Source organism: Rana temporaria, chromosome 4 (genome assembly GCF_905171775.1).
Source record: "Rana temporaria chromosome 4, aRanTem1.1, whole genome shotgun sequence".
NCBI lineage: Eukaryota > Metazoa > Chordata > Amphibia > Anura > Ranidae > Rana > Rana temporaria.
In genome coordinates this window covers 148267901-148407137 of record NC_053492.1, presented here as the reverse complement: position 1 = coordinate 148407137, position 139237 = coordinate 148267901, and the positions used below count along the sequence as shown (strand labels likewise).

Here is a 139237-nt window from a genome sequence, read left to right as displayed (position 1 = left end):
CGTGAGATTATTAATTAAATATTTATTTCTAATGAATGACTATTTTTCTTATTTAGTGTTGTACATATGTTATGACTCTGTGTTCATCTCTCCTCAATAAACACTCCCTGGAACCTCACAACTAATGTCTGTCTGACTTTTACAGAACTGAGTATCACTTACAAAATACCAATAAAACAAACTAATAAGCTTGATGTAAATTGAACCAATCCCTACAATGCAACCAGTGGAATAGAAAACATGACTTTCGATCATGAGAATAAGCAAATAATATGAAGGAATTAACATGCTGCATACATTCTCATTTTGGTCTCTTTCTGAAAGTAAGCTGGGGGTGGGGTGGTAAAAACCAGCCACTGAGCAGCAGTTTTACCACCCCTCAACATCCCAATTAAACTCTTATGCCCTGTACACACGATCGGTTCATCTGATGAAAACGGACCGATGGACCGTTTTCATCGGACGAACCGATCGTGTGTGGGTCCCATCAGTTTTTTTCCCATCGGTGAAAAAAAAATAGAACCTGTTTTAAAATTTTCGTATGGTTAAAAAAACGATAGAAAAAAACGATCGTCTGTGGGGAAATCCATCGGTCAAAAATCCATGCATGCTCAGAATCAAGTCGACGCATTCTCGGAAGCATTAAACTTCATTTTTCTCAGCACGTCGTTGTGTTTTAGGGTCACCGCGTTGGACACGATCGGATTTTTAACCAATGGTGTGTAGGCAAGACTGATGAAAGTCAGCTTCATCGGATATCTGATAAAAAAATCCATCGGTCAGTTTTCATCAGACGAACCGATCGTGTGTACAGGGCATAAAATATCACTGGAGAGGGTTGTACACATGATGCATCCGCAATGCTTTGCACCATGACAAACGTAGTATGTCAAGTTGACAAGTGGAAAACCCAGAATTTTTTTTTAGGGCCATCCCACAGAGCCAAGTGCTTGGTTCACGGTTGCGGTGCATTAGTCTCATTGTGAATTGCCATGTGGCAAAAAAAAGAAAAAAAATTAAGGCATTCGGGAAGCAGAAGAATCACTTTATGACTAAGGCAGGGGTGCCCAACCACTGGCCCGTAGGCTACATGTGGCCCCCCGGAGTCCTCTAATGTGGCCTCTGATCTTATCCTCCAGGATGGCAGGTCGACAAGCCCAGATTGAAGGTTTCCAACCCGCTGTCCCAGAGCCTCAGTGTTCTGAATGGAGCCGGTAAAGTAGTGGTGATAACATTACTGGGCTGTACAGAAAACTACAGGAGGGGGCAGAGACAAGACCAAGCACCCTGCACAAGGAGAAAGATCAGTACTGACCGGTCTTTATTACAGGGAGCTCCTGCACAGATAACTGCACCTATCTGGATGAAATACACAAAACATCCGAAGATTCAAAGAATACACATGTCTTTAGACTATTTTTGCTTTCCCTGGAGTTTAGCTTTAAGTTTATATAAGTGAGTCCCTGACTCATTACTCAGTCTGTGTACAGTGTATACTGTATGTAGGCTTAGACTCTATTTAACCATGCTGCTTTAAGCCATGCCCAATATTCAGTGCAATTTAGTCACCATCATTATTGCTGCGGCATGTGTCTTTATATCTTCTCCATCCAAGGGTGTCCTTCTTTCTTAATTTACAAAGTTGGGCAGTATGGATTTGTGTAGAATGTGGAAGGCCTAGAGACTTAAAGAGGAAGTAAACCCTCACTTAAAAAAAAAATTACTAGCTCATTATGAATTACTTACCTGAGAACGAAGCCCCCACAGCGGTCCTCGGACACCTCGTCCGTCATCGCCATGATACCCGGAGTGACTTCTGGGTATCACTGCTCCGGCGCTGTGACTGGCCGGAGCAGCGATAACGTCACTCCCTTGCATGTGAGTGGGAGCCGGCAGTGACAGCATGAACGCCTTTACTAGCGGCACGCTCAGTGCGCCTACGTCTGTGCCTGTGCCATCTTTCTTGCAAATATCTCCTTAACCGTGTAGGTTAAGGAGATATTTCTTGCACCTACAGGAAAGCCTTAATCTAGGCTTACATGTAGGTCAAAGTGGTCTGTAAGGGTTTTCAAGTTGTAATTCCCTTCATGTCCCTGTTGGGGAGACTTTTCATCATTTCCTGTCATAATGGCATTGGGCTAGAACCTCTTTTACTTCAAAACAAGTATTAACCACTTCAGCCCTCGGACGATTTGGCTGCCCAATGACCGGGCCATTTTTTGCAATTTGCCACTGCGTCGCCTTAACTGACAATTGCTCGTTCGTGAACGTTGCACCCCAACAAAATTTACGTCCTTTTTTTCCCCCACAAATAGAGATTTATTTTGATGGTATTTTTTCACCTCTGCGTTTTTTGTTTTTTTTTGCGTTATAAATAAAAAAGGACCAACAATTTTGGAAAAAAAAGTAATGGGCCAGATCCACAGAGAGAGTACGCCGGCGTATCTACTGATACGCCGGCTTACTTTCAAATTTCCCGCGTCATATCTTTAGTTTGAATCCTCAAACCAAAATATGACGGCTTCTGGGTTCGATCCGACAGGCGTACGGTTTCGTACGCCTTCGGATCGTAGATGCAATACTTTGGCGTCCGCTGGGTGGAGTTTGCATCGTTTTCCGAGTCGGGTATGCAAATGAGCTTTTTCCGACGATCCACGAAGGTACGCGCGGCCGTCGCATTCTCTTACGTCGTCTCTAGTCGGCTTTTTCTGGCGTATAGTTAAAGCTGGTATTTTGCGGCGTATAGTTAGACTTGCCATGTTAAGTGTGGCCGTCGTTCCCGCGTCAAAATTTGAATTTTCTTTTTGCGTAAGTCGTCCGTGAATAGGGATGGACGTAATTCACGTCTAAGTTTAAAAAATCACGTTGTTGCGACGTCATTTAGCGCAATGCACGGCGGGAAATTTAGGGACGGTGCATGCGCAGTTCATTCGGCGCGGGGACGCGCTTCATTTAAATGAAACACGCCCCCTACTCACCGATTTGAATTACGCGGCAAGAGAGATACACTACGCCGCCGTAACTTACGGCGCAAATTCTTAGTGGATTCAAAGAATTTAAAAGTAAGTTACAGCGGCGTAGCGTATCTCACATACGCTGTGCCGATCTAAATGTGTGTGGATTTGGCCCAATATTTTTAAATTTTTGCTATAATAAATATCCCCCAAAATATGTCAGTTTAGGCCGATATGTATTCGTCTACATATTTTTGGTAAAAAAAAAAAATCGCAATAAGTGTATGTTAAATGGTTTGCGCAAAAGATATAACATCTACAAAATAGGGGATAGATTTATGGCATTTTTCTTAATATATATATTTTTTTTACTAGTAATGGCAGCGATCTGCAATTTTTATCGTGACTGCAACATTATGGCGGACAAATCGGACACTTTTGACGCTATTTAGGGACCACTGTCATTTATACAGCAATTAGTGCTATAAAAATGCACTAATTACTGTGTAAATGACACTGGCAGGGAAGGGGCTAACCACTAGGGGCGAGGAAGGGTTAAGTGTGTCCTAGGGAGTGATTCTAACTTAGGGGGGCTGGGCTACCAGTGACACAACAGTGATCACTGCTCCCGATGACAGGGAGCAGTAGATCACTGTCCTGTCACTAGGCAGAACAGAGAAATGCCTTACATAGGCCTCTCCCCATTCTGCAGCTCCGTGATATGATCGCGGGATACCGGCGGACATCGAGTACGCGGGTATGTTGCTTTGCGCAGCTGTGCCATTCTGCCGACGTATCTCTAATGGAAGCGGTCGGCAAGCAGTTAAGCAATCAGTTTGCAGTTTAACCTTGTCCATAAATAAGAGTCATACTTTAGTCTATGATCTCACTATTGTGCTGTGTTAGCGTGTGCCCATTAACATGCGCTGTGTTCAGGCTGCCATTCATTAGAATGGGCTACCTAATGCACCAGAAAAGGTGCATACAACATTTCTGGCAGTGCACAAACCATGCATTGGGGTTTCTTTCTAAATAAAAGGCAAATGTTTCCATTGTACTGTTGAAATATTAGTATAATTATTATTAGTTATATGCAAATGATCTGCCACTAAACCCCCAAATGTAACTCTTTCTCACTCTATTGAAAGTGGACAAAAATTACTAGTGTTAGGCTTTAATAACTTTAGTTACTTTTTTATTTATTTATTTTTGTTGCACTATATGACCTTTAATATGGGGCAAGAGTTTAATTAGATGGCTCTACAGGTTTATCAAGAAAATCCAGTAAAACAAATATAGGGAAAGGATCAAACTTAATTTGTGTCACCGGGTGTGTTGTCTCTTCTATATCATATGTGACAATGCCCACTGACAAACCAGGTAGAACTTTATACCAGATGCTGTGATTTTTCAGATGATGTAATAAGAATTATTTCATGTGCTCATGTGAGAAAGTCAACAGATTTACAACATTCGATACTTAAATAGGTCAAAAAATTACCAGCACAACCCAGAGATACTTATACCACCCAAATTATGGAACTTCTACTCAAACTATGAAGCCTCGTACACACGGCCGAGGAACTCGACGTGCCAAACACATCGAGTTCCTCGGCCAGTTCAGCACTGAAGCCGCCGAGGAGCTCGGCGGGGCGAGAGCTCCCATAGAACAACGAGGAAATAGAGAACATGTTCTCTATTTCCTCGCCGAGCTCCTCGTCGGCTTCCTCGGCCGAAAGTGTACACACGGCCGGGTTTCTCGGCAGAATTCAGCCAGAAACTCGGTCGGAAGCTGAATTCTGCCGAGGAAACTGGTCGTGTGTACGAGGCCTCACAAACCAAAGAAGGGTACTGCGATGTTTTACAATCTAATCCAAGACAAACTAACCTTTAGAAAAACAACGGCAATGGACAAATGGGAAAATGATCTAAGTACTTCCTTCTCTAACGAGCAGTGGCAGAATTCATTCAAAGAGATTCCTAAGGCCTCGTACACACGACCGAGTTTCTCTGCAAAAACCAGCAAGAACCTTGCTGGGAGATATTTTTTTGCCGAGGAAACAGGTCGTACATTTTTGTCGAGGAAACTGTCGAGAACCTTGTCGAGCCAAAACAAGAGCAAGTTCTCAATTTCCTCGACGGGAGTCTGATTTGGCTCGTCGAGATCCTCGACGGGCTGGTTTTCGACGAGAAACTCGAATGCCTGTATGCTAAGAAACCCGCTCTTGCTCAGATTAAAGTATGAGACAGGAGTAAAAGTAGCATTTGTCATGGAGATAACACATTTTTAAAGCTGTAACAGACTGAAAAGTGCAAATCGTCTCTTACCAAACTTTTATTTAACACGCAAACACATGAAATTAGCAAAAGCAGCCCCAAGAGTTTAACCAGTGAAATCGAACTTCCCCTGCCGTTGTATGTGTTGTACTGTATGTCACCGCGTTTGAGAACGAAGAGATTTTGGCTTGAGTGTGTGTTCTTCGACAAGCCTAACAAGGAACTCGACGAGAAACTCGATGTGTTTCGCCCGTCGAGTTTCTCGATTTTGTGTACGAGGCCTAAGGCTTCGCATTGTGTTAAACACTGGGAAATGACGATAAAAATAGCAAATAGATGGAACTATACCCCATATAGATTATCAAACTACTATTTAGCATTATCACCACAATGCTGGAGGGGATGTGGGCAAATAGGTAACCTTATTCACATGTTCTGGCACTGCCCAAGCATAAGAAGCTTGTGGAACCAAATTTTTTCACTAATTTCCTCCCTGAAGGGAATACTGAGGCCCCGTACACACGTCCGAGGAACTCGACGTGCCAAACACATCGAGTTCCTCGTCGAGTTCAGTGTGGAAGCTGCCGAGGAGCTCGGCGGGCCGACTTTCCTCATTGAACAACTAAGAAATAGAGAACATGTTCTCTTTTCGGCCCGACGAGTTCCTCCAGAATCCAGCTCTGATCGAGTTTCTGGCTGAATTCTGCCGAGAAACTAGGTCGTGTGTACGGGGCCTCACTCAACCCTCTCCAGCACTGGCAATTCTACATCTAGGCATAGAAGAGTTCCCCCTGGAGTATAGACCAGTCATAAGCCATATTCTACTGGAATCACGAGCGCTCATACTGCGCACCTGGAAAACAAATACTACTACGAACCTCTCTGATGTAACCAGAGCAGTTCATAGAAACTACACGTTTGAACGTTTAATAGCAATTAACTCTTTACAATGCACTCGGTTTGATAAAAGTTGGTCTATTCGGCCTAAAAAATTATAGTATTTTCCTGATGAAGATTTACTGGTACTTACCTATACATTGCTTCTAAATGTATATCGTGTATATCAAATCACCCGTTTTGTTTTGTATAATTGAAAATTTCAATAAAAATATTGAAAAAAAAAAAAAATATTACCAGCACAAAGGTAAGTTTGTAATTCTAAAGCATACAGTTACCTACACCCTGGCTTGGGCATTGATGGCGTAAGATCTGAATGAAATTTTCCTTTTTCCAGAACTACATACTACTTCTGAGGCCCCGTACACACGACCAGTTTCCTCGGCAGAATTCAGCTTCCGACCGAGTTTCTGGCTGAATTCTGCCGAGAAACCCGGCCGTGTGTACACTTTCGGCCGAGGAAGCCGACGAGGACCTCGGCGAGGAAATAGAGAACATGTTCTCTATTTCCTCGTTGTTCTATGGGAGAACTCGGCCCGCCGAGCTCCTCGGCGGCTCCAGGACTGAACACGCCGAGGAACTCGATGTGTTTGGCACGTCGAGTTCCTTGGCCGTGTGTACGGGGCCTAAGACAGTAATTTAACTCACAGACTCAACTGGTTGGCCCAGAAGGCAGAGAATTAAAGCTTCCTTGTGAGGGTTCTCACACAATTACCCATTGTAGCTTCAAAAAAAGTCTGCACTGAGCGGAGCAGCCCTTAAGTGAAGGGGCATATATAAGATTGGGTTGACCGAGAGAGAGAAAGGTGTGTAGGGTCTGGCAGGGGTCAAGTCCTGGAAAAAAAAAGTGTGGGAACTCACCCAAGATTCCCCACCTCAAAGATAAAAATGTGCGTGTGTATGTATGTGTGTATATATATATATATATATATATATATATGTTTTATGTACTTTTTTTTTTAACAAATAAACTGCAACATTTATTGTAAAGTGCCAGTTTACGAGGACACATCTAAAATTCACATTAAACAAATAAATATAGCACAGATGTAACAATAAAATAATTTAATCTGTATGCTATACTAACAAAAAAACACTACGCTGTGTGATAATAGTCACCTCGCAGGGAATTTCTAAAACAAGTTGCAACGACTGGGGGCACTATATTTCTATGCAGGCTCCGATATGTGGGGCCCCTGCTGCCCCAAGGTGTCCGCATACATGTGTTGGTCTGTGCAGAGGAGTGAGGCCGTGATTGCTGAGCATGCTGGCCTGGGGCCCCTCTCTTCATGCTGCCTGTATTAATTGTGCAAAGGGGGGCCGCTCACTCCTCAGTGCCCATCAAATTCAGCCTGATAAGTGCCCATCATATGCAGCCTGATCAGTGCCCAGAAATGCAGCCTTACCAGTGCCCATCAAATGCAGCCTGACCAGTGCCCATCAAATGCAGCCTAGCCAGTGCCCATGAAATGCGGCTTTACCAGTGCCCATCAAATGCGGCCTTACTAGTGTCTATTAATGTATTCTTACCAGTGCCTATCAAATGCAGCCCGATCAGTGCGCAGCAATGCAGCCTGATCTGTGTCTAGCAATGAAGCCTGGCATGTGGCTGGATCTGGGATTTAAATAACCCAGCGTGACCCCGTCCTCCCCTTCCTCGGTTCGCCTCCTCCTCCTCCAGTGGCCACTGTAACAAAGTCCCGGGTCCTATAATTCACATCACACTGATTCAATTTGCCATTGGATCAGTGTTTCCCCTATCACTAGAACCGAGACTTTGTTACAGCGGCCGCTGGAGAAGGAAGAATAGGCGGACCAAGGGAGGGGAGGATGGGCGCGCCTTGATGACAATGGGAACGGCGTTCCTGCTGAGGTAGAGGTACAGGAACGTCGTTGCCATGCGTTCCCACAGGACTCGAGCCCTGGGGTCTGGGAAGATTGTCCTTTGGCCGCTTTACGTGATTTGTGGTAGGTAAGTGACCAGGGTTCGCTAGGGACACAGAACAATGAGAAGGCAGGGTGTGGAACTAACTGTGGTAGTGATAGCTTGCAGTGTAAAAAGGAACAGATTCTCTTCCAACCTAGCATGTACAAAAGGAGGAGACCTGAAGGAGATGGAGAGATACAATACACATGGGGCTGCCTGCATAGGTGTGTGCAGGGTGTGTGCACACCCTAATCACTCTGTGTGGTGCCGATTCCCCCTACTGCCTGCCCCCCCCCCTGTGTTTACTATGCTTCAGTTTGTGAATGAACAGGAAGTCTATTCCATCCAGTGCATCTGGATAGTGAATGCAGTGAAAAAAAGCCTGCACACACCTATGGCTGCCTACACAGGTAGGGGAGAGAGGATGAGAAGGTGGGAGCTTTTCTTGGCAGCAGGAGAAAGGATAGCAATAGGTCTTCAGGCAGAAGGCAAATCAGGACTGATGGCTCTGGCAGAGCTGCATCTTCCACTTTCCCAGGTCAGGCCTCGTACACACAACCAATTTCCTCGGCAAAATTCATCAAGAAAAATGCTGGCAGAGCATTTTTGCCAAGAAAAACGGTCGTGTGTATGTTTTTCGTCGAGAAAACTGTCATGGATCTCGACGAGAAAAAGGGAAAACATGTTCTCTTTTTTCTCCTCGGGAGTCTCAATTTCCTCATCGTGTTTCTCGTCGGGCTGGTTTACGACGAGAAACACGTTTGTGTGTATGTTTAGAAACCAGCGCATGCTCAGAATAAAGTATGAGACGGGAGCGCACCTTCGGTAAAAGTAGTGTTCGTAATGGAGATAGCACATTTGTCACGCTGTAACAGACTGAAAAGAGCGAATTGTCTCTCACCAAACTTTTACTTAACACGCAGTAACATGAGATTAGTAAAAGCAGCCCCAAGGGTTGTGCCAGTGGAATCAAACTTCCCCTTTATAGTGCCGCCGTACGTGTTGTACGTCACCGCGTTTGAGAACGACGAGATTTTGTCTTGACAGTGTGTATGCAAAGAAAGCTTGACAAGATTCTTGACAAACCTGACAAGGAACTCGTTGAGAAAAACGATGTTTCTTTTACGACGAGTTTCTCCTTGACAGGTGGAGATAAGATGAGAACTCTCCGACTTGGTATAGTTGGGGAGATGGCTCAGGCTAAAAAAGTGACTCTAACGAATTTGCAGTGCCTGCTGGATACATTTAATTTTGCCAGCAGAATGTTTTCAGGTAAAATCGTTTTTAAAATTCAAGAAAAATATTGAACATAATATTGAATTAAGCAAATTAGGATTTGATAAAGACCAGACAAGACATTAATCAGGTGCATATATTGCATATATTATAATTTTATGTGACCTATTCACCTGATGTACATTACAGCATATGTGTGTTTTGTATCAAACTGATGGTTAATCTTTTATACTTGTTTTTAAAGTAGTTCAGTCATACCCAGGGTTATGGAAACTGTACTTTTAATGTAAAAAATTGAACTCTGGAGTGTTTATCTGTATTCTATGTAGGTCACTAAGCCCAGTCTGACAGATGTGTATTTCCCCAAACTATTTATGATAGGCTGTATTAACAGTCTCTACTTTCCAGACTTTCCTAAGTGCCGCGTATAATAACCAGTTGGCTATTTATAATCAGGCTCAACAGCCTAAGTAAGGCCTGGCCAAGATGTTTTAACTGAAATATATAAGACCTGCTTCATTTTTCAAGCTGAGCTGTGTTCTAGAGTGGGGGTGTCAGAGAACAGTTCGAAAAAGAACTGGCACATCTGCTATTGCCCAACAGAATCGCAGATTGCCACATAGGAATTTGCCAATGCAAATATGCATGCATGCAAACTTCTGCGAAGATTAATGTGTCAAGGTGCACGCAATGCGTGACCGAATCTGGCACCTAGTGGCCTATTTAAAGTCAGCAGCTTGATCCACTAGTTTCTGGTTGATCTTCAGTTCCCTGTATCTTCCTGAGCTTCTGTTAATGGTTTTAGTGGATTTCCTGTTACTGACCCGGCTTGCATTGGACCTGTCTTGTCTCCATTCCTGGCTTTGACCCTCGGCTTGCTCCTTTGACTCCGCTTCTGCCTGCTAATCCATGTATGATCTCTGGCTTGCCCTTCTGGACTCAGCTTCTGCCTGTTTACCAGTGTATTACCCCAGCTTACTCCTGACCCTGCTTGCTGCCTTAGCCTTGGCTAATATTCCGTGTATGACTACTGGCCTGGCTCCTGACCCTGCTCCTGGCTCTCTCATCTGGTACATCTGAGGGACTCCTGCCCAGCAGTGCACCCCACTCATCCAGCTGCCATCCAGTAGACACCTCATCACTCAGCCTGTTGCAGCTGGCAACCCCTGCTTTTTTGGGCATAGCACTCCCTGTCACCACCTTTAGGGGTGGCCTGCACTCAGGGAAGCCCTGTCAGCACTTCAGCCTCCAACAAGGTACGTTACAGTGGGCATTAATTCTTGCCTTTAAAAGTTGTTGTCCCTTGCCGCACAACAAAGATCAGGTTTAAACCTAATTGTTAATGAATTTTGCAGAAGTTAGTATAGCACTGTGTGCAATATAACTTCTCTCTTTTTCTACTAAGTCTGAGGTCATCAGACCTTATTATTATCACACAGTGCACTGCTTTCCATTGAATGTTTTCTGCACAGTCTACACACTATACAAAACAAGTTGTCTCACATAGGCCTGTCATGAAGGACAACTGTCACAGGAAATAACAGTTCTCATCTGGGACTTGGTTCTCTATACTCCATGTCAGTCCTCTGTCATCACTCCACATGCTCAATAGAGTATAGACGGTGGTTGCTCTGGGCTGGCTGTACACAGGGCCGGCCCTACCATGGGACCCGATGGTACCATTGTACCAGGCAGCACTTTCAGGGGGGCAGAAAATTTCCTGCCTGCACGCCATCCCATTCTGCCAGCTCCACTCTCCACTCCACTGTGGGGCTAATTGCCACCCGAACCGCTCCTCCCGTTCCGCTCTCCGCTCCACTGTGGGGTTAATTGCATGAATAGAGCCATAACAGGTCCTTTTTATACTCCTATACATGTATAGAGCCATGATAGGTCCACTTTAGTTATCATGATATAAAATAATGGATGGGGGGGCAGCATTTCATTCTTGGTACCAGGCAGCACAATGTCTTGGGCCGGCACTGGCTGTACAGCACCCTGCTATCACTGAGTTATTGGGTGTTATAGTGATTTTTTTTACTGAAACAGAGAGAAGGACGTTCAGCCCAGGTTCACACTGCTGCGGGATTGAAATTGTGCGAGTTCAGCTGAACACGCATGATTTCATTCCTGCATGTCAGTCTGACTTTGGGGGTGATTCCAGAGACATCTGTGCAGGTTTCTGCACAGATGTCTATTGAAATCGCACCCGAAGTCGCCAAAAGTAGTGCAGAAGTAGTACAGAAACTAGTTTTGGCGTCGCAGCAATTCGGACGGTGCCATTGCTGGCAATAGCTGCTGGTTTGGCATGGGATTTGACATGTCAAATAGTATCAATGTGAACCTAGGCTTAGGCAGAGTTTGTTCTAGCAGGTTTGTTGGCCACAGATGATCAGCATGAATGACAGGGGGAGAGATCTCCCAGCGCTTACTCTAACCACTGCATAACTAGGAGCCAACATGTTCTTTTCCCAAAGATGACAAACAAACTTGCGGTGCATATGCATTAAAGGTCTGTTCCCTTTTCATAATAAAAGGAATAATTGGTGTCTAGGAGCACAGACGTTTTTCAAAATGGTGGAAAATATGTGCAACAATAGACAATTTTATCATCTTTTGCATTTCCACCTTTAGTAACTAAGGTAAGTATTAAGAATTTGTGAGCTCACTAGGCACTGCCAAAGTTGCTTAACATGCAATAAATGCCATGAACATAAACTATGCAAGTTTCTCCAAACAGTTTACAAGTTTATGAATTTTGTTCTTAAAGTGGATGCTCACTGCATCTGAACACCACAAACCAACTATTCAATACATTTTTAATATTCAAAGCAAACTCCCCTATTCAGCTTTGTCTCTAATGGCTTTAATTAGTTGAGAAATCGGTTTGGAAAAAAAAAAAACCCTACCCTTTTTGGCTGTGGCCATCTTGAGTTAGGCCTCGTACACACGACCGAGTTTCTCGGCAAAAACCAGCAAGAAACTTGCTGGGATTTTTTTTTTGCCGAGGAAACCGGTCGTGTGTACATTTTTCGACGAGGAAACTGTCGAGGATCCCGTCAAGCCAAAAAGAGAGCATGTCTTCTTTATCCTCGACGGGAATGGAGAAACTTGCCTTGTCGAGTTCCTCGACAGCCTAACAAGGAACTCGACGAGGAAAACTATGTGTTTCGCCCGTCGAGTTCCTCGGTCGTGTGTACGAGGCTTAAGGCCAATTGTTCAGGTAGCCTTAACTTCCTGGAATCCATCTGGCCTTAGCTCAAGCATGCATGCTTAGCTGAGAAAACCCCTCCTCATCTCATCCCCTCCTGAAGAATCCTAGAATGTTGGACATGAAATCAGGAAGTAATCAGGAAAAAATGTAAAAAAAAAATAAATGTTTAAAACAAGTAAATATGATGTACTTTCCTATCTATTTACTAATGATATCAGCATGGGGATTACAAATAATTACAGACATACCCCACTTTTAAGTACACAATGGGGTTTATTTACTAAAGCCGGAAAGTGAAAAAGCAGGCTCACTTCTGCATAGAAACCAATGAGCTTCTAACCTTCTAAACCCCATTGTGTACTTAAAAGTGTGGTATGCCTGTATTGTTGATTGGGAGAGTGAAGTTCCACTTTTTGATGACTTGTTCCCACCAAATATACAGTATATATATTATATATATATATATATATTTGGTGGGAACATGTCATCAAAAAGTGGAATATAGCGATAGATAGATAGATAGATAGATAGATAGATAGATAGATAGATAGATAGATAGATAGATAGATAGATGGATAGATGGATAGATGGATAGATGGATAGATGGATAGATGGATAGATAGATAGATAGATAGATAGATAGATAGATAGATAGATAGATAGATAGATAGATACATAGATAGATAGATAGATATAGATATACACTGTGGGGGGGGGGGGTCAGCAGGAGAAAACAGCAGTATACTGATCTTCCCACTGAAAAGCTGTGAAGAGGGTGTGTCAGCACAAGTCTGACCAATAGAGTGCAAGCAGGCTGTGCTCCCTAATAGAATGCAAGGAAGAAAACTGACCCCAGTGGGATGGATACGCTTCCATGCCTAGTGTGGTCAGTTTGAAATAAGAAAGCAGAGGGACTGGCAGGATCACTAGGTATTTCAGAGAAAGAAAGCAATACAAAGAGAACATGATACTTTGTAATATGTAGTAAAACAGATGAATATCAGGATTATGAAATGCTGGTGTAACATACACTTTACCATTTTGCAAGTGTTTTTGTGTAGATTTACTTCGACCATCTAGGTCCATTGTCGACAAGCATCAACCGGTATCTTGTTTTGGTCCATATTAAACTTTTTTGTACTTTTTGAGTTTGGCCTTCAAAGTCCCATTTCTGGGGGTATTTCTCTTTTTTTAATCCATACACATCAGGGATGTGGCCATTCTCATACAACATGGGTCTGTGAACTCTTCTTCTTTATACACTTTAGGCTAGGTTCACACTGCTGCGAATTCAAAATCGCAGTAAAATCGCGATTTTACCGCGATTTCGCGGCTGCGGTTTAAGAGACATCTGTGCAGGGTTTAATGTAAATCGCGGCCCAAAATCGCAAAAAGTAGTACAGGAACTACTTTTTGAAATCGGTGCAGCGCCGCAGATGCGGTGTCGCACCGATTAGGACGGTGCCATTGCCGACAATTGCCGGCAAATGCCGCCGATTTGAGATGCGATTTGACATGTGAAATCACATCTCAAATCGTACCAAATCGTACCCAGTGTGAACCAGGGCAAAAAAAAGGACTCCCGCTGACTTAAGTGGCAACATTCAGGTCAATAGACTAATAATTCAGCATGCAGGATTTCCTTGATTTCGCTACAAAACAAAATGCTACGAATGAATGGATTTTTCTTATGTCCATACTCTTTGCCTGTTCTGGAAAATGCAGCAGAACTACAAATAATTTTGGAGTCCTTATTAAATATGTACTACAAGTATTTTCTTCTTTTGGTTATAAAATGTTGGTTTACGGAAGCTTTCAAAAGGAAGACAAGGCTAATGACAAGTTGCAAGCCAATTTCATATACACCTCTGAGCCCATTATGCTGCCAACATCCGCCCAATAATCCATTTAATGACATGCACACCTTTCGAGAGACTTTTTTTTTTTTCTGAAGGAGATGTTTAGACTTGAAGTGAACTATTAATTTATAAGTCTTCTTTACACTTCCCAATGAGTCATTGCCATTAATGAGATACGCAGGTTCTTTATGGATACAAATGTTAGACTCTCCCAGCAGGTGCCCAAAGAGACTTAATCTCATGCTCCTTGTTCCTTTAGATGAAAACGATCTTTGCAGTTTGAATATCACATTCATTTAATGTTATGGGCTTGGATACAAGATCAGAGGTATCTCCACCAGGTTTTGCTACTACAATGGAAAGATCAGATGCTCTCCAGAACAAGGTAAAATGACCTGTCTAAGCATTTTAGATCGGGATTCTTTTTAGATGTTTATTGTAACAGTTATTACATGTAAGGTTTACCTCCACTTTTATAGAAATCATTCTGCACAATATACTTGAGGTTGCACTTTGCAAGTATCACAAAACAGAAGCATGGAAAGAACATAGGAACAAGCACTTTTGAAATAGCTGTATTCATGAAAGTTGCTAAACGGACAGTTCTAGGTCAGGGATGTCTTAATGAGAGGGCACACCTGGGCACTGCCCAGGGGCCCCAGCTGCATGGGAGGCCCTGCCCTTTCCCCAAAGCAGCTGGTCCTTGAGCCCAGGCTGCCCCGAAATCGGGGCAGCCCGGACTGTCCCTCTACATCACAGATTTAGACGCAGCAGTCTGACCCCTCTACACCTTAGATATCCCCTACCTCCGACCTACTTGATTTCTGTTTACCTGCACTGTAGGGGCCCCAAAGCATTACTTTGCCCAGGGGCCCATAATGCTATTAAGACGGCCCTGTTCTAGGTACTTTAATTGGTTAATCTTCCACTCCTGTCTTATGCATGATATTCAAATAAGGCATAGCAAACCAGACGCAAAACTCCCTATCCCTGTAAAACTCAGAGTCATTTTAAAACACAGATAAGAGGGTTCTAACGATCAGAAACTGGTGCTTTACTCGACTAGAAAATTAGAGAAAAAAAATACATAAATAGCAATAATAATGTGTCAAATTCAGACATGCAGTTTTAAACCCACTTAAATTCCCAGTATATGTTAGGGGAATGTAAACTGTGGTGAATACATTCAGTCATCTCAGAATCGTGGTCTTGTGTCTGAGGAACTGTACTTGGTACATCAGAGAAGTAAACAGGGCATGGTACACACATATTGGTGTTGTGCGATATATAGCTTGCATGGGGCTTTATCGAAAATAAACGACTGAATGCTATCAGTATGACAGACAAATCCGATAAAACAGGACACTATGTTTATTAAAGCCGTATTAAACCCAAAAGCAAACATTTATTATATTGAACATTACTATTTCTGAGGCCTCGTACACACGACCGAGGAACTCGACGGGCGAAACACATCGTTTTGCTCGTCGAGTTCCTTGTTAGGCTGTCGAGGATCTCGGCGAGCCAAATTTCTCCATTCCCGTCGAGGAAAAAGAAGACATGTTCTCTTTTTGGCTCGACGAGATCCTCGACAGTTTCCTCGTCGAAAAGTGTACACACAACCGGTTTCTCGGCAAAAAAAAAATACCAGCAAGTTTCCTGCTGGTTTTTGCGTGTGTACGAGGCCTTAGGCTTGTCGAGGAACTCGACGAGCCAAATTTCCCCATTCCCGTCGAGGAAAAAGAAGACATGTTCTCTTTTTGGCTCGACGAGATCCTCGACAGTTTCCTCGTCGAAAAATGTACACACGACCGGTTTCCTCGGCAAAAAAAAAAAAACAGCAAGTTTCTTGCTGTTTTTTGCAGAGAAACTCGGTCGTGTGTACGAGGCCTTAGATGTGATGGCTACATTTTTTTATTTATATTTTAGACTTTCTGTCTTCTATTTTACCCTGGTGATTGGGCCAGCAAGTCTGTTTTTCAAAAGAGCAAGCTCTCCAGCAGAATGTATCAGTTACAGAGATGAGACAGACCATTTAAAAACTGGCAGCGATGCTTACAATGATCGGCTTTTATTTATGTAAAACCATTATACCTTAGGGCCCTTTCACACGTATGGATCCCGTGAGGATCCGTACCTTTCTCATCTGCTTGCTCAGCGGGGATCGATCCGCTGATCCCCGCTGAGTCGGCAGATGACAGGGCAGTCCCTGCACAATGTGACGGGACCGCCCTGTCAGATCTTCGCTCTCCCCTATGGGGGGATCGGATGAACATGGACCGTCTGTCCGTGATCATGCGATTCGCTGACGGATGGAAAAATAGTATTTTCCTCCGTCTGCAGAATCGGAGCATAGCAGACACTGATGAGATCGGGTGTCAGCGGATCTTCATTCGCTGACACCTGCTATCCCATAGGGATACATGTATGTCCGTATTTCATCCGAAAACAGATGGATGAAATACAGACATTTATACAGCGATCAGAGATACAAAATGGCCACTTATTACTGTATAAATGTCACTGGCAGGGAAGGGGTTAACACTAGGTGGGGATTAAGGGGTTAAATGTGTTACCTCAGTGCGTGTTCTAACTGTGGGGGATGGGAGTGACTAGAGGAGGAGACATACTGCTGTTCCTAACTAATAGGAACACACAATCTGTCTCTCCTCTCCTGACAGAATTAGGATTTGTGTGTTCCCCGTTCTGTCTCTCGTGCCTGCTATCGCGGGTGGCCTGTGGTCATTGCGACCACTGGCCACGCACATTGGGTCCCCCCCCCCTTGCACGTGCCTGCTAAGGCTCTTAAAGGACCCGGCGTAACCTGTACGTCGCTTTGCACAGGGCTGCCGACGTATATGTATGTGAGCCGGTCAGGAAGTGGTTAATACAGCTTTAAAGTAGAACTATAGGCAAAAGATTTTTATTTTTTATTTTGAACAGAGTAAGGTCTGGTAATAACCCCTGTCAGATTTTGTTTGCCATCCTTTTCTCATTGTAGAGATTTCCCTTCACTTCCCGTCCCATAGCCAAACAGGAAGTGAGAGGAAATCCCTGCAAATTAAAGTGGTTGTAAAGGTTATTTTTTTTTTTTAAATAACAAACATGTCATACTTACCTCCACTGTGCAGTTCGTTTTGCACAGAGCACAGAGCGGCCCCGGTCCTCCTGTTCTGTGGTCCCACGACGGCTGTCTTGGCTCCTCCCGCAATAGCTAACCTCCTCTGGGAAGCTCTCTCCCGAAGGGGGTTACCATGTGGGCACGCTCCCGTGTCATACACTCAGCGTCCATAAATGCAGAGTGTATGACTCGCTCCTGCCCCCCGGCATCCGTGTCATTGGATTTGATTGATAACAGGGGGAGCCAATGGCTGCGTTGCTATCAATCTATCCAATAAACGCAGAAACACCGTGGAGAAGAGGACACCGGGGACGAGCCGAGCAGGTGAACAGGTTCAGGTAAGTAAAATGGAGGGGTCTGGGGGGCCCGTGATTGCCAGGTGTATTAAGGTGAAAAAACACAAACCTTTACAATCCCTATAAATCTTCCCTGTTGGAAGATTTCCCTTCTATTACTTTTTTGGGGACAACCCAATTTAGGATTTTCTTTTTACTTTCACTTTCAATGATAATGGTAAACAGGACAAATAAAGAGGTTGAATCTATTTAACGGGGGCACAGACAGCAATAAAAACTGACAAGCGTTGTAATCCCTCTTTATATGCACTTTATAAAAAAAAAAAAAAGTTTTGCCTTTAGTTATATTTCAGGCTGGGTTCACACTGCAGCACGGAACGGCTCACAGCGGGGGTCCAGTGCATATTTATTCACCGTTTTAGGTCCAATTTTAGCCCAAATTTTGGGCTGAATTCGAACCTAAAATTGACGTTTTGACGCTCAGGACTCCTGTGCAATTCGCACCGCCTCTGTAGGGATTTGTGAACCGGCTCCATAGAGAGCCAGTCACAATCTCCTGACATGTCAATTGGATGCAGGGAAACCTACATCCAATTCGCGATGTGTGAACCCGGCCAAAATCTGAAAGCTCTGCACTGAACATCTAAGACCCCTTTCATACTTGGGCGTTTTTTAAGCGCTTTAGCGTTAAAAAAAGTGCCTGTAAAGTGCCTGAAAAAGCTGCATCTGCAATCCCAATGTGAAAGCTCGAGTGCGTTCACACTGAGGCGTCAAAAAAAAGTCCTGCAAGCAGCTTCTTTGCAGCGCCCCTTCCCATTGAGACGCTTTTTTTAACGCCAAAGTGCCTGAAAAATGCTCCAGTGTGAAAAGGGTCTTAGTGTTAAAAAAAGCGGCTGTAAAGTGCCTGAAAGAAGCCTCATCTGCAATCCCAATGTGAAAGCCAGAGTGCGTTCACACTGAGGCGTCAAAAAAAAGTCCTGCAAGCAGCTTCTTTGCAGCGCCCCTTCCCATTAAGACGCCTTTTTTAACGCCAAAGTGCCTGAAAAACGCCCCAGTGTGAAAGGGGTCTTAGCGGAGCTTTGCCAGCGTTTTTCGGGCGCTTGCAGTGTGAAAGGGCTCTGAAAGCACTCGGGCTTTCACATTGGGATTGCAGATGAGGCTTTTTTCAGGCGCTTTACAAGTGCTTTTTTTAACGCCAAAGCGCCTGAAAAATACCCCAGTGTGAAAGGGGTCTAAAGCAAAAGAGGTTAAAAGCAGAACCTAACAATATAGCTACATGCAGCTATAATAGCTACAATAACAGTCAGCATAGGCACGGATTAACCTTGTCACAAATTTAGCTAAAATTGCATGGGGTTCCACTTATAAGAAAATTGCATAACAATAAAGCACTCACATGCATATACCCTAAGGCCATATGCTGTTTTACTTCCATGCTGGAACATGTAGTGCCACTGTATTCAGAACTCTACAGGTTGTGCCTGTCTACTTGCAACAGTCTGAGGCCCCGTACACACGGCCGAGGAACTGGACGTGCCAAACACATCGAATTCCTTGGCGTGTTCAGTCCTGGAGCCGCCGAGGAGCTCGGCGGGCCGAGTTCTCCCATAGAACAACGAGGAAATAGAGAACATGTTCTCTATTTCCTCGCCGAGGTCCTCGTCGGCTTCCTCGGCCGAAAGTGTACACACGGCCGGGTTTCTCGGCAGAATTCAGCTCAGAACCGAGTTTCTGGCTGAATTCTGCCGAGAAACTCGGTCGTGTGTACGGGGCCTAAGAGTTTTCATAATCAACTACATTTCATTTAAACGTCACTGTTCTGGCTTGCCTGCGGTAGTCAGTGGTCTATAATGTACCAAGATTAAGCTAGGTTTTACAGTAAGTGGTAGGGATGTGCTGTCATCTTACATTAATCTGTGCTGTAGACTGACTGTCTGTTGCTTTTACTTAAACTGACTTGCTGAAATAACATCATATTTATATGACCTCATACTAGTAATTCACATCACGTATCATTATGGGTTTTTTTTTCCTTGAGTTTTGTACACAGGAAAATAACAATCTTGTAACGTTCTGTTGACAGGTATTTAATTCAAACGTATCCTGCTGCCTTCTTGTTGAAACATGTTGCTTTAGACTTGTTAGAAATACAAAAGACATGAGAGGAACAATCAATTAAGAGCTACACATGTGCTCTGCCCTGACTTATTTCTATTCATACAACCCCCCCCCCCCCCCACATTGTAAATATACTTTATTTCTCATATATCAGGCACAGATGCATACTGAAAGCAGTCTCATGTAGCAGGAAAAGGTAGGTCCTATTTCACTATTTTAACATATAATATACAATGCTGCATTCCTTATATTGTGGGCAATTTGTGACGGGATGATGGACATTAAAGATGCCCATCTGCAGGTATCTGTATCTTCTGGCAGTGCAGGGAAATCATAGCACTGACACAACTGGCAAAATATACGGGGTAATTAACTTATTTCGTCCCAGCCCCTAAACTAGAGATGCAAGGTTCCCACAGAACACCACACTTGATGCAGATGCCTGCAGATGGTCCTCTGGCTCAGACCCTTTGGTGCCCGCTCACCACAATCACTTGTAAACACAGAAGTCTGGTTTCTGTGTTTACAAGTGACAGCTCTGTACTCTGTGTTTAACCCCCTGAACTCTGCACTCTGTATGTAATGCAATCCTGGTATTTAATGCCCCTTTAAGACCCTTCTACTGTTTGTGAAATCTGAACGGGTCATGGTTGAGTTCCTGCACCTATTTTCTGAGAAAAAAAGCTCTGGTCCTCTATAAGTATATGACACTTTAACCAATCCAATTGCTATTTCCCCTTGCAGCCTTAGCAGAGTACCTGACGTGAGATGAGAGATTGTTGCCTGATCCATCCTAAAATGGTGAGACTGGGCAACTGTCATTAAATGTCTTGAAGTGCCTTAATCCACCATCATTTAACATTATTGGATGTTTAGAATTAGAGGACATTTCACTATAGTGTTATAAAGCTGATCTGGCTGTAAGTGTGCTCCATTCTAACAAGCTAATGGACAGAGAGGACTCACATTTTATAAATTTAGTGACAGGTTTACTGTACTCCCAACAATCTAAATTGGTAAATTAATGTAATCTTTGCACCAACTTTTTATAATTAAAACTTGTTCAACAAAATTCACTGTCTAAACAACAATTCTTAAAAAAAATCACAATTTAGTAAGGGTGAATCATTAATACTGACATTCATAGAACATGCTAAATGTAAGTTTTTTCAGATTGTTTCAAAATTTCACTAATGCAACGAAAATGGAATGCTTGCAAACACGTATAACCGTCTAGCGATTACAGCTACTGTAAACCAGCTTTTAAATGCAAAAGCAAACACACACACTGGGGGTTATTTACGAAAGGCAAATCCACTTTGCACTACAAGTGCAAACTACAAGTGCAAAGTACAATTGAAGTGCAGTCGCTGTAAATCTGAGGGGGAGATCTGAAATGAAGGGAAGCTCTGCTGATTTTTTTTCATCAAATAATGTGCCAGCTAAAATGTTTTTTTTTTTTCCTTGCACTTCTCCCTCAGATCTACAGCGACTGCACGTCCAAGTGCACTTTCAGTGCAATTTCAAGTGCACTTTGCACTTGTAGTTTGCACTTGTAGTGCAAAGTGGATTTGCCTTTAGGAAATAACCACCACTGAGTCCACACATTAGAATATCAATACAAATATAGAAACCATTGGTTTAGGTTGCAGTGATCATTTTAAAAGTTAAGAAAATCTAAAACAGTTTGAAAGCTGTTGTAATTGCTAGATAATGGTCCTGAAAAAAAAATATATAGTATATACACAGCATGTACTGTATATACACTATATTACCAAAAGTATTGGGACACCTGCCCTTACATGCACATGAACGTTAATGGCATCCCAGTCTTAGTCCGTAGGGTTCAATATTGAGTTGACCCACCCTTTGCAGCTATAACAGCTTCAACTCTTCTGGGAAGGTAGTCCACAAGGTTTAGGAGGGTGCCTATGGCAATGTTTGACCATTCTTCCAGAAGTGCATTTGTGAGGTCAGGCCCTAATGTGGACAATGTCTCCGCACCAATTCATCCCAACAGATGTTCTAGCGGATTGAGGTCAGGACTTTGTGTAGGCCAGACAAGTTCCTAAACCCCAAACTCGCTCATCCATGTCTTTATAGACTTTGTTTTGTGCACTGGTCCAAATAATTTGGTGGAGGGGGGATTATGGTGTAGGGTTGATTTTCAGGGGTTGGACTTGGCCCTTTTGTTCCAGTGAAGGGAACTCTAAAGGCATCAGCATACCAATAATTTTTTGACAATTTCATGCTCCCAACTTTTTGGGAACAGTTTGGGGATGGCCCCTTCCTGTTCCAACATGACTGCACACCAGTGCACAAAGCAAGGTCTATAGAACACCTTTGGGATGAATTAGAGCAGACTGTGAGCCAGGCATTCTCATCCAAGATCAGTGCCTAACCTCACAAATGCACTTCTGGAAGAATGGTCAAACATTCCCATCGACATAATCCTAAACCTTGTGGACGGCCTTCCCATAAGAGTTGAAGCTGTTATAGCCAACTTAATATTGAACCCTACGGACTAAGACTGGGATGCCATTTAACCTACGGGTAAGCCTAGATTAAGGCTTACCTGTTGATGCAACAAATATCTCCCAAACCTAAAAGGTTTAGGAGATATTTTCAGAAAATACCGGCACCGATGTCTACGGCGCTTGCGCCGTAGACAACGGGCGCAGGCGCACTAAGCGTGCTACTTCTAACGGTGATCATGCTATGCTATGCATACTAGCTCATTGTGCCTTTTTCTTGCAGGATTTTTTTTAGGAAATGTTTTAGAGGGTTTACTTCCTCTTTAAAGCTCATATGTGTGTAAAGTCAGGTTCTGACAATATAGTGTAGAAAAAGTATACAGTATCTCACAAAAGTGAGTACACTCCTATTTTTGTAAATATTTTATTATATCTTTTCATGTAACAACACTGAAGAATTGACACTTTGCTACAATGTAAAGTTGTGAATGTGCAGCTTGTATAACGGTGTAAATTTGCTGTCCCCTCAAAATAACTCAACACACAGCAATTCATGTCTAAACCACTGTCAACAAAAGTGAGTAAACCCCTAAGTGAAAATGTCCAAGTTAGGCCCAATTAGCCATTTTCTCTCCCCGGTATCATGTGACTTATTAGTGTTACAAGGACTCAGGTGTGAATGGGGAGCAGGTGTGTTAAATTTGGTGTTATCGCTCTCACTCTCTCATACTAATCACTGGAAGTTTTTTTTTTTTTATCTTAATTTTTCTTTATTGTTTTCCAAAAAATAGACATATCTACAGATTTATATGTTTACATAGCTATAGTTTACATTGTCTGGTGCAGTTACATTGTATTTCTACATATAGCCAAGCATATTTCATTTAAATTCCTTAATTTACCCCATCCCTTCCCTCTCTTCTCCCCCCCTCCCACCCTCCCTATTAATATTATAAATTTATTTATAAAAAAGTTGAGGCAGATATCTTGGTCTAAATTGTCTTTTGTTTGGTTGACAGGGGATAAAAAAAGAGTAAATTAAGAAAGAGCGCGAAAAGAGAGATAAAAAACACAAAAAAGGAAAAAGGGTCTAATCTCAAAGACCTGAAAAGGGAATCCAGCATACCCAAAACTGGAGAGAGCGCTATTAGATTAATTTATCCTTGTCCTTCGGTTTTATCATCTACTGGGGTAAGAGGGGGTTTGTGATCCCCCTATAGAGACTATCTCTCTACAGATATTCCCATTTCTGTCAGCCAAGGCTCCCACACTCTTCTAAACCTGTTGTAATTTCCTTGCTTAATAAAGGCCACCCTCTCGCACCAAATCAGAGCATTGATGTTTTCAACCCAGTTCTCAACTGTTGGAGGAGCATGCGCTTGCCATCTCTGTGCTATTAGCTTCCGAGCTTGGAAGAGGCACCTAAGCACGCTTTCCAGTGCTCCTGCAGGGATTCTATGTTCTTCCGTGTCCCCTAGTAGGCAAGTTCTGGCCTCCGGCTCTAAAGAGGTCTTAAAGATCTTATTAATCCTATTTATCACTTCTATCCAATATCTAAAAAGCTTGGGGCATCTCCAGAACATGTGGATAAAATCTCCAGTTGCTTTGCATCTGGGGCATTCATCATTTGCATTCCAGCCTAATACAAACATTTTTTTAGGGGTGTAATAGACCCTGTGCAGTAGAAATAGATGGGACAATCTCTGCGCAGGGGCAATTGACACCAATGTTCCTCTCTGTAAGATTTGGTTCCACTGCTCAGAGGTTAGCGATCCAATGTCTCTTTCCCATCTTTCTCGGCTTTTAGAGACCCCAGTTTGACTTATAGCTTTAGCCCCCAATTTCCCGTACAGTACAGAAATTTGACCTTTTGTAATATTAGTCTGAATCATTTTAAGGAGCTCAGGGGTATGGGTCCTAACCATCGGATGGATCTTAAATTGGGTTTGGAGGGCGTGCCTGACTTGTAAATATTTAAAGAATGTTTTATTTGGTATGTTAAATTCACTCCTCAATTTCGAAAACGTTTTAATTAAGTCTCCCTCATACATATGTAATACCCGTGTTATCCCCTGATTCTCCCAGATCTTGGGGATTTCAATATCTTTAAGTTCTGTCAAGTTTTCATTATGCCCAAGGGGGGCATACTCAGTTACACCAGTATATCCCAGCAAAGCTTTAGTAGTTTGCCACACCTTGTTGATTAGCTTTACAGTTGGGCACTGATAGTGAAGTGAGTCTGCCTCCAGGGCTTCTATTAGGATTTTATGTGGGGACCTTAATAGGATTAATCTAAAGTCGTTATTACCCGAATTTTGAATACCACAACCCACCATGTGTTGCAACTGAGATGCCAAAAAATATGTTCTAGGGTGTGGGACCGCCATCCCCCCCTCCTTCACCGGGAGCTGCATAGTCTGCAATCTAATTCTGGCCTGGCCTCCCTTCCACATTAACTCCCTGAATAATGTTTCCATTCGTTTGAACCATATTTGGTTCACCCAAATTGGAGAATTGTGGAGAACGTACAGTATCTGGGGTAGCCAGATCATTTTTATCAGGTTGCATCTCCCAGCTACAGAGAGGGGGAAGCGGCCCCAGGCATCCTTCTTTAATCTCAGTCTCAACAATAGTGGAGCTATATTATTAGTGGTGTACTCCTTAACTTCACTAGTGATCCAAACCCCCAAATATTTCAATTTTGTTGATATTTTCAGCTGGGGCATTTCGGCGATTGTCTGAACCCCCAGCGGATCTAATGGGAGTAGGGCCGACTTATCCCAATTCACACTTAGCCCCGAGAATCTTCCAAACTCCTTAATCATTTGGACCACTGTATTCAACGAGCTATCCACATTTCCTATAAAAAACAGGACATCGTCCGCAAAAAGCGATATCTTGTCCTCCTCTGTACCCCTTCTAAATCCTTGTATGTCTTTATTTAATCTGGTTTTGATAGCAAGAGGTTCCATAGCAAGTGCGAACAGAAGCGGTGAAAGGGGACAGCCCTGTCTCGTCCCTCTCTCAAGCTCAAATATATCTGAGACTTCACCGTTGATTTTAATTTTTGCTCGTGGTTCGCTGTATAGGAGTTTGACCCACTTAATAAATGTTGGGCCAAATCCAAAGCTTTCTAATACCTTCCATAGGTATGGCCACTCGATACTATCAAAAGCTTTAGCGGCGTCTAAAGCCAGCAGAGCTCTAGGGCCCTCATTATCAATGGGGATCTGTATATTTAAGAAGGCTCTTCTGATGTTTTTGCTAGTTGACCTGTTTGGAATGAATCCTGATTGATCAGAGTGGATAAGGCTCTCAATACACCCTTTTAAGCGATCTGCCAGTACTTTGGCAAGGATTTTTGCATCTGTACAGAGCAATGATATTGGGCGGTAGGAAATCGGGTCTAGTTTATCCTTTCCCTCTTTATGGATTACAACAATCGTTGCCTCCATCATGGAGGAGGGAAGCTGCCCTTCTAAAAAAGCACTTTTCAATGTCTGAAGCAATTCTGGTAGCAAAGCTCCACCAAAGCGCCTATAGATCTCTATTGGGAGCCCGTCCGGGCCGGGTGCTTTGTGGCTAGACATCCCCGCTACTGCCCTCTGTAATTCTTCCAATGTAACTGGAGAGTCCAACTTTTCCCTATCTTTATCTGATAGTGTTGGGGTTGGGATTCCCTGGAAGAAGATTTCCATTCCTTCGTTTCCTCCCCTTGATTTGTAGAGAGATTTATAAAAGCCGTGGAATATTTGTCTTATCTCACTACCGTCCGTAGAGATATCACCTGTTAAGGACCTAATTGCCAAAATATTTGAAGAGGGGGAGTTGGCCCGAGTCAACAAGGACAAGACTCGCCCCACTTTCTCCCCCTCCCCAAATTGGGTTTGTCTTTGAAATATTCGATGGTTCTCTGCCTTTCTCATAGTAGCCATTTTATAGACCTTCTGTTTGTCGAGCCACTCTCTTTGCCTGCTTGGGGACGGGGTCTCAATATATCTTTGTTCGGCTGCCATCACTTCCCTTCTAAGGTCCTCCTCCCATATCCTAGACTCTCTCTGTACCCTTGCCACTCTCTGGATTAGCAAACCCCTCAAATAGGCCTTCAGCGAATCCCAGACCACTCCAGGCTTTGCCGAGCCTGTGTTTATTTCGACATATTCTTTCAGGCTATTTAACAGCTCCTGTGAGTCTCCCAACAGTTCAAGCCAGTATGGACTAATTTTCCACTCTCTTTGAGAGGTCTTCTTACTCCTCCTAATCACTAAGTCCAATGGTGAGTGGTCTGAGATTCCCCTTGGCCCATATTCTATCTTCTCAACCATGCCCAGAGCCAACTCGTTTCCCAAGGCCATGTCGATTCTGGACAAAGTAGCATGGGAGCTAGATAGACAAGAATATTGTCGGATACAAGGATGTCGGGTACGCCAAATGTCCTTTAATCCCATCTCATCCAGAAATTGGGCCAGTCGGCTCCCTTGTTCCATATTTGAATCGTATGTCGAGGGGAATCTGTCATAGGCTCTGTCTAGCACTTCATTATAGTCTCCCACTGCTATTAAGGGAATGTCAGTTTTGTCCAACATAAATTCCACCAATTTCTGTAGGACATCAAACTTAAATGGGGGGGGGATATAAATATTGGCGATAATATACTGCTTATTTTCAATAGAGCAAGCCAGGAACACATACCGCCCCTGCTCGTCTATCGAACTTCTCTCACATGTAAATGGCACACCTTTCCCCACCATTATGCTCACTCCTCTCGAATATGAGGAGTGTACGGAATGGTAGCGAAACGGGAATTTTCGTAGACCCAGTTGGGTCATCGTGTCCTTGGTCAGGTGTGTCTCCTGTAAGCAGAGTATCCCTGGCCCCCTTCCCTCCATTGAGGCCAGCACCAGTGCTTTCTTAGTGGGGTCCCCTAGCCCTCGTACGTTCCATGATTTAATCCTCAAAGCCATGGACTAAATAAAGTAGTAATGACATAAAATAAGCATAGTATAGAGCATCCAATTTTTTCTCATCCCCTTCTCTCTCCTCTTCCCCATCCCTCTGCCACTTATCAAAACCAAGACCTCTCCTCTCCTCTATGATGACCAAGATACCTCTTTCCCCCAAAATTCCCTCCCATTTTTCCCCTCCCCCTCCCATCCTCCCCCCTCCCCAATCTCCCCTCCCCCCTGCCCACCTGGGCTTCCCCGTAGGGCTTCACCTGTGACCTCACCACCCTCACCTAACCACAACCATCCTCCCATTCTCGCACTTATTCACCTCTCTCCCTCAGCAGAGGAGCGAGAGCCTCTCATCTCCCCCCCCATCCCCCTACTCAAATTCAAGTTCCGAGCCTCCATCTCTCAGGGCCAAGAAAGAGAATATCTGCCCCCCCCCCCCTACCAAAAAAAAAAAAAAAAAAAAAAAAAAAAAATTAAAAAAAAAAAAAAGGGGGAAAAAAGGGGGGGGAGTAAAGAAAGGAGGAAGGAGAAGGGGGACTCCACGGTTGATCAAATTAGTCAAATTAGTCCAATTATCGATCAACTTACCCAACCTACATAATTGGAGTCATTAGCGTAATAAGAGTGAACATAGTACCCCCCTACCCCCGAGTTAGTTGGGTAAACCAATTATCCGTGTGTGTGGTAACTCAGGCAGACTAGAACCTCTAATAGTGTATAAATAAGCATAATACAAAAAGTGTCAATAAAAGTGTCAATTGATTCAAAGCAACACCCTCTATACCCTAAATGCCCCCCTTCCCCTTACAGAAAAAGACGGGTCCCCCTCCCTCACCACCTACCCCCTCTCCCTGAAACAAGAAGAGAAAGCCTCAAAGTAGTGGAATATTTAGTGCCGTTAATCTTATAGTGCAAGTTTCCTTGTATACACAATCGAACTATATATATATATATACACATAAAAAAAATATATAAAATATATGCCCCCCCCCCACCACCTACCCCCCCTCCCTCTCCCTGTAGCAAGAAGAGAAAGCCTCAAAGTAGTGAAATACTTAGTGCCATTAATCTTATAGTGCAAATTTTCTTGTATACCCAAACAAACTAAAAAAAAAAAAAAAAAGGGCCAATTGTCTGTAGATATAAAAGCTTAAAAAACTTAAACAGATCAAGATCATTAGCAATTTACAAGTCAACATTGTATGGCTATATAAGCAACAGTAAGTGACAGTGGGTACGTATCACACCCTAGCTAAAAGAAAAAAAACCCCCCCAAAAATAGTGAGTCATTATAGTCATTATAGTGTTATTATTCTATAATATTATTCTCCTTGTGTACTCAATCAAAATGTGAAACCCCCCCCCCCCCCCCTCCCCACAAAATAGTGAGTCTTTATAGTGTTATTCATCTTGTGGTGTTTTTCTCCTTGTGTAAACAATCAAGTTGTGAAAAAAAAAAAAAAAAAAAAAGGAGAAATTATTTCGGTAGCATAGCTACTACCTAACAAAAAAAAAAAAAAAAAAAAAAAAAAAAAAAAAAAAAAAAAAAAAAAGGGGGGGATGTCCTTCCAAGCAAAAAAGGAGGGGAGACATATAGTTATGTTGTATTAATGTCTAGAGATCCTTGCTGTTTACCTCCAGCCATTGTGCCACCTCTGCCGGTGAGTTGAAAAAAAAAGTCCTGCCCAGGGCTATAACCCGTAGCCGGGCCGGGTACTGTAAGGCATATACCACCTTGTGGTGCTGTAGGGTACGTTTTATTTGCGTAAATTCGGCTCTGCGTTTTTGCAAATCGGGAGAGAAATCGGGGTAAAAGGAAATTCTCACTCCCTCATACATGATATCTCCCATTTCCCTGGCTTTTTGGAGCAGAGTGACTTTGTCGCCATAATAGAAGAACTTAAAGAGTAATGATCTAGGGCGCCCTCCTTCCTGCGGGGGTTTGAAAGGAACCCGATGAGCCCTTTCAATAGAAAAAAATGACGAGAACGTGGCTGGGCCAAAAATGTCCCTAAGCCAGCCCTCCATGAAAGCTATAGTGTTGGATCCCTCCCTGCGTTCCGGAAGACCAATCACTCGAACATTATTCCTTCGAAGTCTATTCTCGACTTCGTCCAATTTGGCTGCTTGTTGATTCGTTTTCTCCTGTAGACCCCTGAGTTCCTTCTCAAAGGGGTACAGGGTATCCTCCACCGTACTCACTCGTTCTTCCAAGGTGGTAACTCTTTCCACAGTTTTGCGTATATCCTGATGTATTGAAACAAGCTCATCACTCAAGTTCTTTAACTGATTATCAAAGCCCACCATGTATTGCTTACAGTCATTAACAGCTCGCAAGACATCCCTCAATGTGGGGTCTTCTACTAGTTCAGGGCCGGGTACGGTAATATGATCAGGTATCGTAAGCGTAGCCAATGCAGACGCAGCTCCATGTACCTCCCCCCCAGGTCCTTTAGTAGTAGTCAAGGCTTTAGTCCCAGTTAAATTTGTGGGGTTAGTTGATTTAGAGCCCACCGACCCCTGACTTTTCCTAACCCCCGATGAGCCCACGGAGCCCTTGGGCTGTGTAGCTGGTGGTGATGGGCCTCCTTTAGTGGGCGTTTGGGATATGGGCTGAGATGGATGAAAGAAACGGTCCAGTTTAGCCGCTGCAGCCTGGCCACCCCTCTCCTTTCCCTTAGCGGACCGTGTGGTAGGGGCTCCTTCTAAATTTTGCAGGTCCTCAGGCCCACGTTTATTAGTCATGGTAAACATGGAGGAGAAAAAAAAAAAAAGAGAAAAAAAAAAAAAAGGGAGAGGGAGATACAAAGGAAAATATCCCAACTATATTAAAAGGAAAGGAGGGGGGACAAGTCTCCCAGGGGCTCCCAAGGACTTTCTAGGACCCCGTATCTGAAGGTAGTCTATTATTAATAAAAAAGGAAACACGGAGATTCACACTGTTTCCAACGCAATGGGCAATAAGCACCGAGAACCACCAAAGAGCATTAAATACTTGTCCCTGCGTATTTCAGAAGTTGTCTCCTTACCAATACCCTCGCATGCAAAGTGACTCTTTCCACTTTGCCTCTATGCAATCCTCTGGTAGCTCTAATAATACCCCTGGGATCTCTCCCCCACTCTCAATGGCTCAGCTGAATCCCGATCCTCAGTGTAAGGGAGAACAGCAGCCAAAAGACTCTTGTATGTATTCAAAATAGTCCACACAAATGGGAGAACAAATTGATCTTCCTTTTTTTTTTTTTTTCTTTCTTTCCCCTTTTCTTAAGGAATGTTCAAATCCTCTCCTTTCCCTTCCTTTCCTCTCCCCCCTTCTTAAACAGTAGTTGAGATCGCTTTCATTGTTCCTTTAATAATAATGATCTATTAATGTCAGAAAGAGAGAGGAGCCACAAAGACAAAATCCCAAATGCCAAATGTTCAAGCAGCTACCAGGGAACTGCTAAGTAGTTTATACTTGCGCGTTGGAGCAGGCTTCTCCTTACCAGTACCTCCACTGCAGATAACAGTCTATTATTAAGAGTCAATAATTTGGGAAGGAGGGACATTCAGCAGTGTTACTGTACTGGAAGCGTAAGTGACCCCCAAGGAGGCTTGAGTGGTTATCGCTACAGCAAATTCAAATTGAAAGACAGTCCCCTTTAAGCAGGCTAAGAATGTTTACTAAGGCAAATAGTGCAGATACTAAAACGAGAAGCATAGATAGCCTTAAATGTTTGTCCCTGCGTGTGGCAACAGATGTCTTCTTACCAGTACCCTGGCGCGTAATGTAACAGTCCCCCGCTGGGTCCGGTAGTGTCTCAGCTGGATCCAGTCTCTCTCCTCCGGTTCACCGGTTCTTCACCTCCCGATCCGCACAGCCTCACAGTAGACAGCGCAGCAGGAAAACACGCAGGAAAACACGCTCGCGGGATCCTGAAGTCTCGCGAGATCCCGGGAGGCAGCCTGAGCCCGAGCCGGCTCCGTCCAAGCAGGGAAACACAGCCAGGGGACCCGCTCACAGTTTGACACCCAGCGGCGTCTGATCTCCGACTCCCAATCGGCCGAGCAAGGTCCGAACAGGAGGTAAGGCTCAAAGGCTAAGGGCTATGATTGCCGGGGATAGAGTTCCATTTTCAGGTGTTGTACAGCGGCGTGGTTTTCACACAGGAGAGGGGAGGCGAGGTCCTCGCTCACTCACACCATCTCACACCATCTCTCTCGCTCTCGCTCTCGCTCTCACACCCTCCTGCATCCGGTCACGCCCTCCCAATCACTGGAAGTTTAATATGGCACCTAATGGCAAAGAACTCTCTGAGGATCTGAAAAAAAATAATTGTTACTCTACATAAAGATGACATAGGCTATAAAAATATTGCCAAGACCCTGAAACTGAGCTGAAGCACGGCGGCCAAGACCATACAGCAGTTTAACAGGACAGGTTCCACTCAGAACAGGCCTCACCATGGTCGATCAAAGAAGTTGAGTGCACGTGTTCAGCATCATATCCAGAGATTGTCCTTGGGAAATAGAGGTATGGGTGCTGGCAGCATTGCTGCAGAGGATGAAGGGGTGCTCAGATCATACGCTGCACACTGCATCAAATTGGTCTGCATGGCTGTCATCCCAGAAGGAAGCAGACTAAGGACATAGATTACTGGAACCATGTCCTGTGGTCTGATGTGACCAAGATAAACTTATTTGGTTCAGATGGTGTCAAGCGTTTGTGGCAGCAACCAGGTGAGGAGTACAAAGACAAGTGTGTCTGGCCTACGGTCAAGCATGGTGGTGGGAGTGTCATGGTCTGGGGCTGCATAAGTGCTGCTGGCACAGGGAAGTTACAGTTCATTGAGGGAACCATCAATGCCAACATGTACTGTGACATACGGAAGCAGAGCATGATTCCCTCCCTTCGGAGACTGGGCCTCAGGGCAATTTTCTAACATGTTAATGACCCCAAACACCCCTTTAAGATGTCCACTGCCTTGCTGAAGAAGCTGAGGGTAAAGGTGATGGACTGGCCAAGCATGTCTCCAGACCTAAACCCTTTTGAGCAGCTGTGGGACATCCTAAAATGCAAGGTGGAGGAGCACAAGGTCTCTAACACCCACCAGCTCTGCAATGTCATCATGGAGGAGTGAAAGAGACTCCAGTGGCAACCTGTGAATCTCTGGTGAACTCCATGCCAAAGAGGGTAAAGGCAGTGCTGTAAAATAATGGTGGCCCCACAAAATATGCACACTTTGGGCCCAATTTGAACATTTTCACTTAGGGATGTACTTACTTTTGTTGCCAGCGGTTTAGACATTAATGGCTGTGTGTTGAGTTATTTTGAGGGGACGGCAAACTTACACTGTTATAAAAGCTGTACACTCACTACATTACATTGTAGCAAGGTGTAATTTATTCAGTGTTGTCACATGAAAATATATAATAAAATACTTACAAAAATGTGAGGGGTGTACTCACTTTTGTGAGATACTGTATATAAACACAAACACACACACACACACTGTATCTACACTGTGTTTGTAGCCATTGTTTTTTTTTACATTAAATCTGGGGGTTGTCTGGTTAAACCATTTTGTATGCTAATGTGAGCTGGGAGCCAGGTCTTTCTTTTGTTGCACGTGGCCTTCTAAAAATGCACCACTGTACATATGCAATCTGCCTGGGATTTCCATGGAGCCTCCTGGGATGCATTATGTCAGTATCCCAGGAAACTTCAGGAAGGGGGGGAGGGGGGCTTAAAGTACATAGAGAGTGTGTAAGCCCATTTGAAATATATAGGCTGATTTACTAAAGACATATAGGCTGTTCATTTTGTAAGGAAGTTTTCACTTTGCAAGGATATTTTTCCTAAGCTTAGTAAATGAGCTGAAGCTTTGCTGACCTCCATTATCCAGACATGTGTAAGCAAAAATATGTATATTTTTTACGTTCATGTGATTGTGATTGTGATTCATGTGCAAATTCCTTGTAAAGTGAACAGCCTATTTGCCTTTAGTCAATCTACCCCAATGTTTCCAGAGGAGTGTTCTGATTGCCTGTACTCTAAACAATAAGGGCAAAAGGAAAACGTATTATTAAACTGATGGTAAAAAACAAGCTGAGTTTTCAAAATGTAAACTGTGTTTTGACATTAAAGCAGTTGCAAGTGAAGTTAAAAATAAATTAACCGCAATAACTGAGGTCTTGATTTCTCACCCTCCAAAACACTTTAAGTAGTTACTGCTTTTACATATTACTTTAAACACCCTTTTAGTGTTTGAAACCACACACGTATCCTGTGAAATATGCATGTTTACAATTATTTGTTCAATCATTTATTCTTTCCTAATGTAAAAAGTGATACTAATGTTTAAAATCTAAATATATTAATGAATATTTGTTGATTTACTCATAATGACATATCACTGTTACCTTCTCCTTTATGTTACGTATTTTTTTTGTACAAGATTTTAATAAACTCAATAAAAATTTACTTATTAGAAATCAAGTTTATTAGATGTAGAGAGGCCTATAACACAGGAAGAAATATGTATTGCACTAAAGCAGACAGCTACAAGAAAGAGCCCAGGACTGGATGGGTTCCCTGCAATTTATTATAAAAAGTTTAAAGATCAACTGGTACCAAAACTATTCTCCTATTGGAATGCTATTAAGGAAGGGGTAGAAATAAAGGAAAGAATCGCTGCCATTGATACCAAAAGAAGGAAAGGATATAACACAAGTGCTAATAGCTAGCTACAAACCAATATCACTATTGAATGCAGATACAAAACTTTATGCTAAAGTATTAGCCTCAAGATTGAATGGACTAATTCCGGAGTTGATACACACTGATCCAGTGGGGTTCATCGCAGGTAGGGAAGGAAGAGATAACGGGGTAAAAACTCTGTTATTAATACAAAACAATTAAAGAGATGGACCCCCAGATCTATTACTGGCAATAGATGCAGAGAAAGCATTTGACAGGGTAGAAAGGGTAGACTGGGGATTCTTGTTAGCTACAATAGAGGTAATAGGGATTGGCCCAAGAATGACTCAATGAATTAAAACGTTATTGAAACAGCCAACAGCAGCAGTAAAGTTGAATGGGACCTTATCATTACCTTTTGAAATGTTTAATGGAACAAGACAGTGGTGTCCCCTTTCACCCCTTCTGTTTGTATTTACATTGGAGCCCTTATTAGCTACTATCAGGAATAGTGTAGACATAAAAGGAATAAGAATATGAGAAGAGGAACATAAAGTGCCAGCATATGCAGACGATATTCTGTTTTATGTGTCTAGTCCTAGAACAACGATAAAAAACATAATGAAAGTACCTTATTACAGAGAACTATCGAATCTAAAAGTTAACCCTACAAAATCTGAAACTTTAAATATCAATATGGATAGGAAAGAGGAACAAAACCTAAAAGGAGAATTCCCATTTACATGGCAGAAAAAAATAGGTTATTTAGGAATAATGTTAACAGCACCTATAAAAGATATAGACCAGTGATGGCGAACCTTGGGACCCCAGATGTTTTGGAACTACATTTCCCATGATGCTCAATTACACTGCAGACTGCATGACCATTATGGAAAATGTAGTTCCAAAACATCTGGGGTGCCAAGGTTTGCCACCACTGATACTGTATAGACCATACAAATTATATTCCATTATTAAATGAGATAAAAGAAGAAATAAGGAAAATCTCAATGAGACCACTATCTTGGATAGGGCGTATAAACATCATTAAGATGGGAATCCTATGAAAGGTGCTTTATAAGTTTCAGGTGCTCCCAATATATGTCCCACAAAACTTACTTTAAGACAATAAAGAAGACGATACTTAAATTCATATGGCAGCATAAAAAGCAGAGAATTCAGTTTGCAGTGATTAGTAAAGATAAAAGACATGGAGGATCAGCTTTAGCCGATTTTAAAAGATATTTTAATGCAGTTTTGCTATCAAGAATTATAGATTGGACATTTAATGCACGAGAAAAAAGTTTGGTTACAATAGAAAATACATTGAGTAAGACACTTGCATAAGGTGATATGGGTACCACAACAATTTAGTAATTCTTATAAAGATACAAGTGTGATAACAATGGATGTAGTTAGGATTTGGGATTTAAAGCGGAGTTCCAGCATTTTTTTATGTTTATTAAAAGTCAGCAGCTACAAAAAGCATAGCTGCTGGCTTTTAATAAACATACACTTACCTGCTCCACTGTCCAGCGCCGCACCGCCCAGAGCTCCGCTCCTCTCCCCGCCTCTCCGCCGGCTCCTCCATCCTAACTGTGGGCACCCGGCCGTGACAGCTTTCGGCTTCACGGCCGGGCACTCACTGCGCTACCTGATTGGACAGGCGATCGCCTGGGACCTGTCACGCGCCTACAGGGAGGGGCCGCTGTAGGCGATATGACGTATTGCCTAAGCGTCCCTAGGCGGAAGGAGGAAGTGGGACAGGAAGTCCCACTCCTCCTGAAGCCCCCACCCCCCCCCAAAAAAAATACATCCAAATGTGGCATGTAAGGGGGCGAGGAGTGGTTTAATCGGAAGTTCCACTTTTGGGTGGAGCTCCGCTTTAAAGGGGTTGTAAAGGTACAATTTGTTTTCCCTAAATATCTTCCTTTACCTTAGTGCAGTCCTCCTTCACTTACCTCATCCTTCAATTTTGCTTTTAAATTTCCACATTTCTTCTGAGAAATCCTCACTTCCTATTCTTCTGTCTGTAACTCCACACAGTAATGCAAGGCTTTCTCCCTGGTGTGGAGTGTTGTGCTCGCCCCCTCCCTTGAGAGGGGAGGGGACGAGCAGGAGAGTCAGGATGCCCACTAACACACAGCTCCTTTCTCTATCTGCAACTTAGAGAGCGTCCTGACTCTCCTACTCGCCCCCTCAATAGAGGGAGCGAGCACGACACTCCACACCATGGAGAAAGCCTTGCATTACTGTGTGGAGTTACAGACAGAAGAACATGAAGTGAGGATTTCTCAGAAGAAATAAGGACATTTAAAAGCAAAATCGAAGGATGGGGTAAGTGAAGGAGGACTGCCCTGAGGTAAAGGAAGATATTTAGGGGAATTTTTTTTTTACCTTTACTACTCCATTAATGCACAAGCAAAATTAATGGGAAACTAATTCAACTTTCAAGAACCAATTATTTTTTACCTGCTGGAATTTGTATTTTATGAATGAGATTATGAGTAAAGTATGAGTATTTTGTATAATGTTAAACTTAATAAAAAATAAAAAATAAATCAAGGTTATTCATTTGCACAGTTAGATGCATACCGTACATGTATTGAGAGAAACTATAGGGGACATTTTAAATGGCTTTATACTTATTATATCACATGCATCTGGGATGAATGAGACTCCCTCTTAAAGGGAACTTGCAAGGACGGGAATATAGGAGCTCGCAATGCTGAATTATTTTTAAAGGTGAAAGTTCCAGGACTGTCATTCCAATCCACCTAGTGAACCACTTACCTTGAATAAGCACAAAGCCAGTGACATCTAAAACTTAATCACTCCTATAAAAAAGACTTGCCCCAAGTCAGTCACTTGTTATGTTAGGAATCCATGATATTGGTAATGACCCTGGAGTGAAAAACACTAAGTCAGCAATTGAAGATCACATACGTCTGTCCTCATGGGCTTCTTTAGAGCTAGGGTACGCTTCAACTTGCACAGATTTCTTCTTACTTCCTGTTGTGTCTTTAGGACAGGAAGTGAAGGGAAACCTCTTCAACAGGACAAAGGCATCAAAAAATAAACATACATGGGTATTAACCCTTTTCTAAAGTTTTGGCAGTACATAAACTTTAATTTCCTTCTAAAGCTGTTCACAATCACCTGTTTAGAAACACATTGATTTATGAGATGACTGACAACAAGTGGTTACATTTCTCAGTGACAACAGATTACAATCACTTGTGCATCCCTAGATTTGAGGTGCCCACACATGATGCAGTCTTTATCACCTGGATTCTTCTGGTAAACCATTGTTTGTAGGCAAACAGCCACTGCTAGTCAAGGCTTGTTATGGGAGGAGAGATTGTCCACATGTTAAGTGTTAGGAACTTTACTCTTGTATAAATGTTATGTTTGAATGCAAGTTTCAATACTTCAATAAACTTTGTGGGTAAAGTAACTTTTCAACGGCTTAATAAAAAAAGTACAATCATATACATTCTATGACTATTTGTAAAGTAAAACTAGCTGCACATAACTACTCTTTAAAAGTAACACTAATCCATATTACATCCCATCTAACTTGTAATATTATTTACAACTTCGCTCCTTAGAGCTGACGAAAAGCGATCCTTCTTTCCTGTGCACCATAGATTCCAAGAATGGATCTACGCAGCCATTCACCTGGTAAGAAATCATAATAACAGCTGTCAAATGATTCCTAACAGGCAATGGCTCCTTGTACCAATATGTCAGTAGTAGGATTAATGTGTATTTCTCTACAGCATTCCAATTTCACAGGTTGCAGGAAAGCTCTGACAGATATTGCTTATGGAGTTTATTATATATGTCGTAGGCATGTAAGGGGGCGAGGAGTGGATTAAGTGGAAGTTCCACTTTTGGGTGGAACTCCGCTTTAAGTCCTGACTTAAGCCATGTTTCTGCACTTCCTGTTTGTCAGATTTTTGTGCTCTCTCCAGCCAATACCTCGCTCTTGTCACTCCTTCGCTACCGATATTTTGCTTGTTCCTTTGACTTTGCTTATGGTTATACTTGATCCCAACCTGCAACCACTTGTTATTGACCCATGGCTTGTTTACTGACTACTCTTTGGCTTGATTTCTACCTGCAATATCTGCAACTGGACACTGGTTTGCTCACCTCCTGGAGGGGCGATCCTGAGGAATGCGACCTGGTACTAACATGCAGCAAAACCACCATCAGGAGCGCTGGGGAAGACCAATTAGTACTTAGACCATGCACCTCAGGTGAGCCTGCATCATCCGCCAGGGTGACCTGCTTGTTCACTTATACAGCTGATCAGTTGTAGCCCTATACTGCTATAGATGCTGGTCTCCGAGCCTGACCCCTGACCATGACAAAGAGTTACAAAAACTGGTTTCAACTTTTCTGTGATGGAAAGACAAGAAATGTGGGGAATGCACATGCACTAAAAGTTAAAGTAAATCATATCAGTTCCACTTAAACTTTCTGTACAAACAAGAAACAACTTATATTGTTAACTTGAATTCAATGTACATAGAATTATTATTACTATTCTGTTTTTTGAGAAATGTATATTAATAACAAAGTAAAATAAGTTCAATGAATGATTTTCCTAGCAGGCAAACATACTGCATCCTTATAGTTTATACTTAACATTACCATTCACTGCCAGCACAATATGCCACCTACACTCAAAATCATAATGACACAGGCAACACCCAGATGGGTTGTAACATGACTTCCCCGAGACTAAATAAATTAAAACGAAGGCAGTGTTGTCACTGTGTTGACTGTATGAATTGTTAGCCCATTTGTAAAAAAAAAAGCATACACTACAGAAATACAGAATTTAGTGTGTACTTTGTGCTAGTTTATCCAAGCCTAAACACCTGGTAAATATGAACAAGGCCAAGAAGTTCTGTTTTATACAATGCATGGAGTACATATTACATAACTCTCTTTAGAAAACCATAGCATTCTGCAAAACCACTGTCACGATGGCACCCTGTGTTTAATGTTTAGTTTCCAACTGAACATTATATAAAAGCCCAAATCCTCATGTAATAGACCAAAAAACAAATAAAATTGATACCGCTTGAATGCCCCAATCTGTTATCCTAGGCGACTAGCCAAAATGTTTGTAGGTGCTGGTCAGGTTAAATACTTGTTTCTCTGATACATCGAGGGCTACAACAAAATGGTGCCAGTTTGTACACTGCCTTGGCATATAGTGAACTATTTTTAGTAAAAAATGGCTTCAGCTCTTAGAGGGTTTTTCCCCCTTAGAGGGTAGGAGACCAAACGGAAGCCATTTTTTTACTAAGAGGCATTCACTTTATGCTAAGACAGTGTGCAGACGACATCATTTTGTTATACTGTAGTCCCAAATCCTCATTGTTGTAGCTTCTCCAGTAAAGGTGAACTGTAGGTTAAGTAAAAAATACCTTTGCAGTGACACCCCCCACATTGCAAGGCTTAATTGCTTGATTAGATAGCACTTCCATCTGTTCTCCAACACTCTCTGTATTTAAAGTGAACCTTAACCTTCTTAAAGTGCTTTAAATACTTTTCCAGAGTTCAGCTTTAAGCTGGCCAAAATTGTTACAGATTTATAGTAAAAATCACCTACATTTCAATGAACTTGATAGGGTTCAATGAAGCAGTCATTTGACACGCTGAATTATTTTTCCATTAGACTAAAGAATACTGTATATTAAAGCTAAGTACATATTTCCGTTCATTTGTTATTTTCTGTTCAAAAAGTTTTATTGAAAGATCAGTGTACAGGCAGTCAGGCACAAATATGTCCAAATCTCAATGGAATACACTCAGTTTTCAAAAGGAAATAGGTTTCACAAATTTGGTTGTATAAATAAGAAGGCCAGTATGGTGGCCTGAGTTTATGGGAGGAGCCCGGAGGGTATTTAAGCAGCCCACTCACACATGCTCTTTGTCGGTTCAGTGTGCGGTACTACACGTCACTGGGTCGACTCTTCCCAGCTCACCTCATGTCCGTGAGTCTGCGCATTCAATCGTATTCGACACCCTCCCGCCATTCCCTTTTTCAGGGCACCTCTCAGCATATCCTTCTTCAATTAACTACCCATTACTTACCTTGGGTATGCCCCCTTTTCTTGGCATACTGACCAGACCACCAAGGCACACTTCAGGTCTATTTATGTTGTAAGTCTTATCGCGTAATTATGTGATCCACATCTCTCTCGGTCAGAGGGTAATGACCATAAATGTTACATATGGAACAATACAAAGCAAATCAGTAGAGCTTAAAACTATCCTAAAGGGCCATACAAAGTAACCCTGTCAGGCAGGGTAGAAACTGTGTTTAAAAGCTCCAATATACTATATGCAGAGTGCACCATAATAAGCCTATTGTAAAAAAAGAAAGAGATACAGTAGTTGTAAGAAAAACTAAAGAGAAAAAGGGGGAGAAAAGAAAAAGGAAGTAGGGAAAAGTGGGAAGTCTCTCAAAAGCCTTGTAGTGCATGTCAGCTCAACAACAGGGGGAAATCCATGTGTCCTAAGAAACTTCACTATGGTTCCAACAAAGACTGGTCAAAATTAGAAGGCACATGGTCAACCCAAGGTTGCCAAATTTGAAGGTGTTTTGGCACACGGTCAAGCAGGGTAGCTTCTATTTTACTATGGATCATAAATTGTGTTATTCTATTTTTAATCTCAAGGATACACAAAGTAGAAGTCTTCTAGGTTTTAGCAATGGTTCGCTTAGAAACAGTTGTCACATATAAGAGTAATTTGAATTGTAAGGACATCAAATACAGGGGATGTTCATTCAATAATGCTATGGTGGGGTCAAGTCAAAAGTAGACAGCAAATAGGGCAGACAGTATTCAAAACACTTCAGTCCAGTATGAGGAAACTATGGGTCAGGTCCCCCAAACGTGCATGTTCGTGTGACACTATCTCCACAGCCCCTAAAACAATTTGGGGGATAAGAGGGGAGTATTTCGGAAATTCTAGCCAGAACTAGATATTATCTAGTTAAAACCTTACAGTTGATTTCCAATGCTAAAATATTAACTATAGATGATTTAATGGATTGCCAGATATTCTGGCAATCCATTGGTTCCAGTAGGATATCAAGGTCAGCAGCCCAACGCGAGCTATAGAGAGGAAGTGTAAAACTTGGTGTAGAGATCAAATGGACATATATTTTAGATATCAAACCAGGAGCTTGAGGGTCTGAAGAACATATGTGCTCAAAGAGCATTTGAGATTAAAGTGAAAAAAAAAATATTACTGTATTTGACAATGTCTGAACACTGCTGACCTAGGAAGCTGGTGTTGCTCATGCAGAGATGCAAACAAATGAAAAGAAAAGTCTGTAACCAAGCAACCCAAGCGATAAAGTCCCAGGGATCGGCAAATGTGAAAAGAGGTTGGGGCTACATCACCAGGATAGAAAGAACGATGGCACAAAAAAAGATAAAGCAGGACATGTGGGGACTGCAAACAACATTAAATTCCCAAACTGTCCCATAAGGCTAGGTAATGAACTGTAATAGGGTTTGAGATTGACTTACACTCCTTAAGACAGAGCTAAAGGAGATAATTGACAACCGGGGGATTGGAAACTGCTTCTGCCAAACTAATCCAAAATGAGGAATCCTTGACTATGTGGTATTTTGCCAAATGAGCCAGTTTGGCTGCCTGATAGTATTTAATAAAATTAGGGAGGCCAAGGCTACCTTGTAGTTTACAGCGCATAAGAACCGATTTAGGCAGTTGCGGCTTAGCTGAACCCCATATATAGGTAATAATCTGGCGCTGCAGTATATGTAAATAATGAGGAGGGACTGTTGCAGGGAGTACTCTAAAAAGGTACAAGATTTTAAGAAATAGCGTTATTTTGACTACTGTAATGCGACCAAGCCAGGATACTTGTAGTGACGACCAGCGGGACATGAGGGATGTTAAATGAGCAAGCATTGCCGGGTAGTACACTTGAAACAGTTATGAAGGATGCAAAGTTAATTTAATAGCCAAGTAGGTAAGAGCATGTGTAGTTCATTTAAAAGAAAATAAGGGTTGTAATTGAGAGAGAACGTGGCGAGAGAGTGTAATATTGAGAGCCTGTGACTTTTGCTGATTCATATCTAAAGCAGATATCGAGGTAAATCGATCCAAGATACCAACCAGGTTAGGCGTCTTCAATTTTTTATTTCAATTGTAACATTTTTATTTTTGTATCATTCAACTTAAACATACTAGATTGTAGAATCAATCTGGAAGAGTGGTTAACTACAAAGTATGTGCAGGTGGTGAATAAAGAAGTCATATGACTATTTATATAGTGCATCGGTTTCCTTGTGGGACTAAATGCAGTTGCCCCCTGCCCTTTCATTTCCTATACAGTCATTCGGCTCTCAAAACCAAAGTAACTGGCAGCAAAGTCTAAAGAGACTCTGTCACTTTGCTCCTCTTTAAAGATCCCCCTTCTCTAAACACACCTTTGCAACGATCCCCTGACAATCCTTTGGGTCCTTTACTAAATATCTGATGCTTTCTGGTTAGTAAATACTTGTGACCTTCTTCTAGAATGCAGTGCTGAGACAATCACCAGCTCCAAACACTGTCACATGGGGCTGGGGAGGATGTCATTCATCTTGTGTAAGTAAGCACACCATATGTCAAATAGCTCACAAAGTGTTTGACTCTTGGCCCCAACAGGCGAATGCAGCGAGCACAGTTACTGTGTCTCTTTAACCCATTTTTTGGAGCTAGAGCGGAGCCATTCCTGAGACATGGTTCATATACGTTTTTATGAAAAACTGATTGAAAAGAACCCTTCATGATCCCAGTTCAAGCTTCCCTGCTTCAAACTTATAGTGTGATTTCTAATAATATGCCTCCACTGTGGGAAAAACGGATGATTTCATATGGCTGAAAAGTATTGCAGTGTGCCAAGAATGTGCTATAAATCTGCTGTGCCTTACATGTAGACACACGAACCACTCAATTTAAATTACAAACCATTACAGAATTAGTATGTTTCAAAAGATTAGATGTTCTGTAGCTAATATAATTATAGATAAATAAGCCCCAGTTTTATCTGAGTACAGTAAAATGATCCTTCAGTCCAGTCGGTACTTCTGACAAATCTATCATAAGCAACAAGTATGTTTTTACAGAGTAATTCTACGTCCCGATAAGGCCTGATTGGGTTTCTTCTCTGGAATGGACTGTTGTATTAATTTCTGAGCAATACTCAGATTACTGTAAGATTAAAATGAATGCAATTACATCTGTGTATCCTGTCCAAAAATGTAGACCTGGTAATGCACAATATTTCACAAGCTTTAGCCATGTTTTATACCCTTTGAAATATGGCAGTTGAAGGATGCATGCATTTCTTTACTTATATTGTGAACTTGGTTGAAATACGTTTATCACATTTAAACTGACTTGGCAAAGATGTGTGCAATGCACAAAAGTGTCAGTTTGCCCTTACAATGCCGATGAGATGTACTTGGAAAACATACCATATTTTTCACTCCATAAGATGCAACTGACCATAAGACGCACCTAGGTTTTAGAGGAGGAAAACAGGAAAAGGAAAAAATTCTGAACCAAATGGTGTACTAAAATGCCTGACCTGTTCCAAAGAAATGCAGACTTACCAGTGCCAATAAAATGCAGCCTGACTATTGCCATTATTAGGGTTGTCCCGATACCGAGCATTTGCGCGAGTACTTGTACTCGCGCAAATGCTCCCGATGCTTCACCGATACTCTTTTTTCACCCGAGAGCGGGTGGAGAGGGTGCGGAGAGGGTGCGGAGAGCCGGCGGAGAGGGGGCGGAGAGCAGAGCAGTCCTCGGTTATGTCACTAATGGAGGAGAGGAGAGCTGCTGCCGCTGCCACCATCTAGTCCCCAAAGAGAAAGCCAAGCCCGCCGCCGCCGCCTAGTTGATCAGCGCGGGGAACATAACAGCTTTCATTTGAATAGATGTGTGTTCCCCGCCGCGCGTTGTCATATATAGCCCCTCCCCTTTGTCCGGGCACTTTGATAGACAGATCACCCATCCCAGGATTGGACGGGTAATCTGTCTATCAAAGTGCCCGGACAAGGGGGGGGTGGCTATATATGACGACACGCGTCGGGGAACACACAGCTATTCAAATGAAAGCTGTTATGTTCCCCGCGCTGATCAACTAGACGGTGGCGGGGGGGTTGGCCTTGGCTTTCTCTTTGGGGACATGACTGCATTTGGGGACAAGGCTGAATTTGGGGACGAGGCTGCATTTGGGACATGGCTGCATTTGGGGACATGGCTGCATTTGGGGACACATGGCTGCATTTGGGGCTACATGGCTGCATTTGGGGATACATGGCTGCATTTGGGGACACATGGACACATTTAAAAAAAGTATCGGTAATCGGTATCGGCGAGTACATGAAAAAAGTATCGGTACTTGTACTCAGTCCTAAAAAAGTGGTATAGGGACAACCCTAGCCATTATGGCAGCCTGATCATTGCCATTAATGCAGCCTGATAATTACCAATAATGCAGCCTGACCATTGCCATTAATGCAGCCTGATAATTACCAATAATGCAGCCTGACTATTGCCATTAATGCAGCCTTACCATTGCCAATAAGGCAGCCTGACTATTTCCATTAATGTCACAATAGTTTAAGCCATGTTAGAATCTGTAAAACAAGAAAATATTTTGTAAGAGAGGATATCCTAGCAGAATGGTTTTCGGTGCCAAAAGCTGTGTACCTACAGACTCCAGTGATGGAGAGCTTGGCCTGCCATCCAGTTATATCTTCTTCATGCTTAAAGTGCTACAGTAGCCTTTTGCCACAAACTGTGTGCAGGCAGACATAAATCTCCTAACCTACCTCTCAGTAACTTTGAATTGCTAAAGTAAGTACAGGACTAAAATACGGGCACCACTACATTGTTCATCTAATATGGTCAAGTATGCAAAACTAAGCACTCCTGGCATTGTGAACAGCTGGTCCATCTCACCCTCCAACTTTCTACTGACCAGCTACTACAATAGGTGGCCTATCTAGAAAGGAAGTGCATGCAAGCCAGCTCTGGACACTATAGAGAAGTGGATATTTTGTGCATATTAGAGTTATGTAACAATATCTGCAATTTGCCCTGCAGCCACTTTATTATATAAAAATTACTAAGAATTATACATACATGTCACAATTCAACAACAAAAATTCCAAAATAGTAAATGTAATAATGCAATAAGTTGAAAGTTTTTTATTATTGGACTTTACAAAGATGGACCCCAATGTTTTTTGTAAGCATCCCTAATATACAGTATGGAACGTGGATAGATGGATGGAAGGCCATACAGAGTGTTTCTTATTAGCCAGCCTACTTTTATAGAGAAATCTAATATGTAGGTTATGTTTCCCCTTTAGCTACAGTATGTGTTTTAGGGTATCGGTGTGTGGGTATAAAATACCTATTACTCATCTGCCGCCCTGGGCCTTAGCACTAGGGCTAAAAGTGTAGCTATAAAGATAGTTTATTTGACTGTTCTGCGACACAAATGCACAGGAGTTTAGAACTGTCTGGCTATACACTGATTATTCAGGTAGCAATAGCATTTGGTAAATACATTTGTAATAAATACTGTAAATGTATTTACATTTAGAGAACCTCTACACCAGGGGTGTCAAACTGGCAGCCCTACAGCTGTTGCGAAACTACAAGTCCCATGAGGCATTGCAAAGCTGACAGTTACAAGCATGACTCCCTCAGGCAGAGGCATGATGGGACTTGTAGTTTCGCAACAAGTTTAAGACCCCTGCTCTTAATAAAGCTATGTAGACTGTGAAGCTATTCTGAATGACTATAGCAATCACTTTTGATATTGAGATTAGCTAGACAGGGGTCTGTGTTATAACTTTGCTATGGTTTCACAATTCACAGTCACATGTATCCCTGCATTGGACTGTACATATAAATCTACTTCTGTCTGTAATGCTGTTTAGTTGAAAAATGATTTGTTCAATGAAAAACAAAAACTGTTTCTCCAGTTCTGTTTTTGAAATTCCTACATATAACATTTGTTTTCCTAATCTCTTTATTTTTCTCTTTCACAGAAGACAGAAAAGGTGAAGAATACATTAACATGACAAACCAAGACAGTAACTCTACAGCTCTCACAGAACTCTTAAGAATTATATTTCCTGTGTTATACCTTGTCATATTCCTGGCAAGTGTCATGCTGAATGGTCTTGCGGTCTGGATTTTCTTCCACATAAGAAACAAGACTAGCTTCATTTTGTATCTCAAGAATATAATGGTTGCTGATCTGCTCATGACAGTGTCCTTTCCATTTAAAATCGTGCACACCTCTGGGATTGCTCCATGGCATTTCAACGTCTACCTTTGCCGCTACACCAGCATCTTGTTCTACACAAGCATGTACATTAGCATTATCTTCCTTGGGCTAATTAGCATCGACAGATACCTAAAAGTGGTAAAACCATTTGGTAGTTCAAAAATGTACAGCATCAAGTTCACAAAGATGGTGTCTATGTGTGTTTGGACGGCCATGTTCTTGTTTGCCTTGCCGAACGTTATCCTTACAAATGCACAACCGACCAGAGATAATGTCAGTGACTGCAGAAAACTCAAGAGCCCGGTTGGAGCTAAATGGCATGAAGCGACTACTTATATTAATATGATAATGTTCTTCACCGTGATGGTGGTGTTAATTGCATGTTACATTTCAATATCCCACCACATCCAAAAGTCCAGCAAGCCTTTTATCAGTTGTTCAGGCCGGACAAGAAGACACAATCAGAGCATACGCGTTGTTGTCGCTGTGTTTTTTGTATGTTTCTTGCCCTATCACCTTTGTGGGCTGCCCTTCCTCTTCAGCCAGTTGGATACAATGTTGGATAAGGATATATACAAAATCTTAGTATACTGCAAGGAAGCCACTCTTTTTCTTTCAGCCTGCAATGTGTGTCTGGACCCTATCATCTATTTCTTCATGTGCAGATCCTTTTCTCAGAGGCTGTTCAACAGATCAAGCATCCGATCACGGAGTGAGAGTATAAAATCTCTACAGAGTGTGCGGAAATCCGAAGTACGGATATACTGTGAATATACCGAGGTGTGACGATGTATCAGCTGGACTACTGCTGTGTACTACTGCTGTGTAATGTGTAGATATTTTTATAAATAAAATGTAAGATATGTGTGCTGACAAACCTTTTATACCTGTACTTGTGTTACATTTATGGATTGGAAATACAAAGGGGGAGCAAATAGTGGTGGAAGCTCCCAATACTAATGTAACTGTCAGCAGAGGTAAAAGGAGTGGAATTTTTAGGCTGCCGCTGCTGACCCCTGTTTTTCAGAATGTAATTCCCTCGGTTGTCATACTGATCCCGCCTCTTATATATGTTTTGCGATGGTGATCTGAAACAGCTATGCAGATCAGAGGTTCTGACGCCGTTGGCTCGTTTAACTACTGCCCCAGAGTTTGCAGAATGTTAGCTTCTGTGTGCGGCCATACCTCCTCCCAGCATGTCATAGTTGTGCAGAGAATAAAAACATGATTCAAATGGAGCTTTCCATTTTCTCATATGTGAAAGCTGTGCTGAGAATCAGTGCAACATACTAGCTGAGCAGAACCTCAACTATAAACAAAATACCAGGTCTTCTTCATACCGGTATTATTTACAAGAAAAGGGGCTCATTTACACCTGTGTTGGATCACACCTGGTTGCAGACATAGGCGTGCGCAGGGGGTGTGCCAGGGCACACCCCAATCACTATGTGCAGTTCGGATTCCCCCTATTGCCTGGGCTTTCTGTTGGCCCCCACCTCCCCCATGCCCCGCAGTGCTGCTGGCTTCCCATCTCTCCTCTCAGCCAAGCTTATGAGTGTTTCAGGATGGAGAGTGGAGGGAAAGGGGATAGTAAATATGTAATTTACCAGCCTTTTATTTTCTTAAATGAACACATTCACTCAATGTGTTCATTCATAACTGAAACATAGTAAACTGTGTTCACTATGCTTTAGTTTGTGAATGAACAGGAAGCCACTCAGCACAGAGCACTTCCCATTCATTCGCTGTCAAGTGCAGCTGAGGCTGCAGAGAAAGGCATGTGTGTTTGAGCTTTGTAATGCACACCCCAATGCAATGAGCTGTGCACACCTATGGTTGCAGATCAGCCCGATTCAGTTGAATGGGTCGAGCTTGGTGGTTGGTACTGCCAGCCGAACACAACAGTGGATATCATTTTTGCGTTAGCCCATTGAAAAGCATTGGAACCTAGGCATATGTACATCCCCATTTGCTGCCTTTGCAGCCTAAAGGGGAACCCTTTGGTGGCAGTAAAAAACTTGGCTCAAGGCGGTTTTTACCACCTCCCAACATCAAATGTAAACAGAGTGTTTAAGTGCTTATTAGTTCTGTTTAAAGTGGTTTTAAAGGCAGACGGTTTGGACTGGGGGTAAGGTTTTTTCATTTCAATTCAAGTTCAATTTCAGTGGAAGTGCACTAAAAAAAAACTGTTACATTTTAAGCACAGGATTATTATAATCCACTTTACTAAGATAATGCCAGTACAAGAATTCTGATTGGTTGCTGTGTTTTTGCTGCACTTAAAAATAATCAGTTTTAAGCATCTCTCTTCAGTGAGCTGTATCTCATTATCTGCTGTTATCCAACTAGAGATCTATGGGGATGGACCTCACAGGAGTGGCCAACAAGAAATGGATTTCGGCAACAGGATGTCAACATTTCAGCATGCCAAAGCTCTAACATTCAGGTAAGTATGCATCTGGGCATGAAAGAGTGTTTTAAAGAAGTTTGGGGAAGTGGAAAAAAAACACACATCTATACTCCTCTCCCTGCTGCATCGGTGTGATGTTCAGCTGTGCCACGCCAGCTCTAAGCGACAAATCACATGACCTCCGATTGATCAGTTCTTGGTTTTCCCTGAGCAGAGGCTGGGTAGAAGGAGGGAGTGGCTGGCTCAGGCTCTCAGCTGTGTGCTGAGGGACTAATCCAGCTGTTGATCAGACATCTGGATTGATCCCACCATTATTGTTGGCATCCTTCCACAGGTTGAAGCTGCTCTGTGACATCAGCATACCGTGGGCTTTAGTCCACTGTTGGCTGATTCTGAGTCACAGCATAGCACAGGTAAGTGCAGTCCTGTGACCCACAAGAAAAGTATGGTTAAAAAAGCTTTGCCCATACTTCTCTTTTAAAAGAAAGTGCATTTATATTTTAGGAGTTTTTAATAGTCAGTTACAAGTTAAGTATTAACGGTAAGAGCTCATTTTGGAGGTTAGGTGTTCATGCTTCAGGCAAAGCAAATGTTAAAGATTCTGAAAATATGTGGGATGTAAGGGAATTGTTTTCATTTTTACTAGTCTTTGCACTGAAAGTCCCCCCCCCCCCCCCCCCCAAGGTCAGTGTTTTGAATATGAACCCAAAATCAACAACTTGACTTCAAACTAGCAGGAGGAAATGTTAAAACAAATCTTAGTATTATTTTTCTGAAAGAGTAGCTGATGCTTGGAATAGGCTCCCAGCAGAGGTAATGTTTTAGCCAACAGTAAAGCCTCGTACACACGATCAGTCCATCCGATGAGAACGGTCTGATGGACCATTGTCATAGGTTAACCGATGAAGCTGACTGATGGTCCGTCGTGCCTACACACCATCAGTTAAAAAAACGATTGTGTCAGAACGCGGTGACGTAAAACACAATGACGTGCTGAAAAAACGAAGTTCAAAGCTTCCAAGAATGCGTCGACTTGATTCTGAGCATGCATGGATTTTTAACCGATGGTTGTGCCTACTAACGATGTTTTTTTTTCCCATCGGTTAGGAATCCATAGGTTAAATTTAAAGCAAGTTGGCTTTTTTTTAACCTATGATTAAATAACCTATGGGGCCCACACATGATCGGTTTGGACCGATGAAAACGGTCCATCAGACCGTTGTCCTCTGGTTAACCTATCGTGAGTACGAGGCCTGAGGCCTCGTACATACGACCGAACATGTCTGCTGAAACTGGTCTGCAGACCAGTTTCAGCGGACATGTTCGGTCGTCTGTACGTCCGACCGGACAATTTTCTGGCGGATCGGACAGGTTTCCAGAGGACAAATGTTTCTTAGCATGCTAAGAAACATGTCCGCTGGAAGCCTGTCCGTCGGACATGTTCGGTCGTCTGTATGACTTACCGGACATGTCCGCTCGGCCGAAAGCCCTCGCATGCGTCGAAGGGATTCGACGCATGCGTGGAAGCATTGACCTTCCAGGGTCGCGCACGTCGCTGCGGCATCATCGCGGCGATGGCGCGGCCACGTCACCGCGTATCCTGTACGTGGGGATTTTGGTTTGATGGTGTGTACAACCATCAGACCAAAATCCGGCAGCGGACATGTCCGATGAAAACGGTCCGGCGGACCAATTTCATTGGACAGTCCATCCGTGTGTACGAGGCCTAAGAGGTTTCAAACATGTACAAAAAAAAATACAAAAACATGTATAAATTAAAAAATAAACAAATGTCGTTGTTCTTCAACGAGGTCTCCTGTAGTTACAGGGTTGAGGCAAACCATTTACAGTTTTTTTTCCGCCATCTCTGTCCCATTACTGAGATTTCCTTTCAATTCCTGTCCCATAGCCAAACAGGAAGTGAGAAGAAATCCCTGGAATTCCATGGGGACCCCCAAGTCTCCAGAATTAGTGTCCCCATTGGAAGATTTCCCCTCTAATATTTTTCTAGGGACAGCCGGAAAATTGGGATTTTCTTTTACTTTCACTTTCAGTGATAATGGTAAACAGGACAAATAGAGAGGGGAATCTCATCAACAGGGGCACAGACATCAATGAAAACTGATGAACGTTCTAATTGCTCTCCACTTTATCAGAAACGAAAAATAACTTTTCACACTCATGTGCTTAATCATCGCAGCAGTGAAACGCGTTTGATGACTTTCCCAGAGCTGCATGTGCATGTCTTGTCTCTGCTTTTAAAGGATTTTCAATAAAGACGTAGATTTTTATGCTGGAAGTGCAGCCATCTCTTCTTTCTTTGTGCTGGACGTGGACCAGGCGGGCACCCAGCTTCACATAGCAGCACAGGATCCTACATGGTCACCTTATGAGCAGTGCACCCTCTCTATCTTTCTTGTTACAAAATTAAGATCTTTGCCACCCAGAAAAAAAAAGATAAATCAGACTAGAGTTCTTCTGAACTAGATCAATGCTTCAGCCAATCCCTACTCTAATATTACCATGCTTGAAGGAATTATATCCTCTTTTGACAAGCACTATCTCTTTGTTGTCTAAAAATCAAGTTATTCAAACCCCTGTATGGTATGGTTAACTACAGCAATAAAGTATTCTAATAATATAATAAAGGAAGTGGGAAATAAGGAAGGAAATTATGCAGCCAAGAACAAATATTTGCAAAAGGGAAAGTGGCAGCAAAATTAAACTTCCTGTGATTTCAGATCCATAAATTATAAGCAAATACCAGTAGAATCAGGTACAATACTGTTCATATAGCTATTAAATGTGTATGTTCTTCCCTAAATTCTCCATCTCCAGTGTTAAGCTAGACATTGTAAGCTCTAACGAGCAGGGCCCTTTGATCCCTCCTGTATTGATTTGTATTGTTACTGTACTGTCTTCCCTGATGTAAAGCGCTGCGCAAACTGTTGACGCTATATAAATCCTGTATAATAATAATAATAATAATAGACATATAAATGAGAAGGAATTACCGTAAGTGGTATTTTAGATGCAAAGCAAAAAAAAAGTCAGTTCAAGGTGTACATTAATCATTACTTAAAGGGGTTGTAATGGTTCATCTTTTATTTTCTGAATTTATTCCTTTAAGCTAGTGCATTGTTGGTTCACTTACCTTTTCCTTTGATTTCCCTTCTAAATGTTTTTTTTCTTTGTTTGAATTTCTCACTTCCTGTTTCTCCTCAGTAAGCTTTCCACCATCATCCGAGCGGTGGAAAGTCATTTAGAACAGCTTATTGAACACCTTATTGAGGAGGAACAGGAAGTAAGAAATTCAGACAAAGAAAACAAAGAAAAAAAAATTTAGAAGGGAAATTGAAGGAAAAGGTAAGTGAACCAACAATGCACTAGCTTAAAGGAACCTATTTAGAAAATAAAAAACTAACCTTTACAACCCTTTTAATTATGTTACACATGCCATGGGGTGACAACAAAGGGAACAGAAGTTTTATTCTAAATAGTTCTGTATAGTCCTAAACTTTCTACTAGGGTTGCTTTCTAATCAAAATGTCTTTCATTACATCCAAAAAGGACAACTTGCTGCTGTTATTGTAATGTTACTAAATGCTATTACCTTGCTATGTCCTTTACTACAAATGTAGAAAACACAGTTGTATTACTTGTACAAAGTGCCATTTCACAGACGTATGATTTCTCCTTTGCCTGCACTGCATGCAAATCAAGGAAATAGTCCATGATTCGCTTCTCAAAAAAGATTTATCGGTAGTTGTCTCTAAAGAATTGTGCCACATCCAAATGATCAATCGAGAAAAGAAGGGAGATCCCCTAGTGGACTTTAAAGGCACAAAAATATATAAACAATAAATTAAAAAAACTGGGTATAAATATAATTTATTCTGTGTATACCAAAGAATTTGTTTGTACATTAAAATTGAATCGTATATGGAAAAGTTATAAAACAACATGAGAACAATAATCCAGTGAAGCACAAAAGTATACGGGAGATGATTGTCCAACCAAAAACCAGACGTTTCCGAGAATTGTCTCTCTTTCCTCAGGGATAAAGGGACGAATCAGCCCGTGATCTAAAGAATATACATAAAGCATTAGCATATACAAAATATAATAAAATAAAATTGGTAATTGCAACAAATTTAATCATCGCAATGCTCACAACTTTGTAAATGTTCTCCATATATAACATTCCATATAGCGTATTTAAAAACAAATTTAAATACGCTATATGGAATGTTATATATGGAGAACATTTAGTTGTGAGTATCGCAATGAGTATATTTGTTGCAATTACCAATTTTATTTCATTATATTTTGTATATGCTAATGCTTTATGTACATTCTTTAGATCACAGGCTGATTCGTCCCTTTACCCCTGAGGAAAGAGAGACAATTCTCTGAAACTTTTGGTTGAACAATCATCACCCGTAACTTTTGTGCTTCACTGGGTTATTGTTCTCATGTTGTTTTATAACTTTTCCATGTACGATTCAATTTTAATGTACAAACAAATTATTTGGTATACTTAGAATAAATTATATTTATACCCAATTTATTTATTTATTGTTTATATATTTTTGTGCCTTTAAAGTTCACTAGGGGATCTCCCTTCTTTTCTCGAATGATTCGCTTCTCATTCAACCATTGCCAGGATATCATAACTCTAACCCAAAAGTACTCAGAGTTGAGCACTTCGAAATATACCATAAGATTTGAAGTTCTTTAATCTCCTACATCATCCATTCTAAGTTGGCTTGCAAAAATCCTGGCTTCATCAAGGTAATTGGTAAGGGATGGGGAGAGAAGCAGCCACACTATCCAGATATAAAAGTGATCAGGTGGATTTACAGCCTTCACATCAATTTTGTACCGTGTAAACTGACCTTTTGGTGCACATAAAATAGATTTCCACTGACAACACATTCCCAACCTTTATTAGATGTTATTGCACCACTAAGGCCTAGTACACACGAGAGGATCGATCCACAGAAACGGTCCGGAGGTCCGTTTCCGCGGATAAATCCTCTGTCGGATTTTAATCTCATGGTTGTACTAACCATGAGATCAAAATCCCAGCGGAATTCCATCCGCGGTGACGTGTCGGGCGTCGCCGCGATGATGACGCGGCGACGTGCGCGACGCTATAATATAAGGACTTCCACGCATGCGTCGAATCATTACGATGCATGCGAGGGATGGATTCGGACGGATTGATCCGGTGAGTCTGTACAGACCATCGGATCAATCCGCTGGACTGGATTCCAGCGGATCGATTTCTTAGCATGCTAAGAAATTTTGATCCGCTGGAAATCCATCGCCCGGAAAAATATCCACGGATAAATATCCGCTGGATCGTACACACCAGCGGATCTATCCGCTGAAACCGGTCCGCAGAAAAATTTCAGCGGATTGATCCTCTCGCGTGTACGGGGCCTTAGAAACATGTCATAATCATTAATTTTCTACAACATGGGAAGGGAAAGGACACTTTAATAGTATCTAAAAAAGAACATTTGAATAGTGTGGAGAGTGTCCACATTGGGTAGATTCACTCTCTCTGTTTGCCTGGTGACCATAATCACTGGAAATAAAAGTGAAGGTAAATTCAAAAAATGTTAACTGCCCAGAATGGGAATAAATGGGAAATCTTCCAGTGGGGACACATGTTTTGGTGACAGCTACCTAAGAGTGGATTTCCCTAACTTTGGAGAGATTTCATTTTCACTCTTTTGTTGTTGTAAAAAAATGTCTAACATGGGCTCAACTGAACTTTTAGTATGAATAAGTAAAATACATTCCAAGTTCATTAGAACAAAAGATGTTTATTATCCTAAGTAGAAAAGCCTGTTCCCTGCCTACATATTGTAAAGACGGACCCTTCTGTGACCCTGTGTAGAAAAATGATTTCTCTGCAGAGATCCAACACACTCCCTGATAAACACTGCTGCTGTTCAAGTTCTGGTATGCAACCTTACTACGTCTTAAAGTATAACTAAAGGCAAAACTTTTTCTTTAGCTTTGGACAGAGTGGAGGTGGATTAGAACACCTGTGAGTTTTGATTTCTGTCTTTGCCCCCGTTTGGGAGATTCATCCTCTCTATTTGTCCTGTTAATCATTAGAATGGAAGGTAAAAGAAAATACCAAATGTTGGGTTGTCCCCAGAAAAGTAATAGATGGGAAATCCTCCAATGGGGACACTTCCTTTTTTGGCTATGTGACAGGAAGTGAAGGCAAATCGCCCCAATGGGGCACAGATGGCAAAAAAATTACCAACAGGGGTCATAACCCTCCCTCTATCCAAAATGGAAAAAAAAGTTTTTCCTATAGTTCTACCCTAATGCACACGTTTTTAATGTCATGGAAAAAACAACGTTTTTCTCGACGTGATTCTTGTCAAGCCTGCCTTGCATACACACGATCGTGAAAAAAAAATGCTTGAGCAAAGCGCGGTGACGTACAACATGTATGACGGCACTATAAAGGGGAAGTTACATTCGATTGGCGACACCCTTTGGGCTGATTATGCACATTTCCCTTCTCATAACTTGCTTCTGAGCATGCACATTTTTTTCCCCGTCGTTAAAGCCTACACACGACCGTTTTTCACGACGTGAAAAACAACGAGAAGAAATAGAGCATGTTCTAAATTTTTAATGGCCATTTTTCACCTCAAGAAAAATGCTCTGGAGCCTACACGGTCGTTTTTAATGACCAATTAAAAAAAATGGCATTTTTCTCGTCATGAAAAATGGTCTTGTGTACGCGGCATAAGAGTTGGCTCAAGACTGTTATTAGAAATCATGAGGCCCCCTACAGCCTACCTGACAGGGTGCTTTACAGTGTGATGCACTGTCAAAAAATTGTAAATGCACCATTTTTTGGAACTGCGTGTTACTGCACTACAACGCATGACATTCAAAATGAATAGCATTATGCTGCACCAATGCATGTAAAAAGTATTCCCTCTCTTTTTTTTGTAACATATTTGCATATTTCCAAGGGATGGTGCCATTGTAGGAGTGTATGTGATTCCACGTTCACCCCAACCCCTACGCATGTAAAAAGTATTTCTGCGTGTTATTGCAATGCCATAGAATGAACAAGCCCTAAATGTCATGCAGACATCTACTCGGATGACATGAAGACCCTCAAGTCCAATGCATCCAATCAGTGGGCCGACAGGTATACCACAATGTATGTCAGCTGCAAGAAGACCCTACTACATATACAGATCCTAAACCTGTTTCCTTTTGCTTAGCGACATTTAATGTGATCGATGCCGGATCGATACCGGGGGACATTTTTTTGTTTTCTTTATAACGGCATTGTCAAAAACAGTCTCAGTATTTTTATTTATTTTTTTATACTTTTTTGGGTGAATGAGTAGGGGTACAATGGACCCCAATATGCATTTACATAGGGGTCTTTCAGATTCCGATAAGCCCCCTTCCTCCACAGCCACTAGCCAGAGTTGTGGGGAATAGGCCATTGTCCCCAACAGCATGGTTCAGGAGGGGGGGCACTCACTTGTTTCCCCCTTTCCTAGCCTGTCAGGCTGCATGCTCGGATAAGGATCTGATATGAATTTGGGGGAGGGACCCCATGCTGTTTATTATTTATTTAAATTTTGGCATGGGTTTCCCCTTAAAATCTGTACCAGACCAGAAAAGGGCTGGTATGCAGGCCTGTCGGAACAGGACAGGCAAAGCAAGCAACTGCTGGGGGCCCCCAGCAGCCACTTGCTATAAGTGCTGCAGCCTGTAGCGTAGGCTGACCAGACGTCCCCGGAGGAAGTTTGTCCCCGCTTTGCAGGGTCGGGGAAGTCCGGTCACTGACAGATCGAGGGAACAGACTGATTCTCCCATCTATAGGACAGGAGAATCAGTCTGCACATTACGGGACGGTGGCTGCAGCTGAGTGGAGTGAGTGTCTCTGACATTCCTCTCACACAGCCCAGCCAGTTCACTCCCCCCTCCCTGCATCGAACAGGAGACACGATGCACACAGCTCCTCCTCCTCCTGTCTCCTCCGTGTCTGCCCGATTCCCCACCCACTCTCCTATCCCGATGTACAACCGTGTGCAGGAGAGAGAGGGGGAGATGTGCGTGGGAGATATGAAGAACTGCAGTCCTGGCTGCTACACATTCCAAGCTGTGTGAATGATGTCTGAGCCACCAGCTTCCAGCCTCGTCCATCCAATGAGTGAGCTCTGCATTTACACTTTGTTCAGTGAACTGTCCCTATCTCCCTCCCTTCTCTCCGCTATCACCCCCCCTTGTTGTTCCATTTAGAACTTTTATGCAGCAAATACTTAGATTTTTTTTTTTTTCAATCAGTACACCAGTAAAAATATATATATGATCCAGTTCCCTCCAAGTGGATTGGAGAATTCTCCCACTTTGCACCAATGGCTGATCAATCAGGGTTTCGGTCCTACCCCTGTAATTGACAGCGCTGGTCTCTGTCTCTATGGCAGAACATTAGGACACAGTGCTGGTTATGTTATGGGGCTGATAGGCACATGTGCAGAGTGCAAGTACAATTGGCTATAGACAGGCTATGTCTGTGTTAAGGATGAGCTCTGGCGTGTTCGCATAGAACTCGTGCAGAGCCCTCCAGGAAGTGTGCACGGCGCTGTGCTAATCACAGCCAGGGAGACATTGTCCCGATGCTCGGCTGCAGGAATCGTGAAATGTCTCCCTGGCTGTTATTAGCGCAGCGCCGTGCACACTTCCTGGCGGGCTCTGCACGTGTTCTATGCGAACACGGCAGAGCTCATCCTTAGTCTGTGTACTGTTGGGAACATTTCCATTTACTTCCTGTCACAAGGATGCAACAGGAAGTGAAAGGAACTCATAAAGTGAGGGAAATTCCCCTCTAGGGGCTCACTCGCACGTGCAGTATCCCGTGAAAAGCAATCCACTTTGAATCATTCTTCATAGGGCATTTGGCAGGTGGCGAGGTGTTATGTCACTTTCTCACTGCTTGATTTAACCCCGTAAATGCAGCACTAGTGTGCTGCAATCACATGCATTGCATTCGGTTGTGGGGCAGTTGCGGCACTCCCCCTTAGACTTGCATTGGTTGGTAACGCCCACCTAATGTGACATGCTATTTAATTTTTGCCATGGCATTGGTACAGCTCTGAGCAGACAGACTAGCAGGCTCAAGGGCCTGGTTTTACCATCCCCCAGCTGCACATGTGAATGAAGCCTTAAGCCCCTTTCACATGGGTCCAGAGAAGAGCAGGCAGATGACATATTTGTGACCGCTTAGTATCTATGCTGTGGTTCATGTAGGCTTTGCGTGCGGGGAGGGTTGGGGCCCCCAAATTCCTTCAAACGGCCCTGCTGGTATGGATTGGGGGGGGGGCATCCACAAAGTTTTTTGTGTGTGAATTTGTGTTCAAAACTGATGAGATGTGTGATTCAGATGTGTTCCCATTGAAGTCAATAAGCCTGTAATTCAGATCTAAATCGCACCGCAGTGCTCCAAAAACGTACAGGACTCTTTTTAAATTTACATCAAATTTGCAGTGTCGCTGCACCGCATATATGTGAACCGAGTCAATAGAAAACCATGTTTGGTTCACTGTTCACATGTCATGCGAATCGGAAGCAAAACAAATCCAACTTGCATATAGGTGAACGGAGCCTTATAAGGAAAATGAACTGCGAGACTTATTTAGATGTTCCTGGAATGAATTCAGCTGAATTAAACTGTAAGTTTAATTGGGCTTTAAGGAATTGTCAGATTCTATAATTAGCGAGTTAAGAGAAGAAAGGTGACAAAAGTTTATCCTCTGCTCAAGGAGGATGCTTGCTACTATTATAGCAAGATAAGGCACAGATATGGGAAATATAAATTGAGATCATAGAATTATAATTCTATCTGTGGTTTTGCTAACAGAGGTTAAAAAAAATAGGAGCACTGGAGGGGCATAGCAAAGAGCCAGTAACTGAGAGTCACAAGCTCGCTGCTCACTGAAGAGTGAAAACCAAGCGGTCTTTGATTGCACAGCTCTTGGTCTAGAACCAACAAAAGACAGATGGAGCATTGGACTTATACTGCATCCACCTAAAGGAGTATAATGTTTTTTCTCTTTTAAAAACTCTATACTGCTTTTTTAATCTTGGCTGGTTGTAGTATGCAGATGCACCAAAAAAAAAAAACATCTGGAATTTTTCAAGTTGCATAGAAGAGAATCACACGGTGTGAAGGGAGCCCATATACATGAATGATAATCCTGTTGCTGTATATCAGCCAATGTGTGTAAAGTCTCAGGCCTCGTACACACGACCGAGTTTCTCTGCAAAAACCAGCAAGAAACTTGCTGTTTTTTTTTTTTTTTTTGCCGAGGAAACCGGTCGTGTGTACACTTTTCGACGAGGAAACTGTCGAGGATCTCGTTGAGCCAAAAAGAGAGCATGTCTTCTTTTTCCTCGACGGGAATGGAGAAATTTGGCTCGCCGAGATCCTCGACAGCCTAACAAGGAACTCGATGAGCAAAACGATGTGTTTCACCCGTCGAGTTTCTCGGTCGTGTGTACGAGGCTTCACAGGTGTAAACAGGAACTAATTTGATCACTTCTGCACTGAGACAAAGATGTCAACGCTTCCTAGTCCCCTCTTGCTATATAAACCATTTAAAATGACAGCGCAACACACTCGGAATTCCGTTCAAGCTGTCTTGCATAAACACTGTCAGGCCTTGTACACACGACCGAGTTTCTCGGCAAAAAACAGCAAGAAACTTGCTGGGAGATATTTTTTTGCCGAGGAAACTGGTCATGTGTACATTTTCGTCGAGGAAACTGTCGAGAAACTCGATGAGCCAAAAAGAGAGCAAGTTCTCTATTTCTTCGACGAGGGTCTCAAATTGGCTCGTTGAGTTCCTGGTCGGGCTGGTTTCCGACGAGAAACTCGAGCGTGTGTATGCTAAGAAACCCGCGCTTGCTCAGAATAAAGTATGTGATGGGAGTAAAAGTAGCATTTGTAATGGAGATAACACATTTTTCAAGCTGTAACAGACTGAAAAGTGCAAATCGTCTCTTAACAAACTTTTACTTAACACGCAAACACATGAGATTAGCAAAACCAGCCCCAAGAGTTTAGCCAGTGGAATCGAACTTCCCCTGCCATTGTATGTGTTGTATGTCACCGCGTTTGAGAACGAGGAGATTTTGTCTTGACTGTGTGTACGCAAAGCAAGCTTGTCGAGTTCCTAGACAAGCCTAACAAGGAACTCGACGAGGAAAACTATGTGTTTCGCCCGTCGAGTTCCTCGGTCTTGTGTACGAGGCTTCAGACTAAATTCCAACCGTCCAAATGTGGTGACGTAAAAAACACTGCGACGAGCCGAGAAAAATTAAGTTCAATGCTTCCGAGAATGCGTCGACTTGATTCTGAGCATGCGTGGATTTTTCCCAGACGAAATTCCACACAGACAATCGGAATTTCCCATTGGATTTTTTTCCATCGGAAGAATTTAAAACATGTTCTATTTTTTCACTCTGATGGAAAAAAGTCAGATGGGGCCCACACACGATCGGAATTTCCGATGAAACAAGTCCATTTGACTTTTTTCATCAGAAAATACGATCTTGTGTACGCGGCATAAGTCAATGACTGTGTAATTCATATAGAATAATTTATATACAGTAGGCTTTAATGTTTAATAAAGTATATATTGAACTGAATAAAATAAATGAAGTGTTACCATCCTGCGGTTTGTGACGGACACCTGGTCATATGATTCATGAAGTAAGACTTGGCAAAAGGCCAATATTGTGGGCATAAAAATTGTCAACATTTACTTTCATTTCCTTTTTAAGATGAAAAATTGTCTGCCAGGATGTGCTGATCTATGAACTTCAAATGCTTCTTTAGAAGCTAGTTTCCAAACTTTAACTTTTTGTATCATTTAAACGCCATGCCCTTCCCACCAATAAAACAAAGCTTTAAAATAGTTAATCAAAGTAACAAATGAATGAGAACTGTGCACATGAACTTTAAAGCTGAACTAAGCTCAAAACTTTATTTTTCATTTTGGATAATATAATGAAGGGTTATAATTCATATTTTTTTTTGCCACCTGTGTGCCATTGTAGAGATTTTCTTATACTTTCTGTTGCATAGTCAAAGCAGGAAATGAGAGGAAATACCTACAAAATAAAGTAAAAATCCCAGGATGTCAGCGGGTTACCAGAACAAATGTACCCATTGGAAAATAACAACCTGGCAAGAGCTCTAAACTCTCTCCACTCTATCCAAAACTAAAACAGTTTTGCCTTTAGTTATACTTTAAAGTGATAGTAAAGGTTCACGGTTAAAAAAAAAAAAATAACAAACATGTCATACTTACCGCCACTGTGCAGTTAGTTTTGCACAGAGTGGCGGCTCTCGCAGCTCCTCCCCGCATTAGATAACCCCCTCTGGGAAGCTCTCCCCCGAGGGGTTTACCATGTCAGCGAGCTCCTGTGTCATACACTCGCGTACATAGCCGCCGAGTGTATGACTCGGCCCTGGCGGCCGCATCATTGGATTTGATTGACAGCAGCGGGAGCCAATGGCTAGGCTGCTATCAATCTATCCAATGAAGAGCCATGGGGAGAACGACGCAGGATCGCACCCACAGAAGTTTGGGGCTCAGGTAAGTAAAACAGTGAGTGCAAGGTGTTTTTTCACCTTAACCACTTCCATACAGGGCAGTTATACACACATCCATACCAGGCCTATTCTGGCACTTCTTTCCTACATGTACAAATCATATTTTTTTTGCTAGAAAATTACACAGAACCCCCAAACATTATATATGTTTTTTTAGCAGACACCCTAGGGAATAAAACGACGGTCATTGAAACGTTTTATCTTGCACGCCATTTGCGCAATAATTTTTCAAACGCCTTTTTTTTGGAAAAAAATTGTTTCATGAATTAAAAAAATAACAAAACAGTAAAGTTAGCCCAATTTTTTTGTAAAATATGAAAGATGATGTTACACAGAGTAAATAGATACTTAACATGTCACGCTTTAAAATTGCGCACACTCATGGAATGGCGCCAAACTTCAGTACTTAAAAATCTCCATAGGCAACGCTTTGAAATTTGTTACAGGTTACCAGTTTAGATTTACAGAGGAGATCTAGTGCTAGAATTGTTGCTGGCACTCTAACGCACGCGGCGATACCTCACATATGTGGTTTTAACAGCGTTTACATATGTCGGCGGGACTTGCGTGTGCGTTCGCTTCTGCGCGCGAGCTACTGGGGACAGGGGCGTTAAAAAAAATATTTTTTATTTCTTTTTTTTTTTTACATATTTATTTATTTTTTTACACTTTTTTTTTATTTTATTTTTTTTATTATCACTTTTATTCCTATTACAAGGAATGTAAACATCCCTTGTAATAGGAATGTGTGTGACAGGTACTCTTTATGGAGAGATGCAGGGTCAATAAGACCCCACATCTCTCCTCCAGGCTGGAAAGCATGAAATCGGTGAAAAAAAATTCACCGATCTCATGCTTGCTGTTGCTTAGCAGCCGCAATTGCGGCTTTGTTTACTTACGGGGACCCGGGCGTGACGTCATCACATCGCGCCCGGGTCCTCAGACGGTCATAGAGATGACTGGTGACCATCTGGTCACCAGTCATCTCTATGCTTCCTGCGAGCGCCGGACGATTCGTTCTCCGGGCCCCCGATGGCACGGGAGAGCCCGGAGAAGCACCGGATGGCGGCGGGAGGGGGGGGATGTCCCCTCCCGCTGCCTGTAAGAACGATATAGTGGCGGAATCGCCGCTATGATCGTTCTTACGTTGTGCAGAATCGCCGGCAGGAGAGAAGGATATCTGAATGATGCCTCTAGCTGCAGGCATCATTCAGATATCCACCCGGAAAGCCCAGGACGTCACATGACGTCCTCCTGGATCGAGGAGGGGTTCCTGCCGCCGTCATTTCACAATGACGCGGTAAGGAAGTGGTTAATGCATAGGATGCATTAAGGTGAGAAAACACAAAGGTTTACAACCTCTTTAAAGATTCTCATCTTTCCCCATATATCTATCCAATGTATGTTTTTTTTTCTTTGTAGAGGTCTTAGGGTTACTATCATGTGATCATTTTATATCTTCTACAAGCCCCAAACCTTGAAGGTCAGCAACAGGGAAACAGTCGAATGGACAAGTCTGATTACCTGCCCTGACCACTACTGTTTCTGCCTGTCGATAAGAGGCATGGGCAGTGTATGACAGCACCTATCATTTCCACCCCTCTTTTCTCTATTCACATGAGTAGTAAAGCTTTTTGTTCATGGATCCCCTGTGCAATCTTGACAAAATTATAATTTTTGCATATTTCTAGGTTAGGCTAAATTTGCAAAAAAAAACAAAAAAACTACTTTTCTTTATTTAGAGGGTGTAATTGTATGTTATTTTTTTTAGGGCGGAGGGGGAGTAGGAGTGTATTTAGGGTAATTTAGTTGTTTTTATTTATTGTTTGGATTTTATTCCTTTGTATGTTTTTGATTGATATGTGTACTGTAGCTTTACATTTTTTTCATTAATTTTTTTAGCTGTGTTTTTTTTCTTTTTGTGAAAACAATAAATAAAACAAGGTGACTTTTTAACAAAAGAAAAGGCTGAGGATACCCCCCCCCCCCCCCCCGCCCCAAAAAAACAGATTCATTACACCCTCTTTATTAACTTTAATGCATTTGACAAAAATGGTAACATTTCAGCAAAGTCTCCCAATTTTTGTTAGAATTTCAGGAAATTGAAAATTTTTGTCATCCTGGTCTTCATGTCTGAAGTTGGTTGGATTGGGCATATACATGATATACAGTAGTTTATAGTTTGAGAAGCTATAGGACAGTCTACTGTATAGTAAGCAAACAGCTTGAGCTTGGGAAGACAGTGAAAAATGTTGTTTTGTTGTAAGTGAAGTGATTGTCATCTATAGCAATATTAAATGGTTTGATGCCTAATATCTAATGCATGTTATCTTCTAACATAAATAATACAACAATACAACATGAACATTGCAAAGTGGCTGTTTTCGCAAACGTTGTGGACTTTGATAACATGGCGTAATCTGTAAATTCCCTATAGAAATATAGAACTTCTGCTTTGTAATATGTTTACTATATCTTGTAAATGTTTCTTATGTACCCACTGCCCACTTAGAAATCTATGTATGAAACTAAAATTAGTATTGTAGGTGGTATACTTCCTTGCTATGTGGCTTGTGGGTTTTCTTTTACAAATAATTCAGCATTTAGCAATTCAATTTTGATCTTTTATAGTAATCGTAAAGTCCAACTGTAGGCTGATGTTCAATGTACCCATGCAGTGCACCCCACACCCTTCTGCATGGTTTAAATGCTTGTTTGGATAGGATAAAATAATAATGATGGGGCCAGGCACTAGCCAAATAAGCATTTAACACATGTGCTGCGAGGGGAAAGGGGAGCCTACTGCATGGGTTTATTTAACAGCAACCCAGAGTAGAGATTTCAGTTTTGGAGATTTATAAGCAGTGTTCTAATACAGCACCATAAGAATCATTAGGCTAGGGTACCAGGAAACTTGCTTTGGGCCTCCTCTGAAGTGCCCTGGGTGCTCATGCTAGTCCGGGTTTTCCACCAGTGTCCATTTAAAGAATAATATTAAAGCCCAACTCCAGCCAAAACATTTTCTTTCATTTTGGATATATTATGGAGGGGTTAGAACCTATGTCAACATTGTATTGCTTCCTCTTTGTTTCTTGTTTTCTATTTGATTGGTGTCAGATGCAACAAGCAAAGGCCAGTAAATGTTCCAGCCTCGGGCACTGTGTTATTTATGAGGAGGGGAGTTAGTTGGCAGGGGTGAGTCTTCCATGTTTTACTTCAAAAAATAAATGTGCAGCTGGAGTTAAGATTTATACATAATGCAGTTGAACTTTTTTATGTTTGGCAGCTACAGTAGTACAGGACCTCTGGTCAGTTTATTATATACTGTGACATGTGGAAACAAAGTATATTTATTTTAATACAGCATGAGTTAGGCATGTGTTCGAATGTGCATACGTGTACCAGGGTTACCTAACAAAGCATGTTACATACAGGGCTTTTTCAGGAACTCCTCCTGTCTGAGTTTCCCCTTGACTCCATCCCCTACCCACCTCTGAGCAACATCCCTAGGTTCCACCCCATACCTACCTCCCAGTACTGCCCCTTTTAGAGAATACAGAACCAAACATCATTTTGTGGTGTTAAGTATATTGTATGAAATTTGTTAATGATAACAAGAAAGGCATAAAATAGATCAAGCAACAATGTACACCCCAGCGACAATAGATCCACTACAGTAACAATGCCCCGCATTACATACATTCAGTTCTGGAGGTGCCGGAACTGCGTCCACCACGTTCCCGCTGAAAAAAAGCCCCGGTTTCATATGCTTTATCAGGCACTGTTCTGAGAAATATGTGTTAAATAAAATGGTTTCCTTCACTGTATGCCATGACAAGTTTAAACAAGTTTATCAAGGCTTGCATGAGATACAAATATACATTTTAGCTTACAATGTCTGTACTTGGACAAGATCATATCATATCTCTGCAAAGAGACTTCTGTTGTAGGTGTAAATTGGTAATGTTTTTCAACTAAAACGAAAACCTCAAACCTGTACAGTAAATGGCTTTTCTGGTAAGCACTGTGCTGTGCAGAATTTTGAAAACATCTCCATCTCAGGGTTTTACAATACTTTGATTACTTTTATTCATTTCAAAGTACAATTGTGAAGCAGCTCATTAATTTCATAGTACGGTTGTGATGCAGTTATTGCTCAAATGGGTCATAAAAATAAGTAAATAAAAGCATACTGCACATGGCAATAAAAATGCCATAATGCTATGGAGAGTTGATAGTAAAGGTCTCCAAGATCCCAGGAGCTCGCTTTAAAGTACATTCTACCCAAACCCCATATTTCAGTAGTTGCTGGAGAATAATGCTGGCCAAACATGCTTTAATTTTGCATTGATTTTGTTTTTTTCATGTGTAATTGAATCTTTTATTTGTAATTTGATTTTTTTTTTTTTATGATTTCATTGACTGAAAATACGAAAGTGTTAAACCATGTACACTACAACTGCATTGAAAATAATAACTTTCCAGCATGTTCAACCACTGCTTTCTTATTCAATCAAAAAAATTAAAAAGCTGTTCACATATACTTTATTTTATATTCTAAATATAATAACAAAATGATAGGGTACGCTTGTATTGAAAACTTTAAATCATTATATTTTCAATTTTCTGATAACTTCACTGGTGAGATCTGCACATGTGGATAGATAGATTTACGCACCTACCATAGCCATTACACTCTCACCTTGTGGGATTTGTATCTATTTTTCTCTATTAAGAACAGAAAGCGAGACATGGAAACACCCAAATATAGACTGAAACATCTAGCACACAAAAATAGGAACAGAGCCAGAATCTATAAGATCTGGGGTCCTCAAGACATATAGGAAGCCAGTACAAGTAAAAAGAATAATTCCATCAGCCCCAATACAGTTTGGTGAAATTACTATTTACGCAAATTTGTGGTTTAGCTGTTATATTAAAAAACTTTTAGATTTTCATTCAGTAATATACAGTTAACTAAATCACGCGCATTTCTCAAAGATGGTGTTCTGCAGTAGTTGTGGTGATGAGGTATGCCACACAGTTGCCATGGGGTGTTATATCCAGATGACCTTCCCAAATAAAAGAGAATTTAACTTCACGCAACTCTTCAGTTACAGTAGGTTCATAACTAGCATCTCATAAACTTATGTTTTTTCACACTTTTTTTGGTTGGTTTTGCGCTTCACGTATATAGCAGGCCATTAATTTGTACAGGCTGTCCTACACATGACAAACGTGCCAAATAAGCTCATGTACTTTTTTTGACACTAAGCTTTACGTGTATTTTACCAAACAGTTTTCGTGTGTTTTAACGTGCCTCTGCTTGCCATGTTTGGGGTGCCTCTAACAATGAATGGCACAGCAAATGCAATGCGTGTTTTTCACATGTTGCAAAAACATGTGCTTTTGCATGAAACACTCAGATGTGAATGCAGCCTTTTAACTGTCATCATATCAATACATATCTGAGCACATCTGAAACATTAGCGAGAACATAATGAGGCGTCATTTCTTTATGCTCATATCTCAGTGATTAAAATTCTTGCCTTTACAGCAAAATGATTAGTTATGGGTTGGTGCCTGGCACTCATGTCTTGTAGCGCAGGTGAAAGAAATTCAGAAAAACTGGTAGAAATGTTAAACTGGCATTGATCAGGTCTAGTTAATCTTTTCTAATGTGAATTGACATGATATTAAAGCTGTTAGAAGGCGAGGGAACTGTAGAAAAATGCTGTAAGAATGACTAATCAGATATTTGATCATTATACCAAGATGAGTCAGGCCTGCTGTGGGGAGAGCAGAAAAGAACCACACATGCGTAGCAGACATTTTGATAACTAGGAGGACTAGGATCCTGCTATTCAGATAAATAAATGTTCATCCAAGTGGATCTCAGGTAACATCCATTAATACCTTTAGTAAATGATGTAAATCAAGGCCATTGCGAGCATTAGGTTTGGTTTAGACCCTCATCCCACAGTTACCTCAACTTCCATATTTTGTGTTTGCCGTTATGTGTGAAAATGTCTCTTTCCCTCCTTATGTAACTACACAAATTGAAATTTCAACACTCAGCTTGTTCCTCAAAACTGTGAGCAAATACTAAAATGAATTAGTCATAGCCAGCCATTGCCCACCAGAGAAGCCCTATTTATCAATGCTGGAGACAAGATGAATAGGACATACAATTAATAATCCCTTCAATGAAACACCATGAAATACCATTAGAAGCTGCCCATCTGCTAAGGATATGACTATGGCTAGTATACCAGAGAAGACATGTTACTTGGACATACACAGGGGGACATATATCAAGCAAGGTCATACATAACCTTTTTTTCTGCATGGGGGGTTCAGCCTTGGGAACCCAGAGAAGGAAAACCAGGTGGCGCATGGATTGTGCCTTGGTGACTTGTGGGTGTGACAAAATGACACTAGCAATGAGAGGGACTTAAAAATTGAGTCTATTCTCTGTGTAACATCTGCAACAGTTCATATACCCAAAAAGCTTAAATTACTATACCACAAGCAAGCAAGAGTCTAACAGGCACATACAAACTTCTGCACATTTATATGTAAAAAATTAAACTCTTCTACTACATATGCACTTCTGCACACATCCTACCTTGAAGAATCGCTTTAATACCATAGTCAGTGACTACTATATGTTTTTCAGTATAAAGGTTGCAGTGGTCAGGAGTGTGTCATATACAGCCCAGCATACGGAGTACAGTCGTCAGGAGTATGAAATACACAGCATAGTGTATATAGTACAGAGTATAACGCTCAGAGCAAAGGGGTCAGGAGTGCATACCACACAGAGTGCAGGGGTTAGTGTACATTCATGAACACAGTGCAGGGGTCAGGGTTATGTAATGCACAGAGTGCAGGGGTCAGGAATGTGTAAAGTGCAGGTCAGTAGATAAGAGTGTAACAAAAAATTAACTCGCATCCCAAGCCAAAATATCTCTCCTCTCACTAATACATACTGAGGAAAAGATGATCCGCACTCCGGTTGTTGCTCTTAGACAAACGCAAATAGGAAAGTTGACGCGTTTCAGCCTATAAGGCCTTAGTCATAACCACAGGTGGTTATGACTAAGGCCTTATAGGCTGAAACGCGTCCACCTTTCCTATTTGCGTTTGTCTACTGTGGCTCGTCAATAAATATGTCAATTGTTTAAGAGCAACGACCGGAGTGCATCTTTTCCTCATTATTCTACGCAGCCAGCGACTGTGGATCGAGCACCCATGAGCTCTGCTTTCCATGTGATGTATGGGTATTAGCACTGACTTTTTGTTTATATACTAATACATACTCCCCCCAGTATAGATCTCCCCACCTTCTACTAGTACAGATTCCGCTCCCCCTGTACAGCTCTCCCCCAGTAAAGAACGCCTCCTCCAGTACAGATCCCCTTCCAGTACATCTCAAACCCAAGTACTGCCCACCCCCCCCCCCCACCCACCAGTACAGCACTCCCCCTACTACAACTCACCCCCAGTACAGATCTCCTACCTAATACAGTTCTCCCCCTAAGTAAAGCTCTCTCCCCATCCACAAAACCCACTCACAAAGTGCCTTCCAGTACACAAAGTCAATGTGACAGATGTTTTGTACATTTGTAGCCCCCATGCCTGTAATCCTGGACAACTAAACGTAACTCTTTTGCGCAGGTTACCATTGGGGAGATTTTCACATAAAGATCATTTTTACTCTAACCCAATGTACTACTCTGAAGCAGCAGAAGGAGGAATTTATAAGTCAAGCTGCATTATTGTAATAAATTAGTCCCAAAATATTTCTCATCGCTCCTGTTTAGCTTTACCTATTGATAGAAATAAAAATAAAAATAAGAATATATTATATATTAGAATATTTTTATTTCTATTTTTATTTTTATTTCTATTTTTATTGTGATTGGCGCGGCTTTTTATATTACATATTGCCTGTTTTTTCCAACGTTAGCTGCTGCCTATAGACTGTTTGTGTGAAGCGCGGTTTTTTGTGTTTCCATAGCTTTACCTATTCCCTATGCGACAGAACTGAAAAATGTCCCCCACTGAGTTTAATCAGAACTCAAAATCAAGACTGCTGGCCTTACAAAATAATAATAGTAACAATATTAATGAGAATTACCATATTTATCGGTGTATAACACGCACAGGCGTATAACACGCACCCTAACTTCAAGAGGGAAGTTTCAGGGAAAAAAACTCCCACGGCCCCCTGCGTATAACACGCAGGCACAGTTTACCCTCTATTTTCAGGGTAAAAAAAGTGAGTGTTATACGCCAATAAATACAGTATGTTATGATTAAGTTATTGCACAAACAGATACTTTAATTTAGGTCCAGAAAACAAACTATTGATTATATTACATACTATGCATCAATTAAATGGAAAAGGTATTTATTTGTTAACCACTGATATAGCTATATTGCCCTACAGCAAAGACCATTACTAAGTCATAACTGGTACTGTTATACTATTGATGCAATGTACTGTACTCGATTAGTATAGTGTAGCTACAACAATGGACAAAAGGGGAGTGCCCGACTCCAGTGTAACAGTGGAGCTGGATTACACAGATGAGTTCCCTCTCAGGACTGGGAAAGCGCAGGCATACATCTACCTGGGGAAACACGATCACAGCTAATCACACTATAAATAGGTAATGTGTCTCAGCATTTTATTTGCTTTTAGGAAATGTCAGTTTTAGTGCAGGTGATCTTATTACTATGCTCCAATAACTTCAGTAATAATACTTTAATATGGATTTTTACAAATCATAGTTAGTTGCTTACTCATTTATGCTGCATTTCTAAAAATCCAAATTAAATATATGTTTTTAATGTCTGTGAAAAATTCTCTATTTTCATCACTTGCTTCATGCTTAAAAAACAGAATTAAATTCTACACCGCAACGATAAAATATGGACTTTAATTTAACGCCATCTAGTGGTAATGCTTTAAATCTATTTTATATTGCAAAATTCAATATGATTTTTTCATATATATATATAGATATATAGATACCGTATATATATATATATATATATATATATATATATATATATATATATATATATATATATATATATATATATATAGATATATATAGATATATATAGATATATATATATATATATATATATATATATAGATAGATAGATATATATATAGATATATATATAGATATATATATATATATATATATATATATATATATATATATATATATAGATATAGATATATATATATATATATATAGATATAGATATACATATATATATATATATATATATAGATATATATAGATATATATAGTATATATATATATATATAGATAGATAGATATAGATATATATAGATATATAGATATCTATATATATATATATATCTTCAAAAACAGAATGGTATTATAAAACGTGAATTTATTTGTGCCTGAGAGCTACTGAAATTATTAGACCATGCATGTACATTAAAACTTTGCTGGCATATGAAACAAAGTATTCTGAAAGTTCTACGGATGCAAAGAACATTTGGGTTTTTGCTTTTTTAAAAGGGTGTTTCTAAACATTATTATACATATATGCATTATAACAAATCAAGTATTTGACTGTATGTAAAAATGTGCACACTAGCACATACTCAAGTTTTGTATGCTTACCATGTATTTAATACAAATCTGTTTCTTTCAGCTATAGCCCTGTTTTGAGGATCACAGGTTGATCCCAGTTCTCAGACCAGCAGACTCTAGTGCATTAGGAAAACAGCTGTGATTTTTATTGAATACAGAAATGATGCACCTGGAGATGTTGTGCAATCTGAGATGGGGCTTAACATTGTCCAAATTTGAGCCTTGACATTAAGTCTTGCTACACCAAATACGCAATCTGTTTATATTTATTTGAATATTCTGTTAAAAAAAAAAAGCATGTTAATTTTTAACTTGTTCAGCCCACCCCCATCATCCTTTTAAATGGGACAGAACACCCAGGGAAGGGAAGGACTGGCGATCATGGGACCACTGCAAGCAACAGTGGTCCCATGATTAGAAGCAAGTCCTGCTTGCTACCAATCTCTAGCCGAGACCGAAAGCTGTCCACCGCAGCTCAGTCTTTGTGCTGAGAATGTGCAGCAAGCGTGCTCTCAGCACGTAAACAACGGATGCCCAGTGACGTGTATGTACAGAAGTAGCTTTCGAAATATAGGTAAATCCATAAAATTGATGGTTTATCCCACAGACTCTGAAAAGGAGTGGGTAATGGTGAAGGTCCTGAGAAGGATCGATGGGAAAGGAATAACCATTTGTCAGATGAAGTAGATATAAACTGTGTGATATGATGTCATTTGAATGTTGAGAATTATGACTGATATATGAAATATAAAAGTATGCATTAAAGCAGACCTTCAGTCATTTTTTTTCAACTCTATTAAATCTACTGCCATACATGTTTTAACTTTGGATAGTCATTTTTCTTTTTTTTCTGCCAGTAAATACCTTATACAGCCCACTTCCTGTGTCTTGTCTGGTAAAAAGTCTAGGCTTATGACATCATGCACAGCTCTCTCTCTTACTCTCCTGAGAGTTTGCTAGGAAGGGAGGGGGTGAGCTATAAGAGGGCCAATTAAAGCTGCAGAGCTGGAGGTGTGCCTATGTGTGTCTGTGTAAATCCAGGAAGTGAACAGGCAGCAGCTTCAGCTGCCCTCAGTTAAAATGGATGCAGCCAGACTAAGTGGAGGGAGATTTCAGCAGAATATTTGGCAAGTACAGAATCATAGTATATATAAAATAATATGCAAAGTGGTTGGAGGGAAGCTTCAGAATGGCAAAGATGTTTGTATTACAAACTATGTGAGCAGACTGCAGTTCCTCTTTAAAGTAGAACTTAAGTAAAAATATGAAAAATGTGCTATGTTATAGGGAACATCTAGAAATATTAATTGTGCCTATACAATGCCCTGAAAAAGCTAACTTTTTTACTTCTTCCAGTTAAAATTGTTGTACACATGTGTTCCTACAGCCTCATATCTATATTTAGTGCCTTGAAAAAGTATTCATACCCCTTGACATTTTCCACATTTGGTTATGTTACAACCAAAAACATAAATGTATTATGTTGTGAGGATGCTTTAATTCAGCAGGGACAGGGAAGCCGGTTGGAGTTGATGGGAAGATGGATGGTGCCAAATACAGGGCAATCTTAGAAGAAAACCTGTTAGTCTGAAAAAGACTTGAGACTGGGGCAGAGGGTCACCTTCCAGCAGGACAACGACAATAAACATACAGCCAGAGCTACAATGGAATGGGTTAGATCAAAGCATATTCATGTGTTAGAATGGTCCAGCCAAAGTCCAGACCTAAATCCAATTGAGAATCTGTGGCAAGACTTGAAAATTGCTGTTCACAGACACTCTCCATCCAATATGACTGAGCTTGAGCTATTTTGCAGAGAAGAATGGGCAAAAATGTCACTCTCTAGATGTGCAAAGCTGGTAGAGACATCCCCCAAAAAGACTTGCAGCTGTAATTACAGCATTTTTTTCTTCAGAATATAGAATCAGTTCTATGTTAGCCTATGTGTCCATGCATATTTTCAGGAGAGTGTTTAGAGGCAGAAAATAAAAATCTGAATCGTGTTTTTGAGAGGAGCTTTCGGGCAGAAAAAAATGCTTAAAGTGATTGTAAAATCTTACCTGCTCTGTGCAGTGGATTTGCACAGAGCAGCCCAGAACCTCCTCTTCTCGGATCCCTCTTCGGCACTCCTGGTCCCTCCCTCCTGTTGAGTGCCTCCACAGTAAGCAGCTTGCTATGGGGCCATGAGTTGAGTCACAGTGCCTTGTGTCCATTTAGACATGGAGCTGTGGCCTGGCCACGCCCCTTTCTCTCCTGATTGGCTGACTGATTTTAATTGACAGCCGTAGGAGTCAATGGCGCTGTGCTGCTGTCTCAGCCAATGAGAAGGGGTGTCTCGGGCAGATGAAACACTCGTGCAACATCGCTGGATAGAGATGGGGCTCGGGTAAGTATAAGGGGGGCTGCTGCATACTGAATGCTTTTTATCTTATTGCATAGAATGCATTAAGATAACAAAAACTCTGCCTTTACAATCCCTTTAAGACCCCATTCACACCCCATAGCGTCAGCGGTAAAATATCACTATTTTTACCGCCAACGCTATGGGCGGATTTGTGGCGCATTCCGGCCGCTAGAGGGACGCATTTAACCCCCGGTAGAAGCTGAGAAAGGGTTAAAATCGCCCGCAATGCGCTGCTGAACCAGGGCATTGCGGGTGGTATAGTCACGCTGTCCCATTGATTTCAATGGGCAACAGCGGTGGAGAAGCGGTATACACACCGCTCGTTCACCGCTCCAAAGATGCGGCTAGCAGGACTTTTTTTACCGTCCTGCTAGCGCTACGCTCCAGTGTGAAAGCCCTCGGGCTTTCACACTGGAGATAATAGAGCAGCACTTTAAGGGCGGATTGCAGGCGCTATTTTTAACGCTATAGCGCCTGCAATATGCTCCAGTGTGAAAGGGGTCATACACTCATAAACACATAAAACTGCGGCGTTTAAGAACATTGGGTACTTTCAAGTGTACATTGATTACAGTAAAAAAATGAGCAGAAGGGAATGTTTTGAAAGCTTTCATGTTTTGTTAAAAGTAATGCACTTACATCACCTCAGATAAAAATATGCCTTTAAAAGCTGTCGCAATCCGACTCTCTGTGGTAGCGGGGTCATCCGGCTCCTCCCACGCGTTACATCACAACCCTTGTGACTTCCTCGGGGAAGCCGCATTGGGCTCAATTGAGTCACTTCTAGTTGCACCCAGTGAGCAGTGGGTGGAGTGGCATTCCTTACAGAGAGTGTGCTGGAAAGACTGGGTGCTTTTTAGGAGGGGGGGGTTAGTTTTTGGGTTGAATACTCCTTTAAGCCTAATCTGAAAATTATTATTATATTGCAGCTTACCAATTCTTATATGTAAAGGCAGTATTGATTTTCATTTTTTAGGCTGTCTTTCCTTTATTTTCAAATGATGATCCCGACAGAAAGTCGAATGTTTTTCAACAGAACAAGCTCCCTTCAAATGTAGCAGTTAGAGTGCTGAGACAAACCATTTACCACTGACAGGGGTGCTTAAAGGATCAACTTTTATATATTTATGTATGTTTATCCCAAGAGAATTTTTTTTTTGCTGTAACTGCTTGTGTAACTGCAGTGTGAGCTGTAGTTTGGCTTCAATGTGTTAATGTATTGAAATCTGCTAGTACATCTAGCATGCCCCTCCTCTGAGACTGACAATGTTGCTGTTCAAAGGTGCTCAGTGCCCATAACAACAGACAAGAGATGAAAACTATTAGCCAGATTCAGGTAGATGTGCCTAACTTTAGGTGGGCGTAGCGCATCTCATATGCGCTACGCCGCCGTAAGTTAGAGAGGCAAGTACAGTATTCACAAAGAACTTGCGTCCTAAGTTACGGCGGCGTAGTGTAAATGGGCTGGCGTAAGCGCGCGTAATTCAAAGTAGGCTGTAGTGGGCGTGTTGTATGGTAATGAATCGTGACCCCACGTAAATGACGCGCCTAACGAACGGTGCATGCGCCCTCCTTGGATGTATCCTAGTGCGCATGCTCAAAATCACGTCGCAAATAGTCAATGCTTTCGACGCCCAGCCCCATTCTGAATCGGCTTACGCAAACGACGTAAACAACGTGAAATTCGACGGCTGTTCGACGTCCATACTTAACATTGGCTGTGCCATCTTTTTGGTGGTTTATCTTTACGCCTGCAAAACGCCTTACGTAAACGGCGTAGCTTACTGCAACAGGCGTACGTACGTTCGTGAATAGGCGTATCTTGCTCATTTACATATTCTCTGCGTAAATCGGCGTACACGCGCCTAGCGGCCAGCGTAAATATGCAGCTAAGATACGACGGCGTAGGAGACTTACGCCGGTCGTATCTTAGCAACAGAGAAGCGTATCTCAATTTGAGCATACGCTTAAAGATACAACGGCGCGGATTCAGACTTATGACGGCGTATCTACTGATACGCCATTGTAAGTCTTTGTAAATCTGCCTAATTTTGTGCATTTTTTTTACTCTGATTGGAAACTTTATGTCACCAAAGCGTTAAACTGCATTGTCTGAGATGAGGACAAAACAAAGGAAACCACAGTGCTGAAGGACAGTGCTGTACAAATATGTGGGTGACAGAAATAGTTCCTTGTTATAGCCTAAGATAATCAAGAATAACAGAAAAAAATGTCATGGTTTTATACCTGGACTTCCATATGAGAAATGGTGGTCTCCGAAAATTAGATTGCAAAAGGAAGTGCATGACACATAATTTGTGCTCAGTCTCTTATACTTCACACTCAACAGTTTAACCCTCCCCTTTTTCCCACACCACTCCCAAATAATGACCTCATACTGCATGATTATAGTTTGATACACAACAGTCTATTATTACTATAATACAGGCAAGGTATTCTGCATTACAGAAGGAATACATAAGAAAAATTACATTAATTTGCACTCTTAATAATATAACCCTGCCAGTTGTCCTTATGAGGGAAAGGTTCTTAAAAATGCAATCATGAGTGAAACCCATACTTGAGATAGGTCCTCTACTCTGCCAGGGTGGCTTCTATAAAATATCATCATTATATTCTATATTTGTAGCATTACCCCTGTAGGAGCTGCTGGTTAGTTTTTGTCTGCCGCTACCCCACTGTTCTCCATGTTGGCTCAGGATCTAGGGTTAATCAAATTTCAAAAACACGGTTGCCAGTCACTGAGTCTTTTCCAAAGACTTTTTATTCAACCACAAGGTTGACGGAACAAGGGGAGGGAGAGGGAAAGGTCAGGTACCTTTCTGTAGATCAATGAAACCTTGAGATCCCTGAGACAGGTGCACTCACTGTCGTTGGATCTTGCTCACCCGGACAGGCCTCTGCCACAGACCTGGCAGCCGTAATTATGCACAAACAGTCAAAAGTAAAAGTCTCTGCCACAGACCTTATAGTAACATTAGCTGCTAAACGATCCTCTGCCACAGGATCCAATAATCAGAATTTTCCTCAGTAAACTCAGTTGCACAGTATGAAAAAGTCCCTTTAAGCCGACCCAGCAATACTGTGAAACAGATAGGTCAGGATGCGTCCTCCAACTGAGGTACCAGGCTCATCTCGAGATACCAGCTTCCAGCTGTGTCCTCTCCAAGACGAGTCCTCCCCCGGTTCCTTCAGTTGATCAGCTTCTTCCCACAGGACAGACAGCATAGGATCACCTCGAGCCAGTAGGCCCCTGATAGCTTCTGGGCCTACCTCCAGTTGTGAAGCCTCGGGCTACCCGGCCCCGAGACAGAAGAGGAACTGTCACATTCCCCAGGTCAAGGTGACCATGAGGCGAGAGAGAGAGAAAAATGGTGTCCACTTCTTACGTACCCTCTCCAGCAGCATGCCCAGCGGTAAAGAAACTCCCACTAGGTTGGTTCTGGGAAAGAGCACCCAATACACTCTGACTGGCTGTAACTTCCAACACGGGACCAGAGGGGACAACGACACCTGCTGGTACCCGTGGGAAATACACCCAACTCAGTCAAAGCTGGAGCAAAGGCCAATTTAGCCATAAAACACAAATCTGAAATAAGTACATTTCAGATATCCCACTAAATTTGAATAATAGCGCCTAGTCAACACAACAGGAGCAGGGCGCTACACATTATAAAAAATAAAAAAAAATACAGTAAACTAGGGGGTTCTGCATCTATCCCTCCAATGTAGAGGACATTTAGGATTATTAGTTAAAACAAGTCAGATTTTAACCACTTAAGGACCCCTTCACGCCGATATACGTCGGCAGAATGGCACGGCTGGGCTTAAAGGGCCACGTACAGGTACGTGGATGTGCCCAGCCGTGCCATTCTGCCAACCCGGTCCGAAGCTCCGTGACCATGGCCACGGGACCAGCGGACCCGATCACCGCTGGAGGCCCGCGATCGGTCCCCGGAGCTGAAGAACGGGGAGAGCTGTGTGTAAACACAGCTTCCCCGTCCTTCACTGTGGCGCTGTCATTGATCGTGTGTTCCCTGATAAAGGGAAACCCAATCAATGACATCACACCTACAGCCACACCCCCCTACAGTTAGAAACACACATGAGGTCACACTTAACCCCTTCAGCACCCCCTTGTGGTTAACTCCCAAACTGCAATTGTCATTTTTCACAGTAAACAATGCATTTGTAATGCATTTTTTGCTGTGAAAATGACAATGGTCCCAAAGATGTGTCAAAATTGTCCGAAGTGTCCGCCATAATGTTGCAGTCATGAAAAAAATCGCTGATCGCCGCCATTAGTAGTAAAAAAAAAATTAATAAAAATGCAATAAAACTATCCCCTATTTTGTAAACGCTAAAAATTTTGCGCAAACCAATCGATAAACGCTTATTGCGATTTTTTTTTTACCAAAAACATGTAGAAGAATACGTATCGGCCTAAACTGAGGAAAAAAATGTTTTTTTATAGATTTTTGGGGGATATTTATTATAGCAAAAAGTAAAAAATATTGAATTTTTTTCAAAGTTGTCACTCTATTTTTGTTTATAGCGCAAAAAATAAAAACCGCAGAGGTGATCAAATACCACCAAAAGAAAGCTCTATTTGTGGAAAAAAAAGTAAGCCAATTTTGTTTGGGAGCCACGTCGCACTGCCGCGCAATTGTCAGTTAAAGCGACGCAGTGCCGAATCGCAAAAACTGGCCAGGTCCTTCAGCTGCCTAAAGGTTCGGGTCTTAAGTGGTTAAAGATGAAACAATACAAGATGACAGCAGAGAAATACAGTAAAACAGCTGTAACCAAGAAAGCATACCATGTTTAACATTCAGACAGAAGAGCCAAACATTCTGCTATTAAGTATTAGCTGCCTTCATACCAAACTTTGCAGCAGAAAATGAACCTCAGACTAAAGTGCACATATTTGGAAAGTCAACAGATCTTTAAGCATGACATTCGATCTTGTAACTGACTGTGTCTGTTAGTGAAAAGCCAAAAACGTGTACTACAAACCAAAGCATATTTTATTCTGATATGTGAACATGAGTTTAACTGATATTAACCAGCCTGAAGGTGTAAGAGAAATAGTGTATGCAAAGATATGCAGGATTCTCATATTTTATTAAATGCTTCTTGACAATGTCATATGGATTCTCATGGGAAAATAAGGGGAACACCTCCAATATTTTTTCTTTGGGAGAATTGGACCTGCAGCGAAAAGTGGGTATGTTAAATTATACTGAATATTGGGCGTGGTTTTATGGAGTCTGAGCCTACTTGCAGTATACACTGCACATGTATGCTGCATTCTTTGTACTCTAAAAATGCTACTTGAATGAGGCAGTTTGGAATAGGAAATACACAATGCTGTTTTTCATTTTATTTGCATGTCCCCCTCAGATCTACAGCACTTTCAAGTAGTACAAAGTGGATTTTCCTTTAGTAAATAACCCCCACACTCAGGGCCAATCCTAGGCAGGGTGCATTGCACCCAGGCACCTGCAGAGGTGGGGGCGCCGAACATCTAACAGACTCTCTAACAGAAGCCCTCTCTGTGTCCATCACAGAGGCCCCCCTCCAGGTCCCAATAAAGTACTCTGCTTCTCTTCCGGTATTATGTTTATTGTTAACAGATCATGTAAGAATCCCAGGTCAATGAAGACTTTGTGGGGGAGCATCTCTGTGGTTGAGTAATTGCCATAGAAACATTTGTAATGGGGAGGAGTTAGTAAAATGATGACGCCCATGTGGGGGCGCCAGAAATATTTCTGCACCCAGGCGCCTGTGACCCTAGGATCGGCCCTGCCCACAGTTACAGTGCAGATGCAGAAATTAGCATGCCGATCACTGCTCACCTTCCCTAGCCTCCACGCTCTACTGTACACACAGATAATAGAAAATTTCTACACATAGCATCCAAGAGAAGTGACTCTACACCTCCTGGACCTGGAAGGGGATCCCCGTTCTGCAAGTGAATACTTACTCACGCACAAATACTTCATTGTGACTATTACCTGCAGAAATGTGGAGCCTCCATGGGAGACAAATTTTCCCCCTCTCTCGCCAATCTCTATATTAGGTTTGTTGGAGAGGTCCCGCATTTTTTCATGTGATAGCCCCCGTCGCACTGATACCTTCTTCTACTGTCGCTAGATGACCAGCCCTATTCATAGTCTCGGATAGGGCTGGTAGCTTGGATAATTGGTTGTCATACTTAAATGACAACAATTTAAATCTAAAATTTACTGGCGACAGCAGTTCAACTCCCATTAACTATTTGGATGTCCATTTAAAAGGTAGCGATGGTAAGGTGAAAACAAGCTTTTTTAGGAAACCCATACGAGGCAACACGCTTTTACGTGCAGACTTGAGTCACCTGAAACATACTCTAAGAGGCAGTGGTGGCTGGTGCTCAAAATTGCCGCCACTGTGCCCATTAAACTCAGCCACTGTGCGTATTAAATGCAGCCAATGTGCCCATCAAACGCCAGTTTGCCCCACAAATGCAGCCAGTTTGCCCCCTTAAATGCAGCCAGTTTGTCCCCTCAATTGTAGCCAGTTTGTGCCCCCAAATACAGCCAGTTTGTCCCCTCAAATGCAGCCAGTTTGTCCCCCCAATTGTCGCCAGTTTGTCCCCCCAATTGCCGCCAGTTTGTCCCCTCAATTGCAGCCAGTTTGTGCCCCCAATTGCTGTCAGTTTGTGCCCCCAATTGCAACCAGTTTGTGCCCCAATTGCCGCCAGTTTGTGCCCCCAAATGCAGCCAGTTTTCCCCAGCCCAGCACTTACCTTCCTCGGGTCAACGCCGTCCTCTCCACGCTCCCTCTATGTCTTCTCCCGACCTAAATGTTGCTTCAGCCAATCAGGTGACCGGTAACCAGACCCCGTGCACCTGATTGGCCCACAGGCTCTAATCGGGAAGACTATTACAGTATATACTTTTACAGAAGATACAAACAGGGGCACAATAAAAAGTTCAAACTGTAATGGTAGGGCAGGTATGTTCACAAGCGATACCTAGCAGACTGCAACTTTATTGAGCTAAAGCATTGTGATTGACAGTTTATAGTCATCTGCTTACTAGTAAGCATAACAGGATTCTCCAATGACTAAACTTGCACACTGTACCTTAGCTGTCTCTGCAGCGTCCTGCTTTCTCCTAGTCTTGTGCAATACATGTTATCTGCTAAGCAGCTTCTTTGTGAGTCCACCATACAACATTGTCTTTTTTTTTTCTTTTTTGGAAAATTCTATTTATTGTTTTCAAAAAAACACATGCAGTATTCAATAAAACATTCAAAGACTGCCCACCACAATACCATTCCAAAAAACAAAACAAGTAGTGCATAACATTGAACACAATTACCTGGGGCCCCAGAGCCGGACAAATTGCCCCCCCCCCCGGAGAATGCGGGTGAGAGATGGGGTTGCCACCTGTACAAGCTGTGACCGGGCTTGTGTCCTCCAGCCAGTGTGGGAAGTACCTGCAGCCCTCCATCTTCCCCCCCCCCCGTGGCTGGATGCAGTCTCATACTTTTCCGAGTGCCGTGGCCGCCAGCAACACTAACTCTCCGCCCCCTCCTGTGGTATCAGTGATGAGTGTTTCCTTCCTCCCCTTCACCCGCCCCCTCCTGTGGCTGGATTGCACTGATGCGCTCTCTCCCGCCACCAGCACCCCATGCCATGCCTTAAGTGGTGAGCGATCCCGACTCCCCCATCGTCGGATCTCCCCCCCCCTCAATGTGCAGATCAGCAAAGCAGCACGCTCCCCCTTCTACCCCCACTCCAGAAGAGCCATGAGACCCCCTTCTCCTCTGTCAGCTCCTCATCTTCTCTGCCAGACCCCCCCTCCTCTCTTCCAGACCCCCCTCCTCTATTCCAGACCCCCTTCTCTCTGCCAGACCCCCCCTCTTCTCTGCCAGATCCTCCCTCCTCTGTGCCAGACCCCCTTCTTTCTGCCAGACCCCCCTTCTCTCTTCCAGACCCCCTCCTCTCTGCCAGACCCACTTTCTCTCTGCCAGACCCCCCTCCTCTCTGCCAGACCCCCCCTCCTCTCTGTCAGACCCCCCTTCTCTCTGCCAGACCCCCCTCCTCTCTGCCAGACCCCCTCCTCTCTGCCAGACCCCCCTTCTCTCTGCCAGACCCCCTTCTCTCTGCCAGACCCCCCTTCTCTCTGCCAGACCCCCTTCTCTCTGCCAGACCCCCCTTCTCTCTGCCAGACCACCATTCTCTCTGCTAGACCCCCCTTACCTCGGCCAGACCCCCCATCTTCTCTGTCAGATCCCCATCTTCTCTGCCAGACCCCCCTCCTCTCTGCCAAACCCCCATCTTCTCTATCAGACCCCCATCTTCTCTGTCAGCTCCACATGTGGCAAGTTACAATGTGGCAAGTGACAGATGACAATCCATAATGTGTGGCAGGTGACTTGGCAAGTGACAATCTGCATCTGGTGACAGGCGACGTGGCAAGTGACACGCTAAATCTGGTGACAAGGAACCAGTGGCAAGTGACACGCTAAATCTGGTGACGAGACGGATGGTAAGTGACATGCTGAATCTGGTGACAGCGGACGGGTGGCAAGTGACACGCTGAATTAAAAGCGGAACTTCACCCAAAAGGAGAAGTTCCGCTTTAAGGCATGTCATATTTTTTTTGGGGGGGGGGGGGGATTGGGTACCTAGTTGTGACAGGTACCTATTCCCACTTCCGCACAGATTGGTCAAGGGATCTGAGTGGAAGCTCTTACCTTCCCTCAGGTCACTGGTCCCAGAAGACTTCGGCACCATTCACAAATGAGTGGCAAGCTCTCACTCTGACTTCACTTCCGGTGCCTGTCTGTCCCAACACATATCATCGCCTGACTTCATCAGGGGTTCCCTGATAAGTTTTAGAGGGAATAAAGCACTTGGCTTTACTTTGCCTCCACCATACACTTTCAAGACTGTTATTCATTTATTTATCTATGTGGATTGTATCACGTGCACACTTCTACCTTTAGCACTTTATGGATGGTTTATTTCCACTGTGATTGTTTCTATTTTAATATGATGTTTATGTAGCACAGTCATTTCTGTTTTAGTAATCTGCTTTTGGTTATTTATCTCACATAACAGCGCAGCACCATCTATTGTATATTCTTTTATCTTGTGGTTATGGACTGACCATTTTGGTGCTTGCAGCAGTTATTTTGCTTAGTAGCGTGGGAATATGTTTTTATTTTTATACACATATCCTGTTAATGTCACTAAGTACTGTTTCTTTGGCCTTCCTATTATTTATTTATTACAGGTATTTTTATAGTGCCATCAATTTACACAGCACTTTACATATACAGTATATTGTACATTCACATAAGTCCCTACCCTTACAAGGTCCCTAATCACACATACTGTACATACACAAACACGGGTCAATTTAGACCGGAGCCAATTACCTATCAGTATGGCTTTAGTATGAAATGAAACCAGAGTGCACAGAGGAAACCCACGCAGGCACAACAAGGGAACAGCCCAGCAACCCCAATGCTGCTACGAGGAATTGCTAACCACTTAGCCACTGTTCTTTCTTAGAAAATGAGCAAAAATGCTTTTGTTGGTATGATTCTTGTTAATGGAATTACATGGTTACATTAAAAGTCAACACAGAATGTAGTTACATTTTTCATTCACTACCCATATTAACTAGGAGACCAAGACAGACTGCCGCCTAAACCAATCCAGTGAGTGCATGGGAGTAAATATTCCAATAAATAATTAGGAGAATGATGATGCCTTTCTTAAAGTGGAGGCTCCATCAAAAAAACAATTTTGCTTTAAACTGTAGCTTACGACTAAAAAAGAAAAAAAAATAGAATTTTTTTATTTTTTACTCATCTGGAAATGCCTGTTGCTATGCGGTCCCACGAAATCTGCCTTTGAAAGCACCTAGGATTCTGACATCATCTCCCTATAATGCTCCTGGGAAATGTGTGTCATCATTTCCCAGGATGCAGTGCGCTGTCCAAATATCACTCCCCATCCAAGACTTCCAGGAAGTAAGTGCCTGTAGGCTTCACAATGCCCACAAGCAAAATGACAACGGTGTAGACATAGTTTTATAAACTATCTTTTTTGAATATCTATGCGGATCGGCGGCGGATTGTAAAATAGTAAGTGACCGGATTTATATTATAAAAACGCAGGATGAAAGAACATACATTTAAAAAATGCTAATTGTGGTTGGAACTCCGCTTTAAGTACTTATACTGTGATATTAATGCAACATTTATCTATTTTTCAGTAAAATTTGTTAACATTTCTACGTATTAGGCCCCGTACTCACGACCAAACATGTCTGCTGAAACTGGTCCGCGGACCAGTTTCAGCAGACATGTTTGGCCGTGTGTAGGCCCGAGCGGACCATTTTTGGGTGGATCGGACAGGTTTCCAGCGGACAACTGTTTCCTGGACTTGCTTTAAAACAGTCCGCTGGAAACCTGTCCGCCCGGACATGTACGGTCGTCTGTACAGACCTACCGTACATGTCCTGCCGCCCGCCATCCCTCGCATGCGTCGAATGACTTCGACGCATGCGTGGAAGCATTTTAAAGGCAGGCCGCCCACGTCGCCGCGTCATTGTCGCGGCGACACCGCGACACCGCGGACACGCCCCGCGTATTGTTCACGCACGGACCTCTGTTCGATGGTGTGTACAGCCATCGAACAGAAGTCCCCGGGCAGTCCCCGGGCAGACATGTCCGATGAAAACGGTCCGCGGACCGGTTTCATCGGACATGTCTGCTCGTGAGTACTCGGCCTAAGTTGGCTAGTTGTTGTCATAAAGATACTACATATAAATACTAAGCTGCTAGACCAAGGTGCATAGCTTTAAAGTGGTTAATTAATTTTGAATGGGCTGCTGTTGCACCCCAGCAGACAGGACATGTTTTGGGAACACAACAAATGGTAGCGTATAGATTTGTATGTGTTTATAATTACATATATAGACCTAAAGACCTATAGAGCTAAAGCAAAAACGTTATTTTAGTCCTTTTTCTGCTGTATAGAATTGTGAAGTTTTGTCTTCACTTCCTGCCCCTTATGCCGCATACACACCATCACTTTATGTGATGAAAAAAAACGACATTTTCTGTGAAGTAAAAAATGACGTTTTTGAAACTTCAATTTTCAAAGACGAAGTTGCCTACACACCATCGTTTTTTCACAATGTTCTAGCAAAGCGAGGTTACGTTCTCACCACTTTTTTCCATTGAAGCTCGCTTCATAACTAGCTTCTGGGCATGCGCGGGTGTAAAAACGTTGTTTTAAACGTCGTTTTTTGCTACACACGGTCAATTTCTGTGAAGTAAAAAACGACGTTTTGAAAAACGACACATAAAATTGAAGCATGCTTCAATTTTTTTTGGTCGTTTTTCACAAGACATAAAATGACGTTTTCCCACACACACGGTCATTTAAATTGACGTTTTTAAAAACATAATTTTTTTTCATCACATAAAGTGATGGTGTGTACGTGGCATTAGACAGAACAGGAAGAGAAAGGAAAAGCCTCCAAAGTGAAGAAAGTCCTATATTAAACAGCTCACCTACCCTCAATTCCTGTTGCAGTGACAATAAAGCATTTTGAAATTTCCTTTACTTTCAGTTCCAATGTTTACCAGGACATACAGAGGAAGTGAATCTTCTTAGTAGGAGAAAAAAAAACAAATAACAAACAAAAACAACTGACAGGGATGCTAACTCTTATGCCACGTACACACGATAATTTTTTGGCATGAAAAAAATGACGTTATTAAAAAATGTCATTCAAAATGATCGTGTGTGGGCTTCACATCATTTTTCGGGTTCTGAAAAACGACAAAAAAAAATATTCGAACATGCTGCATTTTTCAACCACTTAAGGACGGAAGGTGTTTTTCAGATTCAGCGTTTACAAGACTAAAACTGTTTTTGTTGCTAGAAAATTACTTAAAACCCCCAAAAATTATATATATTTTGTTTCTAACACCCTAGAGAATAAAATGGCGGTCATTGCAATACTTTATGTCACACCGTATTTGCGCAGCGGTCTTACAAGCGCACTTTTTTTGGAAAAAAATCACTTTTTTGAATTAAAAAATAAGACAACAATAAATTTGGCCCAATTTTTATATATATTGTGAAAGATAATGTTACGTTGAGTAAAATGATACCCAACATGTCACGCTTAAAATTTGCGCCCGCTCGTGGTATGGCGTCAAACTTTTACCCATAAAAATCCCGATAGGCGACGTTTAAAAAATTCTCAAGGTTGCATTTTTTAAGCTACAGAGTAGGTCTAGGGCTAGAATTATTGCTCTCGCTCTAACAATCGCGGCGATACCTCACTTGTGTATGTTTTCGCTTCTGCGCGCGAGCTCGTCAGGGCGGTTTAAAATACATTTTTTTTGTTTTCTTATTTATAATTATTGATTTTATAATTTTTTACACTGAAATAATAAAAAAAAAATGTATCACTTTTATTCCTATTACAAGGAATGTAAACATCCCTTGTAATAGAATGACAGGTCCTCTTAAATATGAGATCTGGGGTCAAAAAGACCTCAGATCTCATATTTAGACTTAAATGCAAGAAAAAAAAAAGAAGGAAAATGTGTCATTTAAAAAAATGACAACAAAAAAATTGTCTCTTTAAGACGCTGGGCGGGACTGACGTTTTGACGTCACTTCCGCCCAGCAAAGCTATGAGGACGGGTGGGGGCCATCTTGCCCTCACTCAAGTCCTCACTGATTAGGCAGCAGCACCCGATCTCCTCCGCTGCTACCGACGGCTCCGGTAAGCGGCGGAGGGCGCGGGAGAGCGGCAGGGACGGGGGCCCTCTCCCGCCACCGATAACGGCGATCTCGCGGCGATTCGCCGCGGAGACCGCCGTTATCGTTTACCGGACCGCCCACTGAAAAGATGGATACCTCGGTTGTGGCAGCAGCTGCTGCCGTTACCGAGATATCCATCTTTAAATAGAGGACGTACATTTACAGTGAGCGGTCGGAAGTGGTTAACAACGTTTTTAACGTTGTCGTTTTTCGGGCTGAAAAACATTATCGTGTGTGGGCTAAAACGACGTTAAAAACCCACGCATGCTCAGCAGCAAGTTATGAGACGAAAGCGCTCGTTCTGGTAAAACTACCATTCATAATGGAGTAAGCACATTCATCACGCTGTAACAGACAGAAAAGTGTGGAATCGTCTTTTACTAACAGGAAATCAGCTAAAGCAGCCCAAAGGGTGGCGTCATCCGCATGTAACTTCCCCTTTATAGTGCCGTCGTTGTACGTTGTTGTACGTCACCGCGCTTTGCTAGAGCATTTTTTTTAAACGACTGTGTGTGGGCAACGTCATTTTAATGATGAAGTTGGAAAAAACGTCATTTTTTCTACATGCCGAAACACTTTAAAATATTAGCACTTGAGTCCTGGGCAGGGCCGATCCTAGGGTCATATGCGCCTGGGTGCAGAAATATTTCTGGCACCCCTACAAGGGCGTGGTCACCTTACTAACTCCTCCCCTTTGCAACTGTTTCTATGGCAACGACTCAAACACAGATGCTCCCCTAAGAAGTCATCGTTACCCCGGGATCCTTCCATGACCTCTTAACAATAAACGAAATACAGGAAGTGAAGCAGAGTACTCTAGTCTAGTTGAACCTGGAGGGGGGTCTCTCTAATGGACACAGAGAGGGCTTCTGTTAGAGAGTCTGTTTAGAAAGAGCCCCTAGACATGATACAGGAGAGGATCAGAGACTGCAGACATGATACAGGAGATGATCAGAGACTGCAGACATGATACAGGAGATAATCAGGGACAGCAGACATGGTCAGAGACTGCAGACATGGTACAAGAGATCAATGCAGCCTCACCAGTGCCCATAAAATGCAGCCTACCATTGCTCACCAATTGGGCTGAGAGATAAGCTAGTGGATACATCACAGACTGACCCGACCCATCACAGACTGACCCGACCCATCACAGACTGACCCGACCCATCACAGACTGACCCGACCCATCACAGACTGACCCGACCCATCACAGACTGACCCGACCCATCACCGACTGACCCGATCCATCACAGACTGACCCATCACAGACTGACCCGACCCATCACAGACTGACCTGACCCATCACAGACTGATCCATCATAGACTGACCCGATCCATCACAGACTGACCCATCACAGACTGACCCATCACAGACTGACCCATCACAGACTGACCCATCACAGACTGACCCGACCCATCACAGACTGACCTGACCCATCACAGACTGACCTGACCCATCACAGACTGACCCGATCCATCACAGACTGACCCATCACAGACTGACCCATCACAGACTGACCCGACCCATCACAGACTGACCCGACCCATCACAGACTGACCCGACCCATCACAGACTGACCCGACCCATCACAGACTGACCCGATCCATCACAGAATGACCCATCACAGACTGAACCATCATAGACTGACCCGATCCATCACAGACTGACCCATCACAGACTGATCCATCATAGACTGACCCGATCCATCACAGACTGACCCGACCCATCACAGACTGACCCGACCCATCACAGACTGACCCGACCCATCACAGACTGACCTGACCCATCACAGACTGACCCATCACAGACTGACCCGATCCATCACAGACTGACCCATCACAGACTGACCCGACCCATCATAGACTGACCTGACCCATCACAGACTGACCTGACCCATCACAGACTGACCCATCACAGACTGACCCGATCCATCACAGACTGACCCGATCCATCACAGACTGACCCGATCCATCACAGACTGACCCGACCCATCACAGACTGACCCGACCCATCACAGACTGACCCCGACCCATCACAGACTGACCCCGACCCATCACAGACTGACCCCGACCCATCACAGACTGACCCCGACCCATCACAGACTGACCCCGACCCATCACAGACTGACCCATCACAGACTGACCCATCACAGACTGATCCATCATAGACTGACCCGATCCATCACAGACTGACCTATCACAGACTGATCCATCACAGACTGACCCGATCCATCACAGACCGACCCGATCCATCACAGACCGACCCGATCCATCACAGACTGACCTGACCCATCACAGACTGACCTGACCCATCACAGACTGACTCGATCCATCACAGACTGACCCATCACAGACTGACCCGACCCATCACAGACTGACCCATCACAGACTGACCCGACCCATCACAGACTGACCTGACCCATCACAGACTGACCCGATCCATCACAGACTGACCCATCACAGACTGATCCATCATAGACTGACCCAATCCATCACAGACTGACCCATCACAGACTGATCCATCATAGACTGACCCGATCCATCACAGACTGACCCATCACAGACTGATCCATCATAGACTGACCCGATCCATCACAGACTGACCCGACCCATCACAGACTGACCCGACCCATCACAGACTGACCCGACCCATCACAGACTGACCTGACCCATCACAGACTGACCCGACCCATCACAGACTGACCCGACCCATCACAGACTGACCCGACCCATCACAGACTGACCCGATCCATCACAGACTGACCTGACCCATCACAGACTGATCCATCATAGACTGACCCGATCCATCACAGACTGACCCATCACAGACTGATCCATCATGGACTGACCCGATCCATCACAGACTGACCCGACCCATCACAGACTGACCCGACCCATCACAGACTGACCCGACCCATCACAGACTGACCCGACCCATCACAGACTGACCCGACCCATCACAGACTGACCCGACCCATCACAGACTGACCCATCACAGACTGATCCATCATAGACTGACCCGATCCATCACAGACTGACCTGACCCATCACAGACTGACCTGACCCATCACAGACTGACCCATCACAGACTGACCCATCACAGACTGACCCGACCCATCACAGACTGACCCGACCCATCACAGACTGACCCGACCCATCACAGACTGACCTGACCGATCACAGACTGACCTGACCGATCACAGACTGACCCGACCCATCGCAGACTGACCCGACCCATCACAGACTGACCCGATCCATCACAGACTGACCCATCACAGACTGATCCATCATAGACTGACCTGATCCATCACAGACTGACCCATCACAGACTGATCCATCATAGACTGACCCGATCCATCACAGACTGACCCGACCCATCACAGACTGACCCGACCCATCACAGACTGACCCGACCCATCACAGACTGACCCGACCCATCACAGACTGACCCGATCCATCACAGACTGACCCGATCCATCACAGACTGACCCATCACAGACTGATCCATCATAGACTGACCCGATCCATCACAGACTGACCCATCACAGACTGATCCATCATAGACTGACCCGATCCATCACAGACTGACCCGACCCATCACAGACTGACCCTACCCATCACAGACTGACCCGACCCATCACAGACTGACCTGACCCATCACAGACTGACCTGACCCATCACAGACTGACCTGACCCATCACAGACTGACCCATCACAGACTGACCCGATCCATCACAGACTGACCCGATTCATCACAGACTGACCCATCACAGACTGACCCGACCCATCATAGACTGACCTGACCCATCACAGACTGACCTGACCCATCACAGACTGACCCATCACAGACTGACCCGATCCATCACAGACTGCCCGACCCATCACAGACTGACCCGACCCATCACAGACTGACCCGACCCATCACAGACTGACCCCGACCCATCACAGACTGACCCCGACCCATCACAGACTGACCCCGACCCATCACAGACTGACCCATCACAGACTGACCCATCACAGACTGACCCATCACAGACTGATCCATCATAGACTGACCCGATCCATCACAGACTGACCCATCACAGACTGATCCATCACAGACTGACCCGATCCATCACAGACTGACCCATCACAGACCGACCCGATCCATCACAGACTGACCTGACCCATCACAGACTGACCTGACCCATCACAGACTGACCCATCACAGACTGACCCGACCCATCACAGACTGACCCGACCCATCACAGACTGACCCGACCCATCACAGACTGACCCGACCCATCACAGACTGACCCGACCCATCACAGACTGACCTGACCCATCACAGACTGACCCGATCCATCACAGACTGACCCATCACAGACTGATCCATCATAGACTGACCCAATCCATCACAGACTGACCCATCACAGACTGATCCATCATAGACTGACCCGATCCATCACAGACTGACCCATCACAGACTGATCCATCATAGACTGACCCGATCCATCACAGACTGACCCGACCCATCACAGACTGACCCGACCCATCACAGACTGACCCGACCCATCACAGACTGACCTGACCCATCACAGACTGACCCATCACAGACTGACCCGATCCATCACAGACTGACCCATCACAGACTGACCCGACCCATCATAGACTGACCTGACCCATCACAGACTGACCTGACCCATCACAGACTGACCCGATCCATCACAGACTGATCCGACCCATCACAGACTGACCCGACCCATCACAGACTGACCCGACCCATCACAGACTGACCCATCACAGACTGATCCATCATAGACTGACCCGATCCATCACAGACTGACCCATCACAGACTGATCCATCACAGACTGTCCCGATCCATCACAGACTGACCCATCACAGACTGATCCATCACAGACCGACCCGATCCATCACAGACTGACCCATCACAGACTGATCCATCACAGACTGATCCATCACAGACCGACCCGATCCATCACAGACTGACCCATCACAGACTGATCCATCACAGACCGACCCGATCCATCACAGACTGACCCATCACAGACTGACCCGACCCATCACAGACTGACCCGACCCATCACAGACTGACCCGACCCATCACAGACTGACCCGATCCATCACAGAATGACCCATCACAGACTGAACCATCATAGACTGACCCGATCCATCACAGACTGACCCATCACAGACTGATCCATCATAGACTGACCCGATCCATCACAGACTGACCCGACCCATCACAGACTGACCCGACCCATCACAGACTGACCCGACCCATCACAGACTGACCCGACCCATCACAGACTGACCTGACCCATCACAGACTGACCCATCACAGACTGACCCGATCCATCACAGACTGACCCATCACAGACTGACCCGACCCATCATAGACTGACCTGACCCATCACAGACTGACCTGACCCATCACAGACTGACCCATCACAGACTGACCCGATCCATCACAGACTGACCCGATCCATCACAGACTGACCCGATCCATCACAGACTGACCCGACCCATCACAGACTGATCCGACCCATCACAGACTGACCCCGACCCATCACAGACTGACCCCGACCCATCACAGACTGACCCCGACCCATCACAGACTGACCCCGACCCATCACAGACTGACCCCGACCCATCACAGACTGACCCCGACCCATCACAGACTGACCCCGACCCATCACAGACTGACCCATCACAGACTGACCCATCACAGACTGATCCATCATAGACTGACCCGATCCATCACAGACTGACCTATCACAGACTGATCCATCACAGACTGACCCGATCCATCACAGACCGACCCGATCCATCACAGACCGACCCGATCCATCACAGACTGACCTGACCCATCACAGACTGACCTGACCCATCACAGACTGACTCGATCCATCACAGACTGACCCATCACAGACTGACCCGACCCATCACAGACTGACCCATCACAGACTGACCCGACCCATCACAGACTGACCTGACCCATCACAGACTGACCCGATCCATCACAGACTGACCCATCACAGACTGATCCATCATAGACTGACCCAATCCATCACAGACTGACCCATCACAGACTGATCCATCATAGACTGACCCGATCCATCACAGACTGACCCATCACAGACTGATCCATCATAGACTGACCCGATCCATCACAGACTGACCCGACCCATCACAGACTGACCCGACCCATCACAGACTGACCCGACCCATCACAGACTGACCTGACCCATCACAGACTGACCCGACCCATCACAGACTGACCCGACCCATCACAGACTGACCCGACCCATCACAGACTGACCCGATCCATCACAGACTGACCTGACCCATCACAGACTGATCCATCATAGACTGACCCGATCCATCACAGACTGACCCATCACAGACTGATCCATCATGGACTGACCCGATCCATCACAGACTGACCCGACCCATCACAGACTGACCCGACCCATCACAGACTGACCCGACCCATCACAGACTGACCCGACCCATCACAGACTGACCCGACCCATCACAGACTGACCCGACCCATCACAGACTGACCCATCACAGACTGATCCATCATAGACTGACCCGATCCATCACAGACTGACCCATCACAGACTGATCCATCATAGACTGACCCGATCCATCACAGACTGACCTGACCCATCACAGACTGACCTGACCCATCACAGACTGACCCATCACAGACTGACCCATCACAGACTGACCCGACCCATCACAGACTGACCCGACCCATCACAGACTGACCCGACCCATCACAGACTGACCTGACCGATCACAGACTGACCTGACCGATCACAGACTGACCCGACCCATCACAGACTGACCCGACCCATCACAGACTGACCCGATCCATCACAGACTGACCCATCACAGACTGATCCATCATAGACTGACCTGATCCATCACAGACTGACCCATCACAGACTGATCCATCATAGACTGACCCGATCCATCACAGACTGACCCGACCCATCACAGACTGACCCGACCCATCACAGACTGACCCGACCCATCACAGACTGACCCGACCCATCACAGACTGACCCGATCCATCACAGACTGACCCGATCCATCACAGACTGACCCATCACAGACTGATCCATCATAGACTGACCCGATCCATCACAGACTGACCCATCACAGACTGATCCATCATAGACTGACCCGATCCATCACAGACTGACCCGACCCATCACAGACTGACCCTACCCATCACAGACTGACCCGACCCATCACAGACTGACCTGACCCATCACAGACTGACCTGACCCATCACAGACTGACCTGACCCATCACAGACTGACCCATCACAGACTGACCCGATCCATCACAGACTGACCCGATCCATCACAGACTGACCCATCACAGACTGACCCGACCCATCATAGACTGACCTGACCCATCACAGACTGACCTGACCCATCACAGACTGACCCATCACAGACTGACCCGATCCATCACAGACTGCCCGACCCATCACAGACTGACCCGACCCATCACAGACTGACCCCGACCCATCACAGACTGACCCCGACCCATCACAGACTGACCCCGACCCATCACAGACTGACCCCGACCCATCACAGACTGACCCATCACAGACTGACCCATCACAGACTGACCCATCACAGACTGATCCATCATAGACTGACCCGATCCATCACAGACTGACCCATCACAGACTGATCCATCACAGACTGACCCGATCCATCACAGACTGACCCATCACAGACCGACCCGATCCATCACAGACTGACCTGACCCATCACAGACTGACCTGACCCACCACAGACTGACCCATCACAGACTGACCCGACCCATCACAGACTGACCCGACCCATCACAGACTGACCCGACCCATCACAGACTGACCCGACCCATCACAGACTGACCCGACCCATCACAGACTGACCCGACCCATCACAGACTGACCCGATCCATCACAGACTGACCCATCACAGACTGATCCATCATAGACTGACCCAATCCATCACAGACTGACCCATCACAGACTGATCCATCATAGACTGACCCGATCCATCACAGACTGACCCATCACAGACTGATCCATCATAGACTGACCCGATCCATCACAGACTGACCCGACCCATCACAGACTGACCCGACCCATCACAGACTGACCCGACCCATCACAGACTGACCTGACCCATCACAGACTGACCTGACCCATCACAGACTGACCCGATCCATCACAGACTGACCCATCACAGACTGACCCGACCCATCATAGACTGACCTGACCCATCACAGACTGACCTGACCCATCACAGACTGACCCGATCCATCACAGACTGATCCGACCCATCACAGACTGACCCGACCCATCACAGACTGACCCGACCCATCACAGACTGACCCATCACAGACTGATCCATCATAGACTGACCCGATCCATCACAGACTGACCCATCACAGACTGATCCATCACAGACTGTCCCGATCCATCACAGACTGACCCATCACAGACTGATCCATCACAGACCGACCCGATCCATCACAGACTGACCCATCACAGACTGATCCATCACAGACTGATCCATCACAGACCGACCCGATCCATCACAGACTGACCCATCACAGACTGATCCATCACAGACCGACCCGATCCATCACAGACTGACCCATCACAGACTGACCCGACCCATCACAGACTGACCCGACCCATCACAGACTGACCCGACCCATCACAGACTGACCCGATCCATCACAGACTGATCCGACCCATCACAGACTGACCTGACCCATCACAGACTGACCCGATCCATCACAGACTGATCCGACCCATCACAGACTGACCCGACCCATCACAGACTGACCCGACCCATCACAGACTGACCCGACCCATCACAGACTGACCCGTCACAGACTGACCCGACCCATCACAGACTGACCCATCACAGACTGATCCATCATAGACTGACCTGATCCATCACAGACTGACCCATCACAGACTGATCCATTATAGACTGACCCGATCCATCACAGACTGACCCATCACAGACTGATCCATCACAGACTGACCCGATCCATCACAGACTGATCCATCACAGACCGAACCGATCCATCACAGACTGACCCATCACAGACTGATCCATCACAGACCGACCCGATCCATCACAGACTGACCCATCACAGACTGACCCGACCCATCACAGACTGACCCGACCCGTCACAGACTGACCCGTCACAGACTGACCCGTCACAGACCGACCCGATCCATCACAGACTGACCCATCACAGACTGATCCATCAGACTGACCCGATCCATCATAGACCTGCCTCGATCCATCACAGACTGACCCGACCCATCAGACTGACCCATCATAGACTGATCCATCAGACTGACCCGATCCATCATAGACTGACCCGATCCATCACAGACTGACCCGATCCATCACAGACTGACCCATCACAGCCTGACCCATCACAGCCCGACCCATCACAGCCTGACCCATCACAGACTGACCCGATCCATCAGACTGATCCGATCCATCAGACTGATCCGATCCATCAGACTGACCCGATCCATCACAGACTGACCCCGATCCATCAGACTGACCCGATCCATCACAGACTGACCCGATCCATCACAGACTGACCCATTACAGACTGACCCCCCCCCCAATCGCAGACAGACTCCCCAATCACATATTGACCCCCCCAATCACAGACCCCTTATCTCTGACTGATCCCCCCAATCACAGACGGACCCCCCAAATTCACAGACCACCCCATCAGACTGTTCCCCCCAATCACAGAGCCCCCCCATCGCAGACTGACCCCCATATTGCAGACTGACCCCCCATTGCAGACTGACTCCCCCCATCGCAGACTGACTCCCCCCATCGCAGACTGACTCCCCCCATATCGCAGTCCTCTCTCATTATCATACCCTTATCATGCACTTCACTGCATAGCACAGCACAGCACAGCCCCCCTCCCCACAGAAAACCTACCTTACTCACACAGGACATGAAGCGTGGCCGCTCTGGACAATGGGCGTGACTTTTCCCATTAAAAGTGAGTGATTCATTGCTGGGACTGCCCCCGCTGCCTAGCAACCAATCACCCACTTTTTAACTTAAAAAGTCCCGCCCATTGTCCAGCGCTATGCTGTGCATATAGCGGGCCGGCAGCGGCAGCGACAGGCGGGCGAGAGGACACACAGGCGGGTAGAATGGCCACTGGCGCCGGACCGCGCGCCGCCATTTAGTGATGCCCAGACGATACAGCGGCTGCTGCGGGAAAGCACAGTGCCGACTTCACTTCATGGTAACACATTCAGGACCAACATCGCCCCTCCCCTCTGGCGCCTGGGTGCATAGCACCCCGTCTCGGATCGGCCCTGGTCCTGGGTGCCATTTTAAATAAGCACAGGGACGGTGACTATTCAGTGCCATCTTAAACTGGTATAAGGACTTGATAGCTTTCATGAGTCCTGGCCAGCATGTGAATTGGAACCACCAGCTTTCAGTGACAGCTGGCATCCAGCACTAAACCCAGGAGCTGAAATGGGCAGCTCCTGGGCTTCTGATCTTGCTACAAGGTACTCCATAAGAAAGATCTTCATTATAAATAAACAGTCATAAATGTGCATTACATGTATGTGCATGTAGCACACACTAATTCACAAGCATGTACTTTAGCACATCCATCTTATACACCCCACAAAAATACTTATGAGGTCATTGGTGCAAAAACATTTTACTGAATCAACTTTAGCTGAAAAAAAAGTTTATTGTAGGCTAAAATAAAGGGGTTGATTTACTAAAACTGGAAAGTGCAAAATTTGGTGCAGCTGTGTATGGTAGCCAATCAGCTTCTAACTTCAGCTTGTTCAATGAAGCTTTGACAAAAAAACACCTGGAAGCTGATGGTTTCTATGCAGAGCTGCACCAGATTTTGCACTCCAGTTACAGTAAATGAACCCTGAGGCCTCGTACACACGACCGAGAAACTCGACGGGCGAAACACATCGCTTTCCTCGTCGAGTTCCTTGTTAGGCTGTCGAGGAACTCGACGAGCCAATTTTCTCCATTCCCATCAAGGAAATAGAGAACATGCTCTCGTTTTGGCTCGTCGAGGTTCTCGACAGTTTCCTCAATGAAAATGTACACACGACCGGTTTCCTCTGCAAAAAAAATTCTCCCAGCAAGTTTCTTGCTGGTTTTTGCCGAGAAACTTGGTCGTGTGTACGAGGCCTGAGATGTCAAGCCAATCGATTTCTGAGTATGCCTGTATGAAAATGATAAATCCAGCATACGCTACAGAGTATAAAAGAGAAGAGAAGCGCCTCTAAGTGTAGCAATATGATAACTTTCTTTGAAGGTAAAACATTTAGCAACTCACATGGTTGATGATTAAAAGAGGCACATCTTAGTATGCAGGCATCCGGGGTAAAGCTGTCCAGAAATTTGGAGTTTTATATTGTAGGCATTGGTGTGCGCAGCCTATTGCATTAGGGTGTGCACACCAAAGTTCAAACACACATGCGTGTGTAATATACCGTATATGGCAGTGGGCAAGTCAGTAGGGCAGAGATTGGTGTCTAACTTTTGAGACAGAGAAAGGGACTGAGGACAGAGATTCCCCAGTCCCTTTCTCTGCAGCCAGGCAGCAGGGGGAATCTGCACAGTACAGGGTGATTAGGGTGTGCCCAGGCACACCTTACACCCTATGTGCGCACGCCTATGATTGTAGGACTGTAATTCTTATATATAACTAATTTAAATCTGTCCAAAAAAGAGTCTAGTAGACATCCCGGGTATAATAAAGTTTGAAGCATAAAATCATAAATTATAATATAATAAATAATTTTAACAAAAAATAATATAATAATAATAAATTTAATTCAATAATGTAATCAAATCAAAAACACTGAAATTCGCTCAGTGGCAGAATCGTCGCTGTCATCACTTTCAGTGTCTGATGTCAAATTTCCCCACAAATCGCTATCGCTCAATTCTGCAAGTGAGTCTAATTCACTATCACTGTTTTCTAGCTGCTCTAAAACCGCTTTATGAAGTAAAATGACACTTTTTTTTGGCTATGGACATTCTCAAGTTTCCAGGCAGAAAGAACAGTATAGATAATAAAATACAGCATGCAGGGCACTGGACGAAGCATTAGGGACAAAAGGGAGGTGAAATGATATTATACAGTAATGTAATCTGTAAGATTACAGTGTGTTTTGAGTTTTATGTATTTTTCACTTTTTGAATTTGCCACCAGGCTTTGCCCCGGGCGTCGCGAGCAGGGAACAGGGCCCGGAACAATGATGAATCAGGCAGATGATCCAGCGGAGGATACAACAGAGGGACATCGCAGGATCTTGGGGGCAATGTAAGTAACCTGTACATGGATCGGGGTTTTTCGCTTTTGGTAGTGAAAATTCACCCCGATCCACACTCGGGATTCCCGCTAGGGAGGTTAAGTCAGCCTCATAATATACTTATCTTTAAGTAAATGTAAACCCAACATAAACTTATCAGTATGTTTGGTGTGAGCATCATACCTAAGAAAGCTTTACTGTGCTACGCAGTTTTATTAAGAAATCTTGCTAAATACATCTGTATACTATGAGGCATGATGTCAAACATGCTGAAACATAGATTTTGGCTTTATATACACCTTTTCCCTGAAGCCTAGACATCCAGATTAAATTTAACAGCATCAATATGCATTTGTAAACTTGACAATAACTTTTTCAAATTGGGGTTGTAAAGGCAGATTTTCTATGATTTTGTTATCTTAAAGGGGTTGTAAAGGTTTGTTTTTTATTTCCTAAATAGGTTCCTTTAAGCTAGTGCATTGTTGTTTCACTTACCTTTTCCTTCAATTTCCCTTCTAAATGTTTTTTTTTTCTTTGTTTTCTTTGTCTGAATTTATCACTTCCTGTTCCTCCTCAGTAAGCTGTTCTGGCTGACTAACCCCCAGCCAGAACAGCTCGGATGATGGGGGCAAGCTTACTGAGGAGGATAAGGAAGTGAGAAATTCAGACAAAGAAAAAAAACATTTAGAAGGGAAATTGAAGGAAAAGATAAGTGAAACAACAATGCACTAGCTTAAAGCAACCTATTTAGAAAATAAAAAACAAACCTTTACAACCCCTTTAAAGCACTCTATGCATTAAGACAAAAAGCAGCCCCCCTAATACTTTCCTGAGCCCCATATAGATCCAGCGATGTTGCAGGAGTGTCTCGGCTGCTTATTGGCTGAGACAGCAGCACAGCGCCATTGGCTCCAGCTGCTGTCAATAAAAGTCAGTCGGCCAATGAAGAGAGAAAGGGGGCGGGCCTCTGTGTCTGAATGGACATAGCGAGCTGTGGCTTGGCTGGGGTGCCCAATAGCAAGCTGCTTGCTGTGGGGGCACTCAACGGGAGGGAGAGGCTTGGAGCGCCAAAGAGGCACCCGAGAAGAGGAGGATCTGGGCGGTTCTGTGAAAAACCACTTTATTATTTTTAACTAAAAAAAATTTGACTTCATAATCACTTTAAAGCTTTTATTTGATAAAATATTTGTATTGTAATATTATGAGCTGACAAAAGGATAAAAGGTGTAAAAAAAATATTATTTAGAAAAAATAATAGTTGTTTAAATGTTTTATAACACTGTATGGTGTAAAAATTTACTAACAAAGTGATGTGATCACTGTGATACAGCCAGGCAACTAGTGTTTTCATAAGAAAAAGCACTTTAATGAATGAACCATCATTATTTACTGAGACATACAGTAAATGAAAAAAGGTTAATACTGTATATAGTATAGTATGTTCACACTGCTATGGGAAAGTCTAGACACAAACAATGTCTAATATCAAAAGTGTTTTTTGTTTTTGCACAACATGCACATGATGTGATAGTTACCAGCTATAACATTTAACTTCCCGTTTGATATTAAATAAAGGAAGCCTTTCAGCACAATAGAGAGAAACATGGTATCATTTAAGCTTAGAGTATAGGGTCTGATATTCCGTCCAGTGTTCATGTGTAGAGGGCATGGCAGCGTAAATAGTGAAGTGCGTTGACCACAGTGGTGTAAGGACAGAATATCCTGTGCCTTTCTGTGAAGCACTTCTTCAGTACAATCCTCACACTCTAACTATTGTGGTTGTCTGTGTCACTGAAGGATTCATCTCTACCTACAAAAACTGTACTGCCTGATTTATCACCAAACAGAAGAACTCAACAATCTGAACAACCGAGGCAAAGAAAATGAACCTCAAGCATCAGTTACAGTCATAAACAAAACCTGAAAAGAAGCAAAGGTAAGTGGTGTTGCTTTCTCACATTTATAATGTTGTAATTATCAGTAATGGTACAACTGGTATGAGCTTTATTTCATTTTAGCATTTTGGTAATATACATTATATTGAGTCATAACCCATCCTCCATCTGTTATCATTATTGATGAATTTACAGACTGCCATTGCACTGTTTTTAATAACAAATATGTCATACTTACCTCCACTGTGCAGTTAATTTTGCACAGAGTGGCCCCAGTCCTCCTGTTCTGGGGTCCCACGGCGGCTCTTGCGGCTCCTCCCCGCAATAGCTAACCCCCTCTGGAAAGCTCTCCCCCCGAGGGGTTTACCTTGCGGGCGCGCTCCCGTGTCATACACTTGGCGTCCATAGACACAGCGTGTATGACTCGGCCCCGCCCCCTGCATCATGGGATTTGATTGACAGCAGCGGGAGCCAATGGCTGCGCTGCTATCTATCCAATCAAGAGCTGGGAAGCCGTGGAGAGAGCGACGGCGGGGATGAACTCACGAAAATTCGGGCTCAGGTAAGTAAAACTGGGAGCTGGGAGGCCGGACACTGCAAGTTCAACCCAACAGTGGAACTTCCGCCTAAACCACTCCTCACCTCCTTACATGCCACATTTGTCATTTTTTTGAGGGGAGAGTGGGGGCTTTAGTAGGAGTGGGACTTCCTGTCCCACTTCCTCCTTCCGCCCAGGGACCGCTTAGGAAACTCGTCATATCGCCTAATGCGGCCCCTCCCTGTAGGCGATCACCTGGGACACATGATAGTGATAGTGGACAGCATCTATCTTTTATACTGCATTTTTATCCTTCTTCCAAAACATATCAAACGCCTAAAAATTTTAATTGCAGCTGACATTTAGGCTGCTTTCACACTGAGTCGCTTTACAGGCGCTATAGCGCTAAAAATAGCCCCTGCAAAGCACCTCTCCTCTGAATCCAGTGTGAAAGCCAGAGTACTTTCACACTGAAGTGGTACGCTGGCAGGATGCTAAAAAAAGTCCTGCAAGCAGCATCTTTGAGGCGGTGTATAGGAGCGGTGTAATCAATGGGCAGGAGCGGCACTTTGAATCGGCGCTTTTAATCCTTTTTCGGATGTTAGCGGGGGTTAAAAGTACCCCGCTAATGCCCAAAAAGCACCGCAAAAATCACAGTAATGACAGTAACTAGCCGCTAAAAACAGTGACGCTTTACTGCCGACGCCTGCGCGCCCCAGTGTGAAAGTGCCCAGAGGTTATATGTGTTACTGATGTTTTTTTTTAACTCATATTACCTAACAGTCTATGGATCCTAAGAAATTATTAGGGAGGGAATATCCCATTAGAACTGAATATAGCGTTGAACACAAAACCAATGCTTGTTCTTTGACTTATAGATATCTCCCTGTTTTCAGATAAGCAGTTTATGTAGCAGAATAACACTACACCAAGGCCTCATGTGATTCTTGCTGATGAGATCATTACTTTGCTGACAGTATAAAGAACTGATTTCTGGCATGTGACTATATGGACCATTTCCTTCTTTTATTATATTCATAATGACATAAAAAGCTAAGTCACAGTTTTGCTTTCATAGCACAGTTTCACTATCACATTGAGCATTGAGAATAATGGCTCAAAGTGGTTGTAAAGCCTAAAGATCTATGCATCCTATGCATTAAGGTGAAAAACCTTTGGCGCTGCAGCGCCCCCCCAGACCCCCCCTTTTTTTCTTACCTGTGTCCGATCCGATGCACGAGTGCAGCAGCTACAGCTGCTGTCACTCTTCTCATTGGACAGATTGAGGCTGCGATCACACCTGAGCGTTTTCAGTTCATAAAATGCCCAAAAAGCAAAATCCTATTAATTTCAATGGCACCTGTTCACATCTGAGCGTTTGGTCACCTGAAGCAAAACACCTGAAAAACGCCTTAAGCTCAAAAAGAACATGAGCTTATTTGGGGCAGATAACAGGAGGTTTTCAGGTTTTTACATTGGTGACCTGGACAAAAACTTGGAAAAAATGCGGCAAAATCATGGTAAAAAAAAGTGTGACTTTGAAATGCTCAGGTGTGAATGCAGCCTCATAGCAGCAGAAGCCATTGGCTCCCACTGCTGTCAATCAAAAGCTGTGACATGGAAGCGGGGGGGGGGGGGCAGGGCTGAGTCCCGCTGTCTGTGTCAGTTGACGCAGCAGCGGGATTTGGGAGTAAGCATGCATGGGCTATTCGTGGGGAAACTCAATGAAGAGGAGGGGCCTGTAGCGCCAGTGGGGGACCCCAGAAGAGGATTGGGACTGCTCTGTGCAAAACCATTACACAGAGCAGGTAAGTATAGGCAAGTTTGTTATAAAAAAAAATAAAAAAGATTTAACATTTAAAACCACTTTAATCAAAAATTTCATCTTGCCACTGCAAATTCTGCCTCCAGTAGTGAATTCTCCCCACCTCTATCCTCTATATCAAATTCCAGTGCTACCACTTCAATCAGACATGCCTGTTTTTCTGTTTTCACCTGTCCTCTATATCCCCTTGGCTGATACATTCCCTGCCACCCTTGGTCTGAGGTGGTAATAACACCCCCAGGCGATCAATGGTGGATACTCCCAGCCCAGTCATGACTAGAACAGAGGCTAAATTGCCCTTAATCATTCTGGTCTGAGCCAATTAAAAGCTCAGACCCCCACTAAATTTAAAGCAGCACCTGTTCTTCAGGAGCAGGACACTACATACAATTTTCTATTACCCTACTGATTTTGCTGCCAGACAGGCTAGATGATTTATAGGAGTCTTCCAGCACAGAACCTACCCCTTTCCCTACTCACATTGCCAGAGGTACAGCAACAAGTCATGACAAGTCTGTCAACAGCTTCCCTGCTGCTTCAGTCGTCTCTTCCTCAGCCCAATATAGGCAGAACTCAGGTTACACCATATAGCCAGTGCCCTGAGAGCAGGCAGGCTGAGGAGGAGATGGCTGAAACAGCAGCAGATAAAGCTCTCAAAATCAGTATGAGAAGGGAAATGAGCTCTGTGCTGGGAAGGAGCTCTCCTATGTAGCTGCTGCTTAAAGGAGTTGTAAAGGAAAACATGTTTTTACCTTAATGCAATCTATGCATTAAGGTGAAAAAACATCTGATGATGCCGGCCACCCCGAGCCCCCGTTTTACTTACCTGACCCCTTGAAAGACCCGCGCTCGGTCCCGAGATCCTCTTCACCGCCCAGCCTGGCCGCTGATTGGCTAGAGCGGATGGATTGAGAGCAGCACAGCCATTGGCTGGCGCTGTTGTCAATCACATCCAGTGACGCGGTGCGCAGAGGGGCGGGGCCGAGGGATACAGTGAGCGGCTTTTTTAGCTGGTGACGTCGTTCCCCTCTATTTGTGTTTTTGGACATGTTTTTATGGACTTGCTGAATTCTTTTTTGCTCATTGGAATCCGTGATGCACCTGGTCTGTGTGTTAGTGGGAGTGGAGATGGCAGACTGACCTAGAGCAGTGCTCACAGTGAGGAGGGAGTTGCAGTAGTCAAGGTGGGAAATAACCAAGAATTGAATAAGTCGTTTTGTGGTGTCATTAGTCAGAAAGAGGCAAATTCTGGAAATGTTGCAGCGTTTAGGGGCAGGTTCTGTGCGGGAAGACTCCTATGAATAATCTAGGCTGTCTGGCAGCAAAAAATGTTTTAACAGTCTAAGATTACACCCAGCACCCTGTAATGTGTGGAGGGACCAATGGTTGTGCCATTGATCTCAACAGTATAGTCATGGGGAGGGTATCAGGGAGGAGAAACTATTACAAGCTCAGTTTTAGAAAGATTGAGTTTGAGGAAGCTTAACCCCCCTGACGGTAAACCCGAGCGTGACTCGGGGTTGGTTTTTCATGTTAGGATCGGTAAACCCGAGTCACGCTCGGGCTGGACGGGCTTACCTTTCGCTGGATCCACAGGCTTGGTTTACTTACCTTGTCCCTGGATCCAGCGATGCCACCCGCTGTGTGAGCGAGCGGGTCCTCCTCGCTCGATTCACAGTCCCCGTGTGCCGCCGATCTCCGTTCCCTGCGACGTTACGACGCACGGGGACGGAGAACGGCGCCAAATTCAAAAAAGTAAACAAACACTTTACATACAGTATACTGTAATCTTATAGATTACAGTACTGTATGTAAAAAATACACACCTCCATTGTCCCTAGTGGTCTGCCCAGTACCCTACATGTTCTTTTATATAATAAAAAATGTCATTTCTGCCTAAAAACTGTAGATTGTCCAAAAGTGTCCCTTTATGTCAAAAATGGTTTTAGATCACCTAGAAAACAGCGATAATAAATTATAATCACTTGCAGAAATGTGCGATAGCGATTTGCGGGGAAATTCGTCATAAAAAAAATTAAATAATGACAGCGACAATTCTGCAACTGCAAATTTCAGTGATTTTGAGTTGATTACATTATTGAATAATTTTTATTATAATTATATTATTATTTGTTATAATTATTTATAATTATTTATTATAATTATTTATTATATTATAATTTATAATTTTGTTTTAAAAAAAAAATCATACCCGGGATGCCTACAAGACTCTTGCTTGGTCAGATTTAAGTGAGTTATTTCAAAAAATTACAGGCCTACAGTATAAAACGCCAATTTCCTTGCAAAATAATTGTACCGCTTTTGGTACGTAATTCCAGACAGAATCATACCGCCAGGGAGGTTAATACACTCTAGCACAATGTCTGCCAGCCCCACTCCCAACCCCCTTCCTGCAATGTCAAGCTGTCCTCTTTTACTAATACCAAACACCCCACTGTTGCTATGTCAGTCAGCCGCCCTCATCACTATCATCCAAACTTCTTGCTGCGATGTAAGCAAGCCACCTTCTTTTAGCATTTACAGTCCACACACCCTGCTTTCTCTGAAACTCCTATCTCCTACAATTTCAGTCATCTCCCCCTTCCTGCTGTTATACAACCTCCCCTCTTGCAATGTTAGCCAATGTTAGCCCTGCACCATCACTTAACTAACATCACCTCCTCCTGCAATGTCAGTCTGGCTGCCCTTTTCGCACTACTCACAGAAACAACACGTTTCTTCTCTAAGCACCCACTGTGCCTGCAGCTCCTCTTTCTTCACCACTTAACACACCTACACTCCCATGTCAACGCCCACTGCACCTCCTCTTTCAGCATCCATTGTACCTGCACTACCCCTTTTCTCAACAGGAATAAACTACTGCAGCCTACCTTCTCTCAGCAACCACTGTGCCTCAGCATTCACTGTGCCTACTATGTCTGCACCCCTCCCTTTCTCCCCATTCTGCAAGCCAACACCCTACCCCCCCATTCTCTTACCACTCTCCGCACCTACACCCTCCTTCTCTCACAACAATTGATGCATGCATTCCTCCTTCACCCCTGCACCTGTACCCATACTTACCAACTGATAGGAGAGGGACACTGCAGCTGGCCCTGATCCTAAGATACAGCTGGGGACACAGCCAATCACAAGAACGAGAAAGCTAAAAGCAGTACTGTCCTGGCAAATCTGGGACAAAATGTGCTGGCTATTGTCTTATAGATAATACAGTCAAATACTAATTTCAAGAAAAAATTGTTTCTTCTCTCCCTCATAAACCGTAGCCTAACCACGCCGTTTACATACTGTTCTACAGCTCCAACATTTTGGGCTATTGTTTCCCAGATAATATACTGTAATCTTTATTTCAAGATTAAACTCACTCATCTCTTCTCATCTTTTTAAATTGTAGCCTAACCAAGCTGGTTACATACTGTTCTGCAACTCTAAAATTGTATTGGTCTAAGTCTCACCAAAAATGTTCATGATGCAACCAGACTTTGTTCTCCCTCCTAAACTGTGGCTTAACCAATACTGCCCACTGGGCTCTTGTCTCGTAGATAATACACTCATTTTTATTGCAAAATAAAACCTGTCCTGTATTTGTAGCCTATTTAAATGCTCACATTTTGTTCTGACACTGTACAATGTCTACCAAAGCATATTTAAAGTCTATATTTTGCATATTTTTAGAATATTTGGGGATGTGGAGATGGCAGAGGGTGCTCAGAATGTGAAGTTATGTTTTTTAAAGTGTTTTCTGCACTCTCTTGCAATAGATAGATAGATAGATAGATAGATACGATGGGCCAGATTCACAAAAGAGATACGATGGAGTATCTCAGATACACCATCGTATCTCGGATTTTTACTGGTCCTATCTATGCACCTGATTCATAGAATCAGATACGCATAGATAGGGCTGAGATCCGACAGTGTCACACTGTGTTACACTGTCGGATCTTTTTTTTGATTTAAAAATGGCGCCGGGGGCGTTCCCGCTGATTTACACTGAATAATATGTAAATCAGCGAGATACACGAAATTCACGAACGTACGCGGACCCGACGCGGTGTTCTTACGTCGTTTCCGTAGCGCGGTACCCGTCGTATACTTACCCCTGCTAAAAGCAGGGGTAAGTATTGTTAAGTATGGCCGTCGTTCCCGCGTCGATTTTGAAATTCCCTACGTCGTTTGCGTACGCCGATTCACGAACACGCGCGTCGCAAGTCCCGCTCACGTCGCAACCACTGACGTCCTATTGACGTCAGTGGGAGCAATGCACGCCGGGAAATTCCCCGGACGACGCATGCGTATTTAAATCGGCGCGGGAGCGCGCCTGATTTAAATATGACACTCCCCTAGCCGCGGAATTTGAATTCCGCTGGGGGAGTTAGGATCCGCCGTCGCAAGTTTGGAGGTAAGTGTGTTGTGAATTTGACACTTTCCTCACAAACTTGCGAGGGCGGATCTTAAAACACATAGGTTACACGGATCTAAAGATCCGCTAACCTTTGTGAATCTGGCCCCATAGGTATATATTTAACCTTTTGATCCCCCTTATCCTCAGAGATAATTGGATCTTCCTATCATTATTATTGTGGTATTTATCAGTTTAGGAGAAGTGACATTTTCCTTTGGCGCTGTGTGGTGTAACCCAATAGGCCTTTTTTACACCCTCTTTTTCTATCTATCTATCTATATATATATATATATATATATATATATATATATATATATGCACACCGTATTTATCTGCATATAACACGCACAGGCGTATAACACGCACCTACATTTTTAGAGGGAAATTTCAGGAAAAATACTTTTTTAACTAAACAACTTTGAATTAAAATAAGGGTCAGTGCCCATCTGCAGCCTAATCAATTCCCATCTGCAGCATACCTCACCAATGCAGCCTGATCAATGCCCGTCTCATCATGCAGCCTTATCAATGCCCATCTCATTTTGCAGCCTTATCAACAGCAATCTCATCATGCAGCCTTATCAATGCCCATCTCATCATGCAGCCTTATCAACGCCCATCTCATCATGCAGCCTTATCAACGCCCATCTCATCATGCAGCCTTATCAACGCCCATCTCATCATGCAGCCTTATCAATGCCCATCTCATCATGCAGCCTTATCAATGCTCATCTCATCATGCAGCCTTATCAACGCCCATCTCATCATGCAGCCTTATGAATGCCCATCTCATCATGCAGCCTTATCAATGCTCATCTCATCATGCAGCCTTATCAATGCCCCTTTTTAGCCTCAATGCAATCTCACCATCAATGCAGCCTGAACAGTGCATGAAATCACAGAGCCATCATCTCCTGTTCGGCTCTCACTCGGCACTGGCAGTGACACAGACACATACAGTCCTGCCTCCGCCATCAGCATTGGACCAGCTCCTGTAATAGACAGAACACTGGTCCAATGCCAGTGGCAGAGGCGGGACTGTGTGTGTGACGTGAGAGCCGAACAGGAGATGATGGCTCGTGACTTCCGGCTGTTAGGCTCTCACTTCGCAGTCACACACACACAGTCCCGCCTCTGCCATCGGCATTGGACCAGCTCCTGTGATAGACAGAACACTGGGCCAATGCCAGTGGCAGAGGCGGGACAGTGTGTGTGACGTGAAAGCCGAGTGATAGCCGAACAGAAGATGACAGCTCGTGAATTCTGGCTGTGTTCGTCCCCCTTCTTACCTTCCAAGGTACACTATTGGCGTATAACACGCACCCGCGATTTGCCCCCTATTTTCAGGGGGAAAAAGTGCACGTGATACGCCGATAAATTTTTTTTTTTTTTTTTTAATAATATGGTCTTTTAGATCTTAGATCAAAAAAATGGGAAAACTCAGATTTATAACAGTACAACACAGGGATAGGGATTTCAAATAGCCCCGTTAAAGCAACTTAAATGACTTTAATATGTCATATGTGCTCAGTCATGAATGGAAACAGGTCTGGCTTGATAACGGACATAACGGACATTCTGTTTCCCTGTAATCCTGAAATCACAGACCCAGGCAGTAAACACATGATGAAACAAGCAATCATGTAAATAATCAACTTTGGGATTAATGTTAGAGTTCTTCTTTAGTGAATATTACTATGACCGCTAAATCACTGCTAACTGAAGAAGAAGTAGGAAAGTCCTCACAATAGAGATATCCGATATCTTCAGCTAGGCTGGCGGTGGTGTACTTGATGTCCTGTCTGCCAGGATGAGCAAAGTGTATTTAAAGGTACCCTGGCAGGCAAAAGTAATGTGCTGTATATTGGCAGTATCCTAACAAGCAAGACGAATACTATGACCGCTCAATAGGGTGCAAGTGTTTCTACAGGTGTAGGCACAGGTAATGCAATGTGGTCAGCCTGCAGTGTCTTTAAAGTGGGCAAGTGCTGCTCACCAATCCTGCAAACAAGGGATCAAGCAAAATGTCCTGACAGACAGGTTCTTCAGGTGGCCCAACTGACTACTTTGCAACGGGAATGCCTCACGTCCTCAGGAATGCCGGTAGATGCACCTGGGATCCCTCTCTGGTGGGATGTCTGTCACTGACCGTCTGTTTGAGCTGCGGCAGGAACAGCACACCGACACCTGGAGCTGTGACAGGGTAATTGTCCCAATGAATTGTTTATCAAATCTCCAGTCTATGAAGCAGAGACTGTGCTTGAAGTGCTGTGTACCCAGCTTTTAAGCTGAGATTCTAACAGTTGTGTTCACACTGCACAAAGGGGATTAAGCAACGAATGTTCCCCGATCGCATCCAACTCCCCATCCTGACATTATCTGTTGTAGCGCCGGGCTCCTGGAAGGAGCAGGTGAGTCGTGGAACCACCAAGCAAGGGAGTGGTGGGGGGGCAGCACTCCTGAGCAAAGTAAATGTGATTGGACAACTGCACAACCACCCACAGCACTTTTGCAGAATATCTCTGGGCTGGCTGCACAACGACAAAACAAGCTCACAGCCCCCTCTGTAGCTGTGAGCTAGTTTCAATCTGTTTACATTTTGGATGTACAATATATGTCCAAACTGATAAACTAAATATAGGATTGATATACTTAATGTTTGCCCTCTAATCTGTATTAATTGGCATGGTATGGCAGTGTCTAGTGCCCTGTGATATTTTTGACAAGTGTCTGCCTTTTCACCTTAAAAATAGACAACATTTTACAAGATATTTGAATGAGATTCACCAAACTCTTGGCGGATCAAACACAAGCATATTCATTAATGACTACCATTGATCAAATGGGCAAAAACCTATAGTAGATAATGCTTGTAATGCTTAGGATGTGGCATAATCATTTACATGTGTCGTCTATGTGTTAATTTGCATTTGTATTGTATGCTCAGGGTGACGGGGTGCCTTTCATTTTTATTAATTATATTTTACATTTCAGCATATGCTTAATTATGTTTTATTACTATCACAAAGGAGGCCAACAAGCCTCATCTACTCTTTATAGAGATATCAGGGGTCTATTAGACCCCTGGTGTCTATCCTGCCCTCTGCTCCAGTCAATGAAGCAAAGACTGTGCTTGATCTGCTGTGTACACAGTTGTGCTGTGGGTTTTAAAACCAGAATTCTAACAGTTGTAAATCTGCTCAGAGTGCTTCCGAGTTCATAATGTGCAAAGAAGATTGGGCAATAGATGTTCCTCAATCTCATCTCACTTGCATATGTAGCAGGCAAACATTAAAAAAAAATGAATATTTTTATACTGAGGAATGTGACTACCGTTTATACTCGAGTATAAGCCAAGTTTTTCAGCCCTTTTTTTTTTTACTAAAAATGACCCCCTCGGCTTATACTCGAGTCAGTACCTGCCAGTCCATCGCCGCCTGCCCTCACATTGCCCATTGCAGAATCTGATTTCTGTACCCGAGTCTGTGACATATTCAGACGGCGGCCGTGCAGTTTTAAAAACTCGCGCTCGTCCTTGTGCTGTTCCTTGATAGGCAGAACACTCGGTTTCCCAGCAAACACTGTGTTCAGTGTTCCGCCTATCACAATCGCCCTCTCGTCTATCACGAGCGAGAGGGCGATCGTGATAGGTGGAACACTAAACACAGTGTTTGCTGGGAAACCGAGTGTTCCGCCTGTGTTCAGTGTTCCGATTATCATGATCGCCCTCTCGTTCGTGATAGACAAGAGGACGAGAGGGTGATCGTGATAGGCGGAACACAGTGTTTGCTGGGAAACTGAGTGTTCTGCCTATCACGGAACAGCACAAAGAGGAACGTGAGTTTTTAAAACTGCACGGCTGCCGTCTATGTCACAGACTCGGGTACACAGATCGGATTCTGCAATGGGCACGGTAAGGTCAGGCTGCAATGGGCACAGTGAGGTCAGGCTGCAAATGGGCACAGTGAGGTCAGGCTGCAAATGGGCACAGTGAGGTCAGGCTGCAAATGGGCACTGCTGCAATTGGGCATTGCTGACCCTCTTTTCCGCTTACAGTAGCTGCTGCATTCTCACCCTCGGCTTATATTCGAGTCAATACGTTTTCCCATTTTTTTTGTGGTAAAATTAGGTCCTCGGCTTATACTCGGGTCGGCTTATACTCGAGTATATACGGTATATAGAAAAGAGAGCCACTAATAGAAGTGTTTTCCTATAACTTTTCAAAAGATGACTATTAATGTCAAACAATGAGTTAATTCAATAAGAAATAAACCATAATGGCAGGGCTCAATCTGTGGTGATTTTTACGTGGTGCTTTTTGCTGGCTATAGTAAATTCATCAAAACAATTTAACAATGAATACATTTATAAAGCATATAGTTACTGGAAATCACATATATTCAAATAGACAAATATCAAAGTAAACAAGGAAGTTGCTCAAAACAGCTTAAGCCCAGGTTCACTGGGCTGCGGGAATGAAGCCGTGCGAGTTGACGGAATTGCCGGCGATTGCCGGAAAATACCGCCGATTTGACATGCAATTTGACATGTCAAATCGCATGTCAAATCACACCAGTGTGAACCAGGGCTAAATCACAAATATATATTTTGTATTTCCTAATGAAGACACCACTTAAAAACAGACTAAAAAATAAAATAGACATATTACCAAAAAACATAATTTACTGCAGCATAATCTACCCAAATTTGCTAAACAATTTATACCATCAGGAAATATGTTCAAGAAGAAGATTTGGACATATTCAACAGGAAGTTTTGCTGTAGTTAAAGATCATGTTGGTGATTTTATGCAAGTCCAAAGACAGACATGTGGTTTGTGTTTTTCCTGTGAGCTTTACTGGCTTAAAAGAGTATCTCACAGCCTCACTGGGTTTTTGGTGGCATGCGGCATCCTTCCTGGCATCTAGCTGTTTTTTGCCCACGTTTCCTGGTGTATATTAGTTTTGACCTCAGTACCCTTGCTAATGCAATAGGTTCCATGTCTCTACATCCCCTCACATCTAGCATTTTTTTTTGTATCACTACTCCCTGGCTTGTAGTGTGCCACAACCTACTACTGGTAAGAGTGTTATATAATGTTTGAGATCTGGAAAATGGGAAGAGCACAGCCAGCATACTGACTCACGGATTTGCCTCTACTACTGGGCTGCTCTGCCTGTGAAGCTTCTAGCACAGAAAAGAGTTTTGGAAATCTTTCTGGAGCTCTGTGCTGCAGGTCTGCCAGGTGGCAGAAGTGGACATCCGCCAAAGCAGAATGAAAATTAAAAAAAATAATAATACGGTTGCAGCGTCAGCACTCAACAACAGATGCCAGGCACATGCCCTTGGGTGGCTGCTGCCAGTGACACCCCTGAACCTAAGCAAGCATACAGATAAGGAATTCTGACTTTATCCAACCTTACTGATCTGCATACATACATCTTTCAGATCAGTGATTTAGAAAGTACTGAATTAGTTGGATCAGCATAACTACTAGGATTTTTAGAAGGTGGTCAGCAGTTGCGACCCAAATATTTCTTTCTTCACCAGGATATTTGAGCAACTATTGGAACAACACAGAATCTACTGCACTATTCACAATTTTCAGAACTCAAACATAACAACAAATACCATAGACGGGTAAACAGGGTGAATCGTGTTTATCAGTTCTGACATTTTAAGGACCAATTGGCAAACTATTGTTAAAAAAACATGGAAAGCTGGGTACTGCCAGAGGGACAAATGCCCACAAATATAGAACATACAATATTACAGGCCTTAGGGAAGTCGCACATAGTGTTGCGGAACAGTATGTTTTTCATGTGCAGTCTCAGTGACAGCATATACATGACTACATTTCCTTTACAATCAGCTTGCAAACAGAAACACTCAATTTGACCTAGTTCAATTTAAAAGCTTTTTAAAGGGAGTTTTAGCTGTGAATAATAAAAATTGGTCAATGGTTCATTGAGGCTCTCCTGTCGCTTGACAATTTTTATCAAACTCAGGCTAAAAAATAAGAGACTGCAGATGTTTACAACAGTGCAAAATTGTCCAGTAGCAGAACAGTTTTAATGAGAAAGACCAAAATGTACTAAAGACTAACGGCAAAGGCAGGTGTTTTACTACACGAATGAAGAAACTGCAGATAGTAAAGTTGTAAAAATGCCCAGCAGCAGCACAGTTTTAATCACAGAGAATATGCCTAACCATTCTTTACCTAGCAAATAATTATTATTATGGGGGGTTGGGGGGTGTGGTGAATGCAAATGATAAAATGTGAGGTGGAAATAGTGCTCACTGTTCCTGTGCTTTTTTTTTTCTTCAAATAATGCAGTGGCTGCCGCTTGCTGCAAAAGAAAAGCAGGTCAACAAGTAGGTGGTAGGTAAAAAGTGAATGCTGCACTTTGAGGACCCCAGAGTAAACAAAAGAACAATAAAATTACAAAAATGTAACCTTCCCCCTCCCCCCTCAAAAAAAAAAGGATAACTTCAAAATACAGCTCCCATTAGACAGAGCCCATTTTTAGTTGATACAAAAATGGCTACTGCCCTCATATCAACCACAAAACTAAAATCAAAGTAAAAAAATCCCCCAGCAATAGGAACAAAAAAAGCAAAGCAACAAAACACAATGGATTGTCCAAAAAGTAACACTCAGAAGTAACTGAAACTGACCCTAATCTCTCCCTATGCAGTTTGTCAGCTTCCCTATTCTCTTCCTACAGCAGCTATATAATACACTTAATTGCTCGAAACCCCCCTTTTTAAGAGGAGAGATTTATCCAAAAGCCCTCTTATTGGCTATCCTCAACATGTAAATCATGTTTTTTGGGCCATGCATTGCATTCTGCTTAAAAAAAAGAAAAAGAAATTTTGAATCTATGGCCGTGACAAATTTGAACCTTATCTATAGTGAGAAGGAACCACAGCCACTAATAATACACTTCCAAACTGAGAAAAAAAGGCTGCATGTATACTGACCCAAAATAGTCGCCCAAATTAAACAAAGAAAATCAGTTTTTTAACTGGTTAAATTTGAGGGATATTTATTATAGCAAAAATTAAAAAATATTGTTTCTTTTTAAATTGTCGCTCCTTTTTTGTTTATAGCGCAAAAAATAAAAACTGCAGAAGCAGTGGCGGTCCGTCTATAGAGGGCGCTGGAGCGCCGCCCCCTCTGGCTCCACACCGCCACTGAAATAACATACATTCATGCATTACATGAATGTATGTTATTGTTGCCAGCTGCCGCTGGTCTATCCAGATGGCCGGACCTTGAGCGCCGACCACCTGAATAACGGCAGCTGGTTGGCTGTGCGGAAGTGCCTATCAGAGCCAGCGGCCCTTGTCTCCCGGATGCTTATCCTCGGAACGTATGGGGGGTGCGTTCCTTGCATAAGACTGACGGCCGTCTCAGCCAATCAGGTTCACCGATTCTGGTTATCGGTAACCTGATTGGCTGAAGCTTCACCAAGCCAGGAAAAGACATCGAGGGACGTGGAAGGAGAAAGGTAAGTGCATTTTACAGACACAGCGGCGACAATGGGCACAGAGGCGACAAAGGGCACAGTGGCATCAATGGGCATAGTGGTGACAATGGGCACAGTGGCAACAATTAAAGGGCACAGTGACATGCACAGTGGCAACAATGGGCACAGTGGTGACAAAGGGCACAGTGGCGTCAAAGGGCATAGTGCTGACAATGGGCACAGTGGCAACAATTAATGGGCACAGTGACATGCACAGTGGCAACAATGGGCACAGTGGTGACAATTGGCACAGTGGTGACAATTGAGGGGCACAGTAGTTGCGTTTGATGGCATGGCACAGTGACTGCATTTGATGGCATGGCACAGTGGTGACAATTGATGGCACAGTGACTGTGTTTGATGGCATGGCACAGTGGCTGCGTTTGATGGCATGGCACAGTGGTGCGAATTGATGGCATAGTGACTGCAATTGATGGCATGGCACAGTGGTGATAATTGATGGCACAGTGGCTGTGTTTGATGGCATGGCACAGTGGCTGTGTTTGATGGCATGGCACAGTGACTGTGTTTGATGGCATGGCACAGTGGTGCGAATTGATGGCATAGTGACTGCATTTGATGGCATGGCACAGTGGTCATAATTGATGGCACAGTGGCTGCGTTTAATGGCATGGCACAGTGGTGACAATTGATGGCACAGTGGCTGCGTTTGATGGCATGGCACAGTGGTGACAATTGATGGCACAGTGGCTGCATTTGATGGCATGGCACAGTGGTGACAATTGATGGCACAATGGCTGCATTTGATGGGCACAGTGAGGCTGCAATTTTTTTGGGCTGTGTTTGATGGCATGGCACAGTGGTGACAATTGATGGCACAGTGGCTGCATTTGATGGGCACAGTGAAGCTGCAATTTTTTTCTTTTTTTCATTTGCGCCCCCCAAAAATTTTGAGCACCAGCCGTCACTGTGCAGAAGTGATCAAATACCATCAAAGAAAGCTCTATTTATGGGAAAAAGGGACGCAAATTTTGTTTGGGTACAGCATTGCATGACTGTGCAATTGTCAGTTAAAGCGACGCAGTGCCAAATCTTAAAAAGTGCTCTAGTCAGGGGGTAAAATCTTCCGGGGCTGAATTGGTTAAAATTGGTTACATTATCACACATTGGTAAAATAATTTACAAGAAAAATAAAATATTTACAAGCCAATCTCTACAAAAAAATGTAATTCTATACAGTGCAATCAAATGTTTTCTCTGATGTGAGTGAACATACTGTAGATATGCCATTTTCTGTATAAAAAAAAAGACCCTGCAATACTGTATTTTACTGCAAAACTCATTCAGCAGTAGAGGGTAGAGGCGTTATTATGGAGCATATGTCATCTTTCAGTGTAGTCTGCTGTTAGTAAGGAAGTTGATATTACAGAAGTGTAGAGGTCAGCAACAGACATGGGAAAGGCATTCTTCATTCAGCTCTATGGAAGACCGTGGGTTGCTCCTTTTTGACTTTTTTTCTGTATAAAACGCCCCAACACAGAAAACAGTGTATTTATATACATACCGGTACTTGTGCACATCTGTACAATTTGACATTCAGGCTTCTTGTCGTTGGGCTTTTCCAAAACGATTTTTTCTTCAATAAATCAGACTAATAGTTCAAGGGAAATTTCAAGACCTCCTCTGAGACATTACTAAGCCTCAAATAGTTCTTTGCATCCCTTGGAGACGTGAAAGCCAGTCCACCAAGTATCTACTTCAGCAGGTACGTAGTAACAACATTTAATACTGTGCTTTCCTATTTTCATTTGATGCATGCAAAAAGCTGTACAATTGATAATAACATTTTGTATACTGGCTTTTATTTTTCTATTATGTAAGCATGGTGCAATTTGTTTTCAAAATGTTTTATACTGGAAGATAACCTACTGTAATATTAATTAAAGCACAAGTCATAATTTATAAGAGAATGCCAACTTTAAAACTAAAGAGAGGTGAAATCTTTGTGTAGTTGTTATGATCAGCTCTGCGCCTGCACCAGGCAGTAAGGAACGAAGCACCAAAATACAGCCTATGCTTTTATTTTTAGGTTAGGTGAGAGAGAGAGAGAGAGAGAGAGAGAGAGAGAGAGAGAGAGAGAGAGACTTGTAAAGCGCAACACATGCGAACTGAATCGCCTCTGGGCGAGTAGTAAGTTAATGAAACTACAGGCACAGTTTTAATGTTTTTTTTTTGGGGTTTTAAAAAGCCAAAGGGGTAGATCCACACAGAAATTACGCCGGCGTATCTATTGATACGCCGGCGTAATTTCAAAATTCCCGCGTCGTATCTTTGTTTTGAATCCCCAAAACAAGATACAACGGCATCTCGGCTAGATCCGACAGGCGTACGTCTTTGTACGCCGTCGGATCTAAGGTGCAATTTTTCGGCGGCCGCTAGGTGGTGTTCCCGTCGTAATCCGCATTGAGTATGCAAATGAGCTATTTCCGACGATCCACGAACGTACGACCGGCCGTCGCATTTTTTTACGTAGTTTCCGTTCGTATAGTTAAAGCTGCTATATGGTGGCGTACTCAATGTTAAGTATGGCCGTCGTTCCCGCCTCGCATTTTGAATTTTTTACGTCGTTTGCGTAAGTCGTCCGTGAATGGGGCTACCCGCCAAATTTAAATTCCGCGCCCTTACGCCGCGAGAGATACCCTACGGCGCGAATTCGTTGAGGATTCAAACCAACAAAAAGTAAGTTACAGCGGCGTAGCGTATCTTAGATACGCTGCGCCCGGCGCAGATGTCTGTGGATCTACCCCAAGGTATTCATGCAACTGATGATAGTACTGTTGTATCACTTTAATTTCCATAACCACTTCATCAAAAGCAGGCAAATCCCGAAGTTTTTGAGTTGCAAAACACAGAAAGCTGTCAGGAAGCAGGAATTATAAGTACTTATAGTTTACCACGGAACAGATGTTACCAGCATCTTATGCTTCATCCTTTATTTACACATTACTAACCAATTTATCCAAAATGTAATAACCTTTTAAAATGTTTACAGTAAGAGATTCAAAATGTATCTTTTCAGCCAAGTCTTCTTTGGATGCTGTATTTTAGAGTAATACAAAAAAGGCAAAGTAAATCTTAGTAAAAAAAAAAAAAAATTCCTTTAATGGAAATACGGTATTTTCCATTTAAAAGGGCTTAGGGATACTGAAACTGGACATGAGTCCTTAGAGAGTTTGTCGAAAACATCTCATTATATCTAATAAATACTCAATGATTGTGAGACAGGAAACTGTGTTTACTTGTCTGGAAACGAAGTTACATGAAATGCTCTAATGCTCTAGCACCTAATATATGGTAGAATTTGATAAATGATCAGAAACAGTAAAACCCAGGCACTCATGTTAGATACACCAGGGAGAATGCATTAAAATGTATACATTTCAGACAATATGGGTCAACGCGTTTTAATTTAAACTCAGTTTAGATGATAATGTTGTATGTCCTTCAGCATTTTCCTCATTGTCCATTCTGCCTCACATCACCACTGCATGTCTAATTGTAAGTAACTCTCTCTAGAAACACAAACATATCATACATCATTTCATGCTTTGTATCATTGACCGACAGGTGAAGTATGCAGGGTATAGTTTGCTGTAAGGCTGTGTTATCATTTGTTACGACACAAGAGGAAGACGATATTTGTGGAACAGACTGCAGCCAACAAGACCTTGCACTCTTCCTCTTGATTACTTGTACAAAATGTCACACATTTCAAAGATGAATTGGACTACTTAAGAAGAAGGGTCATCACAAGTTAAAACTCTTTATTTAAACCCCCACCCAGGAGACCATGTGCATAAAGCACTTGGTCCCATTCTGATTCCTCCTACAGTTGCTGGTCGATCACATTTATTTGCTAATTCCCTCTAGTGTTCTCTGGAATTGTTACATTGGGGTGGATTTACTAAAACTGGCGCGTGCAGCTCTGTATAGAAAACAATCAGTAGACAATTTGTTTCCTTACAAATCGAAATTCAGACAAATTTGGAATCATTTGAAGGTTTGGATGTATCCTAATCTTCGAATCACAATATTAACAAATTTCAACAAATCCGAAAAAAGTTATAACAAAAACAATAAACTCATTAATTTCATTCAGATGACATGATGCAATAGTTTGGACCCTTTGTTAAAGCGGAGGTTCACCCAAAAAACAAGTATATAACATTACATTCTGTATACCTCAAACATGTACAGTATGCTGTTTTTTTTTTGGGGGGGGTGTACATAAGGTATTATCGCTATTTTTCACCTGGCTTCCGGGTACTAGCTCCCACGGGAGTAGGCGTTCCTATGCAGTGGCGCAATGTCATCTGGGACTTCGCCCAGTTGATTGACGTGCCTGACAAAAACTTCCCCCCAGCGGATAAGGCGCGTCACGAGTTTCCGTAACTAGCCGAACTGCGAGTCGGCTCTATACGGCGCCTCCGCAGTCACCTCTACACGGCTCCTAGTCGGTGCGCAGGCGCCATATAGCGCCGAATAGAGCTGACTCGCAGTTCGGCTAGTTTTGGAAACTCGTGACGCGCCTTATCCGCCGGGGGGAAGTTTTTGTCAGGCACGTCAATCAACTGGGCGAAGTCCCAGATGACGTTGCGCCACTGCATAGGAACGCCTACTCCCGCGGGAGCTAGTACCCGGAAGCCAGGTGAAAAATAGCGATAATACCGTATGTACACCCCCCCCCAAAAAAAAAAAACAGCATACTGTACATGTTTGAGGTATACAGAATGTAATGTTATATACTTGTTTTTTGGGTGAACCTCCGCTTTAATGTTTGAAGCATTAACATAAACAAAACATAAAATAAAATAACAACATAACAAATGCTCTGAATTGATTTGGATCCATTCCATTTAATTCTAGTGAGCATAGCATTAATATTCTAACAAGATCATTTTTAAATTGGGGTTAAGCCCTGGTTCACACTGGTGCGATTTGACATGTCAAATCGACAGCATTTGCCGGCAATGGCACCTTCCTAATCGGTGCAACACGGCATCTGCGGCGCTGCGCCGATTTTAAAAAGTAATTTCTGTACTACTTTTTGCGATTTCAGGCCCGCAATTTACATTGACATCTGTGCAGAAACCTGCACAAATGTCTCTGTAATCACGGCCGAAATCAGGACTGCCAGCGGGAGTGAAATCGTGCGAGTTCAGCTGAACTCACATGGCTTCATTCATGCAGCCCAGTGTGAACCTGGGATGAACTTGAGAGACCATTCATTCAATTTGTATGTGCACAGCCCAGCAAACAAAGTCAAATGGTAATAAGGAAATTAATTCAACTTAATAACATAATGAATGAATACGGTACATATAAATTCTAATTAAGGCGAAGCTCCAGGCTCCTTCTGAAAAAAATTACTGTAGCTGCTGACTTTTAAATTTACAATGCTGTGTTCCTAAACCTGAGGCCCTGTACACACGACCGAACATGTCCGATGAAAACGATCCGTTTCCATCGGACATGTCTGCTGGGAGCTTTTGGTCTGATGTGTGTACACATCAGACCAAAATCCCAGCGGACAGAGAACGCGGTGACGTAGAAGACACAGACGTTCTCTAACACGGAAGTTCAATGCTTCCACGCATGCGTCAAATCAATTCAACGCATGCGTGGGATTTCGGGCCGCTGGTTATACGTCATAACCAGCGGACATGTCTGATGAGTCGTACTAACCATCGGACATGTCCGACGGACATGGTTCCAGCGGACAAGTTTCTTAGCTTGCTAAGAAACTTTTGTCCGCTGGAAACCTGTCCGCTAGGCCAGGAAACCTGTCCGCTAGGCTGTACACACGGTCGGACATGTCCGCGGAAACTGGTCCGCGGACCAGTTTCAGCGGACATGTTCGGTCGTGTGTACGAGGCCTGAGAATACCCAGGTATCTATCCCTAGAATACACAGGGAAAAGCTGGGGAAGGTTTGGGAGACTACATGATACCAAACAAGAGGGGGAGGGGGAGGAGACGGGTATAATATTGTATCCAGTTAAGCAGTACAAGCTAAACATTACAATATTTTAATACATTTAAGACTAATTATATTAATAAAATATTGTAACTTTTAGTGTGTACTGCTTAATTGAATACATTGTTATACCAACCCCCCTCTTGTTTGATATCGTATAGTTCCACAAAACTTCCTTAGCTTTTTCTCTTTGATATTATTTTATGCTGACTTAAATTAGGCCAATTACCTGTCCAGGAATCCAGTAGTGTCCTCACCCAAGCCGATTTTTCAACCGGCTCTCGGGTGCTGCTGCTGCGGCCATCTCAGCTAAGGGAAACTGGCAGTGAGGCCGATTCCTACTGCGCATGTGCGAAGCGTCTAGTTCTTTGTGAATTGCCCGGCTATAGGGAAAGGAGGAGGGAGGCCAAAAAACAGGTACCCGCTTCCCCTTCCCCACTGAAAGGTGCCAAATGTGGCAGCGGCAGGGTGGAAGAGGAAAATAAGCAGAGCTTCCCCTTTTGGGTGGAGCTTCGCTTTAAATAGTTTTATTTGGATGAGAGCGGCACGGTAGTCTTGGACTCTTGAAAAATCATTCTTTAACATTTTTCATTATAAAAAATTCACTACATATGAAATGAAAACATATTGTAATAAATACAGTAAGGTATAAAAGTCAAACACTTATTGTGTTTGGGTTGCATGGAGGTGGATCCATCATAATCTCCAAATCATAACATAACGAATGAATCAAAAAGTAATTTTGTTCCATTCATTAATACCGGATACATGTGACAATATCGTCAAATCAGCTCATTCTATTTCTCTTTGTGGGTTGGACTGTCATGGATATAGCCAATCTTCCAAAATAATAAAAGAATAACAGAACTTCGAAAAGAAATACGAATTGATTCGGAAACAATGAATATATAAAACAAATTCCAAAAACGAATCATTCTAACATAACGATTATTGCGAAACAAAATGATTTACTTAATGAATTAAACCGAAACTAAACAAATGTTTCCATCGTGCATATCTCTACCAATCAGCTTCCGGGTTTAATTGTCAAAGCTTGATTGAGCAAGCTGAATGGCTACCATGCACAGCTGTACCAATGCTCCAGTTCCTTTGTATCTCTAGTAACAAAGAGGTATGTATGCCTTATGCTGTCAGATCCATCTAGTGGCCATAATGCAGTATTCTCTACTGCCCATAGCTATAAAAAAAGATTTGTTCAGAAGAGAAAATAGCACAAATAACTTTTGTTTTTTGCATAGAACATGCAGATTCAATGGACAAATGGCTATGCAAATTTTTAACTAGGCCCCTAAGGATGCATTATTATTGTAGCGCCCCCTTACTTTCAGTATGGGCACTACGCTAAAGTTAGTGGGGAATGGGAGAGTTATTTTGCTCCCATTCACAATTTGTTAAATTTGGGCTGCTGTCATTCCTGAACTGTCCCGTAGGTCAGTCTGCGCTCCAGGGGTGTCGTTTCCACCCCTGGGCGACAGGTGGCGCTAGAGGTGTTCTGGAAGAGCCACTTTTCCCCAGCAGCCAATTAGAGGAGTTTTCCCTCGCGGAGCATGCTGGGGAGGAGTATATCTTTGGCAGACGCAATTTTTCGTTGTCCTTCGCGGGTTCCAGGTTCCTGGTGCGGCACCCACCTTTAGGGTGTGCGCATCCAACGGACCCCGGCAATGGCCTACTAGGCCGGGGTCGCATTCTACGCAGAGTTCCGTGTTCCTGAGAGGGGCCCCAGTGACTTACTGGGTCCCCAGTTCTATTGAAAGGATCCCAGGCTGGGTGCCGTCCAATTGGGGGGTCGGCTTGAGGAGAACCCGGAGGCAGGTTGTCCAACAGGGCTTGATCAAATTATCGGGGATCTGGTGACCGGAATGCTGACATGTACACTTTGCTGTCATCCGGTAACCTAAGCTGAAATCTACTGGAAGGATTCGCTCAATTCGTCCATTTAGCTCACTCAAAGTAATAGGCCTGTGGCAGAGGCCCGAGAGCCAGGTCTGTGAGAGAGGCCTGTTCCTCCCAGCAATCTAAAGTGATGCTTTGGGCTGCCAGGCTTGTGGCAGAAGTCTGTCCAGGGGCACTTCACCCACTCTGGCTAGAGTGGCGACGAACTGCAATTGATACTACTGAGAGCAGGATTGCTTGGTTCATATCCAGGCCTGATACTGCAAAGTTCCCTCTCTTGCTTCATCAACCTTTTCTCCCTATTTGATGTTGATGTTGGCCATGTTGGCCTGGAAATAAAGCATTGGGAAACCTTTATTTATTGTCTGGACATTCGCTCACTACTTTGTTCTTCAACTGCACCCCTAGACAACACTAAGGTAACTTAATATGCCGATCCCAACAACAAACCAGCGGCTCCTGCGGGGGTAGCGCTACATTATTTATATACATATATATATAAAATAATTCATCCTTATATATATAATGCATCCATATATATATATATATATTATGCATCCTTAGTAAGAAAGCGCTATCATAAAGGAACAATGTCCTAAATTGTTGTCCATGGACCCCACTCTCAGGTATCGTACACACGGGCAAGAATCTCGGCAGAAAAAAACATTGTTTTTCCCAACGAGATTCTTGGCAGGAATCTCTTGCCACCCGAGTGTACACACAGACCTTTCAAAAGAACAGCGGTTCTCTTGAAAGGCAAGATGCGATGCCAGCGCCGCCATCTTGCTTTACCCTACCTATATCGTGGAAGCTATCGCGCATGCGTCAAAGTCATTTTGAGCATGTGCGGGTTTCCACGGCGACATGTAAGTATATACACTCTCGGGTTTCTCGTTAGGAAACCGGCCGACAAGAATCTCGACGAGAAAATAGAGAGCAGGATCTCTATTTTTCTCGTTGAGATTCTGGCCAGATTTCCAGACGAGAAACCTGAAAGCCTCGTACACACGCTCGGTTTTCTTGGCAAGAAAGCTCTGCCAGCAGTTTTCTTGCTGGTTCTTGCCGAGAAAACCGAGCGCGTGTACAAGGCTTTAGGCTACATTCAAGCTGAGAGTTTCGCCAGCTGCAATCAAAAAAGGTGGTTTTAAAGAGCAACATATACACATCCTGATTCAGATTCAGAATGCTTTATTAATCCCAAGAAGGGAAATTATTAACTACTTGCCGACCAGCCGCAGGTCGGCTCCCCTGCACGAGAGCCCGTAGCTATACGTCGGCTCTCGAAGCGGCCACTAGGGGTACGTGCGCGTGCCCCCGCTCGTCCCTAAATCCCGTGCGCGTGCCCGCGATTGCTCGTTACAGAGCGAGGACCCGGTCCTGTCAGGGGAGAAATGCCTGACCGTCTGTTCATACAATGTATGAACAGCAATCAGTCATTTCCCCTAGTGAGGCCACCCCCTACAGTTAGAACACACCCAGGGAACATACTTAACCCCTTCCTCGCCCCCTAGTGTTAACCCCTTCCCTGCCAGTGGCATTTTTATAGTAATCCAATGCATTTTTATAGCACTGATCGCTATAAAAATGCCAATGGTCCCAAAAATGGTCCCAAAAATGTGTCAAAAGTGTCCGAAGTGTCCGCCATAATGTCGCAGTACCGAAAAAAAACACTGATCACCGCCCTTACTAGTAAAAAAAAATATTAATAAAAATGCCATAAAACTATCCCCTATTTTGTAAACGCTATAACTTTTGCGCAAACCAATCAATAAACATTTATTGCGATTTTTTTATGAAAAATATGTAGAAGAATACGTATCGGCCTAAACTGAGGAAAAAAATTGTTTTTTTATATATTTTTGGGGAATATTTATTATAGCAAAAAATAAAAAATATTTTTCAAAATTGTCGCTCTATTTTTGTTTATAGCGCAAAAACTAAAAACCGCAGAGGTGATCAAATACCACCAAAAGAAAGCTCTATTTGTGGGAAAAAAAGGACGCCAATTTTGTTTGGGAGTCACGTCGCACGACCGCGCAATTGTCAGTTAAAGCGACACAGTGCCGAATTGCAAAAAGTGCTCTGGTCTTTGACCAGCAATATGGTCCGGGGGTTAAGAGGTTAAATTACAGTTACACTCAAAATTAAGGTAAAATAAAAAAAATGTGAATCACAACAAAAAACAAACTATAAAATCACAATAAAAACAAGTTACTATATAAATTATTAAATATTGTTTGCTATATATCAGACATGTTTATAATGTGTAAATCATAAGCAATTTATAGAAAAAACAGTTCAAAAAGGAAATGTCTTTTCACTATATAATTTACATTCCCCCTGACTTGTGTGTAGGATTCCAATCCCCTCTTCAAGAAACATTCTACCACTGCGATACAACCCTCTAACTAGATAATTACTAACATACAGTACACTCTTGTAGCCACAGTAATAATATTCTGCTGACTAATCAGAGAGACAGAAAGCCGTGAGGTTAATACTTTCACAGGGATCAGCAAATGTGCACTAGAGGAAGTGAGGAGGTGAGTCAGCTGCTCTTCCTCTCAAAGTAAACCATTGATGAGTCTTTTTCAATCGCTGGAATGGCATAGGAACTCACCAGAATTTGTTTTTGATTATTTTAACATGAATTTTGAGTAAGGCCCCGTACACACGGCCGAGGAACTCGACGTGCCAAACACATCGAGTTCCTCGGCCAGTTCAGCACTGAAGCCGCCGAGGAGCTCGGCGGGACGAGAGCTCCCATAGAACAACGAGGAAATAGAGAACATGTTCTCTATTTCCTCGTCGAGCTCCTCGTCGGCTTCCTCGGCCGAAAGTGTACACACGGCCGGGTTTCTCGGCAGAATTCAGCCAGAAACTCGGTCGGAAGCTGAATTCTGCCGAGGAAACTGGTCGTGTGTACGGGGCCTGAGAACCAGGGTGGATTGACAGGTTTCATTTTAACATACTTCAGCCTAAAGTAATTGTAAACGACCACCTTGTAAAACATTCACATAAACATAAACATTCAATTTGAAATAAAATGAAAGGCAAAATGTGTTTGTATAGATCAAAAAATTATAAATACTTTTTTTTCCTTTTTTATAAATGATCACATTCCTTCTGTTCCCTCTGTTCTCAGCTGCATAAGAGCTGGGGGGAGAAGAAGCAGCAGCACACTGAGCTTTCCAGTGAAAGGCCGTGCAGTGGAGGGGGGTGTCAGGACACATCTGATCATTTGATCATCTGATCACCACGGTGAGCTCTCCTGCTTAGTGTGGCCAGTTTTTAATAAGAAATCAGAGTTACTGGCAGGAACAGCGGTCGGTGGTTACCAGCCCCGCACTTAACCCATCTAGGTTGCGGGCAGCGCTTACTCCGGGCGACGGGTGGTGGCTTCCCCTGCGTCTCCTCCTCGGCATCACAGCAGCTTCCACCTTGCATCTTCTACCTCCTCCCCCTTCCCCCTCCTAGGCCAATTGGGTGACAGGTCTCAGGACCCGCTTCCTGATTGGCCGGGAGGAGTATCAGTCAGACAATAGCAAATATTCATTCACTATTGTATCACAACTGGGGGGGGGGGGCTTATGGCACAGTGCTCTGTGCCCAGAGTTCACTTTTTTTTGAAGACTATTAGTGCCTCTGGCTCTAATCATGTGCTTAAAAAAACCTCCATAGAAATCCATGCCTCCGGTGCCCTGCATGTAGATTAGGGGGAAGTAAGCATGGATAGGGTGGCATAGTCCCTGCGCCCTGCATTACGGGCCACCACTGATACAAAGAGAACATGATAATTTGTCATACTAGTACACTGTACAGCAGGCACCTATCAGGAATATGAAATGGTGTAACGGTGAAACACTTTAAAATCACAATTCTTTTTTTTTGTGTCTTGTCCATTAGTAAAGGATTATAAATGAATAATGTTATGGAAAAGCACATGAAAATTACCATAAATCTCTTTGACCTGCACACCTCATACAAAGATAATGCACATCAGAAGTGCTGACTGGTACAGGGGTTGTCAATACAGACTGGAAATATTATGTTCACTATCTCAAGCTCATGTTACTTGTTGAGGATGGAGCATAGCCATGTTGTCTATAAAACACTTTGCAGCAAACAGAAAAATTCAGTCTACTGCCTATAGATGTCACCTGTCATCAGTGGTGGTTCGTCCATAGAGGGCGCTGGAGCGCCGCCCCCTCTGGCTCTCGCCCGCCACTGAGTCTAATAACATACATTCATGCATTGCATGAATGTATGCTATTGTTGCCAGCTGCCGCTGGTCTATTCAGAGATGGCCGGGACTTGAGCGCCGGCCACCTGAATAACGGCAGCTGGTTGGCTTTGCGGAAGTGCCTATCAGAGCCAGCGGCTCTGATAGGCTTTCCGAGTACAGCCCTCGACTCCCGGATGTCTTATCCTCGGGACGTACAGGGGGTGCGTTCCTTGGATAAGACTGACGGCCGTCTCAGCCAATCAGGTTCCCCGATACTGGTTATCGGTTACCTGATTGGCTGAAGCGTCACCAAGGCGGGAGAAGACATCGAGGGACGTGGAAGGAATAAGGTAAGTGCATTTTACAGGGCACAGCGGTTACAATGGGCACAGAGGCATCAATGGGCACAGTGGTGACAAAGGGCACAATGGCATCAAAGGGCACAGTGGCATCAATGGGCACAGTGGTGACAATGGTACAGTGGTGACAATGGGCACAGTGGAAACAATTAAAGGGCACAGTGACATGCACAATGGCAACAATGGGCACAGTGGCGACAATTAAAGGGCACAGTGGTGAAAATTGGCACAGTGGTGACAATTGAGGGGCACAGTGGCTGCGTTTGATGGCATGGCACAGTGGTGACAATTGATGGCACAGTGGCTGCGTTTAATGGCATGGCACAGTGGCTGCGTTTGATGGCATGGCACAGTGGTGACAATTGATCGCACAGTGGCTGCATTTGATGGGCACAGTGGGGCTGCAATTTTTATCTTTTTTTTTTTTTTCGAATGGCGCCCCCCAAAAATTTTGAGCACTAGCCGACACTGCCTGTCCTGCTACTTTGCTAACTTTCCAACACTCAGCAGGCAGTTATGTGGTAAGAAAGGAAGGTGGGAACTACAGGACCTTTGCATTAAAGGGGTTGTAAAGACAAAAATATTTTCCTCTTAAATTAAAGTCTGACAGTAGCTGATAAAGTAAAAAGTAATGTTTTGCATTATAACTAGTTTGATACCTGTTGAAATCGAGCTGTTTTATTCATCTCCGTCACTCCTGAATCGTTATTCTCACTGGGCCAGATTCATGTACAATGGTGCAGATTTGCACCGGCGTGGTGCATCATTTTTAGACTACACCGGTCCAGCGCGGAGCGGCAGTTAGGTGATTCAAGAAACTTTTTTTGTCTACGATGCCCCAGCGGGGCGGATTTTAGACGGCGTAAGGCGGGGTAAGGCCAAATGGGAGTCACCCTATGCTAATGAAGTGCCCACCGTGGCGCAGGGGTCACGCCGGGGCGCATCTTAGACCGCACATGCTCAGTGACATCCAGGGGTAAATGCCCCAATCTGCACATGCTCAGAACTGCGCCCCAGCGTGATCCCTGAGCTACGCCGACCCACTACCAAAGCCCAGTCCATGAATCAGCCCAGACTTCCGCCCTGCAGGTGCAAATGTACTGAAGCTTTTTTTTTTCCAAGCTAGGTCGTTTGCATTGTGGTGGGGCAGTTATGGCTGATGAGGAATCCTCAGGTGGGCGGATGACCAATTTCAGCCCAGAAGAGAGGGCTGTAATTATTGAGGGCCTCTCCCAACATGGGGACCGCCTCTATGTGTTGTCCAGCAAGTGTTGTTGCTCAGTTCGTTTGTAACGCTGCTGCTTAAGCTGCTCTCCAGCTGACCTCTGCAAGTTTGGTGCAAAGTTACCCCTGCTTTTATGAGGTGTAACTTTGTACCGGAAAATTTCAGCTCCGCTCACCGGGAGTAGCCTGCGCCGGTCAAGCTTAAGTTGATGAATCGGCCCAAAAACCTAATTTGCATATTTAAAACACAAAAACCATGGCCGCGCCAGATCCGACCAGCGTAAATCTGCGCCAACGCCCTGCCGGCGTGGAAAGGTTACACTGAGGCGATGAAGTCTATTTGGAGGCGTAATATGGTTCTCTGGGTACGGCGCAGCGATCCATCGGCGCAAATCTGCACTTACGCCGTGCATCTACCAAAAAAACGGTGTAAGTGCTTCATGAATCTGGCCCACTGACTTCCTGGTTTGCGGTGCGCATTCATTCTTGCTACATCACGGCCTAATGGGAACTACAGTTCCCATTAGGTTTAGCCTCCATGCCTGTGAGGGATAAGAGAGCATCTTCACACAGGGCTGTAGTCATAGGGAGGGGGTGAGCACATTCTGCTTTCCACCATGCAAAACGACTCAGAGACTGGTGGAAAGCAAGAAGAGGAGAGACAGGAAATGGCATTTTCAAACCTGGATTACTGTATTTTGGAGGTCAAAAGGAAAAACGAGGTAAGTGATATTTAAATGCTCTAGCTTACAGCAATCAATTGATCTAATAAAAAACGAACCTTTAGTGTACCTTTAAGTCTATAAGTATAATGTTACATGTAAACAGCCTTCAACACATTTAATGCAAAAGTAATAGTTTTAGTCGTAGCTGTTAAGAGGTGTGTGTGTGGCTTTATGAGTTCTTAAAGTGTTTGAAGTGAACCTAGCATCAGACATATTTTTCATCCTAAGCGCATGCATGCTAAGCAACCTATAAGTGGAATGCTGCGTACACACGGTCGGAATTTCCGACAAGAAAAATTCAATGTGAGCTTTTGGTCGAAAATTCTGACCTTGTGTAGGCTCTATCTTACTTTTTCTGATCGTGTGTACGCGGCATTAGGATGGCCATAGACGGTTCAAATCCCGCATAACCAGATGAGATTTGATCCGTGCATGGGCAGGCTGAATGTACCAAGTTGATAGATCAACTTGGGTACAACCAGCCTGCCAGATTTATTTGCGATTATCGCTAGCGGCTGCTATTGCCACTAGCTTTAACCATTGTCTTCTCCCAGCGGGGACGGGGGAATACACTGTCTGTGTTAATAGGGAAAACATGCGCAATTCTTTCCTGCAACCTGCAAGAAAGACATTTGCACCATCTATAGCCTGCCTAAAACTTTATTTATTATCTCTCACAGAGATCACAGTACTCCTCTTGGCAATACCTGTATCTGCTTTTCTTATCAGAAGACAATCACTACCTTTTTTCAGAAATAGCATTAACTTTCTGGATTTAGGCTGATGGCACATTGGTGTATTTTCACAGAGATTAATCCTTGCTACAAATTGCTAATGCCAGCAATAAACAGTGATTTTTAGAGTCGCTGTTGCCTTGCTACATATTGTTCTCCTCTTCTTCAGCAATTTGTAGCTAAGCATATCGATCACTGCAACATTCCATAGAAAAGCATTAAGAGTGATCGTTCAGCACAAGGGTGACAAACTCCTTTAAAAATTTCACAGTTAGCGTTCCCATAGAAAATGATTACGCTTTTCTTTTTGCTAAAGTGAACAATTTCTATAACAAATGTGGGAAAATGCTGCCAGAAAATTGTGTGTCATCGGCCTTAGATGCTGGTTTAGAGATGATCCAGTCGTGTCAATCTTGGATCCCACTGTAGCCTTCAATGTTGTGACTTGCTATAAAATTACAATGTTGCAGTCTAATCACTGTGGTAGAGGAGGCTGAAGCCTCGTACACACGACCGAGGAACTCGTTTCGCGAAACACATAGTTTTGCTCGTCGAGTTCCTTGTGAAGCCGTCGAGAAACTCGACAAGCCAATTTTCTCCATTCCCGTCAAGGAATTTCCTCGGCAAAAAAATATCTCCCAGCAAGTTTCTTGCTGGTTTTTGCCGAGAAACTCGTCGCGTGTATGAGGCCTGAGGAATATATGTCTCCTGCCTTTTGCAGATTAATGCCATTATCTCTTCCTAGGCAAACTTACTTGACTGTTTTTATTGATAAAGGATGCCCACTTGTAAATTTACTGTAAGGTCCACTTCAAGAAACAAATATAGGCTGTTGGGCACTATGTCTAAAATGTTCAAAGTTGATATACTCAGGTTTTTAAAGGCTACCCTGCCTTTTCCTGGAAAATAATTAATTACAATGCTATTCTTTGTCTTTGCAGCTCCTACTGGAAGCAATCAGAGGCCACAGAAAACATTAAACCAAGGGAAGATAATTCAGCATTGAGGAAAAATTTCCACCTGGACAGAAATACATCTACTGGGAAATGATCTACTCCTATCCCTAAACACAACACATCCAATACAAACAACTTCCACTAAGTTTTTAGTGCTTCAGAAATAAGTTAATTGGAATTCTACAAGCATAACAAAAGAGCTTTTGTTCTCCGTGATCATAGTTATGGATACTTGCCATATTCCTATTTAAAATGAATATCACATTTGACAAGGCAGAAGACTCACCCTGATGTGAAAAAAGAAGGCAATCAACATCCGAATTAACCATAATTTGTTTACTGCATTTTTTATCTGCACCTTTTTAACTAAAAGCTCACAAATTAGATTGGGATCCATTAGGAGCAAGCATCAATTCCCGTTATCATTCTGCACATATCTCAACTATTGTTAGTGCTGTAATAAAATAGTCAATTAAAAAAAATACATCTATCTTGAATTTCAAAATGAATAATTTCACAGAATCTAATTTGAATAATTCAGGAAGTAGATGCTATCCAAATGCAGATGTAGTAACCAAGGTTCTGCCCACCATGTACACTTTTGTTTTTATCATTGGCTTCTTCTTAAATGGGATGAACTTGTGGATTTTCTGCTACATTCCCAGTAACAGGAGCTTCATCGTCTACTTGAAAAACATTGTGATTGCTGACCTTTTAATGACTCTGACATTTCCCATGAAAATAATAAGCGATGCTGGATTAGGAAATTTGCAATTACGTCTGTTTGTCTGCAGATACTCAGCAGTTGTGTTTTACCTGAATATGTACATTGGAATCATATTTTTGGGGATTCTTGGCTTTGATCGTTATTATAAGATTGTGAGACCCATGAATAACTCTTCCTTTCAAAATGTATATCACAGTAAGATCATCTCAGCATTGATATGGGCAGTCATGGCTTTTATCTCTATCCCAAATATGATACTGACCAACCAAACTGTTAACCAAACAACAAACCCATCTTGTGCCAAACTAAAAAGCTATCTGGGCATCCAATGGCATCAGGCTTCTAATTATATATGCATAAGTATATTTGTTATTGTGCTTATCCTTCTTCTTACATTTTATGCTTCAATATCAAGGAAAATATACCGATCTCACCAAAGGTTCAAAAGAGGTTCAAATGCTGGCAGAAAGTCTACGAGGAATATATACAGTATTTTAGTTGTGTTCTTCATCTGTTTTGTTCCTTACCACGTTTGCCGAATTCCATACACCATAAGCCAAACTGCCACCAAAGGTTACAGCTGTCAAGATCAAAACAATCTGTTTTATGTCAAAGAGATGACACTGCTTTTATCAGCTGCCAATGTATGTCTTGACCCTATCATTTATTTTTTTATGTGCCAACCTTTTCGACAAATGCTCTTTAAAAAACTGCACATAGAAGACAAACTTAAAGAAACAGAGAAGACTTTTAGAGTGTCCTCCACACAGCCTGGATTAGTATAAGTCACGCATTCGTATGGTGAATCCATACATTAACATAGGAGGTATTTATAGGGAAAGTGAGAAATGAAAGAAAAGCCAAGGTATAAAACAAACTATTATTCTGTAGGCTGAGTGAAAGCTGGATTAATACTCTTGGAAAAAACATCTCGCTTTTCATCGGACAGTGACTTGTAAAAATGATCCTTCTCTGTATCTGCACTTGCAATGCAAAACACAAGATGCTCCCTCTAAACAGAATGTGGTCATTCAGGAACCATCAGGAGTTTAATGAGCATGCCCTAGTACAAAGCAGTGTAATAACTCATGAATACCTACAGAAATGTTATGGAGTTAAATGTGGACATTGGAACTATCTGAGTGTTGTAATTCCTAAAAGGGAGAAGAAAACATCCCCAAAGAGAGCTTAGGAAATGCATGTAGCATGTTATTTGTGTAGGCTCCCAGTGGCTGACTGGATATCCGCTGCCCTAAATGTTGCCAATGGATGGGTTTAAATGTAATTTCATCATAACAGAAATGGTAATTGATTGGCTAATTGTTGACTACAAAATTCCACAAATCTTGATTCATAAGAATATACACTTTTCTTATGAAGACCCATAGAAGAAAGCAAGGTAATACAAATGTTTAACCAAGGGCTGGTTTTCTTACTGTCTATAATCTTACAATCTTAGGCCCTGGTCCATTCTGCTTGCTATACAACTAGCTTGTTAGCCATTTTTGGTTCTATCTTCATAAGATATACGGTATGTAGACTCAATTAAAAAAAAAAAAAGCTTAACCATCAGATTTTTGAAAAATTGTCAGAGTTCAATTAGATGTTAAAACTACAGTCAAATGGCATAAAACATTAATCGTTATCCTTGTATAAAGTTTGTAGAATTGAGCCTGATACTTAATTGAATGTTATTTTGTAATAGTGATCTGCCCAGAAACAAACAAATCATCTAAAAGGAAGAGTGACAAAGATGATTTTTTTTCTCTTGAAAGCATTAATGGCTGGAAATACTTGGCGATCGTAGTTATTTTACTTATCAGTGTTAGTAAAAGACACTTATCGGACAGTTTAGACAATTAAAACTGAAACCCTGTCTAAAAGAAGATACTACCAAATAAAAACTGTTGATTTAGGGAGTCATTTACAACAAACAGTGGATATCTATAGCTGCTCTACACTATACATAGTTAGGCTACTCCACACCACACACCCTGTATTTTTCAACCATTCATAAAAGGCCAGCCATGGTTTAAATCCTGTTGTACATCAAGGAAATCTCTCTGCCTAATCTAGCAGAGAGAATTCTGCGGGTGGGTGAGAGGCCAGCCATTTGATCTTGACAGTTCAGATGACCAGGCTCACCTCAAATTTTTATTTATTTAAGTTTTTCATATTTATTTTAATAAAAAGCATAGCTGTGTTTTATGTATGTGCTTTTTGGCATAATTTTTCTCACTTTACTACTGGAGGCCCTACATCAGTAATTTCTGGCTAAGGCCTACTCATCTGCCATTTCCTTGTCCAGAGCAGTTCAGCGGACATAAAAGCAGGTGGGAAGGCAAGTGGATGGGACTTAAGCAGGCCATACACGGTCAAATATCGAACAAATTTTGTTTTCAAAATCAGAAAATTCGTTTTTTTTGTTATCCGATGATGTCACCATTGATTTTCGAAATTTGGCCGACCAAACCTTCATGTTGCCGGGAATATTCTTTTCTCTCCGGGAATATTCTTTTCTCTCCGGGAATATTCTTTTCTTGCAAATGCGCATTTTTTTCTATTACATTTCTCGAACGATTCTCCCATCATTGATCAGAAAATCGTTTGTTTTTCAAAAAATTTCCAACATGTCGGATTCCTCAAATTTGTTTGCCGCACGAAAATCGGCTGTTGCTGCAGCCCACTAACGGTGCGAAATTCGTACGAAAATTCTTTGATAAGATTTTCGAAAGAAAATACTTTTGAAATTCGAACCATGTATGGCCGCCTTTAGATTAGAACTCAGAGTAGTCAGTTTCCAAGAAAGGCAGACACTAGATCACATAGGGGTACAGGAGAGTTTTCTTTTTTCAGGATACAATGGTAATAGCAGTCATTTTGAAATGCTTGCACTTGGGCCAGACTTTTTTTTTTTTTTTATATATATTTCATATGACAAAAATGGAAAAATCATAATTTGCTCACCAATAAATCTGCATAACCAGGCTTAAATACATTATATTATCAAAAGTATTGGGACACCTGCCTTTACACGCACATGAACTTTAATGGCTTCCCAGTCTTAGTCTGTAGCGTTCAATATTAAGTTGGTCCGCCCTTTGCAGCTATAAATGCTTCAACTCTTCTGGGAAGGCTGTCCACAATGCTTCAGAGTGTGTCTATGGGACTGTTTGACCATTCTTCCAGAAGCACATTTGTGAGGCCAGGGTCTGATATTGGACAAAAAGGCCTGACTTGCAGTCTCCGCTTGAATTCTTCCCAAAGGTGTTCTATTGGGTTGAGATCAGGACTCTCTGTAGGCCAGTCTAGATGCTCCACCCAAAACTCACTTTTCCATGTCTTTATAGACCTTGCTTTGTATACTAGTGCGCAGTCATGTTGGAACAGGAAGGCGCCATCCCCAAACTGTTCCCACAAAGTCGGGAGCATGAAATTGTCCAAAATGTCTTGGCATGCTAACACCTTAAGAGTTCCCTTCACTGGAACTAAGGGGCCAAGCCCAACCTGTAAAAAAAAAAAACCCACACCATAACCCCCCCTCCACCAAATGATTTGGAGGGGGGGCCCAAAACTTTTTGCAATATAGTGTGCGATGGAGAAACTTGACTGGCCTGCACCTCAACCCGAAAGAACATCTTTGGCATGAATTACATGAGACTGCGAGCCAGGCCTTCTCATCCAACATTAGTGCCTGACCTCACAAATGTGCTTCTGGAAGAATAGTTAAACATTCCCATAGACACACCCCTAAACCTTGTGGACAGCCTTCCCATAAGAGTTGAAGCTGTTCTAGCTGCAAAGGGTGGGCCAACTCAAAATTGAACCCTGTGGACTAAAGCCTCGTACACCCGATCAGTCCATCCGATGAGAACGGTCTGAAGGAGCGTTGTCATCGGTTAACCGATGGAGCTGACTGATGGTCCGTCGTGTGTGTCAGAACGCGGTGACGTAAAACACAATGACGTGCTGAAAAAAACGAAGTTTAATACTTCCAAGCATGCGTCGACTTGATTCTGAGCATGCGTAGATTTTTAACCAATGGTTTTCCATACTAACGGTTTTGACCTATCGGTTACCAGTCCATCGGTTCAATTTTAAAGCAAGTTCTCATTTTTTTGACTGAAGGTTAAATAACCTATGGGGCCTACACACGATCGGTTTGGACTGATGAAAATGGTCCTTCAGACCGTTCTCCTCTGGCGATCCTATCGTGTGTATGAGGCCTAAGACTGGGATACCATTAAAGTTCATGTGCGTGTAAAGGCAGGTGTCCCAATACTTTTGACAATATAGTGTATATATCTTTCTGCCTTGTTAGAAGCGGAAGCAATGCAAATGTCCAAAATACAGTAATTTATAGCAACCAATCAGAAATCTGCAGATAGAAAATCTTAATCAAGCTGGATGCTGTGCTATGGCATTATACATCATTACTGCTCTTTGTGTTGCCTTCCTGAATAAAATTAATGTTTTTCGTAAAGAGGTTGCCTTAGCATGCAGAGTAAACTAGCAAAAAGAAAAATAAGTATTCCAAATCCTCTATGAAAAGAGGACATATCCTGTGCCAAGGAGTGGTCTTTGTTATGCAAGGTTCACTTCTGTAGATGTTACTATGAAAGGAAACGAATCCAGGGTAAATACAGCTGTGGAAGAACACAGACTTGGATTCTGTACTCATTGTTACACGAGACTGACTAGTGGTCACGCTTTCATACTTCTCATAGAATTACTAAGCATCCCGTAGCAAACTTAATTACGTTTAATTGTAATGGTAGCTAGGTAAACAGCAATTGTCAGTCTCCTAATAACAACAATAAGATTAGGAGACACACTTCAGTCACTGCAACATACAGAAACTGATCATATAAGAGGGAAACAAAATAAAGACACATCACAACTCATGTAATCCTGCTCATTTACCTAAAGGTAATTAATGTTGTAAAATGTACATTTTTAAAAGGTAGAAGAAATAATGATAGAAAGACTGAGAACAAGAGATACAGAAAACCCACTTTACATCATCGTTAAAACAGCATATGTGTACTGTACATTGTTCTATGCATATGATTCCAAACTTGCACACGAGCATCATGCACAGTCCAGGTTTCATAGATTTTCTCTCTGGAGCACAAGTGGAATACTCCTTGAGTGCCTAGTGCCCTTGTGCTCTTATCCCTGAAGTCCCCTTTGGGCGATACCGATACTGTATATTTGAATCCTAATGGGAGGCTGGATCCATGACCAAGTGTTTGTTTTAGATATAAAAATCAGGTTTCTAAGTTTAATGACTAAATTTACAGCAAAGCTGAAACAGGCATTTAAAGATGCCTATAGGTATCTTTCTAGTTAACCCAATGCTGCTGATAAGGCAGTACAACTGGCCCTGTTGTACTGGGCCCAGGCTCCATCAACTAAATAGGGGGGCCCAGGGCAGCTTTATTGTTCATTAATGCCAAAGTGAATTTTACTAGACCACACCCCCTGCTTACCAGTGAATATGTTACATTTTCCTGGGCCGCATGAGGTCAACACGGGGGCCTAGGAGGTGGAAACTAAGGCCCCGTACACACGGTCGGACCGAACCGATGAGAATGGTCCGATGGACCGTTTTCATCGGTTCACCGCAGAAGTGGCCTGATGGTCTGATATGTGTACACACCATCAGTTCAAAAACCGATCGGGTCAGAACGCGGTGACGTAAAACACACGACGTGCTGAAAAAAACGAAGTTCAATGCTTCCAAGCATGCGTCGACTTGATTCTGAGCATGCGCGGGTTTTGAACCGATGCTTTTCTGTACTAACCATCGGTTTGGTCCGATCGGGCAGCGGTCCATCGATTCGGTTTTGAAGCATGTTTAGAAATTTTAGACCGAAGGAAAACAGACCGATGGCCTGTACACACGGTCGGTTTGGTCTGATGAAACTGAACTTCGGTTCATTCTCATCGGTTCGATCCGACCGTGTGTACGGGGCCTAAGGAGGGACTTTTTTTATCACCAGGAAGGCTGTACGGGGCCCCATGATTTCTAACAGCAGCCCTGAGTTAACCAAATCTACTTATGTGGCCCCAAGGAAACATGCTGACCCTGAGAGTTAGCTATAATTGCAACCTCCACTTCTGCTTTAACCAGCAATATCCTATGTCCTAGATGTCCCTCTAACCAATCAGTGTGCCTCGGCTGCCAATAATAGCATTCTTTGGGGCCTGATGTCTAGCTGAGCAGTTACAGCATGCAGCTTGATCAAAGCACTTCCCAAGATTAGAGAAGGTCTTTTGATTAAGAAGAAAGGTATTAGCAGTCGCTTTTTGTGACCTTACTGTAACTTTATTTATTAACGCTATAAACCTGTTTATGAATAAAGCCAGGGAGGGGGAAATGTTATATGACTATAGGTCCACTTTAAAGGACATCTGTTATGACAAAATAATAACAGATTGCCATTGCTGATGTTTTTCAGAAAGTGTTGCATATGTGGCAGTCTCTGTCTTCAGTACTTTCTCAGTCACTGACCTAGGACAGTCGGGGTTAGTGACTCTGTAAGACAGGAGCACTAGTATTTTTACAGGGCAGTCATCAATAAAAAAACAAAATATATAATTTTAAGCCATTCTTTACAGCTGAACTCCAGTCTTTGTTAACCAAAAAAAAAAAAATACATTTTAGATTCTGGTCCCTTAAAGCAGATTACAAAGCACAGTCCTTGTGCTATTTAATCTGCCACCCTCTAAACTGTGAAAAAAAAAAACACCTAAACCTACCACTTCCTGTATGCCCTCTCTAATCAGACCACGATAACCAGGGCAGCTCTGCCCTGATCACCGTGGTCAAAGTGCCTCCTTCTGTGATAGGCTGCCTGCTCTCCGCTCTCCTCTCTCACCCCTCCTTCATCCTTGTCAGCACCCTCTCTGTCTGTCTTCAGGCCGGCCCCGCCCCCCGCCACTTTTATTTTAATATTAAAATATACATTAAGTCTATGCCAGCCCCTCTATTAGAAGCTGGCATAGCCGACTGTATGTTTTGTTTTAAAATGAGCACTGTAAATACTGAATATCAGCTGTCTTCTGGCCTGTCACGTGACTTTCCAGCTCTGATAGATGTCTTCTGCAGAAGAGACGATCGGCCACATGATCTCCCTCTGACGTCAGAGGGACTGCAGGGGCGGACTGACCATTGAGTCACTCGGGCACTGCCCGAGGGCCCCATGCCACTAGGGGGCCCCATTAGGGTTGCCAGGCTCAGTAAAACCAGGGACAGTATGTAAAAATCGATGTTTTTTTTAGATCTGTCCCTGATATGTCCGAAACCGACACGCTTTTGATGTGAGAATCCCGAGATTTTAGCTGCCCCGCCTCCTGGCGTGGTGGCCATCTGTAAGCCCA

At 43.2% G+C, this 139237-nt stretch overlaps 2 protein-coding genes across 9 annotated transcripts; both read left to right on the top strand.

Moving 5' to 3' along the window:
• Nucleotides 1–14516: 14516 nt before the first annotated feature.
• On the top strand, nt 14517–47250 carry LOC120936658 (G-protein coupled receptor 87-like). Of its 6 annotated transcripts, XM_040349167.1 has the most exons (5): nt 14517–14749; nt 20054–20095; nt 20644–20700; nt 37619–37691; nt 46127–47250. In XM_040349167.1, exons 4-5 carry the CDS (start codon nt 37667–37669, stop codon nt 47152–47154), a joined length of 1053 nt encoding a protein of 350 aa, XP_040205101.1. In that variant the 5' UTR covers nt 14517–14749; nt 20054–20095; nt 20644–20700; nt 37619–37666; the 3' UTR covers nt 47155–47250. The 6 variants fall into 6 exon arrangements, with proteins under 6 accessions (XP_040205101.1, XP_040205103.1, XP_040205099.1 ...); XM_040349169.1 differs by lacking the exon at nt 20054–20095; XM_040349165.1 differs by lacking the exon at nt 20644–20700.
• A 22474-nt stretch (nt 47251–69724) lies between these two features.
• On the top strand, nt 69725–134059 carry P2RY14 (purinergic receptor P2Y14). Of its 3 annotated transcripts, XM_040349175.1 has the most exons (3): nt 69725–70141; nt 100572–100710; nt 131110–134059. In XM_040349175.1, exon 3 carries the CDS (start codon nt 131629–131631, stop codon nt 132634–132636), a length of 1008 nt encoding a protein of 335 aa, XP_040205109.1. In that variant the 5' UTR covers nt 69725–70141; nt 100572–100710; nt 131110–131628; the 3' UTR covers nt 132637–134059. The 3 variants fall into 3 exon arrangements, with proteins under 3 accessions (XP_040205109.1, XP_040205108.1, XP_040205110.1); XM_040349174.1 differs by lacking the exon at nt 69725–70141 and having other exon boundaries at nt 100221–100710; XM_040349176.1 differs by lacking the exons at nt 69725–70141; nt 100572–100710 and adding an exon at nt 116174–116716.
• Nucleotides 134060–139237: the final 5178 nt, after the last annotated feature.

Coding starts and splice junctions, on each gene's coding strand:
- LOC120936658 (XM_040349164.1), top strand. CDS start 38,092: ATGGCTTGTTTACTGACTACTCTTTGGCTTGATTTCTACCTGCAATAT. Junction 38,273..46,126: donor ACTTAGACCATGCACCTCAG/GTGAGCCTGCAT, acceptor TCTCTTTCACAG/AAGACAGAAAAGGTGAAGAA.
- P2RY14 (XM_040349175.1), top strand. CDS start 131,629: ATGAATAATTTCACAGAATCTAATTTGAATAATTCAGGAAGTAGATGC.